Source organism: Podarcis liolepis (genome assembly GCF_965112155.1).
Source record: "Podarcis liolepis genome assembly, chromosome: 8".
NCBI lineage: Eukaryota > Metazoa > Chordata > Lepidosauria > Squamata > Lacertidae > Podarcis > Podarcis liolepis.
Window position 1 is genome coordinate 39,287,314 of NC_139560.1, and position 136,070 is coordinate 39,423,383.

Here is a 136,070-nt window from a genome sequence, read left to right on the forward strand (position 1 = left end):
ATTCAAATCCTCATTTAAGAAAACTGAAACTTTGTGCTTCCTTCATTCACTAACGTGAGGAAATTGAAAAAAATGTCTTTTTGACAGAATTGGATGAAATTTGCAGGCATGGAACACTTTCCAACTTTAGCAACTATACTGCTCTTCTTGAGAATCCTATTCACAAGAGAGCAATAACCTGCGGAGTTGGACACTCTAAAATCAGTTAAAGGGTATGAAAATGCAGGTGAGGAAGGATAGATGCTGGATTTGCCCTCAGAAGACACTATAGTGCTAGAAATGTCTGTGCAAGAAGAATCCCAGCAGCCAGTCTGGCCTGGGGAAATCACTTTGTCCTCTCCTTTGGACTCCAGTGACTCTGTTTCTCAGTCCTCAGCAGATCTGAAGACTTTGCATTCCTACAGGAGCCAGCATTGGGAAATAGCCTAACAAGGTTAAACCCCAGCTGTTTCTTCAGAGTGAGGTGGAACTGGGAACACCAAAGCTGAAAGCAGAGCTGTTTAAAGTGACTGTGCTGGAACAATAGCCCAGATAACTACAACAGTCATTTTCCCTGTATAGATTCAATGTAAGAATGTGTTTCTTAGTAACTGGATCTCTTCCTATATTCTATGACTACTTGTAGACTTGAGTATGCAAGGACACAGGAAATGCAGTAAACTTAGTGCACTTCCACATGGGAAAGTTCTGGGTTATGTCACAGATACTCTTCATTTAAATTTAGTTACATTGCATACATAAAGAATGTGATTTATTAGCATTTTCCAGTATTCAATAGCCTCCCAGATTAATATTTCATTTTCCAGGGTTGCCTGGAAGGTCTTGCAGTTTTTGTATAGAGCTAGAAAACAGTGGTTCTGTGTATATGAGCATTTGGTAAAGCGGCAATCAATTTTTAATTTATGTTTTAGCAGCTGTGACCTAAAACAGAATTATTAACTTGTGCTTTATAAACATATTTTTTATAAAGAATTTAATATGGTGAATATAAACTAACATTTGTACCAACATAGTGAGGGTGATGACATATTGGATTTTTAATTTTTTAATGACTGAAGTGTATTGTTCTTCTGAACACTTAAAAGCCATTTAAATAGAGTTTTTGTGTTTAACAGCATTGTTTTCAAATAAGGCATAAGTTGTTGTTTTGCCTTCACTGTCTGACTAGTATTTCTTTCCCATTATTTAAAATATTGAAACTAATACATACAGTACACATTAATAATATTGCTAAATGCTTAACACTATGAACTGTTAAAAAGTTATACAATCCTATACCTTCCTAACGTGGAAAAAAATACAATATTTTGTCCCCTGTGTCACTCTTCAGCAATCTGTCCACAGTATCCCAAGTTCCACAACCACTGACAAACAACACAGGAAGTCACCTTATACTGAGTCAGACCATTTGTCAGAAACCAGCAAAGGAGTACAGCTCTTATGAGGAATGGTGGGAAACTGCCCCCCCCCCCTGCTCCTGACCAGGATCCTGAAGCTGCCCAGGAGCAGTGGAGCAGTATAGATTTGGAACAGTGGTTTGCAGAGGGGCATAGTTCTGAAGACAAAAGTTAGGAAGAACTGGGGAGAGAACAGCAACGTGAAGAAGAATTGGAAGAGAGAGAGCTAACAGACTCTCTCTCTTGCTTGAAAGTGTTGAGCCTGTCAGTCCAAGAAGAAGAAGAAGAAGAGGAAGAGGAGGAGGAGGAGGAGGAGGAGTTTAGATTTTATATCCCGCTTTATCACTCCCCTAAGGAATCTCAAAGCAGCTCACAATCTCCTTTCCCTTCCTCCCCCACAACAAACACACTGTGAGGTGAGTGAGGCTGAGAGACTTCAAAGAAGTGTGACTAGCCCAAGGTCACCCAGCAGCTGCATGTGGAGGAGCAGGGAATCAAACCCGGTTCACCAGATTATGAGTCCACCGCTCTTAACCACTACACCACACTGGCTCATGTAGAGCAGATAATGTGGTGATACAAAAAGCATGGTGGTTGTGAGAGCAGGTTACAAGCAGCGGAAGTGAGTAGGGGGGAAGTGGGTGGAAGCCATAATTGGGAGCACCTTTCTTCTGAGATGGACTCTTTGTTCTTGAGCTGTGATCATTAAAATCTCTTTATATGGTAAGAGACTATTTTTGCTTTGTTCTATTTATCCACTGCCAAAGGGAGGGAGGAAGTCACTCTCCTGAAGCATGACACCATTGGACCATCTAGCTCAGTATTGTCTACACTGACTGGCAGTGGCTCTCTAGGATTTCAGGCAGGGGTCTCTCCCAACCCTACCTGGTGATCCATCTGAGCTATGGCCCGTCTCTATGTTGTTATAAGATTTTTCATAGTTGTCAACTATTCTGATCTTGGGCATCAATTATCTTCAATGCAGAGGGCAAGAGTTTGAAATCTAAATTAAAGCTATAAAATGAGGCACTTGTTTTACTTAATGCCTGTGATACGAAATGCTATACATCTGTAATTTAGCTTGATGTATCAACCAATTCACTATGTAGATATTTCAGCCCTCAGCTATGATTGGCTGCTTAGTCATAAGCAAAATAAAAGGGAACTATGAGCTAGATTAACTTGTAGAGCATATTCATATGATGTTTGGATAGAAATATAAAAGTTATATTTCAGCTAACTGTTGCATACCCAAATAAAAGCAGACCACAAAAGGACATTGCGATGAATTATAGTGTGACTGTATGATAAAGTAGTTCTGTGCGATAAAAAAAATACCCTGATGTATCTGGGACACTAGTATTTGAAAGATATAAACATTAAGCCTGAAGGTTGAAATTACTTAGAAGATAGCCCAGAATATACCTTCCAATATTATCAGACCTGACACTACTGCCAAATAGGACAAGTACAGACAAATTGCCAAAGCCATACCTTACAAACACCATTAGCACATTTAATGGATGCAGCTTCTTTGTTGTGCTGTAGGCTGAAACACAGCTGAACTTTCCAACTAATCATTTCAGATAACCAAGCCTGCAGCAGAAAGCAACTAGAGAAAAGAAAGGGATTTACTTGTAAATGCCGTTCTGGGGAAAGAGACAATGTCCTTCTATTCAAATAGACCATAGGGATTCCCAAATGGCTGAAGCCAGCTTTAATTGCTAGTATGACAATTACATTTGCCTTTCAAAGTTTTACATAGCCCCAATTGTATAGATAGTAGATAGGTAGCCGTGTTGGTCTGCCATAGTCAAAATAAAAAAAATTCCTTCCAGTAGCACCTTAAAGACCAACTAAGTTAGTCATACCAAGAACTAACTTAGTTGGTCTTTAAGGTGCTACTGGAACCAATTGTATAGAGAATTCAAAACAGCTCATCCTAGGAGGAGAGGTTAGAAAGGGTTGTGTTGGTAGTGTGGAAAAGCTATCAATAGGGGAGGGCTGTGTCATTCACTAGATATGGTGAATGGAGGACCTATATTTTGGGGGTCCTGAAACTTGAACTGTTATGGGGGACCCTTTGCAACTAACAAACTGTAATGGGTGACCATTGTGATCTTATTCAATGGGGTTGTTCCATGACAGAGCCTCAAACCTTTACAACATCTGTGGCATTGTTGAAATATAGACAACAACAAAATCAATTTGAGTCATGCAACTCAAATTGTGTCAACTACACCCAAAGTTTTTAAGCAATGTGAACCAAAATTTTTTTTGGGCCCCTCCAGGATTAGGGCTTCTGAAGCTGAAGTTTCATTAGTTTCATAGTAGATCCGTCCCGGCATATGGTACTGGATTGTGACCTGGATAGTATTATGTAAAATTCCAACTTAATGGTTTTACACTTGTAAGTAGCCCATGGAAATTGACAACCATGTTATCCTCAAGGCTTATCTGTTAAATGGAGATACTGATTTACTTCAGACAGTTGTTGAACTGTCTGAAGAAAGAGTTAATGATTCTGGAGCATCTAACACATTCCAAGAACTATGCAAATTGGGATCTAGCCAACAAAGTTAAATGCTTTATTAAGTCTCATAGGCATTAACTGTAGTGAGTTAAAACACATTCCTAATTATCCCACTGAACTCAATGGGCCTTCAAGGTGCTTAGCTTGGGCTGCATTGCATGCATATTAATACTTCTAAAGTTGCTTAGTTTCTTTTGGTTTGCACCTATGAATAAAGCCAGCTTTAAAACTAGATGGCAGCCTCATAAGTCATACATCTTACAATGCAACATGATGTAGTCAACATTAGAGATTTTAAATTATATGTTTATGCAATTATGAAATATGAAAATTATATATACACCGTACTTTTCTGTGTATAAGACTAAGTTTTTCCCCTAAAAAAATGCAGTGGTACCTTGGGTTACAGACGCTTCAGGTTATGAGATTTCGGGTTGCACACCGCGCCAAACCTAGAAGTACCGGAACGGGTTACCTCTGGGTTTCGGCACTCGTGCATGTGCAGAAACACTAAATCGTGCGTTGCACATGCGCAGGAGTGCTGAACCGCAACCTGCACATGCACAGACGCGGTGCGGCGGGTTGCAAACGTGCCTCCCACACGGATCACATTCGCAACCCAAGGTTCCACTGTAATGTCAAAAATTATGGGATGTCTTATACTCTGGGCCATTTCCCCTCCTTTTCTTAAAACTGAGTCTCCCAGAATAGGTGGTGTCTTATACATGGGGGCATCTTATAGATGGAAAAATACGGTATATTTTCAGTAACCCAAGACTTATGAGGCCTTTAATGAAACTCATATCTTAAATCAGTATATTTCACAGTAGTGGCTGGTGCCTGATGGGACTGGTAGGGTGGAAGATAGGGTGACCAACAATAGGTGGAGCCTGAGTCAATAAAAGAATGAACCACTCCTCATTGGTTGTAAGTAAGAAGATAGGCATGCAGGGGCTGGCTGAGGGCTGACTTAGATTGGCCCTAACAGACCGGTCTCCACTGCTAAAAAGGAATTAATTTTGACTGAATACTTTTTATTATTGGGGAAATGTAGCACTTTTCTCATTCTTTGACTCAAACCTTTAACTTTTTTCTTGCTATTTGTGTTAGTAAAGAGTCAAAATGAGCTATTCAAGAGTCTCACTGGGGGAGAGTTGGGAAGGTAATGGACCTTTTCATACTCCTGATGATGCACCACTTTACACTGGCCTTTGACACCTGAAATATATATTTTAGGTGCTAAAACACAGCTATTTTCCAAGTTCATGGGAAATAGTTTGTATTTTTCCCAAGACCATTCTGAGCCTGGCTGGAGGAATTCTCCCCATCATTAACCTTAACGTTCTTATTTCACAGACGGGGAACTGAAGTGGGAGAGGTGATTTGCCCAAGGCAGCCTAATAGGTTTAGGACTTCTGCTAGGATCTGAGTGCATGTCTTGCAGGTCTAAGACTATTAATTCTTGTGCTAGACCTGACTAGCTCTCCATCAAGACTGTCACATTTGGGGGGCACAGTGGTGCTGAATTCTGCTTTCAGCAATCTACTTCTTCAGAGCCATTAGCTAGCTGAAGAACATAAATCATCTGTCATTAAGCATTAGGAACTTCTAGAGGAAGTATAATGTCTCTTACCATTCTCAAAACCATGTAATTTACACACTAGTTGAATTTATAATGTGAAAACTTGAATATTTGAAATGGTTTTGCAGCCATAGCACAAAGTGCAAGCTATATGAATATTTGAATTCGTCCAACGACACATCAATCACAGATTGATTCAAAATGGAATGAGTCATTGACATCAGTTGCAGGGCCAGTGGAACTTCAAATCCTCCTCCGTCTATATCACTTAGGAGAAGACATGGAAAGGCAGGGATTAATATGCTCACCATGCTGCTGTTTTTTAAAAACATAGTATAACTCTCCCTTCCTATAAATCTCTCTGAGTCTTTCTCCTCCAGGTGTTGGGTTCATCCCTCAGCTAAGGTCCAGGTTTATTTTATTTTCTTTGGGGTAATGTGTTTCACCAGGCTCTTGCTTTGGGGACACATTGTCAAGATTTCTTAGGCCACCCCAACTTTCTGCAGGAATCCGCTCTCTGCCTCTCAGAATGTTCCCCGCTCCATCCTTTCTCTCCTTCTTGCCATAACCAGTCTTTCTTCTCCTCTTAGTCTTATAATTATAGACATTTCCTTTCTTTAAAAGAATAAAATTGCATCACCACCTCAAAGTATCTGTCTACAAACAGTCAGGCTTAATCAACACTGTGCCTACAAATTTTATCCACTTTTGTGAAAAGGAAAAAATATATATACAGTTGTACCTTGGATGTCAAACAGAATCCATTCCGGAAGTCTCTTCGACTTCCAAAATGTTCAAAAACCAAAGTGAGTTTTCTGATTAGCTACAGGAAGCTCCTGCAGCCAATCAGAAGCCGCAGAAGCCCTGTCGGATGTTTGGCTTCAAAAAATAGTTTGTGAACTGGAACAGTCACTTCCGAGTTTGTGACATTCGGGAGCCAAAATGTTTGAGAACTAAGCTGTTCGAAAACCAAGGTACAACTGCAAACCCATTTTAGGTTCCTTGTTATACTGAATGGAGCACAGAGTGACTTCAGAATAAATCAGACTGCTTCCCAAAGGTACAGATACAAGCTGAATTTTCTGTCCTGTACACACGCCTGGGAAATTCCCCCTTTAACACAAATTTTAAAGGCACAGAGTCTAGACTGAGAGTGCATGTGTGACAGAGTATGTCTGACAGTAAAAGCTACAGTCTGGGGAGGGAGGAGTGCTCCTGAAATCACTACCCTGTTTAGAATAGAATAGAATAGAATAGAATAGAATAGAATAGAATAGAATAGAATAGAATAGAAATTTTAAGTCATATAGTGATAGGGCTCATGACCTGCTTATGGGCTTCCCATGGGCATCTGATTAGCTGTGAGAACAAGATGCTAGATTAGATGGGTTTATGATTAGGTAGAGGAATTGCATGGTGGAATTAGTTAGGTAAACTGTTGAGAACAAAGAATATGTTCATTTAACTATATATCAGTTCATTCATGTTGTTGTTTAGTCGTTTAGTCGTGTCCGACTCTTCATGACCCCATGGACCAGAGCACGCCAGGCACTCCTGTCTTCCACTGCCTCCCGCAGTTTGGTCAAACTCATGCTGGTAGCTTCGAGAACACTGTCCAACCATCTCGTCCTCTGTCATCCCCTTCTCCTTGTGCCCTATATCTTTCCCAACATCAGGTTCTTTTTCCAGGGAGTCTTCTCTTCTCATGAGGTGGCCAAAGTATTGGAGTCTCAGCTTCAGGATCTGTCCTTCCAGTGAGCACTCAGGGCTGATTTCCTTAAGAATGGAGAGGTTTGATCTTCTTGCAGTCCATGGGACTCTCAAGAGTCTCCTCCAGCACCAAAATTCAAAAGCGTCAATTCTTTGGCGATCAGCCTTCTTTATGGTCCAGCTCTCACATCCATACATCACTACTGGGAAAACCATAGCTTTAACTATACGGACCTTTGTTGGCAAGGTTATGTCTCTGCTTTTTAAGATGCTGTCTAGGTTTGTCATTGCTTTTCTCCCAAGAAGCAGGTGTCTTTTAATTTCGTGGCTGCTGTCACCATCTGCAGTGATTATGGAGCCCAAGATCATGGGTTCCAGTTCATTCATGCCCAGATATAAAGCAATGCATAGGAGCCGATTACTAGGGTCCATGGGGGCTTAGTAACCCACAATAAAATATTTGAGGGGACCAGGCCCCCACAAAGTTGATGTGCATTCCTATTCAAATGGTGTGTATGCACAGTATCATGTGATAATGTGGGGTGGGGCTTACCTGGCCCCCTACAATATTTTATTCAAGTTGGCACCCCTGAAGCAATGCATGTAGAATTATGTTTGAGTTCTGGCATGCATCTGCATATAAAAGTATAAAATGAATGAGCCTAATATTTTAGGAATGAACCAAAATGAGTAATTTCACAGTCTTGCGATGTGATTTAACTGATCTATAGTAATAAAATGATCTACAGTATCATCTATTCACATGTTCACAGTAGGGCAGATCATCCTTTAAGTCCAATTTCTGTTTGTTTGTTTTAAATTATCCTCATAAAAGAAACAATATCTGATTAGATCCAAGAGCTCCTTTATTTATTATCCACATATTTCATCCACTTTTAGCTGACAATCTGTCAAGTTGATGCAATCAATGATTGACAGTCTGGTAAAAGTTGGAGTTCAAACTTTAAAAATAATGAGAAACCAAGAGTATAGAAATAGTAGTGAAGTTATTAGTCTTTCCAGCCACCGAGTAACATTATTTATTTTTTTCATTTACGAGCTTGAAGGGTACCAATTTAAAGTAAATAAATTTTCATGGACAACGCTCAGCTCTATCCATTTAACTTTGCAAAGACGCACTACAGTGAAATTAACTTTGGGATATCAAGTGGGCCAGGGAATATTTTAAGAAAAATTAAATATTTGCAAATAATAAGGAAGATGAGTGCATATCTCTACAATAGGAACTGCAGGCACATTTCATGTGCCTGGCATTTCTGCAATAAAAGTGGGAGCTGCAATTTTTGCTTATATTCATTCAATGTGGCATTTTTAGAACACATTTGGCTGATTTAATTTTACTGCCTCCAACTTACTAATTTATCAACTTCAGCTCTTTCATAGTTGTATAAACACTTGTAATTATAACCCTCTCAAATCAATTCTGCATCATTTCATCAATATCCTTGAGCACCACCTCTAAATGTTTATATGTGAGTGTGTTTGGGTGGGTGGTGTTCTATCTATGGTCTAGAACTCCAAATGCAGCTTGCAACTGGGATTTGATCTGATTATGATTTTCTAGCATGTTAAGTAACTGATGCCCACCACTCCATAAGAGTAGTTGAATCATAGAATTGTAGAATTGGAAGGGACCCAGGGGGTCATCTAGTCAAACTTTCCGCAATGCAGGACTCTCATCTAGATCATGCATGACAGGTGGCCATCCAACCTTTGCTTGAAAACCTCAAAGCAAGGAGAGTCCACTACCTCTTGCGGGAGTCTGTTCCATTGTTGAGCAGTTTTTACTCTCAGAAAGTTCTTCCTGATGCTTAGCAATTCCTGAACACAATATTTTGAGACTTTAGGCACATTTTGAATGGATTACTGCATGAAGTTATTAAATTGACTTGTTACAATACCCAAATGAAACAAGAGACTTGGATCATTTTATGTTTGGGATTCTTTGTTTCACAGAAAAATTCATAGCATGTTGTTACCGGAAAAATCCGAGGGCTCCCTTGGACAAAAAGTAAAGACACCAACCAGAGTAAATTGGAGCAAATCAGCAGCCTGTAGGCTTGGCCTTTATTGAACTGTTGCAATAGGGTGCTCCCCTCACTTGCAGGAAAGAGGAAAGACACAGAAAAATGGTGTGCAAGGCCTTATAAAAACTTTTGAAATTCCCATCCTGTAGGTCAAGCCCACCCCCAGAAACATCATGCATACATCACAGAAAGGAGGGGTTGAGGGAGGGGTGGTGGTGGTAACCTGAGTGTCCTGTCACCTGGCTGGTTCCCTTCTCCCCCTCCCCATGAGTCATTTTCAGAAGACAAAAGGTAGTCGCAGTTTCCTGCCCCCTGAGGGGGAATCCAATCACTGTTCTTTTGTTATAGTCCGTGTTGAATCCACTCGTGTATGCAGTCCGTTGTGTTGTTGATGGGCTTCTGTCTGAGACCATCAGGGTTGGCATAGCAACTGGTCAGGGCTCCTGTGGATGTGCTGGTATGCTCAAGGGATTATGGTGACCTGTATCAAACCTTCCCCATTTTGTAGTCCTTCCTTCATGGAGTAAAATAAAAGTGGAACAGTGCAAATCCGATGTATGGTTGATTTTCTATGAATTTATAACAGAAGAGTAGTGTATGTAGTGTGTGAGTGTGTGTGAAGTTTGTAGAAACTGAATGATTGGGGGGGGGTGTTCCTGCTACAATGTTAAATCTGGCATATTTCTGTCTATCTATATCTACCTACCTACCTATCATCTACCTACCTACCTACCTACCTATCATTTATCTATCTATATCTATCATCACCATCTATCTATCGTGTGTGTCTGTCTTTCTCAGTCTCTCTGTGTTGCAGGGGTGTTTGCACATTTCATTCAACAAGTGAACAATCTGTGTTCCCATGTGCACAACAGTTGAGCAGTATACTCATTTCATTCACATGTAATATTAAATAAGAATAGAATCTATGTACCTTTATAAACAAAGAGTTGAACTGCACAAATCAACAAGTGTACACTCTTTCACACAAACACTTGTACATGTGTAGAGACAGCTTGTACTTGTGTACAGTGTGTGTCAATCTGATGTTTCTAAAACAAACTCTAATTGTGTTGGTTTTCTATTAATGTTATATGCTTCACTTTCCATGTACAAAATGCTGCATTCTTACTGCATTAAAAGGAGAAACTTATCAGACCCCAGTTGTTTCCCTGCAACATGCATAGCTGCTCCCACGTGGCAGTAAATGGCTTATTTCAAGAAAAGACAAGGCAATCTTTATCCTGACATGTTCCAGAAATGTTATTTATTCATTTATTATTACTACAACTGCTGCTCCTGTTTAAGCCGTCTGCCTCTGTAAGGACTGAAAATGCACTTAGTACAGAAGCCTTGAGACCACTCAGTTCCTTTTTGCATAAACAAAAGGCCTTTGCATGAACAAAATATATCTCAAAATCACTTGTTTTGTTTATAAAGTTTGTATTCCACCTTCCTATATTAAAATGTGCTGAAGGCAGCACATGGCCTTTCAGAATGTCCTGCATTCCTTCCACTGCTCTCACACTCTCAAGTCAGCAAAATAAAATGAAATGAAAAGTAGTAGTAATAATAATAATTTATCCTATTGTGCAAGAAAAGTTGTTCTGTTCTCTCAGTTACTCTGAATATCACAAGAAGAAACACTTTAGGGGGGGAATAGAAAGGAAGGCTGTACGCTGACTGTGGAATCAGTCATCTGCATGCATGGCCTCCAGGCCTCATGAATATGTGAGAGGCATGCTTGTCTGCCTATAAGCAATGCTACTAATGTCTTTACTAAAAGACCCTCTGGGGCAGGCAAACTGTTCAGCAAATCTTCACTAATGTTGAGTTCAGAAACCAGTTTAACATTACAGAGAGAAGATATCAAACTATCACTTTGATCATACATCACTGCAAAAGCAATTTGATCGCTGTACTTACTTGATCCTGTTACAAAAGTAGGGTGCCTCCACCTCTCTCTGCTGAGCAGTAGCAAGATTACAGGGGGTCCCAGCCACTCACTCAGGGTCTGTGTTCCTTTGGAAAATTGAGACATGGCGGAGAATGTCGTAGCTTTAAGAAAAATGGTTTATTCACTTATTTACACCTTCAGTCTGCATGAAGAGAATCCAATCTTACAGCACAGTCTTTTCAAGAGTGGCTTATTCCCCCACAGTAGGGCAGCCCTGGAGTCCAAGGCATTTCTACCAGCCATCCTTCAGCCATCCTGCCCAAGATGGATCCCAATTCTTTTTCTCCCCTCTTATTCTTCTCAGAATACCTTGCTAAAAAACCCCCACAACCCTCCATTTGCCTGTCACTTCAAGCACACACCCCACCACCTTGGCAGCATCTGTCTCCCCAGGCCAAAGGATTCCTCTCAGGTGGCCCATCAACACCTTTTGCCACGTTAACAGATTTGCTCTTCACTAGGCCAGCCAGCTTGGTTTGCAGGGCTAGCACAGTTCTGCAGCTCATACGTTCATCCATATCCCAATTAATCAAAATTCTACCATTTATTAATTTCCAGGCTTTAGTGGGTTCCCCATCAAATCTATAACAATACGTTGCATTTTTGAACGATGAACAACTTATGGGAAGCCAACCTTTATTCATGCACTTGTCTGATCTGCAGCATTCTTTGTCACAGCTAATCACTGCTCTTCCACTGGATAGACCAGGCATAGGCAAACTCCCGCCCTCCAGATGTTTGGGACTACAATTCCCAAACATCCCTAGCCAACAGGACCAGTGGTCAGGGATGATGGGAATTATAGTCCCAAACATCTGGAGGGCCGGAGTTTGCCCATGCCTGGGATAGACCTTTGTTCTTCACCAGCCACACAAACACACTTGAAAGGCACACAAGAAAGTCCATGTCAGCATCATCTAGAGATGGGTGAATCTGTTAATTTTGGTTTCTCCCAGTTTTCAGCTCTTAAGTTCAGTTCCTACATTTTCACATTAGTTTGTGAATTTTAAAATAACAAGTCCTCAGGAACATTCAGCAGCATTTTAGGGCAATTTTTTCCTAATATTTTCCATGGATGGAAGGAGACAGTTTTTTGCAATTTCCACCTTTCGCTTGCAGCCCTCAATGCCACCTCCCCTGCTCCCACCAATGATGTCCCAAAGGTTCCCCCAACCCTTGGATCAGATTTGGGGATGGGGGTAAGGGCTGCGGAAGGAAGGGGGAATAATAGAAAATTGCGTCCCAGTGCCCCTTCATGGAAGACTCCACTGGATCAAAGAGCTTCTATGAATGGTTACAACTGGGAGGGAAACCAATGGCTAAAATGTTTTGATTTCAAAGACACTTAAATTGACCCTTTAATCTACTCCTTGGCTATACCTGATGGGTGCTTATTTTTATATGTTTTATTACAAATATTACATATTTTAAATTCTATTCTTGCTCTCTGATTATTTGGGGGGGCATAATTGGGTTGTTCTTATTTTTATTTGGATTATGTATTTTGTGTTTTTATATTGTGATTTTATCCTGTGAACTGACCTGTGAATGTAGGGCAGTATATAAATTTTAATCATCATCATCTTTATGTGCAATTTTGCCTAACATACACCTTTTTGCAAGGCAATTTCCCCTTATATAATGCATTTTTGCATGCTATTTTCACTAATGCATGCATTTTTATACACACTTTAGGATGCACATTTTCTCACACATTGTATGGCAGCATTGCAAAATTTGGAGATTTATGAATTGCAAAGGATGGCTAGGTTTCAGTCGGCATATTATTTCAGAAATTCAGTAGGCTCACCTATAAATGTGAACTGAATTGCATTCTCCCCATCCCTGGTACAATCCTACCTTGATTTACTATGTCTTTGACAGGGATTCTGTTTACTCTAGGAAAAGTTCAGGTTGGTAAGCTTTGAGAAGCAGTTTTGAGTAATACTCCTTTCATCCATCCCAGCACCCACTCTGTCCCTCAAACTGACACAAAGAACATAAAAAGAGCCATGCTGAATTAGCAAATTTAACTAATAGAATAAGAGATCAGGAAGATGGAGTATTTAAGGAAGAGTGGGAAATCTGAAGAATCATGTTAATCAGGTTAAACGTCAGTGTAAAGTATTAAAGGGGAAGGGATAAATATGAATATATGGGAAAATTAGAATATGCAGCCTTAATGGATAAATAAATAGAAACATGGAAGGGGGGAAGGGAAGTCAAAGATTGGATTTATGGCTATATTCAATGAAATGTGAAACACTGTGGTGAAAAATGATAAATAAAAATTATACATAAAAAGAGTCTGCTGGATCAGGGTCATCTAGTCCTGTCTCAGCCCTAGGCTCCATCAGTATAACTCCATCACCCCAGCTCAGCTGGGGTGTATTCTGTCATCGATGCTTTGGTTGAGATTCCTGAATTGCAGGGCATTGGACTAGATGACCCTTGGTGTCCCTTCCAACTCTATAATTCTATGATTCAATGACTCCTTCAATCCAGTGAGGTGGGGCTATGCTAGTTCAGCCAGGGGAATAGCAGATGACAATGTATGCTGACATAAATCAATAAAGAGGAGTGTTCCAGGGGTGGGGCAAAAACTTGTTCCAAACTGCTTTTCACTCAGTCATGTGACCTGGCAACAGGTCCAGCCCCATGATGAGGCAGAGTGAGGCAGCTCTTACTTAGCAGGATCCACTATGTAGGTCTGTTCTGCTGACTAATACTCTGAGGTCCTGAACCCACCAGGGATGCTGAGTCCCTCTATGCTATGGCAGATACCATTGAAGTAGCAGTTCCATCTTCACCCCGTAATAGGTTCTTGAGAGACAAAAAACATATCCGCTCCACTTTTAGCAAGGAGAATGTTTAGTGAGGCCAACCATTAGTTGCATAATTTTGTTGAAATATGTTGTAGTTTGCAGATAATTTCTATAATTAAATCAACTGTGGCGTAGCAAAATGGAGCCATCTGCCAAAAACCTTATTATCAGACAAACAATATGTTTCATCTGATAGGAGCACTTTGGGGGAAAAAGAAGACGAGACGCAAAAAAGGCCAGCACATTTATTAAATAAAATGCAAATTATTGTGATCAAAGTAATGAGAAATAAACATTATCATAAGGAGCAAGCCCCAGTCTCTACATGAACTAGCAACATAGCATCTAAATCAAAGTTTCGAGTTTACACATTTAGTTGAGTGCATATTAGAATATCTTACAAGTGTCTGACCAGAAGAGCTCTTCAGCATACTCACAGTGTGGTCCTATGAATGTGTGTAGTCTAAAACAGGGTTTCCCAAACTTGGGTCTCCAGCTGCTTTTGGACTACAACTCCCATCATCCCTAGCTAGCACGACCAGTGGTCAGAGATGATGGGAACTGTAGTCCAAAAGCAGCTGGAGACCCAAATCTGGGAAACTCTGGTCTCAAGTAAATCTCATTGAAATGTATCCAATGATAGTTCAACTCAAGAGTACACACCTTAAAATAAATGGACATGACTAACTTAGGTTCATTAATTTCAATAGGTCTAGTCCAAGTAGAACTTTTTGGATACAACCCATTGAGCTCACTGGGACTTACTGCCAGGGAATCGTGTGTAGGCTTGCAGCACCTGCTACCATAGTTCTCCACATTTGGCTCAAGAAAGCCAGAGTCTAGGGGATGGTTGGAAAATATCAGATGCACTGGAATGAATGCATACGTCATATCTACACCACACATGGCTCCCCACCCCCCAAAATCCATGTAACTGTAGTTTTTTCAGGGTGTGGGAATTGTAGTCATATGAGGGGTAATACAGTTCCCAGAATTTATGAGGGGAAACCATGTGTTTATAATGTGCTTTAAATGTATGGTGTGACTGTGACCCTGTTCAGTTATTTGAATGGAAACACAGAAAGCTGCCTTAAACTGAGTCAGATCATTGGTCCATCTAGTTCTGTACTGTCTCCACTGAGCTATGGAGCTTCCCGAGATTCCTAGAAGCACCATATAAGTTTAACCTATTACTAGATTACTTTTTTAAAAAAAGTAGTCTTACTTTCACATGTTCCCATATGGTCTCTTGGATTATCCTTAATTGCACATTTGCGCAGACATAGATCCACCTTGTATGAACACAGGCATTTTGCTAAGATTGGACATAAAGATGGAAGCTACAAAGTACAGTCATACCTCGGGTTGAAGTAGCTTCGGGATAAGTATTTTTGGGTTGCGTGCTGCAGCGACCCGGAAGTAACGGAGCGCGTTACTTCCGGGTTTCGCTGCTCGCGCATGCACAGACGGTTAAAATGACATCACACGCATGCGTAGAAGTGGCAAATTGTGACCTGCGCATGTGCAGGCGCTGGTTGCATTTGCTTCTGGATGTGAAAGGGGGTTCCAGAACGGATCCCGTTCGCATCCAGAGGTACCACTGTAACCAGAAGAAGCAAAATGATTGTTTGCTATCAAAAGCCCCAATATATTTTGAGACTGCCAAGAGCGTGCATGGAACTACAGGATAAAAGGAATTTTTTTGGACACAATCACCAAATCTGTTTTATGGGATTTCAGCTGGTAACCTCTATTCATAAAAGTGCAAGGAGGGTCACATCAAATGCCAGTGAAGGTCAAATCAAGTTATATAAGCAGGCAGAGCACTCAAGATCAATCACCTCCCAGTTTCAGGTATAAGGAAGCTAGTTTTAAGCTCTCAGCAAGCACTGCTGTAATCGGGATTTAAAGTTCTCTTATTGATTTTCTCAGCAGTTGAGGAACTGATTTTTGTAGGCTTTTAAAAGATTTTTTGTAATTACAGAGATGTTGTTTGGGAGGGAGGCAGTCAACGTACTTATGCACCCAAACAAGGCTTTCATGCTCTCTTGCTTAGACACACTTAGACAAGGAGTCTGCTTACAGAAGTCATTCTAATGTCTTCACGTTCTCTTAGAGCCAGTGTGCCTAGCCATCTTGCAGCCTAGTTACTGTTGCTTCTTATTACAGTTAGTAGTTCATACTTTGGGGTTTGCTACTGTCCATAGCTATCAATAGTAGCTATCAATCCTGATGCAGCCTTTTAACCATGACACAAATTCAGAAGAGTGTGCTGCTAAGAAACCACAACCACCTCTGTATCAGCCAGCCCCATTAAGTGCTAGCATTGCTATAGGACAGAGGGGGTTGTGAAGGAAGGAGAGTCCTGCAGGAGTGTTGAAGGACCAGTGTTGAACAAAGAACTAGAGACAGGCTCTCTATGGCTGGCTCTGTTTTACTTTATTTATTCATTTATTTCATTTATAACCCTAATTTCCTTCAGGAAATTTAGGATGGCGTACATGGGTCTGCCCCATCTCATTTAATCCCCCATAACAACCCTGCACAATGACAAACCTAGACAGCATCATAAAAAGCAGAGACATCACCTTGCCGACAAAGGTCCGTATAGTTAAAGCTATAGTTTTGCCAGTAGTGATGTAAGGAAGTGAGAGCTGGACCATAAAGAAGGCTGATTGCCGAAGAATTTATGCTTTTGAAATATGGTGCTGGAGGAGACTCTTGAGAGTCCCATGGACTGCAAGAAGATCAAACCTATCCATTCTTAAGGAAATGAGCCCTGAGTGCTCACTGGAAGGACAGATCGTGAAGCTGAGGCTCCAATACTTTGGCCACCTCATGAGAAGAGAAGACTCCCTGGAAAAAGCTCCTGACGTTGGGAAAGATTGAGGGCACAAGGAGAAGATGGTTGGATAGTGTTCTTGAAGCTACCAGCATGAGTCTGACCAAACTGCGGGAGGCAGTGGAAGACAGGAGTGCCTGGCGTGCTCTGGTCCATGGGGTCACGAAGAGTCGGACACGACTAAACGACCAAACAACAACAACAACTCTGTGAGGTTGGTTAGGCTGAGAGGCAGTGACTGGTCCAAGGTCACCCAGTGTGTGTCATGGCCAAGTGGGAATTTGAACCCTGGTCTCTCCCAGGTGCAAGTCTGATGCTTTAACTACGGCACCACATTGGCTCTCATAGCTTCAATGTGCCAAGCAATTCTGATGCACTATGAAAGAATGTGAGTGGTACCTCCAACATGAATCACTCTGCAAAACAGTGTTGAAAATGGAGAAAGTACCACCCCCACATAGCAATGGGGTAAGATATAAACTTGTAAACTATGTGGAGGAATCCATACTGTGTGTGGTACGGGCAGTGCATATCCCTTCGGGTAAGAATCTGAGCAAGTTCACTTAGATGACCTCTAAAATTGGTTGGAAAGCTCATTACAAAGCAAGAATGCAGCTTAAGAAATAATACTTTGAGCACCCAAGCTAGGTTATGCTGGAGGGTGGGGATCAAGTTGCTTTCTTCTAGCCTGCCCCAAGTCTCACTCAGCTGGGTGTTCTCAGCCAACATATCTCCCTTTCAGGGCCGGATTTAGATGAAGAGAGGCCCTAGGCTACTCCACTTGTGAGGCCCCTCCCGACCCCCACCCTCACAACTAGAAGAAAATGAAAGAGTGTTATAAACAAAATTGAGTGAAGCCAAGGATGATGACAGGTATTTAGAATTCTACAATTCACAATTTCTCCTCTAAAGGACATAAGATACTATTGTTAAATAGCATGGTGATTTTTTTAAAAAAATGCATAAAATTAGCTCTGAAAAACTTTTGCAATAACTGAACTTTGTAAACCTTTTGTGGCTGGGGCAGGCCTGGAAGTAGTTCCCATGTCTTGTTCCTCTCTAAGGAATCAAGTTCAGCCTTCATGGCATTTAGCCATGGCTCAGCTTCCTCTGAGGTTAAACTTTGAACCTCTTGGAAGCTTGAAGGTTCCCCAACCTTCTCTGAGTTACTAAAAACAGCTGTATCTGCTACGACTGTTTTAGCAAACTCTTCAGCATACCTTTTGGGTGGTTTACCCTTTGTGGCCCTTTCAGATCTGCGTACTATACACAAGTTTTCCATGCTAGACTTCTCCTCTTTAGGAGAATGGTGGGCAGGCCAGGTCGTCCTCTTATATACCTGCTGGGATTGACAAGGCACCTGATCCTCACCTGAATCTCATAGCTCTCTTGTAGCTGCCTCTGATTAGTTATCATTTAACTCTTGGGGGAAAAAATTAGCATCACACATCATGTGCATGGAAGTTGCCGAACCAATTAACCAACTAGAAGGATTACTGTTAATAGCACCAGTTTTCCTGTAACTTGATATTGCTGGATAGTTTTGATGAACTGCAAAAGCACTTTTAGTTTGCTTTCTGTTGCCACCCTGGAACTTTTCTTTATTAGTGCCACTTTGTTTTGTACGATTTCTTGCAAATGAAGGAAAACAACTTTTCTGCTTGTATATGTTGATAATATAACTTTGGTTACTGAGGACAAATAAGATTGTATAAAAACAAGATTGGGTGCAGGCCTGGCCAGGACATAGGCATCCTGACTATGACAAAGGTGACCTGTGTGCTTGCTTGCTTGATTAACAGTTGGGGACTTCAAGGTCCCTGCTCTTCCTTCTTATGGACTGGACCTGGAGACTCCAATAGAGAGCATTCCATGTCAAGAAGGAGGGCAAGTGGGCACTCTATAAAATGACAGGGGCGCAGTTACACGGAGCAGGACCTTTTCACTGGTGGTGCCCATTGTATGCCTTGCTCTTCCCAGACCTGTTTTCTTTTGGCCTGTATTTTGGAGCTTTATAGTTCATGTTCTTCTAGGTTGCATCAACAGAAGTATAGTGCTCAAGTCAAGCGAAGTCATATTCCTGCTGTATTCTGCCTTGGCCAGACCACTGGAGTACTATGTCCAGTTGTGGGCACCATATTTTAAGAAGGATATTGACAAGTTGTAATGTGTGCAGATGAGAGTGAACAAGATGATAAAGGAAAAGTTTTCTGTTAGTAACAGCTGTTCCATCTCAAGGTGATGGACTCTCCTTCCTTGGAGGTTTTTAAGCAGAGGTTGGATGGCCATCTGGCGTGGATGCTTTAGTTGAGATTCCTGCATTGGAGGGGGTTGGACTAGATTCTCATCTAACCATAGCTAGTAGTTGAAGCACCCATTGCTATTTGGAGCTCCTTCCTAGCCCAGACAAGCAAACACTGTGTATCATCAAGTTTAGCACTGCAGCACAGATGCCACCAGCAAGTCCTGGTAGAAGGTAGCAGATCCAAAGAGCCAACAATGGCTTCTGTGATTATTGTATTCAAAATACAGTGAATTATCTGTGTACAACTACTCCCTGAAGTACCGGTAGTTCCAGTCACTACTGTGGAAAACACCAGCTGTGTTTTTCATTGTATTTTTTTCGTTTGTGTTTTATTTCATGGATGTAAATCATTCTGGGAGCATAACTGAAGGACTATATACAAATGCATTAAATCAGTCAATCAATGTGCAGCCAAGTTAGCGAAATGTACAGGCAACCTTGCATGCAACAGTACTTCACTTTTCAGTAAATGTATATATTTGATTGACTTATAAATCTTTTTTTTTCCATCCAGCGATTTTAGCACAAGTTAATGAATAGAAGCCTATTAGCAGCATCTACTGCATTTGGACTTAAAGTTAGATTTGTTAATAATGACTCATTCACCCCTAATACTTGGTCAAATAAAGTTGTTGTGCTGTGGAATGGATTTCTGGCCTTGACATCAAATAGGCACCAGAGTGACATGGAATTGGCTCCGCCACCCACTATTGCACAGAAGGCCATATTGATTTGTTTGCTCTGCAGAGTATAATCACCAGCACCTAGAAAACTACTCAGGAGATAAATTGGAGACTACAGTTGGCAAGAAACATTGGGGAGGTTTGTTACTCAGTACATTTAGAATTAAAAGTAATAAAAGCACCATGGGGAAAAATTTTCACTTTGGATCCTGGGTCAGTTCCAGATTTATGATGTAAATTCCTCATTGACAAGAGTAGGTTGCCAGATTTTTTTTTTGTGTGTGTGTGTGTGTGTGTGTGTGTGTGTGAGAGAGAGAGAGAGAGAGAGAGAGAGAGAGAGAGATTTCACAGTTCGCATAAAATGAGTTCACATAAAATGAGGGGTTCTGTTTAGAGCAGGATAACAGCTATGCAGGCCACAAGGCATTTGTCATTTCCACAGCTGCTCTTCTCATCCACAGAAATAAATCAAGAACAGCTCAGGATGAACTCAGTTTGTGTGCAAATGAGGGACTCATCAAGCTGCACCTGCCCCCCAAAATAAGTGCTATCCAGGCAGGCCCTAAAGCAGTCTGTGTGGCATTGGTGGTCCATGAACTCCATTCGGGGGTCTGCAGACAGGTTGGTTAGAATTGTGGCAATGGAATCCCTGCTCTGGACCTTGTGTAGATATGAATTCTCTCCATCACAAGAGATGAGTTTCAAAGCTTTACTGGAAACATTCTTGGAATACATGGAGGATAATGTTTGGCCAATACGATTCTCTCCCTGCTGCCCCTACTGTTGGTTCTAGTAACTGTATTTAGTAAAAGAGTGATTCCTAAAACTTTCAAATATATTAAGCTGTCATATATATTGACAGCCCACTACTGTCTGTTCTTTCTGGCAGTGGTTCTCTGCTGCCCCCAGCTCTGCTACTTGGAGATGCAGTAGATTAAACTTGCTCTTCATGCAAGCATGTGTTCCACTTCTGAGTGATGGCCCTTTTTAGCCCATAGGCGATTGCAGAAAGTATCTGAAAACTACCTGAATAAAAATCCAACAAATACCAGGTTTCCGTAAATGAGTCCTCTCAGGAAGTATTAAAATGATCCTTATTTTTCCAACTCAGCAAAAAATATCACCAGAAACAGGGCATTTTGAATTAAAATGGATGTTCAGAATTTATCTTGATGCTACTCATAGGTGAAGAACCATCAAAGTGTACCAACAAAATAACATGCCTACAAATGACTACAACCTATAGTACAGATTTACAGTGCAATCATTTTTACATGCCCCATTTAGTTCAATGGGGCTTGCCTTCACCAAAAGAAATTGGTAGAGGCTTGCACCCAAACAAATTGGTAGAGGCTTGCAATCCAAGCCCAAGATGCACCTGGATGAGCAGAGCTTGGAATAGGCAGATCTTCGGCTGAAGTCCCTCATCCCAGCTCAGTCAGAGATATGCCCATGTTAGTCCTCCATTCTGACTCAGGCCAAAGCTGGCTGAACTGAGACCAGGTAATTCCCCCAATGGGGTGTTCCAGGGAAGTGGAGGGGGTGTGGTGAGGGTGGAAGGGGGGAAGAGGGAGATTACCCCTATTCCATTCCATTCCATTCCCCCTATTCCAATCTCCATTCAACTTCCCAGGAGAAGTTACACTGGCAAAAAGGATGGTGCAGGCCAAAATATTTTAAAGGCTTGTTTTCCCTTTGCCAGGCTCAGGCTGGCTAAACTGCATGAAGTTTGGAATGGGGTAAATTGCACCAGCATAATTTCCCCAGGAGTACATTATGCTGGCTTCCTATAGTTTGCATTCCCTTCCTCTGTTGTAGCAACTCTCATATCTAAGAGTGAAATAAAGCAAAAGGAAGAGTATTGCTACGGTTGAATTTTTTTGTGCAATCTTCCAAATAATTGTCCTTAAAACCAAATTTTAATTATTGCAAATAGGTTATGAATTTAAACTTTTAAGCGTGGTTTTTCCATGAGCAGCAAATCACAAAAATGCAGCAGTTTGTCACAAATAATGGCAAACAAAGACTTTTGGATGAGTGCCCCCCTTCCCACTCTCTCTCACATTGTCTCACAGGAGTTCTCATTTAAACAGTGGCTCTCAGTCAGTGTAAAACTAGGAACAGACTGGAGATTTCAGGGCTGCTTAGCACACGACAATTTGCTATGCAGAGACAATCACTGGGTATTTAAAAACCTGGTTACCAGAATATTTTCTGTTGGGCACAAGAGAGCTGTTTTGCCACTGTATACTGAGTGAGCAGCTGGTGCATGCAAGAGTGACCTGACCCACATCCTTACAGTGGGGAAGTACTCGTTCATTTTGCAAAAGAATTATATACCACCACTGTAAAGAAAAAAATATCATGGTGGCAAATAGCATAAAAACAGCAATTGCATTCAGAAAACAAGTACAAAATACTGACAAAAGATGGTATAGTGGTCAGCATCTTGGAATTTGACTGGGGAGACCATGCACCCATCAGATTTAGGGGAGCACAGCCAGTTTGGCTGCACTGGGCATGGAGCCTCGGGGCTAGCGTAGAGGGTACCACAGCTATGATGTAGAATGGAAGGTGAGAGGTGGGTGGCTGAAGGTGGCATACATACCATAGTTCTTTACCTTTCCATTTTATTCTTAAAACAACCTTGTGAGGTAGGTTAGACTAAGAGACAATGACTGACCCAAGGTCACGCAGTGAGCTTCATGAACAAGAGCAGATTTGAACCATAGTCTCCCAGGTCTTAATACAACACTCTAACCATAACACCAGCACCTTCCAATGCTCTTATATTAAGGTACCATGGAAAACATTATGCATGCCACTTAACATTATATGCTAGCATCTTTAGCCAGTACTGTAAAGGCCAACAGATATTTCTTTGACAAGACTATAGCACTTTCCATAAAGGAAGGAAGACATCTGAAAGGCCTTTGTGTCGTTTCCATGTGTACCTTCTTGAGAGTGCTGGAAATTAAAGCTAATTTATTCTCCTCACTCAGAGGTTCGTGCTGGGTTTTTTGATAAGTTGTTTACATGCTTTCCTCCTCCAGAAGGAGACCTGCTTCTTTATCCTAATACTTGTATAAAAAAGAGATAAATACTTCAATTTATTTTATTGCACCCAGGCTGGCATTATCTTATCAGAAAAATACCAGCAATTCTAGTGTTCAGAAACCCAATGAACATGTGTAGCAAAAATAGTGTTACAAAATGTGAAAGGAAGTAGATGCTCTAGAAACGTTTGATGAAATCAGATTTTCTATTAGACACAAAGGGGTAAACCAGGTAAATACATTTTAGAAATAATAACTTCTAACTCAGGTGCTTTTGAACTGTGGTCTCTGGACTGGTTTCACCCACAAGGCAGATTTTAGAAGTATGTCATTCAAAAACATTGTCTTTTTTTACTTCAGAAAATATTTTGAAAAAAAGTAAACTTTAAAGGTGAATAGTACAGAAACCTCTTGATCTTCCTGTCTGAAATTTGGCAAGGTCAATTCACTCTTGAAGGAATACCATCTCACACAGTTCCATGCACCTAAGAGCAAAAATGAAAATGTTATGATTATTTAAAATTTTAATCAGGGTGTGGGGATTTAGCTAGCAGAAAAAACACTGGGCCTTCCTGTCTGATATGTGGCAGGGATAATCCCCTCCTGCGGGGCTATAATTTCTCCAAATGTTATGCATGTAGATTATAGCCATTCTTGTTTTCAAGTCAAGTCAATGTCAGATCTGAATATTCTTATTTCTGAATATTCCTCATAGTCAAGGTGTGAGGTGAGATGGGGCCCAACTCAAAGCTATGCAATCAAACACCAGATGGGGGTATACACCTGTAGCACAAACTCAGGCTTTCAGAGAGTCTGATCAAGCTTGGGAAAGCTGGCCACAACTGAGCACCAGAAACTTCTTTCAGTGCCATTACTCCCATACAAATAGCCTCTGATCAGTGGCAGAGCACCTTCACCAAAAGGTAACTACTGTACATATCCTCCACATATTGATTATTTTTTAAATATTTCTAACATGATGCCATCACAAATCATGGATTTATGTTAATGGGGTTGAGTTGTCTCAACATTAGCCTCCCTCACTATGGATCAGTATGCTTGTCTAGCCTGGTATCTATACAATGCACTCACACTCTGTGGAAAGCAGAAAAACAGTCTATTTTAAGGCTGCTCAATTGACAAGAGAAATGCCTCATGGAAAGATGCAATACTTAACTAACAGCTTTGGAAGGATAAAATGTACTGACTCCATCTGTCATGTACCTGGCCAATGTGTTCTGCACCAGTTTGCTTATGTAACATGCTGGATCAACTTCCCTATCAAAGCATGCATAAACTCAGTTCTAGTTAATAGTACTTATTTGTACAGCTTCAGAACATCTAGAGCTTACCCAATCCTTTCAAAGCACCTCATATACTGCAATTGAATCACAGGATATGTCATTCATAGAATCATAGAATAGTACAGTTGTACAAACAAACAAACAAACAAACAAACATTGAGTCTATCCCAGTGGACACCTACTCAAGGAGAACACCTTATCAAGACCGTTGAAACTAGGGATGGACAAGTTATCAATGACAGTACTCATATACATTTACTAAAAAGTGAAGACCAGTTGCATGCAGGGTTCCCTGTACATTTTGATAACTTGGCTGCACGTTGATTGACTGATTTAATGAATTTGTATATAGTCCTTCAGTTATGCTCTCGGAATGATTTACATCCATGAATAAAACACAAATGTAAAAATACAATGAAAAACACAGCTGGTGTTTTTCACAGTGGTGACTGGAACTGGGGGCAACTTCTGCTTCATGGATATCTTGCCTCAGATATTGAACAAAAAACAGTCCTGTAGCAGTGATTTTTCTAGTCCAGGGATGGAGAACCTATTGCCCTTCAGATGGTACTGGACTATGTTGGGAATCTGAGGTGTGATACCTACGTAGCAGAAGTTATCCCCAGTTCCAGTCACCACACAGAGACAGCTTAAGGTCCAAACTAGTTTACTGCTGTAGAAGATTAGGCTTCAATAATGCAGTTCTGGATGTTGAGATATACATACAGCTTGTAGGCTTTGCAGATACAGATTAATGGTTGTGAGATTCCAGCAACATCTGGAGGGTCACATATTCACCATCCCTATACTTGTTCAAAGGAAGGATTGGTTATACTTCAAGAAGTAGTTGTACACAGTTAATTCACTGTATTTTGAATACAATCACCACAGAAGCCATTGTTGGTTCTTTGGATCTACTACCTTCTGCCAGGACTTGCTCATGGCATCTGTGCTGCAGTGCTAAACTTGATGGTACACAATGTTTGCTTGTCTGGGCTAGGAAGGAGTTCCAAATAGCAATGGGTGCTTCAACTACTAGATATGGTTAGACTAGATATCTTACAAGGCCCCCTCCAATTCTCTTATTCTCCTTGATTCTGTGGCTCTATCCTGACTTGCTAAGAAGCATAAGATGCAACTATTATTTGTGCCACCAAAACTGATTCAGCTTTATTGTAACTAGATTTTAACATATTGAACAACATTTTGATGGCATTAACATATGTATGCATACAAGTGGCTAAAAGAAATGAACACTATGTACTCAAGTCACAATAACAGAGCCTCTGACAAAATGCATTTCTTACATTTTCTGTTTAAAAACTGGGAGCCCCCTGATCAGTCTGATAAATTAATAAAATACATTTTAGTCCAGTGAAGTTGAAGGTATCTCACAGTATTAACTAAGCTGCCCCTTTCTCAAACCCCTAAGGCATAATTTCTCACCAGCCTCCTCTGCTTTTTGACAAACCATGCTTGGATCAGATCCATACAATGATTGCAGGCAACAGCACGTTTACCACTATCCAGGCTGCGCAATTTGCTCTGACTGCTGGAAAAAGTAAGAACCAGGCATCAGTAAATCCCCTAGTGAGCGGACTGAGTGGGATGTGCTTTTGTTCCATTGTATTTGTAGCACCGATGTATTATTTATGTGGTGTGTCAGTGTGCCTTGTGTTCTGGAGGGAAGGTGTTATTATTTTGTAGTTCCTTTTGTGTGTGTGCTTGCTTGATGAAATATGACAAGACAATGTGTACTTCTGTGTGTATTTTGCATTTCTATGTGTATTGAATTGTGGTGGTCTATGGCTTGGAGCAGTAAAGATTTATATAGAGATACAGATAGAAAGGATACATCTTTGTGCTCCCTTATTTTTCAGATCAATCTCATGACATTCACAGACAATGGTAGTAGAAGGCATTTTGATCATTGTATATGACTTGCAGAACGGAGGTTTAAAAAAAATATCCCAGGAGAGCTGGTGCCTTGGTTGTTCTCTTTCAGATGTCGCTAGGATCCTGGAGCTTGTTTGGATTACATAAATACTACCTTACTATGTCTCTAACAATGACCCTGGTGTGTGCATGACAGAAAACAACAGCACATTTTTATGCCCAAGCCTAACAATTCAACAAACCTTGATATGCCTCCCTTGGGAGCATTGCACAGTTCCCCTATGTCTACTTCAGATGATGGATAAAGGGGCAGTAAGGAGAATGACTGCTTAATATCTTTTTTCAACAGCGAAATCAAATTAACATTATGAGTGAAAAATTAAAATGCATGAGGAAGCCCTGTCCCTCACTGATGCATAGTGTAGGAAACAACAGGAATAAGCAGAGGTGGATTGCAAACAGCAACTGAAAAGGGAATGGTATGAAGGTTTTAAAAATATAGAAATATTTTGCAAGCATCATAACTTTCTCACAATTAATCATGGAGGGGGAAAATGATTCAGTTTGCATTTAAAGGTGAACCAACCTATTTTTCACTTTTAAAAATAAGCCAATTGAAACACAGCCATCCTTTGAAATTTGCACCTCTCTTGGTTTTGCAATGCAATTCTCCAGTTTAGTAAGCCAACTAATGTCTGCAAAAATGCATATACAAGGCTACAATATGCATATGAAAACATATATTAGGCAATATAACATACAAAAATTCATTATATTACAAGAAATTGCTTTGCAAAAATGTGTATATGAGGCAAAATTGCATTCAAAAATGTGTATACTGGAAGATATTTGCACTAAAATGCTGATGTGCTTTTAAGAGGGCTTTTAACAAGAAAAATCACCTACTGATGTGGCAATGTGGAGAACTGCACTTAAGACGGGAAAACTGAAAGGAACTGAAATTGACAGAACCCTACTCACAATACAGGGTTGGTTAGTTGTTTGCTTCCTACTTGCTTGCTAAATTTGCATGCCACCTTTCCACCATATGGTATTCAGATCAAATATTTAAATACTCTGAAAATCTGAATCATCCACATCTCTACTCGATCCTATTTTCCTTTTCTTGCTTATTATACAAATATTAGGTAGCAAGACTAAATAATCAGTGCTGCACTACAGACCCCCCCCCCCAATCCACTGTGCTGGGGGTTGAGGGTTTCATAGGACTCTGCCCAACATGGGCAGGTGCCGTTGGTGAAATTCCTACCAGTGACAGCCTTTGGAAAGCCCCAGACAGTTGTTGTAGTAGTGGTGGTAGTAGTAGTAGTAGTAGTAGTAGTAATTTATTATTTCTCCCCGCCCATCTGGCTGGGTGTTATATGGTCTCGGTGGCCACTCCCAGTCACCAGTCTAGCTGCCGCATTCTGGATTAGTTGCAGTTTCCAGGTTAGTTGCAGTTTCCGGGGGTGTATCTTGAGTCAGCCTCACTACCATCCAGGCTGATGAAGAACAAGCCCAGCTGGCATGAGCAGTGGGGCTTTGGAAGTGATGGTGGCTTTGCTGCCCCATCATCACACCCCAGTGCTGCCTGACTTGGGTGATGAATGCTCTGTAGAGCTATTATCCTATACCTGCTTACTTGAGAGAAAGCTCAGATGAACTCAGGAGACATCAATAGGGTTACACTCTTGCGTAATCCCCTACCCCAGGGCTGACCAAGTGTGGTGTCTCCTCCAAGTGTCAGTGGACTACAACTCCCATCATCCCTGACAACTGGCCATGCTACCTGGGGTGATGGTAGTAGGGGAGTCTATTATATGGAGAGCACCACATTGGCTATCCCGGCCCATAAACAGGAAGTAAGTCCTATTGAACTCTGAGAAGGTATGCATAAGGTTGAACTGCAAGACAGATCAACAGCAAAAAGAAATAGTAAAATCTAAAGCACAGTAAATGAAAGGGCAAGAAAAAAAGAATTCCTTAGTTGCTTGGCTACAGGTTCCTTCAATCATTTTGTCAAGAAAAATCTCAGCACTTTATATATGAAACACTTTTGAAGAGGGCTTATCAAGAGGCATTTAGATTCTCTTCCATCTCTACAAAATGTCATTTCTGGTTAATCTTTTTTTTAACTGGCAAAGAACACTGTCTTCTTCAAAGCAGCTAACCTCGTGGCTTCAATAAACCATCACTCAGACCTTTAAATCCTGGCTGTAATCATTAATGTAGGCTCAGGTGGTGAAATGTGTTTTCTGGTGAAAGATTTATGTCTTATCTGAAATAGAAGATCTGAAAATGAAAAACCCGATTTGGCAGGGCCGACCAGGGACAGTTTGCCACAGAGGCAAAATGCTCCTCTTCCTTCTCCCTGCCACCTCCTCTTTTGCTGTGGGCATGTCCACGGTGGCGGTGTGGGGGTGGCGAGGTGCCCCTGCTGCAGTGTGTAACAGTGGCATGGTATACTCACAGAGGAGGAGATGGTGGGGCGCACACAGAAGCAGCAGAGGGGTGCCCACAACTGCAGTGGAGGCGTGGCCAAGCAGCACACTCCTCAGGCCCAGATCAGCCGCCTGAGGTCACCACCTCACATCCCTTCATGGGCGGGTCAGCCTTGTGATTTAGGTCCTAAGATAAGCTGATGCAGGAACCAGTCCTCTACCTCAAGTGGTCCACTGTTTCCTGAGATTCTTGTATGCCCAAACTTTTCCTGAATAGTTAAAAGAATGTCGAACTGTCAAATTTGCTGCCACCAACAAATTCACGCATGCAGCTATTAATAGGTAGTCATCATAGCTATATGCTCCCTCCAGGATCAGACGAAGCATGCCTCTGAATACCATTTGCTTGAGATCAACAGTTGGAGAGGGTAATGGTGCTCTTGTGCCACTTACAGGGCTTACCATGGATCTGGTTGGTCACCTTAGAAAACCAGCTGCTGGTCTAAGGTGAGCCTTTGGTTTGATCCAGCAGGGGACTTCATAAAGCACATTGAGATTCCATGTGATATATTCCTATTTTATATGTTCATTAATATTCCACATGATATATTCGCCAGTATGAGTCAGTACAATACAAACTTTTTGTTCAAAAGTTTTCAAAGAAAACAGGTTTTGGAGGACATGAAATTTGCCCTTTTGTTCCTTTCCTTTCTTCAGTCCTTCTTACGCAAGAACCTCTGCTTGAATGCTGACGATATCTCTACTTTCCACTGCCAGCCAAGGAAGACCAAACAAGGAAGAAGATACAAACATCTCCATTTACTAGATGATGGTGTCATGTGTTCTGCCTGGTGGCTCCTTCTTTCCCCACTTCCTTCCCTCTGAAGTCTCACAGTCTTGAGAGAAAGAGGAGAGTTGAAAGTGTGAGTTAGGTAGGTCCACCTGTCAGGGAAGGCCCACCTTTTTAATACACATTGTGTTGAATTTCTCCTTTATCTCTAATAGACATCCAAATCAGCTGCCTTAGGTGTCCACCTTACTTTACGTAATGGTAAGGCCTATCCTGACAGTGAGACTGTATAAATATGCATTGGGCTACACTGTTAAAGTGTGTTTTTCAAAACTGTATGCTTTCAAGCTTTTCTGACATGCATTTTTCTAAGGCCATTATTGATTTTTGAAATGTATTTCCTATGCACATAAGCAACATTTTATCTCATTAACTGCATAGCAATAAACTATTGCCAGTGTCTGAGAGTTGCATGTCACTCAGGGAAGATGCTTGTCTATTCTATTTTAGAAAACATGTCCCCATTAAGGAATGATATTACAAAATAAATAGAAGGTAGCTATGGTTGTTTACTGTTGACTTGCTGAGTAGTGAGGCTATTTACGGATAATGATTTTAGGTTGCTGCTTATTGAATTGATTGATATAAAATGCTTAGGCAGCTTTATAAGATAATGAAAATAAATTCATCTAGCTGAAGAAGGTAAATGCTAAATTTTATTTGTGGGGGGAGGGGGCTTGTAACCCAGATTTCTCCCAAACCTTAATGAAATACAAATTCCTGGAGTAGGCAAAGAAGAAGTAACATGAGACATGGATTATTAGGAAGTAACATGAGACATGTTACTTACATTATTAGAAGTAACATGAGACATGGATTATTAAGAAAGCTAGGAATGAATCCCTGTGACAGGGTGAGCTACTGTTGTTTGGTCCCAGCTCCTGCCAACCTAGCAGTTCGAAAGCACACAGTGCAAATAGATAAATAGATACCTTCTCCAGAGGGAAGGTAAATGGCGTTTCCGTGCACTGCTCTGGTTCACCAGAAGCGGCTTAGTCATGCTGGCCACATGACCCAGAAAAACTGTCTGTGGAAGCAGACAAATGCTGGCTCCCTCGGCCTTTAAAGTGAGATGAGCACTGCAACCCCAGAGTCATTCACGACTGGACTTAATTGTCAGGGATCCCTTTACCTTTTTACCAGGCAAAAAGAGTCATCTGAAGGCAAATTGTATAGTACACCTCATGGTGAGAGAGGATTTAAAATCAAAATGTAAAGTCCATCTTCAAGTGCTGAAAAACCATCTTCCTCTGGTTGTAGATTAACAACCAGATTTCATTTTCTTTAAGGCAGATAAAAAAGCAAAGAAAACTCTCTTCCTTTTGTATGCTCTTTCCTATAGCTTTGCCCCCCTCTTCTTCTTTGGAGCTGACTGAGTTTCTCCTTCTCCATTCCAAGGCAGGCACAGAGGAGAGGACGAGGTCCAACAAGTTACCACATATACAACCACAGTTCCAAAATCCACAGTTGAACAATACCATTTGGGGGAAGAACCCAAATGTCACAATGGTCTGGAGAAGTCCTCATCAGGCAACATATTACACAAAGCAGGAGGAAAGACACACACGACTCACATTATAATCATGAGGTCAGCTTGCAGACTCAGTTCCAAGATGGAGACTGCAACTGTTTCACTTTATCAGAGATGGGGAGAAACCATTGCTTCTTTATCCCAGGTGGAGAACTTCAGGTTAGGGGCCAAATGTAGCCCTCAGTGTTTCTTTACCTGTTCCTTGGGAGTCTCCCTAGTCCCCACTAAGTATCAGCCCTGCCTCATAGTCTTCTTGACTGCTTTTCCCTGCCTGGAATGTCTGCTTGAATTGTGATCATGCCTCTTGTTTTCCTGGATGTAGAGATGTGTGCATAGAAACCTTTGCCTTTTGCTTGGCTTGACACCCCATGATCTCAACAATCTGCACTCTCAAATTAAAACCAAAGTTTACTTAGGAATGCTGCCTCTTGAATTTCATTTTGCCTTCATTTTCTGGATTATTTGATGGACCCTCTTGGGTGGGGAGACAGGTCATGGGTCTGTTTCCTCAAGATCTGTTTTCCTGAATTATGCCTATTTCACTCATGGTCATTTCCCAATGTGACAATGAAGAAAAAACAGAATGAGGAGGAGGAGGAGGAGGAGACTTTAAGGGCACACCAGCTGGTATTTTTGACTCTCACTCCTGATATACACTCTTCAGATTAAAATATGAAGTCATATTAAGGTGACAAATTCATTACATAAATAATAAGAAGCAGGATACAGTTAATTAATCTTGTCTTTGAGTCATTGGGCCTCATGGATTAGGGGAATTAAAATTGAAGCAAGTCAATAATTGACGAAGAAACATCTTTTGGGTACATGCTCTTTTGAAGTTTTAAAAGAGTTAATATATCAACACTTGTACTTCATTTTAGAATAGATGATATTTAGAAATGCACTGGTCTGTGAAATACTTAATGCTCCTATGCCAAATGCAATTGCCAGTGGAGTCTGTCAGTCTTTAGATTTACTTTTGCTTACTCCTTCCTCTTCCAAGTACATTTAAATGCAGCTGGCATCCTAAGCAACAGATTTGCTGTTTTGCTTGCACTGCTGATATGAAACAAATGATCTCAAGAGGAGCTTGTGCAGCACAAAATATTGTTCACCAAAAATCAACCATTATCTTAACATACAGTATTTGTCTGTTCTCAAGTGTCACAAAAATAAACCAAGATATCTTATTAATGTTTGTGTGAGCTTGGTCATGCTGATGCCATTTTTTTAAAAAATGCAGCCGTTGTTTGGGAAGAAAAAAAATTGTTTGTCAAAACCAGCATGAATTGGCAGACAGCCTCACTTGTTTTCCTGTGAATACCTTGAAAGCATCTCTTTGTAGACAAGATCTCCATTCCTTTGTTTACTACTTGGTGGGAGGTAGATACACATTTTCAGAAAGAAGCACTTACCTTTTCAGATTTCTTCCCCCCAATTAGGAAATTGACAGATATGCCAATTGTCTAATGAGAGCTTTTGCCTTCACCTGCATCAATCTGGAAATTCGTTCTATGGTCTTGATCCTGAAAAAGAAAAAAGCTTTCACTTTGTTCACTACTAACTTTCCTTGTTCATTTCCAAGGGGACTTAGCACAACTAACTTTCTCCAGATAAGGCCTCATAAGTTTAAGAGCTTAAGAGTGGTGTAGTGGTTAGAGTGTCAGACTAGGACCTCGGAGCCCAGGGTTCAAATCCCTACTCAGCCAGATAGATAAGTTGCAAATAATGGCAATAAAGAAAAATGATTGGTGAACAGCAGATTCAGGTTTTCCTATTAAAACCATCAGGCTCCCTCCATCAGATAGAAATTCCATAGAAATGTAGGTGCAGACCAGAGAGAACAACAATGTTTCAAGGATGAGTCAGGCAGCCTCATGCCACAGCAATTGTTCTCTGACAGGTAATACATTCAGGACGCCACCTAAAGATAAGCCTTTGATGGTGCTCCTTTCCTGCAGGCAAGACAGCATGACTCACCATGAAGCCACTTGACATAGTCATTGTCCTTGATAGATAAAGCCATTGAGGAGGTAAACCTTCTGGATGAGTCGTCCTTGTTTGTTTATATGCCCCAATCCACCTATTTCCAGAACCTCACCCTTCAGGTGATTGACAGGTGGATAGGTAAAAGTTGTCCCACAGGGTGCGGGTGGGGGGAAAGCGCCATGCCTCTATATTGGAAATAGCTGCTATGTACAAACATTCCAAAAAAGAGCAAAATACTTTAGGCTATTATTATGTTGGTCCATCTGATGCTCTGAAAAAGCACCAGGTGTTGCAAAGCACCTCCAGGTGGCTCTCCTCTAGTTGGGTCAGTTCTAGCTGACACAACCTCCTTTCCACCTGCTTTCCATGGGTATAAGACTTCATGTGAACCCCCCTACACCTAGACTTGATTTCTGGCTGGGTGAACAGTAAAACATTGGTCCAAAAGCTTTGTTGAAAAGGTATCTATTTCCACCCCTTGCTCTCCCTTTGCTCGACGAAGTCTTTGTTTTGGGAAAGGCTCTGTAAATTCTTGTGTTGCTATTGTGGCATCACATTAAATGGACATGATCACTGAACTCAAAGTGCATTCCAGCTTGCGGTGGCGTGAACAGAAATCCTGTAAGTAAATTATCAGCTGGTGCTTTAGTTTCAGACCTGCCACCTTGACTTTGAAGAGGTCTGCTCACAATTCTGGTGAATAATTCAGTGCTCTGCTGTAATTTAATTGTGAGAAGAAGCCAAGATCATCATTACTGTTGGCTTTATGACACCCTGTGAAATCCCACAGCTACACAATTTTTTTTGAAAACCCTGAATTTTCAGCTCTTTTCTGCATGAAAAGAATGGCTTTTCAATTGGCTGGGATGGGGAGAGGAGAGAGAGAGTGATCAAACATTTACCACACAGGAAGAAGCTGACAAGAAACAGAACGTGAAACTGAAGGCAGCGTGTTAGGATTTTAGGTGCACAACTAAGACAAACAAACCTGAAAAGAGTGTGTGGGAGGTGCAGAAGATATAGCATGTAATGAAAGTTGTGTTGAAATTGCCTTTTCAGTGTTTGGAAGCTCAGCAGTTCAGCTGTCGGGGCCTATTTTTCTTCAGACAAGGTAAATAAACAGCAACTCAAATGTACTGCTGTTTATTTTTGAGATAAACAAATATAAACTGGATTATCTCATTTGTCACTGCGGGTGCTTTCAGACTGTTGTTATATTTGGGTGGCCTTGAATCACCTACCAGCACATTCAGGTTTACACGATTAAAGGTGATTTGGAGCTCTTGTGCAACACACCCATTTCCCCAAAAGACCAGACTTCTTTGTAAAAAAAGAAGTAGTGGTGATGGGAAAATGCAGTGAAAAGTGCAGAAACACCTTTGCTTTGATGAAAGGTCTATCCATATAGACTGAATATTGATGTGGGTTTTAATCTGTTTTTAGTTCATTGCTGATTTTGATTCTTTTGATTTTTACTGATTCTTTTTTTTTTTGTAAACCACTTTGAGGTTGGGTGTTTTGTTTTGCTTTTAACAATCAAGTGATGTATAAATTTTAAGAAATAAATAAATGTCATTTAGACTCCCCACTAACAAATCAGCATGATTGCTCATTAAGTAGCCAGCTGTTGCAAACAAATCAGGATGAACGCTCAGTAATGCTCATTTTCAGAGTTGGGACATTACTGTTATAGGCAATATGGGGTTGAGGGGAAAGAGAAGTGGGAGGGGGGAGGAAAGGGGGAGACAGTAACATTTCACTCTTTTACGTAATATATGAGCAAAGCTTTTGTGTCAGCATCACGTAAACAGGTACTTTATTTGCTGGCAGTGTGAGAGTCCTGAGGGTCCAAGGCGTGGTTGGTTGCAGACTGTTGGTTGCTGTGTGTTTTGTTTGTGTGTGTTGCTGGGACCTGCCTGACTTTGACTTCTCTTGCATTCCAATCCTGTTTCCTTCCTTTGAGTGGATACTGTCTTTGCCTGTCCATCCCCTGCTCTTGTTCCAGACTGCTACCTGACCTGTTTTCTCCAGAGTCCTCTGGGCTCATATGTGCCATGTTTGGACAGATGGGGGAATGGGGTATCTGCTCAGCCAACCCCAGGAGTACAGATGGCTGCATTCCTAAGGCACTGCAGAGAAAGAAATGAAGCCGGTAGTGCTGTGGACTTCAAAGGGAAGGATGATCAAAATTAAAATAATGGAGAAGTTTTGCCAAGAAAAATCAATTCACAAAAGCACTTCCATAAAATAAAGGCATATTATTAAGACAGCTCATTATATCAAAGAATGTTTTTTCAATAATACAATGGGGGGGGGAGGGAACTATTAATGATTAAGAAAAAATAAATAGTGAAAGTAGAAATAAGTGTGTAACTGCTTTGCCAGTGTAACTGTTATTTTTAAAATAATATATCATATACATATGCTACCAAAAAAGAAACTTTTAAATACTGTACTTTAAAATATTCTTCCTGTAAGCAATGAATTGAAGATAATATCAATATTCCAAACAGACTGTTGTATTTAATTTGCAGTTAAAAACAAAAAAGGTATTTCCAATATAATAAAAAAGGTAGGAGCAAAATGTGCTAACCTTGACCCTTGAACATATGTATTGTTTGTAAATAACTATTACTAATGTATATATTGTCTCTTTTTTTGTCTTCTGTTAGCTGTTTTCAAGGCTACAAATCATTACTTTTCCAGCTCAATATATAGTAGCATTTTGCTGAGACAAACATAAAACAATCAGATACAGTGTTTAATTCTCCTGGTCCCGCATTGCCTGTCCTACAAAAAAGGGCAGCACGAGACTCGGAAAATATTAGCATAGATAAATGAGCCATAAGAAGACATGTAACTATATATAATAGTTAGCAAAACAAATTATTTGTGGTCTTAAGGATTTACTGGCCTCTCCCATAACATGTAAGTTGTGTACTGAGTTGACTCATAATTTGGTATACCTCAGCGGTGTTAAATATAAACCATGGCTGAAACTCTTTACATGCTTATATGGGTATAGGTCCCACTAAATCACTGGATTTATTTCTGAGTATACATGCACAGGATTGTGCTTAGTTGCATTTTTACACTAGTTCATGTTACATCCAGATGTGGTGGGTCATTCTTAGGCGGCTTCAAATATTGCAATAATTGCTTTTTTGAAAGGGTGCATGAGTGAATCTGCATTTCTGATCTTTCCACTATATATGTAGCATGCAGCAGGTGATACCTTTAAAGGAAAGGACTTCTCTTTCCCAATGACCAGTAGGCAGATGTGCTTCCAGTATAGTGACAGTGGCAGCATCATTTTTCAGTAATGGAGATTGAACTACAACCTTGTTTACAGGCCTTTCATTGGCTGGAAATCAGGGATGGGGAACCCATGGCTCTTTGGGTGATATTGGACTCCGACTCCCATCAGCCCCAGTTAGTATAGCCAATGGTAAAAAATGAAGGAAGTGGTAGTCTAGCAATATCTAGAGGGCTACATGTTTCCAGTCCCTGTTGCAAAGAATACTTTTGATGGCTCATACATAGAATCATACAGTGCTAGAGGTAGAAGGAAACCAAAGAGCCATCTTGTCTAACCTCCTGCAATGAAGGAATCACAGCTAAAAAAACATCCCTGACAGATGTCCATCCAACCTCTGTTTAAACCCCTGTTAAACCTTTCAGAGAGGTTATTTGTACCATCCCCTCTGCCACCTTCTTGCCATCAGGACTGTGCCATTGGCTCTGAATGAAAAATGCATTGCTCCTAGTTTTGAGGAACAGTGGTCTTCAGAAAACACACACATAATGAGAATCAGAAACCCATATGGATAGAAGATTTAGAAAATTGTGGGGAAATCTGTGAAATTGAAGATCTCCTTGACAACAAAAGGATCTTGAGACAGGGTATGGTGAGCTGTAATACTGACATGACAAAGTCAGCTCAACATGGCAACTTGGCATGTGAAATAATGTCACACAAATATCACAATACGATACTGCATGATGACACAAAGCCCTATTTTCTTATGATTCATAAAAAGATTACCCTTCAGTTTAGTTCTCTGTAAGGCACCAAAACTTGTATTTAAAGGTTTAGTCAGCAAATTTGAGGAGTTAGATGCACCATATCACAACTCCCTTGAGCAAGCAATGGCAGCAATGTCAGCCTGACATAGATTGCCCTTTCAAATAATTCCTTCCCCAAGCTCCCACATGGCATCATCTTTAAATTAAAGTTCTGCTAGGTTCTCTCTAACCTCTTGCTCTTTTAACAGGATATAAAATCACCTTGCTAGGTTTAAAACCTCTTAAATAGGGCACTGAAGTGAATGGAACTAAAGCTGCAATTAAATGGCTACTTACCTGGGAGTAATTCCCAAACAACCCAGTGGAACTTTTTTCTGAGTGAACATGCTGAGGATTGTGCTGTTTGCCTGCTAAACTGTTTCCTGAAGTCTCAGTGGAGCAAAGCAGCTGTCATACTAGTATTTTTTAAAATTCAGCTTTTAATGATAAGAAAAATTATAACAAAGAATATAATAAACAAAAAATGTAGCACAACAGTCATTGTCAGATCTAATCATTACACTTCTTTTCACAGGGATTCAAAAATGGAGCAGAGAGTTCCAGAGACAACACTTCATTGACCTCAAATATCCAGTCATGTATTACGCATTCCACAAGCTTGCCTATCTTGCTGTGGTGTCTGAGGCTGCTACCTCTTCACTGAACCACTTTGAAGGTTTTGGATTTTATTTTTCTTATAGTTAAGCGGTATATACATTTTAGGAAACAAATAATAATTTTATATATTTAATAAAGTTGAATCAGACTGGATAAATGTGTATTTTTGACAACCCTTTATGAAAATAGATTTTCCGAGTTACCTTTCTCCACATGGACAGAAAGCATACTTTGCTATACCACTGTTCCAATGTGGCTTTCTCCATGTATCTCCCAAACGGTGCAGTGGTTAGTCTAGCCGTCAGCAACAGAGAACATATTTATTCTTTATTCTTACGGTCTATCTTTTGCTCATCCCAGACATTTAAAATTGCCAGGGAGGAAACTGCAAGCACGTATTGATTCGTACTGTTTTGTTTACTCCAATATACAGCACCAGAAAACTGCCACTTTCAGACATGTGCACCAGAGGCAGAAATATGTGCCCTTCACATCTCCACAACTCTAGCTTTTCTGAGATAATGTGTGTGCAATCTATGACAATATAACTGGATGAAACTGAGAGGGGGAAAGTGGCCATTTTAAGCAAGTAGGTTTCAGCAGAGGTGACATGTGTGAAAGTGTGTGACAGTTTGAGCAGGGCGAGAAGGGAGTTGGGAAAGTCTCTGTTGCGTCAGCTATTTGGTGTTTGCTTCTGTGTGGTACATTTTTCCTTGTAAAAACTGGCTTAGAAAGCAATCCTCAGTATCTCTCCATCCCTGCTTTACTCAGACTTTTGCTCTTGTTTCAGCCTAGCAAGAAGGGAGGAGCATGGGCTGTTTTAAACTTGCCCCTCTCTTATTCCTCAGCACATCATGTGAGAGAGATAAAGGATGTGGAGCCCTCAAAACATTTCACAGTACCTCCCCACAATGTATTTTATTCCTGGTACTATATGTTATCTTCAACATAGTAGTAGTCATGTGGTAATTTATAAGATGTATTTTATAAACAAGCAAACACCTACAGAGGTGCAACGTCTATCAAGAGAACTGAACCTTTTCTAACTGAACATGTAAACTGACAGGCTTGCTCTTAAGATTCTATTCACCTTGAAGATACATATCGGCATGGGGTGTGTACAAAGGGGGTGTAGAACAGAAGGGAGAAGTGTTAAAATGGGGGTGGTCTCTGTGGAAAGGAAAGGTGAATGAAGATGATAATGATGTGTGCGTCCTGAGTTGGGCTGCACAGTCAGAAAGCCTAAGGCACAGATATGGGTTGATCTGTGTGCAAGGGAGAGCTGAGGAAAGTGAGGAGGGTGGAGGGAAAGGGGAGTAAAGGTGAAAATGGGGGTGCAGGGAGGAGTAGGAAGCATGAGAATGGGGTGAAGTTGAAAGCAGGAGCATGAAAGGATCTGAGGAATAGGAGGGGATGGTGGCTTCATAATTGGGTGGGTGGTGAAAAAGGTGCTTAGTAATCTGTGGGAGGAGGAAGACGGAGGTTGCCGTGGGGGGTAGTTTCGTGCTGGGGCTGGTATTCAGAAGCATTACTGCCTCCAGTTATGGAATCAGATCATTATCTTCCTTGAATTTGTCTGATCCTCTTCAAAAGCCATCCAAGTTGGTATTTTGCATCTTTCTACTTGAAAACATCCTTTTGAGCCTTGGCTTTGCATGGGGTGATGGCAACTGCCTGTCTCAGAAGAGCCATTCCCACCCTGTGTGTTCACATACCTTGTGATTTACATAGCCAACAACAAGGCTTTAATGATGTTCTCATTAAAAGACATCAAGCAAACGAGGCTACTCCTGCCACTGTATAAATGGGTGTGAGTGTTTGTGTATGTGTATCAGGCTGCATCTATGCTTGTATCTGTGATGGGGAGCAAGGGAATGAGACAGAATTTACCATTCCCATTTACCTGGAAAAAAGGAGAGAGCTTGCAAACTCTCCCTACTTTGTGCGAAGGTACATGCTCCCAAAAAAGGCCAGCTTTGGTTTGACCCTGTTTGGTGCAAGAGTGGTCACTGCTCACACCATACCTGATTCAGTTAGGCGCGGATGTGTCTGGTTGCTCAGCTTGCATGGCTCAGTTTGCCTCAGGAAGGTTTCCAGCAAAGGAGCAGAGCGGTAAAGTAATTACAGATTCATTTGCTTTTATTGATAACTTTACTTAATTAATACTGTGAGGATGTCCAGGGACAGCCCTTTTCAAATGACAGCCACAGCAGCTCTTAAGGTAGACATAGATGATCCCTCACCTGCAAATTTAATTGGAAGTTATTAATCCCAGATTAATAATCCCAGATTTGACCAAACTGCGGGAGGCAGTGGAAGACAGAAGTGCCTGGCGTGCTCTGGTCCATGGGGTCACGAAGAGTCGAACACGACTAAACAACAACAATCCCAGATTCCTCCCACTAACATGCTCTTATAACTCAGCCTCTCTGGTGTTGTTCATTGGGTGGCATTATGCCCTACACTCCTACTAGCATAATGGAATACAATGAACTCCTTGGTCAGAGGGTTTTTAAAAAGAGTAAGTTGCCCTCCACTCGGAAGATGCATTAGAGTACTTCTTTAAGCATCCCAGGATGCTGAAAGACGAGCAGGCACTGGCTGAGGAAGGAGAGGAGTTAATGAATCATGCATGTATTTGGCGAGTTGGGGCCATGTGTGTCAGCCACATTCCCAGCACAAGAGGATTTGCTCAAACTTTGATTGGCTCCTTTCCCTCCCTTCTCATTACCACACCATTAATGACTCATAACTCTGTAATGGACGCTATTTCACTTGGGAACCTAAGCCTTCTTGTTGTTGTTTCTTTACAGGCAGTGATTCTGAAAGGATCAGGTGATTACTGTTAGGACTGTCTTATTTCTGAGCAATCAAAACAAAACAAAAAATCAAAACAAAAGGGAGGATGGCTGGAGGAAAACTTGGACAAATCAGACCAAGCACAGGCCAAATATTCTGTGGCCAAAAAATATAAAAAGAGCCCTGCCAGAACAGACCAAAGGCCCATCTTAATCCAGAATTCTGTTCTCCCAGTGGCCATCCAGAGGCCTTTGACAAAACTACACGCAGGAGCTGAGGGCAACAACATTCTCCCCACTGGTATTGAGAAGCATCCTGCCTCCAACACTGGAATATTTTCCATGGATTTGCCTAACCTCCTTTTAAAACAATCCAAGTTGGTGGCAAATTCCACAGCAGAGATGACACAGAAGGGAACTTAATTTTGTCACCATTGTGTTTCCTTGTTACTGTCCGGCAGACCTTTTTTTTTTTTTTTTTTTTTGCTGCTGCAGTGGCATAGTGCTGGCTTTCCTCTGGGATAAAACCCAGTTAATCTGCCGAGGCTCAATTGCTCTGCATTTTGCAGATAAAAGCACTGGCATGTTCTCTGGCTTAGATGCCACACTGGGTACAACTCAGCCTTATAGTTACTGCTAGAGATGAGTTCAGGTTTTGCAGCCTGGGGATGTAGACGTGTTTATAATACTATAATAATAATTTATTATTTATATCCTGCCTATCTGGCTGAGTTTCCCCAGCCACTCTGGGCGGCTCCCAATCAAGTGTTAAAAACAATACAGCATTAAATATAAAAAACTTCCCTAAACAGGGCTGCCTTCAGAGGTCTTTTAAAAATAGGATAGCTGCTTATTTCCTTGACATCTGATGGGAGGGTGTTCCACAGGGCGGGTGCCACTACTGAGAAGGCCCTCTGCAGCCTGCCCTCTGTTGTGTCTGGGCACCAGTGAGTAATCTGCAGCCCAAAGAATGAATGCACGTGGCCCTTGACCTTCTTTCAGGTGGTTGGCAAGGAAGTGGAGGCAGGGTAGAGGTGGCAGAAAGAGAGGAGTCTCACATACTTTGGGCTCTATCCCTGCCCACCATTGCCAGCCCCACACACCCCAGCTCCAGACCTGCCTACTGCCAGTATGCACCTTCCAAACTATTTCCCTTCAGGAAATGTGTCCCTTTATAGAAAAATGGTTCCCCAACCCCCAGCATTGATAACTAGTTCAGCCTGATTAGGTAGGAGAGGCAATGTCAGCATAGAACAATAACACTGGATAAATCAAATATTCTTCATGTTTTGCTTTATAATGGAGTGCATTAGGTTGTGGTTTGAAGGGTGTGGGGTTTCTTTTTGCCTCTGGCTAACCAGCATTAGTGTGCTCAGTAAAGGCCAGATGTTGACTCCCCGATACAAATCAAGCTTTCTGGCATGACATTGCGGCCTGAAGCTGTTTCTGGGTCCATATCTGTATTTGATAGCAAAATAAACATGGTACAAAGAAAGCAGAGCAAGTTGGCACGTCATAGATCATTAGATTCTGACCTGAGACAGCAAACAAAAGAGCACAGACTGAAGTTTGGCCCTGGGTATCATGTTTTATTTTCATATTTTCTGGAGATTTTGGCCAGTCATATATGCACTTAGGTGGGAATAAAGCCCATTAAGCCCAGTTGGGCTTACTTCTGGGTAGACATGTATAGGATTGCATTGTGCATATATACCTTTAGCACACATTTAAATGCTCCTTTCCTTCTTTTCCTCAATTACAAAACAGTAACAGCGCTACTTCATCACAGGGATGTTGAAAACACACACAAATCGTTTCACTACTTTGGAAGGCTTTAAAATTTACGCTCTGCGGGATTTTAATTTGCCTGGTGACATTCAATATTTTGAACTTGCTTGATACCAGCTTTATTGTTTTATAATGATACTTTATGCAATTCTTTGTTGCTTTTATATTGGACTTCGATTCTTTTTTAAAAAATGAAATCAACACGGAAATTATTAAAATAAACACCCAGGAAGGAATATGGAAAAGCAGAGCGAAACTCAATATCTTAATGCCCAGGCTGCTGCATATCTCAGATACTTCTCAGATAAAGGTAGGTAGCCGTGTTGGTCTGCCGTAGTTGAAACAAAATTTTAAAAAATCCTTCCAGTAGCACCTTAGAGACCAACTAAGTTTGTTATTGGTATGAGCTTTTGTGTGCATGCACACTTCTTCAGATACCACGTGTGCATGCACACGAAAGCTTATACCAATAACAAACTTAGTTGGTCTCTAAGGTGCTACTGGAAGGATTTTTTTTTATTTTGTTTATACTTATCAGAGCTACACTGCGTTCAAATCTATATTCCTATGGAATATGAATTCATAGAATCATAGAATTGTTTAGTTGGAAGGGAACATGAGGGCCATCTAGTCCAATTCCCTGCTATGCAGGAATCTTGTCGAACGTGGGGCTTGAACCCACACCCCTTTCATGCTCTACCAACCAAGCTAACATAATTCAAGTCACTTAGGAACAACAGCTTTGGAAAGGGGAAAACCATTGATTCTTGAGAGCATAGGCTTGTTAGCAATGCACATTGCATTCTTCAGGTGCAAAGTTCACCCCCGCCCCTGCAAATGTCCATTAAAATGCATGAAGTAGATGGAATCTTATTTTGAGAGTTTTGCAGAAAAGGTTTGGTAGAGCTCACTGGGAATTCAAAGAGTGTGTTATGTGGCCCTAAAAAGGTAGCGCATGCAGTGCAGCATTGCATCTGTTTTGCTAAAGTATTTGTTTATCACTAGACAAGAGGAAGAAAAATGGGAGACCTGTGTACAGACCTATGCGCTATTGGTCTTTAATATGGTACTTAAGATTTCCTGGCCCCGAACTGCTTTAGAGCTTTAAAATGGATAACTAGGACATCACATTTTGTGCCAAAATGAACCAGCTGCCGGTGAAGATGATACAAGTGTGGAACGACATGTTCCATCACTAAGTTTCAGTTAAAACTGCGCAATTTGTTGCTGCCACTTTTATTTCGAATAAGATGAACACACAATGATATGGAGAATACTTACACAGTGAAGGAAAATGCACCATTTGTTCTTCTTTCCTAAATTGGTATGTGATTTATCATTTGCAAGCATCATTGCGTTCAGCAGAACTCGCTCAAAGTGCCAAGTATACTGGGATGTATTATAACCTTCCATTCACACATGCAGTAATTTCTAGAAAATTTGATGCTTAAATTTTATCACCAGAAAAGTGTTACTACCCAGTCTCTTGTGTCCTTGCCAGAGATGGTAACAAGCTTGAAATACAAACAATGGTTTGATGCTCCCTCTAGTGGCGCTTTTGTAGCATTGCCACTTGCAGTTTGTAAGCTGACTAATAAGGTACGCTTTCATTGCTTGTGGCATGGCATCGTTTCCCAGAAAAGGAAAAGTCACCATTCGGAATGCTATATTTCATGGATACATCTAACTCACTTCTGGTGCTGAAAGGTAAGAGGCTTAAGCAAGCTATAGTCCACATTGCAAGGACTGATATAGAACCACCACCGTAAATGCATGTCATTGAACAGAGAGAAGAAAGCAAGGTTTTCACAGAGTGGCAAGTCAATCAAACACACTCCAGTGATGGTAGATGCTTTGCAATGACATATGATATATGACACAAGTCAAATATAGCAGGCAGTGTGTGATCATTCCAAGGCAAAGAAACAGATACTTCCATCTCCACCAGCACAGAGTTGGAATCAAAGGGTAGAATCCAACATTGTGCTAGTATTAGTGTTCTGTCTGTGCAAGCATTGCAGTTTGCCAGATGGAGTGACCCCCACAGTACACTGTTCTGAATGCCCAGCCAACCTCCGTGGGCACGTGGAGGCAGGAGGGGGGCGGGAATCCCATTGCATGGGTGGAAATCTTTGCACAGGGCTTCCACTGACAGGGCATATTAGGTGAATCCCACCCAAAGTAACACAATCACGTTGGATTGCTCATACTCACACTATTGGGGTGGTGGTGGAAGGAGGCTAAAGGTCATGAAATGCACAAGCCCTACCCACTGTCAGTTTTAGGCAAATCATAGGTCAGCTTTTAAAAGCAGTACCTAAGGGTGTGGTGGTGGGAGGCATCATAAATGGAACGTGCCAGGATTCTTCTCCTCTCCCTGTAATTTGAGCACTACGTTGTTCTTTCTCAGGTTCATGATTCCTGCTCTCAGCTGATCCCTCCAGATGTAAGACAGCCTCCAACGAAATCTGTGCTCTTCGGGAAACTGACTTGCAATGTACAAGTCTAGGGGCATTGTTAGGGGTTGGCCTGGGAGTACACAGCACATAGTTAAACTATGGAATTCACTCCCAAGGAGGCAGCGATGGCCACAAACCTGGATGGCTTTAAAATAGGATTGGACAAATTCATGGAGGAGAGGGTGACTGATGGCTACTAGCCATGATGGTTATGCTCTGCCTCCACAGCTGGAAGCAGTGCATGCTTCCAAATAGCAGTTGCTGGAAACCACGGGGGGGGGGGGGCAGTGCTCTTGTGCTCATGTTCTGCTTACTGGTGTCTCACAGAGCCAGTGTGGTGTAGCGGTTAAGAGCAGTGGACTCGTAATCTTGTGAACTGGGTTCAATTCCCCGCTCATCCACATGCAGCTGCTGCTTGGGCCAGTCACACTTCTCTGAAGTCTCTCAGCCTCACTCACCTCACAGGGTGTTCGTTGTGGGGAAGGAAGGGAAGGAGATTGTTAGCCACTTTGAGACTCCTTAGGGTAGTGATAAAGTGGGATATCAAATCCAAACTCCTCCTCCTCCTCCTCTTCTTCTTCACCACAGGCTTCTGGCTGGCCACTGAGAGAACAGGATGCTGGACTAGATGGGCCACTGGCTTGATCCAGTAGGCTATTCTTTTGTTTTGCAGACCGAACAATACCCCTAACTCCAATCTGTTTTCCGGTAAATGTAAAGTCCAAGAACAGGCTTCCTCAACCTCGGCCATCCAGATGTCTTTGGCCTACAACTCCCATGATCCCTAGCTAGCAGGACCAGTGGTCAGGGATTATGGGAATTGTAGTCTCAAAAACTACAAGGTTGAGGAAGCCTGCCCAAGAATATGTGACCTTTGACAGAAAAGAGTCCCCATCCCTCACCTACATCATGGTTCAAAGTAGGGCTTGTGAACCTTTCTGAGTTTATTGACACATCTACAAACAAGAGAAATTGCAGTGGTTACACAGAGTCTGCAACCATGCACATACAACAACCTTTTCTATTGGTCATGAAAGAATTCTTCTTTCAAGTCTAATTTCAATGTGGTGGAGGGAAATAAGACCCTGGAAAGGCCTCTGAGCACATGTGTGCCCATGGGCAACCTGCTAGGAATCCCCAGTGAAGCCAGCGTGGTGTAGTGGTTGGTGCTGGCCTACAACCCAAAACACCAAATTCCCATGCAGCCATGAAAGCTCACTGGGTGATCTGGGGCCAGTCATTGCCTCTCAGCCTAACCTCACAGGATTAAATGAAGAGGGGAAGAACCATGCACACCACCTTAATTTGACCTCCTTCGGGAAAAGGTGGGATATAATTGCAAGAAATAAATAAACAAACATTTGTGTCACTCTCAAAGGTGTATAGAGTATGGGCCAACAAGTGGCCTAAGTAAAGGGAGGCAAATAAACAGATCTTACCGTACCCAGAAAGGCTAAAGTTAGAATGCCAACAGTGTGTCCCAAGAACTTTAGTTAAAGAAGAGTGCTTCTGAAAATGAGTTATTTGCAAGCCAGCTACCATCAAGGAAGAGAGTGATTTTTCTTCCCTTAATATTTTCTGTTCACACAGAATGAAAAGAAAATGAATAGAGACAGACAGCACTGAGACACAATTGGCAAGCGACAGCTTAAAAATAAAAACATGAAAGGCCATGATTATCCCAGCCATGATTGCTTCTGTCTCAGGCCAACAGGCTTCATTTGGCAGCTGCAAAACAAATAAACAAGCACATCCAACCAAGAACTCCTTGGTATTCTTCTTGGGCCTTTGTTTGTTTATCGGCTGGAGGAGTATTTGACAACTGCTCAATAGCCATGCAGAAAACAAATGTTTATGGGAAGCTTGTGTAAAATGTATGTGCAGGTGACACTGAAGCTTTCATGATGACCTCTGTATCACTTGGACATATAGTCTAGAATAGACTACTGACATCCCTGCTTGCTTATATCGACAAGCTCTACTAGGTGCTCTTTAGTTACATGTATACTTTACTGCTTTTGCTTGTGTAATTAAAGTCTGCAAACATATTAGTTTCTCTTATTATAATTAAATATAGGATGGATCAATTTGAAGACAGGAACGTGGCAGAAGTTAAACAGCATTTTTTAAATTGTGCAGCAAATACAAAATAGAACCAATTATGAACAATTACATATAATTATATGCCTATAATGAACAACCACAGAACAATAACCAGTCTTCAGCAACCACGTTCCTTTCAGAGGTTTTAGACTACAACTCCCATCAGCCCCAGTCAAGCATGACTACATTGACTGGGGATGATGGGAATTGTAGTTCAAAACACCTGAAGGACACCAAGTTCCCAAATGGTTATCTCTAAATCAAGACATGGAACTTACAGCACACTCCAGTGCTTTAAAATTAATGATTTTTTTTTTTAGTAAGAAAAAGTGAAAAAGCTTGTCAAAGTGGGGCAATGGGATAGAAGGACTGTTTTTTAATCAGCTTTCCCCAATCAGATGCACTCATATACTTGCTTAAACCTATCTATTATTTGCTGTCTTGCCTTGCCCTCAAATCCCATGTTATTTAACTCAGTATTGCCAGTTTACAGAATGTGATCATAAACTACACCTTAAGCAACATTTTTAGCAGGCACAAGAGTAACACAAAGGCTGCCTTGCAAAAACACACCGAGACATGAGTGGGACAGAATAGATCCCACAAGGGTAGTTTTCTGCATATGCAGCGATATGACAGCTCTGTAGATGACAGTCTGTATAGGAAAATCACGCACACGGGGAACTGAAAGACAACTGTAACAGAGTTGGGAATCTGGATATGCACATGAACACACACACACACACACACACACACACACACAAACCATTTCTGGAAGTAACAAATGTGAGATGTGTGTAGTGGGGAAATAAGGCAAGACAAAGGAAGAACAAATATCTTCATTGGTCCCTTCCTGCACACAAACACTGACACACACCTGTGTTTTCATAAATACACAGCAGAATCGTCCCATTTTTAAACACGGCATAGCATGCCTCACAGTCACACACAACTTTCCTCCCTGATGTGGGCATACACTCCTCCCTTGCTTGGGCAGGATGACATATCCACTGAACGCAGTGGATATAGCCTACCTTGATTTCAGCAAGGCATTTGACAAGGTGCCCCATGATATTCTTGTAAAGAAGCTGGTAAAATGCAGTCTTGACTATGCTACCACTCAGTGGATTTGTAACTGGCTGACTGACCGAACCCAAAGGGTGCTCATCAATGGTTCCTCTTCATCATGGAGAAGAGTGACTAGTGGGGTGCCACAGGGTTCTGTCTTGGGCCCGGTCTTCTTCAACATTTTATCAACGACTTGGATGATGGGCTCAAGGGCATCCTGATCAAATTTGCAGATGACACCAAACTGGGAGGGGTGGCTAACACCCCAGAGGACAGGATCACACTTCAAAACGACCTTGACAGATTAGAGAACTGGGCAAAAACAAACAAGATGAATTTTAACAGGGAGAAATGTAAAGTATTGCACTTGGGCAAAAAAATGAGAGGCACAAATACAAGATGGGGGACACCTGGCTTGAGAGCAGTACATGTGAAAAGGATCTAGGAGTCTTGGTTGACCACAAACTTGACATGAGCCAACAGTGTGACGCGGCAGCTAAAAAAGCCAATGCAATTCTGGGCTGCATCAATAGGAGTATAGCATCTAGATCAAGGGAAGTAATAGTGCCACTGTATTCTGCTCTGGTCAGACCTCACCTGGAGTACTGTGTCCAGTTCTGGGCACCACAGTTCAAGAAGGACACTGACAAACTGGAACGTGTCCAGAGGAGGGCAACCAAAATGGTCAAAGGCCTGGAAACGATGCCTTATGAGGAACGGCTAAGGGAGCTGGGCATGTTTAGCCTGGAGAAGAGGAGGTTAAGGGGTGATATGATAGCCATGTTCAAATATATAAAAGGATGTCATATAGAGGAGGGAGAAAGGTTGTTTTCTGCTGCTCCAGAGAAGCGGACACGGAGCAATGGATCCAAACTACAAGAAAGAAGATTCCACCTAAACATTAGGAAGAACTTCCTGACAGTAAGAGCTGTTCGACAGTGAGTGGAATTTGCTGCTAAGGAGTGTGGTGGAGTCTCCTACTTTGGAGGTCTTTAAGCAGAGGCTTGACAACCATATGTCAGGAGTGCTCTGATGGTGTTTTCTGCTTGGCAAGGGGTTGGACTCGATGGCCCTTATGGTCTCTTCCAACTCTATGATTCTATGATTCTATATCACTCCCTCACTATCTGCCCTGAGCACACTCAGTCCAAGAGGACAACTGGCAGGCAGGTAGTTTAATTCTTTATTGATAAGCAGGAATTTACAGTAGCTCCTGAGGTGCACTCAACATGTACACCTGTGCTTCTGGTGGCTAGGTAGCTGGCACCTTTCCCTGGGCATGGTAAAGCCACAGGATCTTTGCAAGCCCTTCATGGTTCTCTAAAGTTCCAACTTCAGGACTTCAAAGTGCTAAATCCCGTGACGTCAGGTTTACTGACTGGTGGGTGGCCTGCACATCAAATGTGGCCTGCAAGGCTAAATCTGAGAAGGATTTGGTCTGTGAAGTCATAAAGGTTCCCACTTCTAGTCTAAAATGTTGTCTATGGAGCACTGAAGAGTTCTGAACTGTTAAAATGAAGGATTTTTTTAGAATAAAAAACTAAATTTAAGTTTTTTAAGAATCCTATATTGCTCTGCTTTAACAAAACCCAGAGCTCTTCAGAACTCTGCACATAGCATTCTAGACAGCCTCACATTGTAAGCCCTACTGAAGACCTATATAGCTTACTGGGGGACTCCAGTAATGACCAGAAATAAAGGCTAGTGTGATGCCTTCAAGTTATTTTTTTTTTAATGCAGAGGCAAGAATACACATCACTTGGCCACCTCTGAATTTCTTTAAAGTTAGAAAGACGGGAAAACCCACTCTTCATGTAAGGGATTATTATTTAGGAAAGTGAATCCTTTTTACTTTCCCACCACCCCTGGATCTATTTGTCTACTATTTGGGAGACTTAATCCACACTATAGGGATTCTTGTGCCAGCAAATTTCATCCAGTTTGGCCCAAAGGGAAGTTATTGCGTTCAGATTCTCTGTTATAGCGCATGAGGAATCAGAGTTTGTTTTATACAGAATAGCTCATTAGCTGAATTCAGATTGGAAAAAGAACATAGAGTGACTCAGAAACAGACCAGAATTGTGAATCTTGGGGCCCAAATGTTTTCATTTTTAACCAAGAGAGAGTGTATCCTTTTACATTCTCTTTAAATGAAAGCTGAGGGAAAATAAAATATAGATCAAATGTTACATAATAGCACCTTCAGCTCTACAAAGCAACACTCTCTATTCACAGTGGCCTAATTTCTAACTAGGTAACCTCATGCCTCAGCACAGCACTAATTTATTCAGCTAAATTGGTAGCTGTAGATTGTGGACCCTTTGGTCAGGGACCCCTGTTGCTTGAGGCTGCAAGGCTAACCATATATATTTAGAAGCAAGTACTGTACCATTGAATTCAATGGAGCTTACTCCCAGCTAAGTGGGTTTAGAATTGCAGTCCTGGAGTCTTACAGGAAGGTATTCACATGCTGAATGGTAGCAATGGGGAGTGTAAAAATATTTTTTCCTGTCCACAAAATTTCCCCCTCTTTCTTATACCCTTGGTTTCTACATTGGCGCTAACAGTCATGGGAAAAAGAAAGGGCATTGAATTCTCTGGTTTTGTGAAGACATAAAAACAATCTCCTGTTCTTTAGCAGGACTCAAAATTAGATAAATACAACCTCAGATGGACAACAACACATGACGTTTACGTCGAGTCACCGCCCAACTACGCTTCTGCTCCTGGTAAAGTCCCCATTTCCTTTCCTTCTTTTCTTTGGGGGTGGGGAGGTGAGGAGGGACAATTTCCCTCTTCAAAAACCGACCCTTCCAGCATTTGGAAGGGGAAACTATACGGACCTCCCCTTCTTAGCAGAGGAGGAAGTTTCCGTGCCACTCTATCCCCCGAGTCACCGCCTCTCTCTATGGTTCCTCCTCCTCCCCCCTCCAGGTCCTCCGGCTTGTGCCTTACCCAGCGTGCACCGCGGCGGAAGAGAGTGACGACAATAACAAACAGCGGCGGCGAGGGCTGCGCGTAAAGCGAGCGGGGGCCCTGCGAAGGAGCGCCCGGAATCCCCGGCTGTGTGGCTTCCCTTCCCCTCGCGCCACCTCCGCGTCTCTCTCCCTCCCTGTTCCTGTCAGGGAGCCCCGCCGGCGCCTCCCCTCCCGCTCTTGTCCTCCGGGCGGCGGCGCCTGAGGTTGCCCTGTGGAGCCGCAGCGAAGGGGAGGAGGAGGAGGAGCTTCCGCGGCCGCCGGTCACCGGCGCGGGATGGTGCGCGGGGCCGCCCAGCTGTTGCTGCCGCTGGCGCCGCCGCCGCTGCTGCTTGGCTCTCCTTCGGGTACGTCGGGAAAAGGGCGCGGTGGGGGAGCGAGGCGGCCGCGGCAGTTGCTGCTGTCGCCGGGGCGACCAAGGCCCGCCTTCCTCCTCCTCCCTTCGGCAGGGAGGGGCGAGGACCCTCTTTTCGTGACGGGGGGTGGGCGCACCCTCTTGCGAGGGCGGAGCCACCGCCACCCCCTCAGTTGGGTTGGGGTGGGGAGTTATCTCCGTCCATGGGCTAAAGAACCTCGCGGTTTGGGGGCTGAGAGCTGGGGTTCTCCTCGTCTCCCTCCCCGCCTCTGGCCCGCGCGGCTCGGAAGGGGGACCGGCTCGTCCTGAAGTTAACTCTGAGGGGGGATGACTCAGCCCATCTGCGCTTCTCGCAGCCCCGCCCACAGCACCTTGTTGCGAAAAGGGAGGCAGTGTGCTCCGAGGGGGTGGCTGGGGTGGTTTTGTTTTCTTCTTTCCTCACCCAGGACAGCAGGCTTATTGCCTAAAGCCTTCATTCGCACGGATGCTAGCGAAGGATTTCTATTTTTTTTAAAAAAAATTGCTCCATCTTCTCCACCCCCAACTTTCTCTCCTCCCCTTCCTTTTGCGCTGAAGGCTCTGTGTGAATGCCAAGTCACATTGGGTCGGAATGGTCTTCTAAGTTAGGTGGGCTTGGCCCAAATTGACTGTTTGTGTGGGTGGGTGTCACTGACTGGGTGATATTCACACAAACCAGGTAATTGCCTCTTTGTAGGCTTCGCTTATGTTGTAGGTTTGAGCTTGTTGACAAAATACACATAAGCATGCTGTTACAAGATGAAATTGTTTGGGACAATTAAATGGCTGTTTGGTAGATAAGCATAATAGAACATTGTATTTCATTGACACCATCATGTATTTCATTGACACTGGGTCATGTGAAGGTAGATTGGTTTAAGTGATATGTAGGTTATGCTGAACATGTTATGAAAAGTTGGTGTGTAGTAAATCACTGTACTTTTTTACCATGAATACTACAAAAGTATTTAATTTTTCTACTGTGAAGTTAAAGCTATTGGAACATCTATCAGTGTGAGTAGCATTGCAACTGCTTTTATTTTTAACTTCGGACACTGGCTTCTAACTTCAGACACTGGCTTTGCAAAATTTGCTGCTATTTCTTTGTGTCCTTAAGTTTTGAAGCTTTGAGGTGCATTGTAGGTCTTTGCCAAAGTAGAATGTGAAGAATAATAGCCTTCCCAATCAGCGTTAACAGCAAGCGCAGCAATCCAACACCCCCTCCTCTTTATGCTGGGTGGGGGTTGCATTAGGTGGAGGTGTTCCTCTGCCCACCTCTTAGACCTTCTGCTGAGCGGGTGGCAAGCTGTTGCTCAGTGGTGTCAGGCCCAGTTGTTGTGTCCCCACTTTCCACTGTGTCCACTGAGAGTGGCAGGGCTTCCATTGTGGCAGTGGCTCCACTGCTCTGCAAAACCCCAGTGGCAGGAGATGGGAGTTTGGATTGCACTCTTTAAATTTAGTTTTATGAACCTGTGAAGCATAGTGTTGTGTTCACATGAGTTCCAATGATTGGTGATCTGGGTTTGAGCCACCATGATACATCCACCAGCTAAACATAGCAATATATTGATATATCATGATGTCTGAAATAAAGATGGAACTATGTAAAGGCAAATAGTCCTACAATGTATTTGGGAAATCAAGAATTTAATGTGAACTGTCATAAGAAAAGTTCCTTGTCACAGTATTGTCTTAATGTAACATAGAACAGTACATGGCAGTTACATAACCAACTACTGCTGTAGTACTAGCAGTTAGTGAATCTTAGGTGTATTAATAGGGCAAGGGCTGCATTCAAGTATTTCTTGGATTTTTTTATTTTTTAGGGGAAGGAACTTGCTTGTACCTGTGTGCTTATAGTTTGTTGATCAGACATTTTAGTCTAGCGCTGAGGTAGAAAGTATTTAATATGTTGGTATTAAAGTATTCCCATGATACAGGAACACACCAGACAATGATATAGCCTGCATGAAATTATTTCACAGTTGTGCCATGCTATAGACTCCATTGGCCTCATAGTTTACATTAACTGTACTGATAGAGGGGTATAGGTATCATAGTGGTGAAGTATTTCACCTTAATTTGTGATGTACTTGTTTTTGAACAGCTCCAGTATATCCTTATGAGAAGCTAATGCTCCATGTAAGGTGTTTTGTCCTATGTATTCTCTACTGGTTTTATTCTCATTAGGAATCTTCATGGACACCCTATGTGGGTCTCCTTTATGGGGGTCTTATTGAGCAACCCTATAGATACTTTCCTGAGAGTAAATCCCAGCACAACACTGACTTCTAAGTAGATGTATAGGATTGCTCTACTGGTTTAATTTCAGTATCGATGAAGAGATGTTTTCATCCAACGTGTATCTGTCTTGATCCATAACTGCTTTGGTGATTTTTTAAAATAATGGTTATTATCAATGAAATTTCATGATGCTTACATTTTAAAGTTAAAATAATTTTACTGGTTGCAGTAGGAGAGTTTGGGATTACATGTAAATGAACTGTTAAAGAATTTAAACTCTGTTGGCATGGGGGATTGAAGAAATTGTATCTATAAATCTTAAGAATCCATGCAAATGTGAATTGTTACTTGACAGAATACCTTATTTGTATAGTGTGGGTTTGCCAACTTTTTTTGACCACCAGGTGCGTTTGAATTTTAAGAGTTCTGGGGACACTAGTCACCAAATAGCTGCTAGTAATGCAAAATGGCTGCATGGCATAACACTAAATTAGAGAAACAGTGACCCCCAACAACCTTATGTTTACCATGGGAAGTCAGCTATGTCCTGCTGGTCCTGATTGTTGAGATTGTACAATATCAATTTTACACACACACTGATAGTGTTGTTTCCTAATAGAAATGGGAGCAGTCCTCAGTACCAGGAAAAATATACAAGGTGGCCACACCATACTGGACATTTTGCCTTATAACTTTCTTTCTATGAGGGCTAGATACCTCCTTTACTTACTTTCTATAGTGAATTAGCATTCCAAACTCTCCTCACAACAGTTTTGCATATAGGCTGTTGTGTGCAAAATGCAGGCAAAGATCACAGATGATAATGTTGTGACTTGCTTGAGGTCAGTGAATAAATTCATAGCCTAGTCACAATTTCAAATTTAGTTTCCCAGCTCCAGTCGTATGCATTCACCCACGTCCACCCTGTCTAACAACACTATTTTTTTGGAATCTGTGCAGTTTTTTGTGTTCCACACAGCAAAGCAATATTCATAGCATATTTCATATTTTACGGTTGGGGGTAATGAAATTCCTGGGCTCCAGCTCTTAAAAATACTTTGGCGCCTAGGATTTTTCCAGTTTTCTTTGAGTTTTTCTTGCTTCTGTTTAGACACGCCCTTGGTAAGAATGGTACAAACACTGTCCTGGACCACACAACATAATAAGCGAAATGATAGCTTACTTACTGAAACTGCCCAAATGTGGGCTCCGAGAGAGGAGTATGCAGCTGCTTTTCTTCTCCTTTTTCCTGCTGTCCTGTGTTGAGCTAAGCCATGGTTTGTCATCAAACCAGGATTTGTGAGTTACACTCTCCTTGCTAACCACAAGCTGTAACCAATATTTTGTTTTTTGTTTTTATTTCACTTACGAATCACTCCCATAAGGAATCCTTGGAGGACCTTACCGCTTATTTTCCTTCCTTGTAAAAAAATGTCTCTTCCAGCCATTTTGTCCTTTTACCTGTTTTCAACCTGTAAGAGTACCCCTTGATCTTGTTTCTTGGCTGCTCAGTTTGCTCAGAAGCACTTGAATAGTGTATAAAAAGCTCTGTGGATGTTCCAGGTACATAAAATTTAGCTGATTACCCCAATCTATATACTTGTGACACTCTGAAATAGAAGTGGCAAGTTAGAAGCTTTTTGAAGGAGCCATGCTGACTTGTCTTCAACAAGGCTTATGCTTTTAGGTGTTTTAATGTCCTAGCTTTAATCATGCTTTCTTCTAATTACTTAGAACGTCACATAGGCCTACTGGTCTGTAATTTGCTAGATTCCCTTTAAATACTGGCATTAATTACACTGATAGCCTTCTAACCCTCTGATTCTGGTTTTAATAAGTTGCATTCTTTGTGAAAATTTGGCACTTTTCACATTTGAGTTTGTAAAGAAGCCTTGGCTCTGGCATAGACAAACTCGGCCCTCCAGATGTTTTGGGTCTACAACTCCCATCATCCCTGACCTCTGGTCCTGTTAGCTAGGGATGATGGGAGTTGTAGTTTGCCTATGCCTGTCTTGGATGAATGCTATCTTGCTCCAGTGATCTGTTAAACTTCTAATGTGACATTTAGCTTTATAATGAGATTGCTTAGCAGCTTTATTTGGCATGGCTCTTTCTTCCCCGAAAGGAGTGGTTTGATTGTGGAACTCTCATCAGCATTTTTTACAATGAAAACTAGTGGAAACAACACATTTTGTTTTGCTGCAGTCTCCAATCTTCTTACAGTTGTTCTTTCACCCATTTGCTATCCAAGGTTCTTACTGCCTCTTTACTGGTTTCCTGCACTTAATATCTTAACTTAAGTGCTTGTGGGGTTTTTTTTAATACCCTTGTTCATCTTTTTTGCTTGCTTCAACTTGTATTTGCCACAGTAAGCAGTCTGGTTAATTTACCTCTTTTGAACAGTGCTTCCATTTTTCTAAAAAAGACTCGTTGCAGTTTACGGTGTTCTTGACATTTAACCACATAGTCTCTTGGATTTGTTCCTTTCCTATCCTTTCTATTTTATGTACTTATTTTATTGGATTTTTATTAAAGTGGTTTGAATAACCTCGAAGCTTTCTGGGACAATCTGGGCCTTCGTTATATCTCCAAACTGAGTTACTTTAAACAAATCATCTCCCATTTGGAGGGCTGCCTCTTCTGAAATGAAGTATAACTGTGCTGGACTTGCTAGGAAGTTTTCTGCTCATGTGCATGTTGAATATGATAGAGTTGTAATTGCTCTTCAGAAGAAGTTTGGCAACACATCCTTGATCTGATTCAGGGCACTGCTCAGGATTCAGGCCTCATCTAACTATACATTTAAAACATACTACTTTAAACAGTCCCAAAGAATCCTGGGAAGAGTAGTTTGTTAAGGGTGCTAAGAGTTGCTAGGAGACCCCATTCACTTCCAAAGCTACACTTTCAGTAGTTTAACGCTGGGTGCTTCTTCCCAGGGAACTCTGGGAACCGATGGAAATGAGTTGGGTGGAATGTGGTTGAAGGAGAGAGAAACTTGTTTGATTGGATGAAACAATGTTCATAATAAACCTGTGATCTGATTATGTTTGGATGTGCCCTGATTTTTTTGTTCATCTCAGTATCATCATCAGAACTTTGATCTGGACCAGGTTAGGGCAAGAATATATAGTATTTGTACTGCATTTCAAACGAAGCCTCTCAAAGTATATTGCACTTGTTTTTCTTCCCACAGTGGTTCTGGATAGGATGAGAACTAAGGACTATGCTTTGTTCAGTTGTAAATAACAAAGCCTGGTCACTGGTGGTAATTTAGTCTCTCCTCTGGGCAGCTAGACAGGGAAGCGTTTGTAAATTACAGAACAGCTGCTTTTCCTCCTTCTCCTTCTTAGAATCATAGAACTGTAGAGTTGGACCCCAAGGGTCATCTAGCCCAACCCCTGCAATGCAGAAATCTTTTGTCCAATGTGGAGCTCAAACCCACGGAGCTGAGATTAAGAGTTGCATGCTCTACTGACTGAGCTATCCCACTATACACCAAATTACTATCATAGATATGTGTGAGCTGGTGGTATTCATGAGTCTGAGTTTTCTGTTTCAGCTTAGATGAAATTGTTGTGTTCATGCTGTACAGAAATAATTTAAATGAGGTTTTTCAGTATTAATCAGTCTCACATTTCTTTTCTCTACAATACCTAGTTTTCCCCACCTAATGTTTATTGTAAACCTTCTATGGCAATTTTGTTTTTTGTTCTGTTTAGTACAAAGTATACAATTGGCATGAAAAAAGTGCTTTAATAGTAGTTTTTGAAGTGCAGCATTGTCATGAACATTTGAATAGTCATTGTTAACTTGCTTCCTGTTGCACAAATATTCACCCTTCATTCTCTCTCACCCCCCCCATTACTTTTTAGGTCTTTGATGCTCTGTGTTTAATAGAAACTTCATTCTCTTGCCAAAGTCAAATGAGGAAAATAGGTGGTTTTGCAATCCAGCTGTTAAAGACGGTGGAACCTCCATGCAGTGCCTGAAGGTAACTGTTTCATCCCGGAGAGCAAATATTTCAAGTTTAAACTCATAACAAATTATTTGCTACAGTTGTTTTTTTTGAGAATTTGTTGCTAAGTGATTGGTGTCATCGTAAACAAATTAAAGTCGCCGGGTTTTGCTCTTTTAATTAATATATTATAATGATTCCTCCTGAACATCCAGGCACTGAAGTAATTCTAGCAGTTATGTAAACAATTCCTCTAAAGTCTTAAAAATATAGCCTATCTGGGTTGCCAGTGATGGTTGGGGCTAGAGGCAAAAGTGAGTGAAGCAATAAATGTACAGATTACCATTATACAGTAGGCTAGTAAAGCAGCCTGTTTCCTAGTTCCTTTGCAAAACTTCATGAAAAAGTATGTGTGAAAAATTTGGAATTCTCGGGATGTTACGAAGTGTCAGTCTCCTAGGGTACCACACACATGGGGTTGTATCCAGTGTTAGTCCTCCTCTAGAGAAGACTCATTGAAATGCGTGGATGAGACCAGCTTGGGAATGTTAATTTCAGTGGGTCTACTCTGAAATAATGTCACCTGCATGTCCCAGGAGGACGTACAATTATTGGGATCTGAGTTAGTTCTTGTGTTTAGGATCTTTGGGGGGGGGGGGCACGCAGGCAAGAGATGGTTGAAAGAGGCAGAATAGACTAGTAATACAGTGATACCCTGTATCATGTTACCATACCTTGGTTACTAATAGCCATGGGGTGGTCACTGACACAGTTGCTTCTGACCTCCCCCAAATCAACAAATCACAGCAAATCAACCCCTGCTAAAGGCTACCACACATACATATGCTGTCATGGAATGATTCTCTTATGTCCTTGAACTGCTGCAGCATCAGTTCATAGCTATATGTTAGGATTTCCTACTATGAATGTGCCTCAAGTGTTGACACTGAAAACCTTCAATTTGAAAATAATTTTTATGTGTTATTATTAAGCTGATACTTGGGTTTCTTTTCAGCTTTTAAATAATAATAACAGAGTTGAAGCTATAAACTTCCGGATCCTAAAGAAGTCACCATGAAGTTATATGTATTTCTGGTCAACACTGGAACCACCCTTACCTTTGACACAGAACTTGCCGTACAGAAGTAAGTAAATCCTTCTGGTCTTCTGTGAGGAGTCTGTTGCTGGACTGTTCGTAGCAAAGTCATTTCTTGATTCACAGTATGTGTTTTGCTTGGGAGTGAGAGTTAAAGCAAAACTTCTATTAGAATGAACCTTTAGTGTTCCAGCTTTTCTGAGACATTTAGAGAATTTAATATATACTCTCTTATTAATGTGGTTTTTGTGCCTTTACATGAACCTTGCTGGACCTCACCCCCTTCGTCCTTGTTTGAGATCCTTCCTCCTTTGCCAGTCACTCTAAATTAAGAGAGCTTGTGCTGGATATATGGCATGGTCACTGCAGCAGGGCTAACTTAAGTTGCCTGTTCTGTCCTTAAACAGTTGGGATGGTTTCTCATATAAAATGCCATTAGTGATGGATTGACAAAAGGCAGTTGCTCCTAGCCTCTATCATTGTCCTAGTGTAGGAAGTAACAGTTTAATAATGGAACTTTGGCATTATCTATATTAAGTCTTTAACATTTAGAGTACTTTGTAAATGTATAATTCTTAAGGATCTGTGGAAGATACTGAAACTTTTTTTGTCATTTTAATCAGTGTGGCAGACCTTAAGCAAGCTATCCAAACTAAATACAAGATCGCTATTCAACATCAAGTATTGGTTGTCAATGGAGGAGAGTGTATGGCTGCTGACAGGAAAGTCTGTAGTTATAGTGCTGGAACGGTAAATATTCACTTCTCTTTCCATTATTTAATTTTTAAAAAAAAGTCTGGAAGGAGAAGAAAGTAATACTTCTTCTCTTAACACAGGATACAAACCCAATTTTTCTCTTCAACAAAGAAATGATCTTGTGTGAACGTCCTCCAGCTATTCCAAAAACAACATTTTCAGCAGAAAATGAGATGGAATTAAAAGTGGAAGAATCTCTTATGATGCCTGCAGTTTTTCACACGGTAGCTTCACGGACACAGCTTGCTGTGGTAAGCAATTTCAGACCCTTTAACAATTGGGCTGTGTTAAAGCATTGAGCACTCAGTAAACTCTCTCAAATTGAAGCAAGCTGGACATGTTGCTGCTTTCATGGTACAAAGTTTTACTTTTGGTACTCTTCTGTTTCATTTTGTGGGGATGGAATAGTATCTTTTGGATTTTGACATACTGGATTAATCCAGGAGTCTGTAAACAAGTTTTGAAATGTCCTCCGTTTGTAGGAGGTTAGAAGTAATGATAAAGAGGGCTGGTATGGTATGGCAGGGTGAACTGGTGTGGAATAAGGAAGGGATTGTGGCATGAAACAGAAATGTGTGATCCCATAGACTGTTTTAAAACTTTTTAGAATCTTGGTAAATGCCCAGAAAACATTGCATTTGCACCTACCTTTAGTAGTACCATTTTCTCTTGAGTATTTTTCAAAATTACATTTTCTTTGAACGGAAGACCACCAACATGTTTGCAATATAAGTGGTATTTCTGATGCAAATGCACTTTATGCTATTTATGGACGTGCAAATAGATATGTGTGTTGCATGTAAACTATACATGGGTTTTCATAACTTTCTGTAAAATGCTTTGAGGCTTTTTAAAAAGTTGGCATATAAATCTTATGGAATAAATATGATTACAATTAGGTATTTTAGATGGTTTGTTAAGAACAGATTTCATTTTGCCTTGATTGGGTGGATAAATCCTTTGATACTGTGGGATCCAGTACATTCCAAAAGTGCATCAAAAAGTGGTCAGCCAGATGTTTCAAAGAAGCTTAACAAGTAGCATGTGATGGACAAGGGTGATTTGATAGCTCAGTTTCTGCAGAAGATTCCAGGTTTAATGTGTGGCATCTTCAGTTAAAAGATCACCTAGCAGGAGGTTGGGAAAACACTTTCTGAAATCCTGGGTAGCCTCTCCAAGTCAAAGTAACTACTGGGTTAGATGGACAAATAGTCTGGTGGAGTTTCCTATGCTCCTTCATAGCCATATCATGTTTCTCCCTAACAGCTAGTAATCAAAGTTATGCTACCTCTGAACAAAGCAATTTGTCCTGCCAACATTTATTTAACCCTAGCATTCATGATATTCTGTGACAATGAATTTCATAAACTTCATTTACTATAGGAAAATGTACTTCTTCTTGCTAGTTAGTCCTGAGCCTGCTGCTGGTCACCTTCATTCAGTGACCCTGAGCTCTTTGAAAAGAGGATAATTTATCATATTTAATGAAGTTAGTTGGTTTTATTTCCAAAAATTTTTTGCCACCAACATTAGGAAATAAATTTAGCAATCAACAACATGAAGTGAATGAAATTTCATTCGGAAAACAAATACAAAATAAATTACAGGTCAGTATATCTGACTAATACATCAACTGATGAATACATCAACATCGGTGGATCACCCCTCGGACAGAAGTGAATAGATTTTGACAGGTGCCTAAATACCAATGTAATAGGTGCTTATCTGATGCTCGCTGGAAGTCCATTCCAAGGGACAGGTGCTTACCCAGAACTAACATCATAGCAGGAGTCAAACTTAGTTTATTGACCCTCACCCAGCTCACTTCAGCAGCACCACACCTGATTCACATGCTATGGAAAAGTAGTGCTGGGTGTTATTGATGTACTGATGAGGGCCAATTAGAGAGGATCTTGGCGTTTTACACAGTCTGGAAGTAGGTAGGAAGTGCTTATTGGCACCTAGCCAGGACTTGGGAATATCTAAAAAAGCTGGAGCATAAGCTGGAGGAGATTTTTCTCTTCCTCTTGCTAGATGCTTTCTTGCATGTTAACAAAACATGCAGTGCCTATGTGTTGGCTGGCTTTGGAAACTGCACAACATATCACCTTGTTAGTTAAAAAAGGCAGACGAGTGATCTGCAGGGGGTGAGGCATTTGAGCCTGTGTTGTTCTGAGCCTTCCAGGACAACTACCCTCACTCAGATTCCTTTTGCAGGGCCTTCTACTGCACATCTTGTCTTTGCACCAGTGAATCATTTCCCTCCTAAGGAATATCTAATAAATGCTTTTAGTGTTTCATATATCTTAACTTGAAAATGTCAGAGTTTTTTGCACCATGTTTTGCAACAAGTTGATATGTATGTTTGGAGCACTAACACGTTAACGTTTATGTTGTTTTTTGTACAGGAAATGTATGAGATTGCCAAGAAACTTTGTTCCTTCTGTGAAGGCCTAGTCCATGACGAACATCTTCAGCACCAAGGCTGGGCTGCCATAATGGCAAATTTGGAAGATTGCACATATTCTTACCAAAAGCTGCTTTTCAAGTTTGAAAATGCATATTCAAGTTACCTGCAGTCCATAGATGATATTAAGCTGAAACTTACACAGTAGGTTTGCCATTAGACTCCTCAGTAAGAAGCTACCTCTGCATAGTCGCTTTACTGAAAACTAAGGTTTTATGGAGTTTTTTTTACATTTACAGTAAATTAAATTTAATCCAGTTCCAGTGTCTTTGCACTAATTGAAATAATAAATACTGCTAATGGTATTATTTATAGAGGTTTAATTTTGGAGTTAAGGCTATAAACCCAAACTTAAATCTCACTGAATTCTTACTTTTGAGTAGATATGTACTGGGATTGCACTGTAAAAAAAATGTAAGTTTTCCTAACCTTTTTTCCTTCAACACTCCAATGCAAGACCATGACTGGCTCAAGGACACCCAGGGAGCTTCACAGTAAAGGAGTAGTCCAACACTCGAACCATCACACTACACTGGCTCATCTGAAACCGTTTGCTAAATAGTGTTGCACATGCATACGTAAAAGTTTTAGCTCTAGTAAAAAATAATCCTATTCAAGAATTTAGGAATTGAATCCATGGAGTACCCACAGGGTTGTATGTGCCAGCCCTGCCCCTTCCCTGCTGCCCTCTCTGAAAGGGGCTTGTAATCACATTCAGCAAACCCCAGTTACAGAGGGTTCTCAGTCACTTGGGAGACTGTACCCACATTCAGCTGGAGGCAGTTACAGTTCCCCGTCAGACTTTCCTTCATAATGTTGGATGGTTGAGTGGAGAGAGCAGGGTCACTGCAACCCCTCCATGGATACAATTAATGAACATCTGAATAAGGCTCAAGTCATAGTCCAATTCAGAATAGGTTTGAATATTTAATTTTATAAGGAAGCATTTCTTAATTGGAAAAAGTTGAAGACTTGAGTATTAAATTGTATTGAAGACACCTTTGAGAGCATATTTTTAAATTATGTTTGCCACTGTACCTCAGTTTCTTTGTACTTAATAGATTTGTGTGTGTGTTCTTTTCTCAAGCTTAGGGGCTGCTGTTTCGATAATGGCCAAGATCCCACTCTTGGAAAGCTTAACCAGACACAGTTACCGGGAATGTTTAGAACGACTAGATTCTTCTGCTGAACGTGGTGGGACAGAAAGTGAAGACACTGAGAATGAGAAGTCAGCTGAAGTGGCACTTTCTCCTGACATGCTTAAAATGAACAAACAATCGCTGTTAGCATCATTTTGCAAATCGGTAGAGCATGCAATCCCAGATGGCACACCCTCCGAAAAAGTGGATGAAAACATCCAAGCCAGTCAAAATCCTTCTGTTCAGGACAGTGATGCTTCAGTGGAACTTAAGGAGACTGATCTGCCTTCTTTCAATGTCTCACTTTTAGACTGGATAAATGTTCAAGATAGACCTAATGATGTAGAATCCTTGGTCAGAAAATGTTTTGATTCCATGAGCAGAGTAAGTTAATGCCTCAAATAATGCCATTGGGTTCTCTTCTAATATTTTTGCGTTCTGGCTTTCCAGCTTGCTTACAAGTTTAAGCATTCTTCATAGGAATACAGTGAGATGTTCTTACCAGGAGTTATGAATCAGATTTTAATAATAGTTGCACAATCCTCTTTCTTACTCCTACATTGCTTGATGATCTTGCTGTGGTTTGTGGTTGTGGTTTGAGCGAGGTTCCCACTGTTCATGAATGATATTGTTTTCACTCTAACATGGTCACTCCCTATGGGAATTGTAATGAACAAATATCCTTTCCCTTGTATCAGCAGCCAGTCATCTTCTAAGAGGCTAGGGGTGGCCACTTGCTGCTATTGTCATTGTTAGAAAATGGAAATGAGCCTTGGGTCCACTTCAGAATTGACTAAGTTATCACAATATGCCCATGATGTTAACTCTGAAATATATTTTAAGACTCTTTTATGGGAAAAGAGGCTCTCCCATTGTTAGCATTTCTTTTTTTAAAAAAGTAGCACGGGGTCAGAATAGAAACTTGTGGGATACCTTAGGCATTAAGCAAGTGTCCCCAGGACTACCTTCTGAAATCTTCCATCTAGGAAGGACTGGAGCCACTGCAAAATGGTCCCACTCCATCTAGCAGTCCATAAGCACTTTGTAAGTGATGGTATCTGAAGCTTCTAAGAGGTCTGCAAGAACCAACAGGGATGGTACTCTCTCTATTTAGTTCCCAGCAAAGATCGTCCACCAAGGTGACCAGAGTAGTCTTCTTCCTGAAACCAGATTGAAATGGAATTGTTTCAGAGGGAGCCCACTTTACCTTGGACAAGTCCCAGATCTCTCATAATCTGCCCAATTCAGTTCAGATTCGTCTGAACAATGCACATACCTGATGGATACATGGTACATGGGCTTGAAAGCTTTAGAGGCCTGATTTAAGAAAAAAGACCAAAAGAAGCATATTTTGGAGACTTTTTTTGTTCAAATGAAACAAGCTGCAATCCTGTGCACACTTTCTTGGGAGTAAGCTCCACTGAGCATAGTGAGACTTGCTTCCAAGTAAACATGCATTTGGATTGTGTTGTTAATCAGAAGGTTTAAAGAACTAATATTAGAGGTGACATTTTCATCTGCAGTTTAAAATCTTTCAAGCTTTTGGTTTCTAAAGTTACATATGTGAAATTATCTTTCCGTGATCCATTGATAGTATTTTTTGCACAAAAAGTGGTTATTCATGTCAACTGCCTTTTTGTTTTTCAGCTTGATCCAAGGATTATTCAGCCCTTTTTGGCAGACTGTCGACAAACAATTGCCAAATTAGATAATCAGAACATGAAAGCCATTAAGGGACTTGAGGACAGGCTTTATGCATTGGACCAGATGATAGCTAGCTGTAGCAGACTGGTAAATGAACAAAAAGAACTTGCTCAGGTAATGACTCAGTTTTTATGTGAGTGGCAGGTGGATGATATTGTTTCCCAAGGCTACTGTATCCCCCCCCCAATAATGTCACTATTTTTAAAGTATCACAATTTTATAATTTAGTATTAAGCCCTAGATTAGTGCAACCGAGGCTAGGAAATGTGCTGTATTTTATCAGAACATGCATTTGGAAGCTAGCCTTCTGATGGAAGACACAGCTGTCTTTTGAAAGGTGATGAAGAGGGGAGCAGAGCTGGCTGTGCCTTTAGGCAAACTGAGGTGGCTGCCTCAGGTGACAGAAGCCCCCAAGGCAGAGCCCCATAGCTGCCCTGCCACATCTGTGCTGATGCAGTGGTACCTCTGGATACACACATCTCAGGTTGCATTTCCTTCAGGATGTGAATGTGGCAAACCCAGAAGTATTTTTCTGGGTTTCGCTGCACGTGCATGCGCAGAAGTGGTCCCTCCAGTTGTGGAAACCTTGGGATCCGACCAGAGCTCTAGAACGGATCCTGTCCGCAACTGGAGGTACCATTGTATTGGCTAAAATAACATGAGATCTTGTGAGTGTGCAAGATCTCACGTGATTCAGTGAGATCTCCCCCCAAATATGTGTCAGGGTCAGGGCTGGCAGAGAAGCGGCAGTGAGAGAAACTAGGCAGGTAAAGGTACTTCTTGTTTCACCTTAAGCAGCAAAATGGGTCTCAACATCTCGGGTGGAGGCAGAGTAACTCCAGGCACTCATGAATGAGACAGATTTTGTAGGACAGTTCCGGGTTTTATTCAGGCCTGCTTGGGGACCAAACCAGCTCTAGTCACATGAGAGAGAAACCGGGGTGGGGATGGGTTACACTCTTGATTTTGTTAGATCTCTTGATGGCCTTTGATACCACCAGATCACCACTGTGGGTTTAGGAGTAGGGAGTGCTTCTTTGCAGAAGGTAGCATTGGGTGATGCCTTTCAGTCCCCTGGGAGTTCCATGGTATAAGGGGCCAGTGGGATCAAATGTCATTAGGAAGTATTGAAGCACAGCTCTATTTCTCGGTAACATCTGAATCAAGAGGTGCTGTGGAAGTCCTGAAACAGTTCATGGATTGAGGAACAGCAAACTGAAATGAAACACCAGCAAAGATAGAGGCCCTGTGTGTGAGTGGATACTGGATAGGAAAACTGGTCCGTTGCCTCTTCTGGATGGGGTTGCACTCCCTCTGAATGAACAGGTGTATAACGTGGGGGGTTGATCCTTGATCCAGCATTGCCAGTGGAAGCACAAGCATCTAGAAATGCCTTTACCAGTTTCAGCTGATAACACCAGCTGCAGCCATTTCTGGACAAGGGTAGTTTGGTGACAGTAGTACACACAATGGTACTATTAGATCAATAGTCCACTTTAAATGGGGCTGTCCTTCAACTTCATCTAGAGTTGCTGCTAGTATAAAAAGGCTGTTGCATGGTAGCTTTTCGAGGCAACGTATAAAGCTTCTGTTGAAAGTATTGCTCTGGCTGCCAATTTGCTGCTGAGCTACATTCAAGTTCTTATTACTGGTGTAAAAAGCCTTTACAGTTCTGGACAAGGGTATATGAGAAGTCACCTCTTCCTCCTGTATCCTAGTCACTGAGATTTGTGGATAAAGATCTGTTGATGGTGCCATGTGCCCCTGCTGTAAAGCATGCTGTGGCGCCAGTTCTCTGCATTTCTCTTTCTTGGAAGTGAAGCAGGCTCCAGCACTGTTGCCATTATTTATTTTGTTTATTTCGTGTCCTTCACCCTAAGTTCCCAGGGCAGGTTACAATATTATAGCACAATTGGGATTCGAGTTTCTCACTCCCATAACCCCCACCTCTGTTGCTCCTGCAGCAACAGTAATTAATTGCTTGCTTTAAGCTACCTGATTTTACTCTTCGATAAACATTTCTCTGTCACAGTGACCCTGAGCCACATAGGTTTATTGTGAGAGGAGGGTGTGTTGAAGCTGCTGCCTCAAAGCAGGGAGAACGATTGGCTGTGAACTGGATTGGATCCTGTTTGTGGAACTGGGATCCATTAATAAATGCTGGCAATATTATTTTAATTTTCCACATAGCTGTGTGTGTTGTGCATGACATAGAGTGAAAATAAAAATAAGTTCTTGATTTTATAAATAAATTCATCCATTAGATTTTCATCAATATGGTCAGTAGGTGGCAATGCATAATAAGGCTACTTCCGCTCAACTCCTAAATCAAATGTAAAGCTGAAGAGATGTTTGTGCTACTTACTTTCATTTTGTTACTTTCATTTGGTTGTGTTTATTTCAATAATGCATATATCACATCTTTTATCTGAAAATGCCTTTCAGGTGGCATACATAAAAATTAAATGCAATATTGAAATAAACTTAAAAGTCGTGAAACAAAAATATAGGAAAATTGAGAGGAATAAACTACAGTGGTGCCTCGCAAGACGAAATTAATTCGTTCTGCGAGTTTTTTCTTCTTGCGAATTTTCGTCTTGCGAAGCACGGTTTCCCTGGGTATTAACGGTTTTAAGAAAAAGGAAACAAACTTGCAAGACGTTTTCGCCTTGCGAAGCAACTCAAAAAACGAAAAACTCTTTCGTCTTGCAAGGCATTCGTCTTGCGAGGTACCACTGTATTCAGCCAGTTAAAAGTACAGCAATTTAAAATCCCATGACAAATAAAAAGGTTGAAGCCTGTCGCTAGAAAGAATACAGTGTTGATTGTTTGCTTTTCTTTGAAATCTTTGTATTATGAATATAAAGAGCTATATTTTATTCAAAATCCAGCCATTTTTATATGTAGAATACAATGCCTTTCCCCATATTTATGTAGAGACATCTGAAGTTCTGAAGGAGTCAAACGATCAGCTGGTTATGTACTAGCAATCCTGCCATTGACAGCTGTGTCCACAGCTGACACACTCTGTGTGTAGCTTTCAACAGCCACTATTTGTGTTAATTGAAATCACTATGTGGGACATAATTCTTGAAGACAAATATTCAGCTTCACCTCATAAATATAAAATGATTTCATATGTAGTTCCATATGTTTACTAGCTGTCCAATGTATTTTTTCAGTGGCGACTCCCAATTGATGGTGCAATGTTTTCCTTAAACATTTCATTACTGCCCACTTCACTACCTTTTGGCACTAAAAGAAGACAATCATATTTTCCTTAGTTTTTAATGGACAGTCTTATTCTTGTTGCTTTTATTGTTTTGTGGTTTAAAATTGTTATTGTTGGCTACCTTCGAAGCTAACCATGGATCATTATTATTTTTTAAAAAGCTACTTCATGTACATAAGATGCAGAATTTTTGTAGTTTGCAATTTCATTATATAGCTGTGTCTGCAATCTTGTACATGCTTACCTGGGACTACCATTGAACTCAATGGGGCTTATTTCTGAGTAGGCATAAGATTGCCCTGTAGCAGAAGTAAAAACATAATTGAAACTCTTTTAGTAATAATTCACTAAAATGGAGCAAGGTCCTTGAAACAGTAGGAAAAATATGTTTTAAAATTAGCAGTTTGCGTGACAGAACAGTATGGTTTGTTAGTCTTGTTTACAGATGTTCTATTTTAATGTCATGCAGTTATATAAGTAGGTTTTAACAAATGAGGTTTTTTACTCTAGGCCAATAATTAAGTTATGGTTTGCAGAAGATGTGCCCATTTTGCATGGAGTACTAAATGATCTGAATAGTGTTCTTGTCCTTGGTTTGTGTATATGAAGCTGGTGCAGAACATTTGACAAGATAAATAAATAAATATGTATTAATTTCCATTTTTATACCACCCATCATGGGTTACAAATGAAAAATCAAGCTCATAGAAATAGACAGTTGTAGAGTTGGAAGGGATCCCAAGGGTCATCTAGTTCAACCCCTGCAATGCAGGAATCTCAACAAAAGCAACCATGACTGATGGCCATCCAACCTCTGCTGAAAAACCTCCAAGGAAAGAGAGTCCACCACTTTCCGAGGGGATCTGTTCCACTGTCAAACAGCTTTTACCAGCAGAAAGTTTAGTTGGAATCTCCTTTCTTGTAACTTGAAGCCGTTGGTTCAAGTCCTACTTTGTCTGTTGAATTGTGTTTCTTTATAAAATGCACAATATCCTGTTTTAAATGTGACAGCTCAAATAACTAACACTGTTTAGCTTGGTTTTGGTATATGCATGGATCTGGGCTATCAGGGAGCATTCAGATGTATTATAATTAAGTGATGTGCTGTGAAGACCACGCATAATAATAATAATAATAATAATAATAATAATATATTTATATCCTACCCATCTGGCTGGGTTTCCCCAGCCACTCTGGGCAGCTTCCAACAAAATATTAAAATACAATAGTCTATTAAACATTAAAAGCTTCCCTAAACAGGGCTGCCTTCAGATGTCTTATAAAAGGCAGTGTTTTTGTCCTGCTTTTGTTTTCATATCTTGCCATAACAATGAATTTTAAATCTGTTTTCTTATAGGGATTTTTGGCTAATCAGAAGAGAGCAGAGAACTTGAAAGATCCTTCTGTATTACCAGATTTGTGCTTGAGTCATGCAAATCAATTGATGATTATGTTAACTAACCACCGGAAACTTTTAGATATTAAACAGAAATGTACTACTGCCAAACAAGAACTTGCAAATAATCTACAAGTCCGGCTGAAGTAAGTGATGCTGCTGCAGTGCTATATGCTCCTCAACCATGTTTTGTTTTGTTTTGTTTTTTTGTCACCAGCCTGTCATGCATGCAACGCTTCTAAAATTATGTTTTTATGCAGGGATGGGAAGCCTCCACTGCGTAATGGTCAGTAACTAAATGGCCTGCTATGTCAAGCATAAAGATCTGTTATCACCAATCTAAGTACTAGGTGCTAAGATTGGAGATATCTGTAAAGTTCGCTCATCTCTTTTTGGGTGGGGGCTTGCTTTTAGTCTTGTGCAAGAAAGATATTTAGTTCATATCTGACAGTCAAATCTGAATTTATATTTAATTTTGTTAATGTGACTCATTGGGACAGTTCTGGAATCTTGAACTTGGTACGCGATGCCTAAATCAACTGTATGAGAATCTCGTGTTTTGTTTTTGTATTTTTACCATGCCATTGAAGCTTGACCAATATGCCTTATAAGCAAATATAGGTAGATTTGTAGAGATGGTTTTTGGCATTCTGTATTATATTCTGGTTTTTGGCAGAAAATGAACAGAGAACTTCTCTTTTGTTTACAAATGAGCAAACTGATACAATTCTGGAAACAGAGGTTCTGGTAGAAGCATCTGGTGGAGAAATTTTATTGCTCTTAACAATTCAGTATGCTACAGTGAAACTTTGTATTCCATAGGTGGTGCTGCTTTGTAATGCTTCATGCTGACCAGGATGGAGAGAAGCTTCAAGCGTTGCTTCGTCTCGTAACAGAGCTGCTAGAAAGAGTGAAGATTGTAGAAAAGCTTAGTAATGTCCCTCAGATGTACTGCTTGGCTGTTGTTGAAGTTGTAAGGAGAAAGATGTTTGTAAAACACTACAGGGAGGTAAGCAACTTGAGTACAGGACCTAGATCTCAGATTGAAGACTAGAGGAGGGAACATGACTGTGTATGTATGTTTAATATAAATATATATTTTTTCTTATAGTGGGCTGCTGCTTTAATAAAAGATGGGAAACATCTTTATGATGCAGAAAAGGCCAAAAGGGAATCTTTTGGAAAGTTATTTAGTAAGTATTTTCTCTCTCTCTCACTCTCATTCTTAAACCTGTAACATTGATACACACACCGCTTTTATCTCTGAATAATAATTAGGTCATACATTGTGGCTACCATGTAAAGACTATTTTAAATTGCAGCATTTTGTGACTGTTTCCTTATGTTGAACTAGTTGTGTGCAGATAAAAACTAGATCATTGGGGGGGGGGTGCTTTTGAAAACTACCACCATCCCTTCTCTTTCCTTTCTTCCCTTTGCTTTATTGCCCTAGGCCAGGTGTGAGGAACCTGTGGGCCTCCATCTGTGGCTGAACTACAGCTTGCATCACTTTTGGTCATGCTTGCTGGGGCAGATGGAAATTGTAGTTCAGCAACACCTGGAGGGCCAAAGCTTCTTCACAGCTGCCCTTGGACCTTCTCTCCCACCCCTCACCTGAATTATGCAATGAAATAACCTTTCATGTAAAAGTTGAAAAAAGGAGATCTATAGGTATACATGGAAAAAATAAAAGGAAATTGTCCCTGTTAAATTTGCACAAACAACTTGCAATGTAGTTCTATATTGTTCCTCTTAATAGTGTCCTGAGAAAGAACTGTTAGGAAATGCATTGGGCTCATTACCCCCCACAAAACCCCTCCCCCATTGTTGTTTGTTTTGTTGTGTGTACACACACACATAGAGACATACACATACATATACACATATGTGAATAAATGAAATAATATTTATTTCTCTGAACAGGGAAATCTTTTCTAAGAAATCGTTTGTTCAGGGGACTTGATGCCTGGCCCCCATCCTTTTGTGTGAGTATACCATACTTTTTATTTTTAATGAAGACTTTTGGCTTTTCCCAAACACTTTGAGGAATTAGTATAATTTGAATTTAGAAGGAAGTGTGTAGCTACTTTTTGTATTAACTGGCTTGTGAAGAAGGGGGTATTTAGATTCTTGGTGGCATAGAATGATTACTCTGCCTCTTGATTTAATATTATACTTTCCCTAGAATAATTGCTCTGGTAGCATAGATTAGTTATCTTTCATCCAGTGTAACCATTTCTGTGTATATTTTCATTTAAAAGTGTAGACAAATATTTCAGGCTTATAAATAGTCTCTACCCTGTCTGAGGCACAGAAGAAGCAACCAGGTTGGGAAGCTTCTCAAATCTTGAATACTATTTTCTTAGAAATATCTGGTCATTTGTTTAACAAATTTATTTGTGGGCAAGCTACTTTTGTAGATTTGTTTACAAGCCTCAGATGTTCCTACTTTCAGCTGCTGCTGTTTTAGTGATTAGGAGACGTTCAAGCTCCCTGCACAGTCTTTCAACTGATAAATGGAAATTAAAATATATCTCAATGGTCTTTATTTACGGGCTTAAAAAATATCTCAGTTGTCCAATCTATTTTGCTATTTATCGTGTTCTCATTGATTTGTTTTACATACAGACCCGAAAACCTCGCAGGTTTGATGGTGAACTTCCTGATATCTCATTATCCGATCTGCAATTTTTGCAGTCCTTTTGTCCTTCAGAAGTCCAACCATTACTCAGGTAAAATGAGTTCCTAAGCATGTGGGCAAGCAGAAAATAGATTGGGATCTACTGCTAGATCTCTGGGCAATTTGTAGTAGATTGGCAGTGGTTCCCATAACAATAAACTAGTAAAATTGTAGTAAGGTGGCTCAGAGAAAAAAATAATATCTGCCATAGCTAGCCTTGCTTTATAGTATTCATTTATTTCCTTTGGCCAGGTATTTGTATGGTTTGGTGACCTAGTTTTAGAGGCTATGTATTAGAATCCCTGATCTTTAGCAGTTAGGGTTCAAACTGAACACTTTTGTGGCAGCAGGACTTTTCATGATAGCACAGGATTGCCCTCCTTTGAATAACTGGTAAGACAGAGACAGTTGTGAACTTTTAAACATCTTTAAAATGTCTTCCCAGGCTTTTGGGACTCTTGGCTCTTGATTTTTATGTATATTTTTGTTTCGTGCATGGTTTGGTTTTATCTGTGATAATACAGTTGTGTTTTGTCATTTTTAACTTAGAGTTTGGAAATTTTGTTGAACATTGTGTTGTTTTATGTAAATCATAGAATCATAGAACTGTAGAATTGGAAGGGATCACGAGGGTCATCTAGTCCAAAGCCCTTGCAATGTTTGCCCAACGTGGGACTCACCCAACCCCACGACCGCTAAACTACTTAAAGATTTTGAATATGCTAAGTGGTATATTTTTATATATAAATATTCTTAAATGCAGTTAACACTTGTAATCTGTTAATATCTGTTTAATGTAATCTGTGTTAATTACTCTGTATTTTTAAGGGTTCCTATACTTTGTGATTTTGAACCTCTCCACCAGCATGTACTTGCTCTACATAATCTGGTCAAAGCAGCACAAAGTTTGGATGAAATGTCACAGACCATTACAGATCTGCTGAATGAACAAAAGGTACCATTGTATTATATGTGTGACTTTTATATATGGGTAAATTGTTGAATGCCAATCCTAAACACAATTACTTAGAAATTAACTAAATTGTGAAGTGAATCGGTGAGGAATATTTCTGAGAAATGTATTTTGTGAACAAGAACAAAAAAAGTTGCTTCTCAGTTCCCCGGCCTTTCCTGAGAGTACCCAACTTTCAGTAGATTTTTCTTGTGGAGGGTCTCTTCTCTCTACAAGAAGGCAAACTGCCTGCAGTTGGCAGCTTATTGCCCATACTTTATATAATATCGCAGTCAACTGCCCTAAATTTTTTGATTGAGAAACTAGGAGGGTTTGATCCTTTAAATCTTGGCATTTTGCCAAACAACAGACCTTTTTAAATGCTTTCCTATTTTTTGTAAAGTTAACACAACTTATTGGACATACTGGAACAGTCAGCTAAAAGTTGCTTTCCCTAACCTCCAAAGATATTTTGTGGTGCTTAAATGTTGGGTTTCTGAAGTACCTAGGACCTCTTATTCACAACATTTATTTGAAGTAACATACTTTATCACAAAACGTTTCAGGTTTAAACATAGTTAAGTGTCAGTTATGTATTTCTGAAAGCATCTGTTGCAAATCCGTGAGCTTGTCACCTCATCAGGGGTCCGTCCTTTGATTGTTTATTACACCACCCTTCTTAGAAAGGTAACATATGGAGAGACTTAAATCAAGGAGAAAAATTGTAAAATATTTATCTTGGTGTTCTTTTTCAGTGCATTGTTATAGGGGCTGCTTCTGTTGATATTTCTGATTCTCAGGAGATTTTTTCTTGGGAATTTACTATTGATATTAATTGGGAAGCATTTTGCTACAAGCCTAAATTAGGCTTGCATGGCTAATATTGGAAATATTTTTCTTTAAAATACTAATTGAATGGAAAGAAAATGTGATAATGAAGCAGAATCCACTTCTTAGTTATAGTGTGCTTTTTCTGAACTCAGTCTTTGCACCTTGTTTTGTCAATACAGCATAAAGCCTGAATAAACAATTAATTTAAGGAGATACAGCTTGAAAGAAACTAAGGTAGAAATTAGAGCGTGATCATGGCTAGATTCCATTCATATCTTTGTGTTATGTGATTCACTTATTAAATAAAATTGTACTTCTATAAATGCATGTAAACGGGCAAATCCCGGTAATTCAGAGTAATGTAATTTACCATCTGACAAGTATTTCAGGACCTGTATCATACACTAATTATGACCAGTTTACTACATAATGTTCTAGCACAGGAGTGGGCAACGTTTTTTAATGTTGTGGGTTGCATGTTGGTAGTCGATGGAGCCAGAGACAAAAATGTTCTCAATTAACTGATTCAGAATAAAGGCTGCCCTGCCACAAATAGCATTATGGCTACCTCAGATTAGAATTCCTAGTCTTCTACAAGTCTACTCAGAAGTAAACCCCACTGGTTTTGATGTTAGTTCTCAATACATATAAAAACATTTATTTTTAGTACAACAAGCATATAGTTTCCAGGCCCTTTTTAGAAAGGAAGTAAAAATAGTTCCCATTTTACTTCGGCATACTATGCACACACATCCACGCAGAAATAGAGCATAAGCATACCAATTTATTTTTGGACAGCTTGGAAGGGGGGTTATTTTCTCCAAAGTATGCAAGCAGGAAAAAATTGTTTAGAAATTCCTTTATGTTTTATCAGATAAAATACTGTCCGTTTCAAATATTCTGAAACGATATAAAAGGGGGGGGGAGAGAGAAATTAAGCTAGGAACAAATGAATGAAACAGAATGAAAGGAACTCTGATGGGATGCAAGAATGAGGCAGCTTCAGAAGAGGCATCAAATGAGATTTGCTGGTGTGCCCTGGATTAACCATGGTTTTACTTTCTGCTACCTATAGCTGCCAGTAAGATGTCATAAGGTTTTATGAATTCCTGCTTCTCTAATGTGAAATCCTGCCACATGTATGGAGCCCGCTCAAGGCCTATCTTAGGAATTGTTTATGTTTATGGAACGATAGTATTTTAACTCTGGCCTGTGTTTTATACTTTTAGGCTTCCAACAGTCAAGCCTCACCACAGTCTGTCACTACACCAAGGATGGAAAGTACAACAATTGCTACCTCTCCTAGAACTCCTCCACCACTCAGTCTTCATGGTCCTTTGTGCCCTCCTGTGTGCCCCCCAGGTCCTTTAGAAGAATTGTCTCCAGACAGTATTGATGCTCATACATTTGATTTTGAAACGATTGCCCATCCAAGCATTGAACAAGCCCTTAAGCAAGGGTCATTAGACTTGGACTCACTGGCAGAAAGTCCAGAATCTGATTTTATGTCAGCGGTTAATGAATTCATAATAGAAGAAAACCTAACGTCACCGAATGTGATAAGTGATCCTCAAAGTCCAGAAATGATGGTGGAGTCTCTCTATTCCTCAGTCATCAATGCGATTGACAGCAGGCGGATGCAAGATACAAATATATGTGCAAAAGCGGAAGCTTTAGAAAATTCTGCTATAAATGTTTATATGGAAAAATGTAGAGATGTTGCCGAGGAATCTCGGTTAAATTTAATAAACATAAAAGAAGACCTTTGTCATTTTAGAACATTTGTAGAAAAAGAACAATGTGACCTTTCCAGTTCTTTAAAATGTACTTCAATAGAAATAAAGAATATTATAGAAAAAGTAAAATTTTCTCTTGAAAAAACGCTAAAAGATAAACACCAGAAAGAGCTGCAATTGGTAAAAACTGAATATGAAAGCAAAATGAATACTTTAGTTGAAGATGGTGAAGAGAACAAAAAAAAGATCACAAAATTAAAAGGTGACTTAAAAGGTCTTGAAGATGTTTTGCATGATAAAGATAATGAATTTGCAATAGTAAAGAATGAAAAGGAAGCAGTTGTGTTTTTACAAAATGAAAAGGAGCAAAAATTGCTTGAATTGGAAAGTCAAATGAAGAATCAGAGTTGTGAAATTAAAGAACTAAGAGAGTCACGTGAAAGGGTGATGGAAAGTTTGAAAAAACTTCATACTGAAAACGATGAAAAAATGCAGCTTCTAAGAGCAGAACTTCAGACTTTGGAGCAAGATCACTTAAAGGAACTGGAATCCAATCTACAGGAAAGACATACACAAGAATTTGATGAACTAATGGCTAAACACAATGATTGCTTAGAGGAGTTGAAAAAGGAGAATAAACTCCGACTTGAACAAATGCAAGAAACTCATGCTGCAAATGTCCATGAGAAAGAACAACAGATTGAGGAATTAAAGGTCAAGGTTTCTGAACTGTCTGACTTAAGATGCAAATTAGAGGTTGAACTTGCACTGAAAGAGGCAGAAACAGATGAAATGAAAATACTTTTAGAAGAAAACAAAACTCAACAGCAAGATAATCTAAAAAGTCTTATTGACAAGGAAACTGAAATGTTAAGAAAACAGATTGATAATTTGAACCATGTAATACAAATTAATAATGATGAATATCAGGTGGGTCTAGCAGAGCTAAGAACTTTAATGACAATTGAGAAAGATCAGTGCATTTCAGAATTAATTGATAGGCACGAAGAAGAAACAAATTTGCTTAGAACTGAATTAAGTAAAGTAACTTCTTTGCACCAACAAGCTCTTGAAGCAGAAAAAAGATTGGAAGAACAAATAACAGAGTTGCAAGGTAAGCTAGAATTGGAAGTCAGTGCCCTAGAAAAGCAAAAAGAAGAAAATTTGGTATTGTGTGAACAGCAAAAGAAATATGAAGCCACTATCAGTAAGTTTGCAGAAGAAAAAGAGCTACTATTAACTAACCATGAACAGGACAGGAAACTGCTTGTTCAAAAGCTCAACTGTGAAAAAGAAGATGCAGTCCGAAATGCCCTTAAAGAATTTGAATTGCAAAGGGAAGCTGTTGAAAAAGAACTTTTGGGGAAAATCCAGCAACTAGAGATGCAAGTTAATCAGAGGTACTGTATGAATTAAGTTGCCCTCTAATGTTTGAAATAAAATAAACCAACAGTGCTTAATATAATTTGTAGTCAGTTGAGTAAGTGCAATCTCAAACTATAGAAGGTTTTCTCTATTCTTGGATTAATGGTTCCTGCTCTTGCTCAGACGCATCTTGTCTCCTTAGATATGTTTATCCTTTCCCCTTGCTCAAACCAATCCCTAATTCCATCATTATATGACTTATGCTCAGGAGCACGTAGTTCTTTTTCTATTGAACTTCTGTATTCAAGCTAGTAAGTATACATTGTGATTGCAAAAATGCTGAGCTTTTCTGCTTCTTTTTAGATAGTTCAAGCTCCTGAGTTGAGGACTTCATTCAAACCTCCTTAATACGGCTTTTCACATCTTCCTGTTGGGTGTAGATTTTTTCTTTTTTATCTTCCAATGGCTAGGTGGACCTAAATCAATCAATCACCCCATGAAATTGGAGTCCCTATGTTAAACACAAGCTGTGTGTAAGAAAGAATTTAAAAAATACCTTTCCCCTAGGGTGAAAAGTTGTTGGATAAGAGAAGCACCTTCACACAATCTTGCAGCATTAGTTAAGCACAATGTGCATTATTTTAAAACTGTCGCATCTAAATTCAAAATTCTTTTTGATTGATAGGGCAGAATCCCTCATTTTTCTAGTAAAGGAATTCTCCACATAGTGAAAGGGAACCTTTGGATCCAGCTCATAATGTTTATTGATCATGAAGGGGAGTTTGCACTGAATGCCAGATGGAAGTGATACATCTGTCCAAGCTGAGCAGACTGAATTCCTTAAGTGAATGATGGAAGAATATTTCTCTTTTTAAACATCAGTCATTGACAGCATAAAGTGATATTCATAACAATGTTTCTGGCTGCGCACAAATAGCTTTAAGAGTCACTGAGTTTTATCAATTGAGATTCTGGCTTTTTAAAATTTGATTTTAATGGGAAAGCAGCATGGGGGAGCTTTTAAAAATCAGTCTGGCAGTTTACCAGGGACAAAATACTACACAAAAGTGCTCTTAAAATATAACTATAGGGCTGCTTAAAAACCGTGGCACTTGTTTTTGTTCCTATTCACAGGACTCATTTATTCCCCAGATATCTTTTAGGAATTAGGTATTTTAAAAAAGATTTTGAAGCTGCCCTATCCAAGAGTGAAATTGAACTTTTGATTGATGGATGGAATTTGAACACTCCACATAGGCCTGGTTCTCCCTCTCCACCCCTCTTGTTACCCACAAAAGGAGATCAAAAACTTCTGGTTTAAATTTAAACAGTATCTTCGGAACTCTTAAGAACTGTAATTTGTTTTAAACTTTGGCTAATGAAAATAAGCGAAGGTTAAACTGTGGCTTCACAAGCTGTCATTTAAGCAAACTACCTTTATTTGAGTTTGGATGTCACAGGGAACCACTGTTATTTTAAAATGGAAAATTGTAGGGAGAGGAGAGTGTAGAAGCCCAAGCCTCAATACAGTCCATTTTTCAGCAACAAGCTGTGGTTTCTCGTTACTTCTAACAGAGCCATACAGTGAACTGTTCCTGAAGGGTTGCCATGTTAGTCAGATGGCAGACTCTGGTTCATGAAAACGAATACAACAGCAATATTAATAGTCTTTAAAGTGGCACAAAAATACATTTGTTTACCTAAGCACAGTTCTAAGTACTGACCAGTGTTAAAATTGGAACATAAGATTCTAAGAACGTTCGTAGTGTGCATAATTTGCATTCAAGGAACGCAGTAACAGACTTTTTCCAGAAAATACTTCAGGCTTCATTTCCTACCTTTTGAAGCATATAGTTGCAAAATAATAGTGGTAACTGTTTCAGCTTTTCTATAAGTAAAGTGATTAGTGGAGCAGCTGATATTTTATTTCTGGGAGGCCTGAAGTGACTTTACGAAGATCACTGGAGACTACAATGTCACAACCAAAATAAAACCCAGATATCTGAAAAACTTAAGATGCTGAAAATCTGGCAAATGTATTCACTTCTACAGTTCAGAAGTAGCCTGAACTAAAATTATGTTCTAAACAGGTTCTTTGTACATATGACCTATGTTCTTTTCCTCAAATGAAATATCATGGGCCATCTTCAAATGTGATGTGATATAGAGCTAAGTATTTATGCTTGTTATAATTATTAATTTTCAGTAGCGAAGATAAGTTGTTAAAAATCATGCAGTCTAATGATGTCCTATATTTATTTTATGGCTGTTACACCATTTATGATAGTCAATTTATATAAATTAGACATTTATGCTCATGCATTGAATACATGCAGTGCTCATGCCTGAAGGGGCATTCCTCAGGAAATAAGAAAGCGCTATGTACAATTGCTTACCTGCAATTGAAAGAGCTCTTCTGTTGTTCGCTTCATTAGATAGCATATAGAAGAGCAATTACATATATGTATGTAAGTAGTAATCAGGCTTGTTAATGTTGATCACCTAGGGCAGTGTTTCCCAACCGGTGTTCCGCGGCACACTAGTGTGCCGTGAGACGTTGCCTAGTGTGCCGTGGGAGGGAGGCTCCCCAGGCTTAAGGAAGCTATCCCCCCAGCCGCGCAAGCTCCGCGCAAGGTCCCAGAGCGATGCCAAAGCTGCGCGCACCTTTGCAATCGCTCTCCAACCCGTTCGGGGGGCTGGGGTCGGGGGAAGCTCCAGCTTCCCCCGCCCGCAGCCTCCCAAGCCCCGAGAGCGATGGCGAACGTGCGCACACCATCGCCATCGCTCTCTGACCTGTTCGGGGGGCTGGGGAGGGGGGAAGCTCCGGCTTCCCCCGCCCCCAGCCCGCGCAAGGTCCCAGAGCGATGCCGAAGGTGCGCACACCTTCGCCATCGCTCTCCGACCTGCTCTGCGGGCTGGGGACGGGAGAAGCTCCGGCTTCCCCCGCCCCCAGCCCGCGCAAGGTCCCAGAGCGATGCCGAAGGTGCGCACACCTTCGCCATCGCTCTCTGACCTGCTCTGGCGGCTGGGGGCGGGGGAAGCTCGGGCTTCCACCACCCCCAGCTCCTGCAAGCTCCGGGAGCAATGGCAAAGGTGCGCTCACCTTCGCCATCGCTCTCGGACCCTTTCTGGGGGCTGGGGGTGGGGGAAGCTCTGGCTTCCCCCACCTCCAGCCCCGCAAGCTCTGGGAGTGATGGCGAAGGTGCGCTCACCTTTGCCATCGCTCTCGGACCCTTTCTGGGGGCTGGGGGCGGGGGAAGCTTGGGCTTCCCCCACCCCCAGTCCCGCAAGCTCCGGGAGCCACTCTGGCTCCCATTCTGGGGGCTGGGGTCGGGGGAAGCTCGGGCTTCTCCCGCCCCAGCCCCGCGTCTGGGGGGGGGGGAATAATTTTTTTCCCTTTATTTCCCCCCCAAAATCTAGGTACGTCCTATGGGCCGGTGCGTCCTATAGGGCGAAAAATAGGGTAGTCAATATAGGCACAGAGTTAATTTTTTAAACATTTTCTAATGGTGGTGTGCCTTGAGATTTTTTTCATGAAACAAGTGTGCCTTTGCCCAAAAAAGGTTGGGAAACACTGACCTAGGGAGTGGGGATGTTGAGGGTCTAAATCCAGGCATGCTGATCTTCCAACAAGTGATCACTAGTAGCATGGTGATTATGTGGGGTGGCAGCAGTGGAAGAAGGAGAAGAAGAAACAGAAGTGTATGCATAGCTGTGTGTTTTTTCCAACCAAGTTTCTCTGGACAGAAAAATTTGCTTGCAATGAATAAAAACATGAGCTACAAATCCAAGAAGCTGTTTTGGCTCATACAAGGGGCTTCTACTGGCTTAGTGGAAAACTCAACTGTTTTTTTCTTTAAACAGATGACCCATACAACCAAATGCAATACCACTGACTGCTTTTCAATGTTTTATTAGTGGGAGAATAGAGGGAAGGGCTTTGGAGGAAAATATTAATGAGTGAACATGTTCACATGCGATCAGGCTATTCCTCAGACTGCAAGCTGTGTGTGGCTTTATAGGTTAAGTCAGCATTGTTGTTTTTTTAGTGGAGCTAGGGAAACTAGTTTAAACCAAAGAAATCTATTCTGCTCAATGGTCTTGGTGATCTATTTTGGAATAGTCAAGGTCCTCCAAGTAGTCTTCAGTTGCAGCCACATGTACACCATCTTGTAGTTTACACACTGGATGATATTAGAGCTTGAATTACCCAGTCTTTGTCCACCAAGGAGTCCCACCACTCACAACAGTAGTGATGTGGGGTGGTTATTTTTCCATGGCAAAAAATGCCTGTTTTGTAAGTTGTTTATTAACAATGAATTGATGCCAATTGAAAATAAATATTAGACAAGCTTGGCAGTTTCATTTTTTAGCTTTGTTTATGAAATACCAAAAAACAACAACCCACATCCACCAATGCAAAATTAGATCATATATCTTTGTTTTTTAAAATGCAGATTGCCCTAATTTTCATAGAAAAATCTTACAATTCAGTGGTATCTGGACAACCCACAAAACTGTGCAGCAGCCTCAGGTACTTTGTACCACAGGTGTCACAGGCTGTTAAGTAAGTGGCACTCCAAAGCTACAAAATGTGCCATAAGGAAAAGTGTAACCCAGTCCAGCACAGGTGGACAATGTATTCTACTCCAAAGAAAATCTCACAGGCTTCCACCCACCCCACCCAACTCGTATGGACCCTGCACTCACAACCTTGACATTATTAGCCCAACAACTCTGACCTACTCAGCTAGCTAGACTTTGACTTCCTCCATCTCCACTCAAAGTATTTTCTTCCATGAGTCAATAGTTTGTTCAACATGAATAATGAAAAGTAAGTCTAAGATAGCTTTATTAATGATCAACTACTTAGTTGTTTTCAAGGTTCTTTAGCTAATACTTTATATCTACTTTATGTTGGTTTTAGTATGGATTTAAGTTTTTTCTGTTGACAATGTAAGTCTTTTTGACCGTGTAAATTAAAGTATTATGGGTTCATGAAGTAAAGGTTTTTTAAAACCACAGCAGCAGCAACAACAACAAACTAGCAATCCAAGACATTATCTACTCAAAACTGTTACATGCAGGTCAAGTCAGACATAATGATTTTCTTTAGGCAGCCTGCATTTTTCTCTTTGTGTGGAACTTTTCACATAGTGCAGTCTGGGCCATGGACTGCCACAGGAACTTTCTTCAATGATCTTGTTAGTAGCTGAGCCAGCTTTCTCCGTCTAGGGTGAAATCTCATGCAGTCATCCTCTGTATAGACACAAAGTGGCGGTTGGGGGGGGGATATGAAAATGTCTTATTCTCCCTGTACATGGGCAACCCCATGCCTTTTAATCAGCAAAGAGTGAGTTCAGAGTCCAGGGAGATAGGATAGATGCAAGGGAGATTTTATTTTATATAAATCTGTATATATCTGTTTATACTCTCTCTTTTTTACTCGGGGGGGGGGGGGAGAGAACTCTCTGTTCTTTTGCTCCATTCCAAGAGTACACAACTTTAGACCACTTGATGCAGGAGTAATCTGGGGTGCTTGCTAGGGATAAAGGCAGTCCAAAGCTTTGGCGGCATGGTTGAGTGGAGCCAGTGCCCCCATGGCAAAGATCCTTGAGTATCTGTCTGCTCACCACTCCTCTTGGCCAGAGGAAAAGATTATTTGTCCCTATCTACAAGGATGTGCGCCAACAAAATCAGGGACTAACATCACCAGGAAACCCTTGGAATACTTTGCTTAGAAGGTTAAAGCACTGTGCTCTGTAGAGATAGTCCAAGGCTATTGTTGGGGACAAATAGAGCAACAAGAGAAGAAGCCAGGCTCAGGCAACTGTTCAGGTAAAGACTAACCTATCTGGGCATATGTATATATAGTTGGGTGCAGGAATGCCTTGGGGGGGGGGCAGGTGGGAATGTGGTGGGACAATACAGCTTCCAGTTTCTCTCATGTCTGCAACTGGGTGTGCTAAGCACTAGAAGCAAACAGTGGTGAACCATTGTTTGGTTAGAGGGTCAGATTAGGACTGAAAGGAGGCCGGTTCCAAGATCCCTGGCAGATCTTGAGTCCGTCTGACATACCTTACAGAGTTGTTATGAGGACGGAAAGGAACTATGCATGCTGGAGGAAGGGCAGGGTTTATTTTTAACCAGGATTCCTCGTTTGAACATAATGCTAGGCTGAGATTCTTTGAAAGTAACCTTGGCAGAAGTCCTGGAATTAGGAGAAAGGGGAGGCACATGGATTTTGTTTCTTATCTGGAAATAAACACAGAGCTGCAGCCTTATTTTGTAGATTAGAACTTTTTTAAAAAAAATCGAGCTTTAATATATTCTCAGGGGATTGTGGAAGGCATTCATTGGTATCAAAGTTTTAAAAGCAAAAATAATACATTTTCAGTTGTTGGGGATGAAGCCAGTTTGTGAGGCATGGCCACATCAAGACATAATGTGCTTAGTGCCAAGTTGTTTCATCATATTTAAAATTCTAAATGTAATTTCCATGAGTTGAGTTTGTTGAATTGCGTGGGAATTGTGTAATACTGGACTGAAGTGTTTCCGTACTATCATCTCAGTAAGCTGAGAGTTTTTACTATGTAATTGAAATGACTTACTTAATACGTTACTTTACAAATAGAAGAATTTAGCTGTCTTAACATATGAGAAATGAATCTTGGAGAATATTCAAGAAAGACAGTATTGAAAGCAGATCCATTTCTTAGAGTTTTTCCCATCTCCTTGTTAAAACAAGAATATACATTGTGCTCCCTATGTGGCATGTCAAGACCACTGTGTGATGTGTCTGTAGCTGGATTATTTTGCATTTTAATAATGCTGGTGGTGTACCTGATTCACAAAGGCTCCCGAATGCCTGCTATTGTAGTAGGGTATATTTAGACAGCTATTAACTCTTGAATTTCTCTGACTTTAGAGTAGCAAATTGCTTGATAGTGAATTCCATCTTTGCAATCCCATTATAATGTATAGGGATTATATAATTAATATAGAGATTAATGCAAGTTTAGATCGAAACTAAATTTATTGTTCCTCCTATAACCAAGATTTAGTTTCATTTTTAGGTGTGGTGTTTTTTTTTACTCTCCTATCTTTCCATGAACACACCAATTATTTGCACAACATCTGAACTTTCTCCTGCAAAGTCAAGCAAAAGAAGGCGAACACACTGTGCGCTAAGAATCTTGCTGCTGTGTTTGTTTAAAAAAATAAGAAAAGCTTTTTCATACATTTATCAGGAATGTTTCCCCTTGACTAGTCAGAATTTTGAATTTCTTAACTAGGGAAACACCAGATAAAGTGATATTGAGGTTTAAGGTTTCCCTTTGTAGATTGTTCGTACCATCCTGGGCTGGTCATTTAAATTTTCAATGTTTTCCTTTTCCTAGTTCGGTTGAATCATCTGCATCAAGCTTAGTTGCAGAACTTCAAGAAAAACTTCAGGAAGAAAAGGTGAAGTTTTTGGAGCAGCTTGAAGAACATGAGAAAAGAAAAAATGAGGAAATGCAAAACATTCGAACATCACTCACTGCAGAACAGCAGGTAGACGAGGCTGTTTCAAGATTTCAGATTAGATACACTTGTGAGGATGCTTTAAAGTAACTGGGAGCTCCATTGTTTTTCACAGCCTTCTTAGAAATTCTCATTCCTCAGAATTCCAGGACCTTTTGATGGTTTCCTTATGTCTTTAGCTTGCAAAGGGATTATTGCCTAGCATTTCAGGCTAGTACTGGTTTTCTGACATGTCACATACAGCCACTGCTTGTTCTTATACAATCCCTGTTCAATTGAGTGGAGTTTTCACTGGGGACCCAAAAAACTTCCATTGCATGTTTGGCAATTGTGCCACTACATCTGAAAGATGCTGGCGCAAGGAGACAAATGAGCAGCTTGGAGAACATCAAAATTGGATGCATTCTGGGCTTATGCTTCTAAAAAGTAAAATCAATCAATCACTATTAATTGTTATTTCCAAAAAACATTTTTACCCTGCTTAGTCAAAGAAGGCTCAAAAAGCAGCTTACAAATTTTGATGATGATAAGACAGTTCCTGCAGCTCACAGTTTCAATGAGGTATAGCACAAAAAAGAAAAGGAACGGGGAAGGAGGTGGGGAAAGCAAGCTGGAACTAAAAAATATGAAGAAGCAGAGCCAAAAGTTCCCAGTCTTTCAGTCTTACCTCTCTCCCTCTCCTGTACCTGATGGAATGGCTTCTGATAGATGGCTGCTGAGGGAGGAGGCCAAAGCTGGTATGTTGTAGCCTCTTCAGAGATTGAAAAGTACCTATTTATTTTTTTCATGTCATATATATGTACATTGTATTGCTTAAAATAATGCTGATTCTGTATTTTCAGACGACGTTTAACACTGTTCTAACAAGAGAAAAAATGAAAAAGGAAAACATAATAAATGATCTTAGTGACAAATTAAAAGCAATAATACAGCAGCAAGAAAGGGATAAGGGTAAGCAAATGTTTTGTACATGTAGTTTGAATCCAATTAATTGCTCTGCAGAATATCAGAATGTTGAATATTACTTATTGGCTGCCTTTTGCTCAGATCTGATTGAAAGTCTTTCTGAAGACCGAGCCTGTTTACTCGAAGAGAAGAAGAAACTTGAAGAAGAGGTTAATAAGCTGAGAAGCAGCAATTTTGTTCCACCAGCCTGTTTACCTCCTCCTTCAGAACCTCCCGGAGCTTGTGCAGCTGATTTTACAGCAGAAACTGAGCGATTAACGTCAGATACCACAGAAGAAGGAAAAATGGATTCCACGCTGGAAACAAGCATGATGGCTGTAAAGTTAGTACACAAATCTTGAAATAGATATGTATCTGAATGTCAGTAGGCATTGTTTTGAATTTTGTATTCTTATTTGAAATGTTTGAAAATACCCCCCCACACACACACACACTCCACTGTCATGTGAAGCAACTCAAATCTGAGGTGAATAGGCTGTGGGTGCAAGGCTTTCGGACAACCTGGAATTCTTGAGGGAATTTGTATTTATATTTTGATCTGATTTGATACATTTTTACATCTCCAAGCTCTTCAGGAATGGGAAAACACTAGGCAGAGAGACAGACAGAGAGAGGAGTATATAGTTTTGTGAATGACATCTTTATTTCTTTGGTTATCGGCATTCTCCTTTTCCTTCCAGTTACAGTGCTTATTTTGCTGTCAGGGATAAAACACATCCATCTACACCTTGTTCGGCTTTGGCAGCATGTGACTTTGGTGCAAATTTGAACAGAGAACAATATTCTTTTTTAAATGCCTCAAATAATTTTCTTTATTCATAACTCTAACCCGTCCACCATCCTTTTATAATTTTTGCAGGCACCATATACTGGCACCTTTTCCTCTTTTTTTCGTCATGTTCATGGAAATTGTTTGCAAAAGTACATAGGAAATCATTGGACCTCTTTTTAGAAAACAAAAACACCTCAGACTTTAAAGGGTCCAAAATCTGAGAGCTTCATTCCCTCAGAAGTGACTACTGTGCCTACAAATATACAATTCTGTGTAAAAAAATGAAAATTTAGACTATACTGTAGATGTCATAGGAGTTGTTGGTTTTTACCCTATGTCTTGGATCCAGAGTGAAACATCAAGTCAGTACAAGCCACTGACCCAAAGCAACCCCCTCTTCAAACCAACCAGGAAGGTCCAGAATATTTCTTCTGGACATCCCTACTATATTAGCACATGGAAGTGTTTTCACTGAACTGTGTTATCATGTGAAAACTAAAAAGAGAACTCACCTGGTATAAAGACTCTCTCACCTCAAAAATGGTTGCTGAACTGCCTTTGAAAATCCAAAAGAGCACAATAGAAATACCATGCATGTTTTCCAAGGCATTGTGATTAATTAATTTGCTTGGATTCCTCGTTCTTTTTGTCACCTGCTATTTAGGAGCGGGGAATATACAGCATGTCAGATACACTGGAGACACAATGTAGCATGTCAAGATGAATATAATATGGCTTATCTTCATTTTCTTGTGACATATTAATCTACTAAAACCCTCTATTTGACATATTTTCTCATTAATGAAGCTGCACATCTTGTTAACCGTTTCTTATTTTATTTTTAGTGAAAATGTGCAGATTTTGTCAGAGGAAAAACAGAGGATAATGATGTTAGAAAAAGTGAGTAGTTTTTTGCTCTGGTTACCTATTTACTGCCTTCAAGAGAGATTAGGAACCTCTGTGTTCAGCTTCATGTATTAATGTATTGTCATATATTTGCTGAAATAAGGTGGGCTGGAACCACGTGGGAGCTAACAAAAGCAAAAGTCCCAACTTTTTGTCCACTGTGATTGCCTTTTTTTCTTGTGCATACCGCTACTGGTTATTTAGGGAACGTTTGCCTATGATTTCAGGTTGTTGTAAGAATGTTTGTAAGGGCTATCTATAATGTAGTGCTAAGCGACTTGTTCCCTTAGTGCAAGTGTTTACTCTAGCACAATGGAACTCTACTCCCCTCCACCCTAAATCTGTTCTGGGAGTTTATCCCAGATTTGGGAAGGGTGTGGGTTGTGCTCAGGCAGAGGAGAGAGTTCCATTGTGTAAGCTTATATCCTTGTGTTAATGGAGTGAGTGCATTGGATGCCACCCTTGAACCCTCTGATTTTAAGATACTTGAAGATGCTTATTTGGAAGAAAGACAAATTCATCCATTGGTCCTATCCAGAGTCATACACAGCAGCTTTAATGACGCTGAATTCTATTTTGGATGCATGATGAGCCTGAGTTGCTATTTGACATAGCACAAACAGTTCCCAAAGCACTGACAAAAACTGTGTGTGCAGTTCGAAGTGCAAGATACAGAGATCCAGCCCAGGAACTGCACGTGCAGCACTTGTTTGCACATGTGGATCCTGGTCAGCCAGAGATCTGCTCACAGCAGCATGACCTTTGCTCACAGGAGCATGTTGTGTTTTTGTTTTTTGCATAAGCCTACCTTGCTACCATGTTTGCTGTTTATTGAGCAAACCTGTTACTGCGTTATATGTAATCTGTAAAATCTAAGTTAATTGTCCTATTAATTCTTAACTAGTGTAAATTCATTGTCCCATTCTTAAATCAAGTGAGTTCCATAGTTTTACTTTGACAAACATCTTTTTAACTATTAGGTATAGGTATAGGGACCCCTGACCATTAGGTCCAGTCATGGCCGACTCTGGGGTTGCAGCACTCATCTCGCTTTATTGGCCGAGGGAGCCGGCGTACAGCTTCCGGGTCATGTGGCCAGCATGACTAAGCCGCTTCTGGCGAACCAGAGCAGCGCACGGAAACGCCGTTTACCTTCCCGCCTGAGCGGTACCTATTTATCTACTTGCACTTTGACATGCTTTCGAACTGCTAGGTTGGCAGGAGCAGGGACCGAGCAACGGGAACTCACCCCGTCATGGGGATTCGAACCGCCGACCTTCTGATCGGCAAGTCCTAGGCTCTGTGGTTTAACCCACAGCGCCACCCGCGTCCCGTTTTTTAAGTATTACTGAGTAGTAACACAACTATTAATGCTGCTATTCTGCAACTGGATGACTGAAAGCATTTCCTCATTTTAGCTGCTTAGAACTATTGGATCAGAGTCAATACTACCCTTTTATATTAGGACATTTAAACTGATTCCCGTTAAAACTAGAAGCATAGGAATTATTGTGGTTACTTTGGCTTTCCAATTAATACACATTTCATAGGTTACTGAGAAAACTCAGGGATGTAACACACGCTTTGTATCCAGAAAGCACCAGGTTTAATCCCTAACACCTGTAGTTAAAAAGATGTCAAACAATGACTGGTTATAGATGTGTTGACTGGTTTTTAAACTTGTAATACAGATCTCGCCTACCCAGCCATATGCCAGTAAAAAAGGGAAGATGAGTACTTGGATCTCACCCACCTCCAGTCAAAGCTGGTGTGGTGCTGGTGGGAGAGCTCATCTGTAGAGATGACTGTTTTCAAATTCCTCCCCTGCCCTCAAACTGCAGGTCATAAATTGCAGTTGGGACGTGTCTTGGAAGCTCGGACACCATGGGCCAAATTAATTTAACAGCAGCAAAGATTTGAGAATTTCTTCTATCATGCAACTTCTTTGCTAGCCAATGAGAGAAAATTTTAACTTTCACGAAATCAAAGCTGAATTTCCAAGTTACAGTGGTGCCCCTCAAGACGAATGCCTCGCAAGACGGAAAACTCGCTAGACGAAAGAGTTTTCCGTTTTGGAGGTGCTTCGCAAAACGAATTTCCTATGGGTTTGCTTCGCAAGACAATGTCTTGCGAGTTCCTGCTGGTTTTTTCCCTCCCCCCCTTTTTCTAAGCCGCTAAGCCGCTTATCAGCTGATCCGATCAGCAGATAAGCCACTAAAAGCCGCTAATAGCGCTAATCCGCTAATCCGTCAATGAGCTTGCTTCGCAAGACGAAAAAACCGCTAGACGAAGAGAATCACAGAACGGATTCTTTTCGTCTTGCGAGGCACCACTGTATGTAACTACTTGGAAGAAAAATGATTCGGCTATGAACACCATTATTTGAGTTCATACTTAATAGATGGCACAGCTGGTATGAATTTCTGTTCCAGTAGGCCAAATCTGATCTGAAACATATTCAAACCCACTAATGTGGCACAATAAATAAGTGTGGGTTATACACTTAGCTATGCACACACACATACTTACATCTATAGTGTTTTTTTAAAAAAATTGAGCCTCTAGCAACACAATCCTAAACCTGTTTACTCAGACTTTAAGTCGCACTGAGATAAATGAGCCATCCTCTCCCACATAAGTATAGAATTGCAGTCTTAAAATATTGAAAACATGCATATGAAGTTATAAAACTAATAAATGTAAAACTATATTTAAACAAAATGTTGAAAGGTTTGTGTTATGCTGTTTTATAGACGTTGCAGTTGAAAGAGGAGGAAAATAAGAGGCTTAATCAAAGATTGGTAAGCATATAACAAAATTATGTGTTTAGAAAACAAATGTGGTTAAACAGGTAGGTTTTTGCCACTCTTGGCTTGTGGCAATGAGACTTAGCTCAAGAGGGTATGCCTTTATAATACAGCGTTAAGCCAGGCTACATTTGGATGTGATGATCCTTGTAATTGAGAGGCCCAAGAAAACTGTTGAGGAGTAAAAAATAATAATTAAACCAATACTTTCAAAGTGGTGGGGAGAGCAAATATTCCTCCTTTTTGTTTATTTGATTTCTCTCTTTTTAATAAAATCTAAGATATTTTAGAAATTGAGGATGGGAGTAGTTTTTCAAAGAAACAGGGGAAATTATTCATATGTATGTTCGTGTGTGTGTGTATTGCTTGAAAATAAAGCTAGCAATATATAGTGAGTAACAACCTTGCCAGAAGCAGTTCCATGGGAGTTGCTAGGAGCTGATCTAGTCCAAGATGTATGATCTAGAATTGTGATGCATTAGTCTAGAAGCATGATGTCATAACAGGAGAGATGTGGCTACATGGGGATCTGGAACACATAGCACTCATGAAAGCTGCTGGTATTGCAGCATTACAAGTGTTTATTAGATTTATTTATGTTTCTGTTTGTGATTTGTGTAAAGGACTTTGACTAGGTATGCAGTGGTGTTCATTTAGGGATGGTTGGCAGTAGACTTGATTGATCAATTGATTAAATCATTCTTGATTAAAGATTATTTCAAGAAGGCTTGTCCCTCATTGCTGAACCTTCCCCACAGTGTACAGCCATCAAGGAGTGCTGGGAGCATAGAGAACATGCCTTAGAATGGGTAACCTGCATAGCACCCTCCAGATGTAGTCGGTCAGGGATGATGAGTGTTGTAGTCAGTCAGCCATGTTGCCTGGGATTGATGGAAATGATAGCCCAGCAAAATCATGAGGAAATCACTTTGGCTACTCCTGCTATTGATGCATCCACAAAGGCTCTGCAAAACAGAGAATATTCAGCAGGCAAGCTGGAGTCTTGCCTGCTTTCTTTAATGAGATTTTGTAACCACTTCATAGGAATAGAAGTATTATAGAAGGTTTCTAATTACTTTGTAACTAAGAATCAGTGATACAGTAATAGTTTTGCATAATAATGATGTTGAAGTGCAGTAAAAAAGTAGTTTTCACTGGAGATACTTTTCACTGGCATTCTAAAATACTATTGGTTGGATCCAACATAGTATTGCAGTAAACATTCCAACAGCAGAACAGAATGTTCTCTCTTTCTCTTCCCCTTGTATACCCCCTAAATCTGATCTGAGGCTCTCATAACCCTCATAGTCCCATTGTGTTAATGGTAATCCTTGTGTGAGTGCAGTTATTGAGTTGACTACCATCCTACGTAATCCTATCCATTTTTACTTGAAAAGTACGTCTCACTGATATAAATAACTTGCTTCTAAATGTTTGTAGCCAAACTTTCATTTAATGGCAAACTTTCCTTTTTCCCTCATGTGAAGTCTAATAAATCTTATATTGAATTGTGTTCAGCTGAACATAACAAAGCTACAAGAGAGCATTTGGCAGTTGGATGTATGATTTAAAGACCGTTTTTTGTCAGTAACAGAAGTTTCACAAGGGGAAAACAGTAACTTAATTATTTCACAAGTAAGCACGAATAATCTAAAGCTAGTTTTTGCCAGTCCATGGGTAATTATAGCTGCTACTTGGTTTTGAAGCAACTAATGTAGCAGCCAAGAGCATGACTGCATTTTTTCTTGATACTCCCAAGATTTTATCAGCAAATGCTTCCTTTCATTTACGTCATTATAAAGAAGAGATGTGAAGTACATTCTCTCAGCTCGGATGTACTCTGAGAGCAAGGATTTAAGTTCAGTTTTCCATTGATTGAGTGTTATTTTAGGACCCTCTTAGTATCTACGAGGTGCAGTAAGGAAACAGACCTCTTTCATCTAGAGTCACTGGAACATGTTATTTTTGTGACTGAGACTATGAAAAACCCTGAGTTTAAATGTCACAAAATAAAGGAAAGATTCTAAAAGGTGTGGGGTTACCGGACAAAAGCGTATATATTCAGCTTTTATTTTCCATATGGACAAAAAGTTACACTGTCAACATAGCAGAACACAAATTGATTGCCTCTTATTAGCCCTGTCGAGCATGTAGATCTTTGGATTCAGGCCAATATGTTGGAGAGAAAGCCTAACAGAGAAAACAGATGATAAAAGTAATTATTTTATATATTGAGACTTAAGACCAGATCTGGTGATGAGGCACACAGTTTTTAACAGCCTTGTTTAAAATTAGGATGAAATAAGAAAGCATGTTAATAAACTTATTGATGGTGTTTGGACCTGAAAATGCCATGAAAGATTTTTACAATACTGTATAAAAAAAAGTGATTCCCCCCCCCCTTACTTTCTGTTCGTTTCTTTGAAATGGTTGTGCACAGAATGGTCCTTGGAAAAAACTATACTTTTAAGAGAAGTTTTATATTGTGTGGAAATGATTTTGATGCATCATTTAATATGGGTTTCAGTGTTTGATGTAAGTGTCCGTGCTCTTTTGGTAGCAATGTGAATGCTGAGCATAATTTGGTCAGCTTCTGAACGTTTTCTTTCCATTTGGGTGTGTGGGGAATAGTCCTGCTTGCAGTCTTTTCATAGGCATCTGGTGAGAACAGCATACTGAGCTAGTTGGACCTTTGGTTTGATACAGCAGGACTCTTGTTATATTCTTGCCCATTTGACTCTGAGTGAAGTACTCACTCCAAGCCCAAACAATAGGGGTGAGCAACCTTTTTGACCCCAAGGGGCTGTAGGCAGGATTGGCAGTAAGTTGAGGACTGTGTGTTTACATGCATGTGTGTGTGCGTGCACATACATGCCCTACTGCCACACACATCCTCACACAGAAACCTTGTCACAACCTTCCCATCACACACTTTCTCATACAAATAATAGTAAAAAGAAACTTGCCACTGCTGCTTCTGCCACCTCCATCCCAGTGCATTCACACATTTTTGTTTCATTACTGAGCCTCTGTCCTCATTGCCTTCCTTTTTAAAATTGAGTTTCACAGTGGCAGGTCAGTACAGTACCAGCTATTCAGTTAATGCCATTCAAAGTTAAATTCAGTACAGGTGAATGATCATCACCATATGCAGACTCCCAGTTGGAACTCCTGAGTGTAGCTGATCCCTGCAAAAAATATAGCACCAATGCAAGATGTGCTTTTGGTAGGAATCTTTGTGGCCCCACTCATCTGTCAAAAATAGCCTGTGGAGAGTGAACCAGTTTTGCATCCAGGCTATTGGTTAAAGAGCTCTCCAGCTATGGCCCAGATAAAGAGCATTTCTTTAAAGCTTTCATTCATACTGAAAGGATATCTTCCACTGGTGTCTGGTGGTGTCCCTAGGCAGTCTAATAAGTGGTAATAGAAATATGTTACAAAAGTGACCCTATGGCCAGAATATGTCACACAAACCCTTCAGAAAAGGATAATAATGCTGTCTCATTTTTGCAGATGTCTCAAAGCATGTCTTCGGTGTCTCTAAGACATTCTGAGAAAATTGCAATCAGAGAGTAAGTATGGGTGTTAATAATGGTCAAGGATTTTTTTTTTCTGTTTTATTGAATTCTTTTTTAAAAAAATCCTCTTCTGGTAAATGCTTTTTAAAGTTCTAATTGAGTGCAGACTGAAAACAGTATATCTGAAAAGCTACTGAGTGAGTCAATTCCCTGCCTTGGTTTATTTAATTGTTCCTATTGTTTTAGGTAAGCATCTAATTGCCCCACCGCAGGTGTCTTTAAAAAAAATAATGCATTGTTTGTGTTGGGATAGATAATATCCTAGAATTAAACTTGCCTTAGACCGTTTCTTTGAAAACAGCTTGCTTATGAGACATAATAGGTGGGTGTGTAGAGAGGGGACATTTGCTGCCAAATACAAAAAACCTGGTTGATGTAATTCAAGTGATACTGGTCTGCATCCTTAAGGGAGTACTCTCCAGTAGAGGTTCCCCCCACACAACTGTGCAACTGAAAGTGAGGATTTGAACCTGTCTTCCCACTTCTAGTCCGATGCTACCTACTGCACAGCACTGGCTGTATTTTTTAGAACAACAACCCACTACATATGTACTTTTGTTTTACAAAGTCATATGGAAACGCATAATAGGATGCACTTTGTTTTATAAAGTTGTCCTGATCCACTGGCCCAAAGGAGGGCTTGTGGGACTGGTCAGATGCAGGGATACCAAAGAAGGATGTCAAAAACGCCAGAGTGACCAGTTCTGGTGCTTTATTTAAAAAAAGGTGGGGACTTGCAGCCAACCAGCCTGCCAGGTCTCCCAGCCTTTACAAAAGTGGGATGGACATTGCAGTAAGGAGGTGGCTTGTCCGCACCCAAGGAGACATGTATACATCCTTTATGCACAAAGCAACATATGTGAGTTTACCCAGAACCTCCCATCACACCTGGCCAGTGAGGCCATAGGTGGCAACTGTCCAAAGTTTCTCCCTTCTCTGGGCCTAGAGCCCAGCACCCCAAAGCCCACAGATAAGCACAGCATCAAAGCAAGCCAATTAGCATATATCAAAGCAAGTGAATATAAACATCTATGAGCTCATTCGTGCAACAACTGCCAATTAGTTTGGGGTTATCTTGACTACCAAGACAGTGTCTGCAGGCCTTCCAGAACATTTCACCTTTGGTTCAACACAAAAGTCCTCGATTCTGGCAACATGTCCATACCTAGCTGGTGAAAGCAAAAACTACATAATGCCTCAAAAGCATATCACGGCACCAAAGTGTGTAAAGTGTGTAATGACGCAGGCTGCAATCTTGTGGTCCCTTTCCTAGGAGGAAGCCCACTGAACTTAGTAGGGCTTTCCTCTGAGTAAACAAAAATACAATTGTGCTGCTTTTCTTCTGAGCCTTGTATTTTTTATCCAGTTTTCAGGTTGGCGATTTGGTTCTCATTATTTTGGATGAACGTCACGACAACTATGTATTATTTACTGTTAGCCCAACTTTGTATTTCTTACACTCAGAATCTCTTGCTGCACTGGATCTCAAACCAGGTGAGTGTGGTAAGTGTCATAACTCTGGAGAGAATGTTCTTCTGGTGCATTTAAATATTCAGTCTTGCAATAATCTGCTTAAAATTTATGTTTGAACATGTGAATGCATGTATTACATATACGTGTTGGGGCCAGTATATATATAAACGCTGGCTAGTGCATGATTCCCACGTATTATGAAAAATGTAAACATGAAGAGGGAATTGTGCACATTTTCCAGTCAATATACTTTCTAGCAGGACTTCTTGAATGTTTACAAGTTGATAGTATTTTGCACGCATATTTTCCATGTATTATCTCCAAAGGTATTTGAGTGGGGCATTGTATACAACCTAACTGCATTTTTTACATTTTCTGGGCAATGTGCACATTTGCCAGCTATTATGCATATGTACCAAGAAACATACCCTTTGTTTCTATCTGTAGTACAGAGGTGGTCAATCCCTTGCCACATACTACGTGCAGCCCACTGTTTTAATTTTATGCAGCTTGTGGTGTCCTCTCCTGCCGATGAACTGAGCAGTGAGAGAATGAGGGTGTAGCCACAGTCTTTTTTCTCCTGCTACTTAAGTGTTCTGTGCAGATTAGTTGAGCAGCATTGAGGATGGAGGTTTAATGCTTTGCTTCTCTAATGAGTAGCAGGGAAGCAATATCTGTGGGTGGGTGGATTTGAGGAAGGTGCATAGCTGTCAACTTTTCCCTTTTCTTGTGAGGAATCCTATTCGGAATAAGGGAATTTCCCTTAAAAAAAGGGAAAAGTTGACAGCTGTGGGAAGGTGGAATGAAAAAGATGAAGAATCAAAGTATGCCCCACTAATTAATGTCCATGTAGCTTTAAAGTTGCCTAAGGAAGTTTTCTTTGGTGCTGGGTTGGGCAACTGAAGTGTAGCAGAGATGAAGGTGAGTTGCCTGCCTGCTTTTATCTTCTATTGCTCCTTGGTGAGAGTAGATCTCTCTTACGCACCATACAATAAACCAATTTCTTTTGTCAGTACAGTCATACCTTGGGTTAAATATGCTTCAGGTTGAGCGCTTTCGGGTTGCACTCCGTGGCGACCCGGAAGTAACGGAACGCGTTACTTCTGGGTTTCACCGCTTAAGCATGCGCAGACGGTCAATGACGTCATGCGCGGAAACGGTGAATCGCGACCTGCAGACATGGGTTGCGTTCACTTCAGGATGCGAACGGGGATCCGGAACGGATCCCGTTCGTATCCAGAGGTACCACTGTATGTCGCAAAAAGATGACAATATGCCACTATAAACATTTTTGCCATTTAGGCTTTTTCAAATTCATTTACGCTTTTCCAAATTTAAATGCAAGATTGTGAGTTTAGAATATTGTACCAATTTGAGGTAACATTTTGTATATGGAAGTTTTTTATTCTGTCACATAGTTGAAATTAAGATTATAATGTGCCTGCTAGATAAATGGCCATGGACGTTTTTGTGCCTAAAGTAGTTTGGATATTATCATGCCACAAGTAATAAATATTCTCCTTCCAGCTTCAGGAGCATCTCGAAGACCCTGGGTGTTGGGAAAAGTGATGGAAAAGGAATATTGTCAGGCAAAAAAGGTAAGGATACATATTCAGTTTCAGCATGGCTCATTGAAAATAGTTGCAAGAGTTCCTTTTAGTTAAGAGGGAACTTTACCCTCATTCTTGCTCATAACTCTGTTTTAAACTCAGTTGTAGGAGTAATATTTAAAGTACCATATTTTTCAGTCTGTAAGATGCCCCCTATTTTGGGGGACTCAGATTTAAGAAAAAAAGGGGGGGAGATGTATCTCTGTATAAGACGCCCCCTAATTTTTGACTTTTTTTTTTAGGGGGAAAACCTAGTCTTATACACAGAAAAATAAAGTAATTGTTAACTTTTTAATTCATCCCTCACATATCATAGCCATCAACACTATTTTTTATGAAAGTGCTCTGGATCAACTTCTTAAGTCTAAAAGCTTGGCTAACCATGAAATACTTTTAATTATCTTCGGGCAAATACTTTAGTAATTTGCTGAGCTGCTGCCAATAGCTAATCAAGAAGCAAGTGCTTTGAGGTGTCACAAAATTACATTTTTTTTACCCATAGCCCACTAGATGGTGAAATAGTAATTTACCTCAAAAGGAGATTCGGTTTCACTTAAATATCTTATTCTGTTAAATTGGGTAGATTTAGTTGCATTGCCCATTCACAGCGGAAATGCCATGCAGCTGCCAGCTCAACCACGTCGGCCAATAAATGAGATGAAAAAGTATTGTCTTCTGACTAGCTCTGGTATATTTCAAATAATTCTTTGCATATGTGTGTTTTTGTTTTTGCTTAGGCACAAAACAGATTTAAAGTTCCTTTGGGTACAAAATTCTACAGAGTAAAAGCAGTGCCATGGAACAAGAAAGTATAACACATGATGGAAACTCCTCATCACCATTTTTTTCTGGCCTGGCCTTCAGTGCTCATTCACCACTCCCAAGTAGCTGGCCATCATCTTTTTATACTGAGGTCCCATGACAATGCTCCACAATGTAATACTGTCCCCCCTCCCTTCTTCCTTTTTAATGTGTTACATTTTAGAAACAAGGATTTCATCACAACGTCTGGCCTAACTGTTCCAATTTTTTTACCTGGATAACTTTAGAAGTGTGGACCAAATGAGTTCATTTTCTGAAAGGGCAAATCTTACATATCATGGCTTATTTACTAGCCATGCTAATAGCCTGTTAAATATACATTAGTTCCTATTAGGTGTTAAATGTTAGCTACCATTATTACCAGCATATGACCTTTTGTGAAATCATTATCAAAATACTTGCACTCTTTAACAGATTCTTTATAATATGTATAAATTCATCAGTTATTTAAAGAGGAGTGTTCATTGCATGCAGATAATCATAAGTTTCTTCAACATGAGTTTGCCTCAGTAGATGAAAAGGTAACTACTGCAACTGGTGTTACAAAGCCCTTTAATAGGAGAAAGAGAGAGAAGAAAAATGTTGGACTGATACGAAACAGCAATAGGTAAAGCTTTTTTCAAAGGATTGATCACAGAGTTTTGAAGGGAAGCAGATGTGCTCTTGTATTTAAAAGATGCACCTGAACCTTCCCAATCCACAGAGAAGTCTTGTATTAATCTATTTAGAAAAATCATATTGATAAAATTATATTTCATGGCTGAGGTTCAGGAAAAAAAGAATCCATTGTACATTAACTATGAAAAGGTCATTGAAGTAACAAATTATTGTATTGTAAAAGACACGTAGAATTTTCAAACAATAAAGATTTGAACCTGTAAATGTCTAAATGGTCTGCATGCTTTTTAAATGCCCGTGTGGTACGACAGTTCTATCCAAGACTGTTCTTGTAAATTTTAAATTTAAATGTATAAGATAATTTGTATGAATATAAAATGCCTGTATTATTTCAAAAGAAACAGCATTCTGAAACTTTCAGTGTATGGCAAAGCTCATAATTCTAATGAGAGTTCATGTTTGCACAGCAAAACATCTAAGTAAAATGGTTCAAATAAATTGCTTGGGACAAGGCAAAATAGTGTTTGTTCTAACCATTTTTCTTCATTCACAGTATCTTCCTAACTCTTCTTTGTAATTCCATAGAAGAATAATTGTAGAATTCAATCTACATTTAATGTCCAAGAGTTTCAAAACTTCTGGAAATCTTGTGAACTGTATGTAACCCTGAGCTCTTTGCTCTGGATATAGGGGCACTATAAATAGACACCCGATGACAAAGATACACATTACTGCACTTTTTCTTTTCACCACACAGAAGTAAAATAAGCAAAAATAGTAGTGGCCCATTTCAAATGTTATCATTCCAGTCTGATGAACTGTGGGTCCGTGGGCAGGAACAAGCTGTTTCCTTGCACCCCTGGTTTCAGTGAAGATTTTTGTTGTTTCTTAAGCCCCCAGTTTCCGATGACACCCAAACTGAGTGACTGTGACTTGAGAGCTCTTGCCGAGCTATGATATAAAGCCAGGGTCAGAGCCTATCTTCATACCTTGGTTTGTGGAGATATTTCCTTTTGCATATTCTGTGTAAGGCAGGCATGTCCAAAGTCTGTTTTGGGGGCCTAATCTGGCCCCCGTGGCAGTATATGTCCTGGTGTAAAATTCTAAAAAAAAAAAAAGCTGAACAATTTTGGGGTAAACATTTTTTTAAAAGCGCAACAACTGTGGTCGGCCCTCACACATGTTCACTTTGGTCCTCTTTGGAAAAAAGTTTGATCCTCTTTGAAAAAGTTTGGGCACCCCTGGACTGTAAGGTCTCAAAGTGGCGGGTGGGGTGGTATTTTGTGTGGAGAGGGAAACTATAACTAAAGTTGGACTTCCTCCTTGAAAAAAACCCTGTTAATTCAGGACACTGAAAACGAGAAGGCAGAAGCGGGTGCCACTTTGTGCATCCACCTATCAGCACTTCTCATAACATTTGAAGCCACTCCTCTTCTAAATTACTCAGAACGGAACGTACATTCCTGTAAATGCTCATCCTGGAAAGAAGTTGTTCCTTGCTTACACCAGGCTCTCAGAAGAGCTATAAGAATATTAAGTCATAGATTTAGAATATAAACACCCAGTGATGGCCTTGGCTTTTCAGGAATATTTGTCATCTGTTTCATTTTATAATCTTTATGTGTGTCTAAAATGGAAATTCTGTCAAACAAAACCCTAACATATTCAGTAATGATTCTGAACAGTCAGCTGAAAAATATGCAGTTTACATACTTGTTGGATATCGCAGCCTGACTAGCTTATGGAAGTATGAGTGCTATGCACTGCCACCTTGCTTCATCTAACTCCACAACAACAAACGTCATCTATATCTTCGTAATTTGAATAAACAGCACACGCACAGTGAGGAAGTGGTACTAAATTACTCAGTGGTTCCTTTCCATTTCTCATGTGCCATTTATATACGTTTTTCATTTCCGTTAGCTTCTTGTATCAGTCCTTGATGAGAAAGTACTAGTATGCATTCTCTTGATCATAGAAAAAAAGCTAATCGACTGTCCTTCATTAATGCTTTTCATTGCAGAACAGCAGTAGCAGAAAATGATTTTGTATACTCGGGGTCTTGGCTAAGTGGTAGAACAAAAGGTCTCTGGTTCTGGCTCTGGCATTTCCAGGAAGAGCTAGGAATATCCCGTCTAAATTTCTGGAGAACTACTGACTGTCATTGTGCACAATACTGAGCTAGTCTGTACAGTGGTACCTCGGGTTACAGACGCTTCAGGTTACACACTCTGCTAACCCAGAAATAGTACCTCGGGTTAAGAACTTTGCTTCAGGATGAGAACAGAAATTGTGCTATGGCGGCAGCAGGAGGCCCCATTAGCTAAAGTGGTACCTCAGGTTAGGAACAGTTTCAGGTTAAGAACGGACCTCCAGAACAAATTAAGTTCTTAACCCGAGGTACCGCTGTATAAGACATCTTTAGGGTGCAACATGTGAAAGCAAGCTGTAGTGAGAAACCTTGTTGTTCCTTCCCAGTCTATATAGTACATTTTGGCAGTTTCATGAGCAAGCCTAGTAGCTAAGTCAGGAGTCATATCATTATAGTGTCAAGGTAAAGAAAAGGAGCCGATGAAGTCGAATGAGGAGCCAAAATGACTGAAGTTAAGATTGCTGCGCACATCACAGCTGCAAGACAAAGGCTGCTTCACATCACGTAGCATTTGTCTCTGTGGTAAACTGTTGGCATGTAACAGCTCACCACAGAAAATCAAGGCCATTTTGAAAAGGAGACAATCTGTTCTATGTTGTGTCTCAAGCTCCAGGAGAAAGTACACTAGCAGCACCCATGAAGAAAATCCAGCCCATGTATTGCATAAAAGCAAATGAAAATCATTAACTTATGTTATTGAACCAGTAGAATTTTCTCACCAACAGAATGCAAATAGCACTGTTAAGTGTCACAAGGAATACATTCCCTTGCATACACTACCTTTAAAGCCTCGGCTCTGAAATAAAAATTCATACCCATGAGGGTACAGTAGCTATTCTCATGTCACACTAATAGCCTCGCAGTAAACTACAAACTATTTTAAATGCTTGGGGTAGTAGAAGTGCTGGCCTGCATGTGTGCCATTTCTATAGTGACATATGAAGGGCTATAACTTGCCAGTCATACCATTCCAGAGTTGGAAGGGATCCCAACGGCCATCTAGTCTAACCCCCAGCAATGCAAGAATCTCAACCAGATCATACATGATAGATAGCCATCCAGTCTCTGCTTATAAACCTCCAAGGAAAGAGTCTGCTGCCTCATACCGAGAGTACGTGAACTGGAGCAATGAGGCAGGGGAGGAGAGAATTTGATTGTACTGTTATTCAATGCACGGTCTAAACCACAGAGCCTAGGGCTTGCCTATCAGAAGGTTGGCGGTTCGAATCCCCGTGACAGGGTGAGCTCGCGTTGCTCGGTCCATGCTCCTGCCACCTAGCAGTTTGAAAGCATGTCAAAGTGCAAGTAGATAAGTAGGTACCACTCTGGCGGGAAAATAAATGGCATTTCCGTGCACTGCTGGCCACATGACCCGGAAGCTGTACACATGACCCAGAAGCTGTATGCGGACAAATGCCAGCTCCCTCGGCCAGTAAAGCGAGATGAGCAGTGCAACCCCAGTGTCATCCGCAACTGGACCTAACGGTCAGGGGTCCCTTTACCTTTAATCAATGCACAACGAAATCAGCTCTAAATTCATCCAGGAGACAGCAGCTTCCTGCAAAGGGTGGGAACTTAAGAGAGATGCTCTGATTGAAGTTGCCATTAGCTTAACCTCATTATTCCACACTCAAATGTAGGAACAACCAGTTTGTGCTTACTGATGGCTATTAAATTTGTTACAAGCAGACGAGTTTTAACAAGTGAGTTAGCATTCCCTTTATTGTCACAGACAGAAGTCTGTCTTCAATGCCATCCTTTTGGGGAAGTGGTTGATGGCGTAGGACTTGGTGCAGACTGGGTAGCGGTTTTGGTGGATCTCGTAGAAAAGGTGGGCTGACTAGTGGAGGCCTTCCTTTGCAAACAAATAGGCTTGCAATTTCTAAGTGCACGGGCACGCACTTTTTTGGCACAGTGCTTCTTCGAACTGAAACACTGACTTAAAAACCCCACAAGAAGTTTGTAACATACAAGACATATTTACAAGGCTATATATAAAAGAAACTTATAGCTTGACATGGCAGGGTATGTCCAGATTCAGGCAGCCCTATCAGGACCATGGATAGCTCCCAGTGAGTTCTGCTGCCTATAGCCCTTCCTCCCACTCTTCATTGTGGGTAATAACAGGATGTTGCCATAGCAGAGATGCTGCTTGGAGCCTTTTGAAAGCTGGAAAGACCTCCCCTTCTGTGGGAGCTGCCTGGACAAGGGGCAGGATCCCTTGTTCTGTAATCACAACCTTTTACAAGATAGGAATGTTGGAGATGCTGCTCGTCTTCAGATACTGATGGCAACAGGGGCGTCTCCTCTGGCCAAGAGGGCATAGGAGGAACTGCTGAAGATTCTGTCCTGTATCCAAATTGCTGTTGTAATTTGCAAAGCCACAAATGGTTGAGATGTATTAAAAGGCTTACTTGAGATAATGTGAGCCAGGGTTTGTTAATATGGAACTGTGGTGTAAAATTAATATTTAATTAAAAATAATTAGTAGCAGCAACCGCTTTATTATTACACTTACAGTACTCTATCAACTTTTCATGTTCATTGTTATAACACTACTAGTCTTTGCAGATTGGAGAATGGAGGACGTGGTATGATTTGCCTTGGCAAAGCTGGGTCTTATCTGGCTTTAGATTTCATCTCTTTATTTTTGTACCCATTGATTTTCAAACATGAGTAATGTTTTGTGTGCATCATGCTCTATGACTCACATGAGTAGGTAATCACAAGGCAAATTACTCAGCTGTCATTTCTGGATGGTCACCTCACCATTTCAAAGAGGATCTTGTTTCTTTTGTATTGAACCTAGTCCAGGATGTCACTTACGTCCACATGGAATTCTCATTTATTTCATTCCATGAGTACAATCTGTCTTGGGGCACTAAGTAAGAGGCATAAGCATGAGAGCTCTCTAAAACTCCTCCAGACATTTTGTAAAACGAAGGTTCAAGTAATCCAAATATCGGTTGCTACTCTCCCCCTTGTAATACCCAAGCATCTACAATTCATTCCCTGAAGGCAATCCTTCTTGTAAATTACATTAGGTTTAGTCATAAGAGCTCTTCAGAATTCATCCTCATATCTTCTATTAGGCGTTGCGATTCTTCTCCCATGTTATATTTTTGTATACAGAACTTAACTTCAGCTGAACAGTAGTCACCTTTACATTCTGTAGCAGGAAAGTATAGCATGACCTGTCTTCCTTACTAAAACGAGGCACTCAGAACCTATAAGAGACATGCATAAAACTCTAGCACACCACTGCAAATAATGTTAGTGAAACATCTGGTGTGCTCATGATCTCAATCCATTGTGGGACACTTTTGACACTCACTCCAACCACCTTAACATTTAATTCACCCTGCCAAAAATAGTCACCAAAGATAGAAATTAAGCCAAGAACATGTGAGAACTCAAAGATAACCAAGCTAGTGAGCTCTTGTCCCAGAGTAGCTTGGTCATTGCAATCCTACAAAATCCCCCAAAAAGTTGTGAGGGGGAAAATGTTGCAGGAGCTCACACCTACTGTATTATGTGTGACAAACATTCCACTGGTTTCACAAACATGACATCAATTCCGATTTATTTATTCGCTATATTATTGTTGATTTCATTCTTCTTGCTGGTGCTTTGCTCTATGCTGCTACTTTCCCCCTTTCAAGCAGGAACATCCCTATTTATGTACCAATCCTCAGCATCTTTGGGTTAAATAACATAGGACAAGAACTCTCAGCAGTCCCAGATTACTCTGAGTCAGATCAGATCCATCCAGAGTGATCTAGGTCTGTCAAAAGGGGGGAGATGGTCTGGCAGCAAGAAACAGTGTGGGGCAGAAGGATGCTCCCAGACAGCCTATAAATGTCTCCTTCTCCATCCTACCCCTGACCACAAAGTCCTAAAACCTGATTAAATACATGGTCCAGAGAGGAGGGAGGGGAGGCATATCTTTCCCATGTCCCCTGATTGCATGGCTATGAAAGGCCCACAAACCAGTTTGGAGCCTAGATCATCCCAGGCCACTCCAAAAATGCCAAACTGGACCCTGAATCATATTGGGGAACATATGGAAGAGAAGGCTTATGAGTCTGCTTCTGGAACTAGTATGGGAGCAAATGATTGGATTTCGTTCCTGCACCATGGTCCTAACCTAAACCTGCTTGGCAACAGCTGTTTTTGTAAATGAAGCTCCCTTTTCATTTGATGCTCTGAAAAGTTGTTTCTAATGGTACTTGGAATTCACCAGGGAACCTATAGGTCAACACTAAGAAAGCAGTCAAGTTAAATCAATGTTGTGCATCAAGAGCCTGTGCTGCCCAATCAAGATTTTGTGCAAGAATAATTTCAGACACTGACCAGTGGCAAGAAATGTGTTTGCCAACACGGAATGGTACTTCCAAGGTGGACATGTAAAAAGGCTAAAATATATTGGCTACAAATGCATACATTGATACAGCAGATTTTAAAGGTTAATATTCAATTGAAGCTGGAACTCTTTCTTTTAGGGTTAACGGATACAGAACGAGAAAAGAATTATAGAACATTACTCCAACTTGTGATTACAGTGGCAAGATTATTATATGCACAAAGATGAATAAATACATCCCTGGCTGATAAAGTTATTAAACTTGGCTGAGATGGCAAATAATTGTTGACATTTATTCAGGACTGGAAACTTCTTACTGACTTTTTGCGTGAAAGAGAAAATGAACTTGTAGCACAGTGATTTGAAGATTGAAAAAATACTGGTTTACAGAGGATAGAATGGATGGCTCTTAATGAGTGGATACTATATTTAGCTGCAGGACAAAGAATCGAAAGTCTTTATCTTTATCATTCTTTAATTTTTCTTCTTTCGCATTGTCTTCTTTTTCTTTTCTTATTTATGCCTTTGTTCTTTTTTAGATTAAGTAGCTGATTTATTTCAGGGTATTATATAAAGATACTTGTAATGGGTATGAACTTTTGTATATCTCTGAATGAGTAGCAGTAATAGTGATTTATTTACAGAGTTCCCTACCAATAGCACCAAAACAAGACTGTAAAATGCAATAAACCATGGACATAATTCAGCTAAAGCAAAGTGCTTCAAAATCAGGTTCATTTATGCACGAGAGGGTTAACTTTCCCTTTGAAATCAGGACTTCCGAGGGCTTCACTGTGGCTTGGCTGTGCCCAGTGTAAAAAGAAAGAAAGACTTAAAACATTTATATATTTCCTACAAGGGGATTATATAGTAATAGAAGGGAACATAATACTGTACAGAAGTGGTTTCCACATTTTCGGTCTACAGAAAACCACTTTTCCAGATTTTTTGATCTGCTGACAAATTCTTACACATCTGCTGCATAACCGCAGAAAAGTCTCGAGGATGTTTTAGGATGTGTTATTGATTCACTGGCTTGGCCTATTGGCTTGTGGAAACTGAATGTTCCAGAACATATCCAACAATCCTCTGCAGCTGTGCACTGCAAGGAGAGATGAGTGACGGAAGGAAAGTTGTCCTTCAAGAAAACACAGCTCATTCCACTATCAGTTGTGGTGGATAAGCTTCTCTGAAGCACAGAACCTAAAAAGAGCCCTGCTGGAGCCATTCAAAAGGCCCATTTAGTCCAGCATCCTGTTCACAGTGGCTAACCAGATGCCTGCGGAAAGCCCTTAAGGCAGATTGTCTTCCACTATTGAGCTTTTAACTGAGGTATCCCAGAGTTCCTCAGAATACTGTACTACTGGGGGGGGGGGATAGGTTGCAATCCTGTGTGCACTTGTTTTCCTGGGGTTAAGCCACATTGTGCACAATGAAGCTTCTATGTGTAGGAGAGCAGTCTCCAAGTGACCCTTGGTTTCTGAGATGGGCCATTGCCAACATCTGTTAATACTGCAGTAGCAGCCAGTGTGATGGGGCAGACCCCCATCCCAAGACTGGTGCTGCTTCACTTACCTGGATGAGACTGGAGTGGGCAGAGCTGCTACATCCATTGCTGTAGCAATGCTGGAGTCAGGAGGGAGCTCTGGGTATCTCTGACCCACCATGCCAGCTGCTGTTGGATATTTGTATAGCTTCTGTTAGTTAGCTGTACACACTGTTTTTGCAAAACGGCTTCTAGGAATTACTTCTTATTTTTACCAGCGCATAGCTAAAAGGAATGTCCCAACTAGATTGTACCAAGGTTCCACTTACATGTCAGGAAAATGCATTTGGTTTGTAACAGCTGTCTGAGCGTTATAATAAAAGAAGCTTTTTTTCCACTCCATGCCTGGTTTATTGAGTATTTAATTTTTCATCATCAGCGGCACCTTGTATGCATTCCATGAACACATGCCTGGCACTTAATACAGCCAGAGTTCTGCTCTTTCAATTATTTGTCTTGAGTCCTCATGGATAGGGTCAAAGGAAACAGTCCTTCTCTAATTATGTTGAAATACCAGTTATTTCCTTGAGCTGCTGCTATGTTATTTTCTTTAACCAATCAAAAGTTACCCTCTGACATGTCATTAAAAAACAGCTAAGGACCAATGAGTTTGAATGCAATGCCCACTAAAAGATATCTGCCCTTTTTTGATCCTACTGTACCTTACAAGGGAAAAAAAGGTCTCTAATGACAACTGACATAACAGAAAATGCATTAAAAGCATATAGACACTTCTAGCAACTGTGCTAGCCTAGCTCTTTCTTGGCAAATGAAAACCACATGTACATTGTATCTCTCAGAGGACTCTGCTAAAAGCACACAGCCAACCCTTTAACCCTCATTCATTTTATTATCTACCAGTTTGTGTAAGGGAGCTGTCTTACATAACTTTATACTGCACCTATGTTCCTTTAATGTCACAATGCTACTTTCCCCTCTGACACACTCTTATACACCCAGTCTTTCATAAAGCTAGAAGAACTTGAATATTTGGTATTTAGTCTGGCCTTAACACATCAACTAAACATCTATCCATCTACACTTTCCTGTAAATCAAGCTTCACTTTTATTAACCTGAGCACAACTTTAGTAGAAAAATATATAAATGCAGACAGCAGTAGAAAGAAGGGAAATGGAAGACTGAATCTGACTGAAATAAAAGATGGCACTGATGAGGTTTAAAGAGACCAAGTCAGCTGCAATTCACTCTGGCAGAAAACAAGCCTTGAGGAAAGCTTTTCTTTTGAAAACTGGTCTAAACGAGAGATGTTATATTTGTTGCCACAGAAAAAAGGATGTGATTTGCTCAGGGAAGAAGGGGAGGCTGTCCTTCCCCAAGCAGCTCCTCTGGTTTGCTTCTGTGCAGTTTGGTGACCAGGAACTATATAAATGCTCTCCTTCCCTAGCTTTATTATTTTCCTCCTCGCAGACTCTAGCTTCAGGTCATGGACCGGTTGGATGCATGATGGGTGGAACCAGCTAGGGAACCAGCTGGTGGGTGGAACCAGCTAGGGAACTAGCGAGGGAAGAAGGCTTAGGGCCGGGGATTGATTGTAGGCTGATGATGAGCTGTCAGAGGGAGAAGAGGGGGACTGTCAGGAGCGTCCTCTCGTGTAGGACCCTGGCAGAGACACATGCCCGACTGGCATGTTCTCTCCCTCCTGGTCGATCGTTCGGGAGCTTCAAAAGCTTTTTTCTCCCTAAACATCACAGCTACTGATGACAACAGACATTGGCACACTTAGGGATACGTAGAGTCTTCACAGTTTGTGTAACAGAACCAATAGCACAGCATTTTGGCTAATCTACGTTTATTTACATATAATACACTTGGCGCTTTCTGATTTAGCTCCTGCCTCTTCCTCATCAGACAGCAAAGAGAGAAAAGAACAAAGGACAATAGTCCCACTTCATGGAACACAATAACACAAACATCCTGTCTCCGTCACTTCCCACACCCTAGAATGAAAACATACACCGTCATGTGATAGACAACAATCCCATGACTGCAGACACGGGGAATGAATCTCCAACAAGGGGACTAGGAGAAGGAGGTGCTGGAAGCTGAAGAGGTAGCAGGGTTTAGTAAGCAGGCAGAGGCTGTGGCAGAGAGTACAGCGGTACCTCGGGTTACAGACACTTCAGGCTACAGACTCCGCTAACCCAGAAATAGTACCTCAGGTTAAGAACTTTGCTTCAGGATGAGAACAGAAATTGTGTGGCGGTGGCGCAGTGGCAGCGGTAGGCCCCATTAGCTAAAGTGGTGCTTCAGGTTAAGAGCAGTTTCAAGTTAAGAACGGACCTCCAGAACGAATTAAGTTCTTAACCCAAGGCACCACTGTAGTCTAGAATCAGAGGCAGAAGCTGAAGCAGGAGAGTGAGATGAGGAAGGCCAAGAGGCAGAGATGAGCCAGGCTGGGTATTTCTCCCTCCTACTGTGACAGGCTCCCCTCCCCTTGTCTCCCAGAACCAGAAGAGGCAGGAAAATATTGGCTTTGTGCAGGCGCATTCTCCTATTGCTTGATGGTGTTCTTGCTAATAAAGAGTTAATTCCAACTTGAACAGTGTGGTTTACTGCCAACTCACTGTCACTTCTCCTCTTGTGTGTTTGTGTGTGTGCACACGCGTGCATGAGTGTGTGCTAGTACTAGGGAGGATAGAAAAACTGTGTGTCAGGAGAGAAAGACACACACAGAGAGACAGGCAGATTGTGTGATGGGGCCTGCCTCCAACTCACCAGATTAAATGGCCACCCACTGCCAATGGATGCAACCATTATGTATATCGGTTTTCAGTAACTCTTGAAATTGATACCTTTTAGTTTGGTCTCATGCTATAGACATGTTTTTGCATATGGCAATATTGTACCATATCTAGAGGGCACTCTTGCATGCAGAAAGTATTTGCGATGAATTGCAAGCTTTCACGGCCAACAATGCTTTCCTGTGGGATGTGTTTAATAATACTAAACATAATGTAAAATATGCCAAAATTCCATTCCAAGGGGAAAAAATTATTAAATTTCCAAAGGAATGACATAAATCAAATGCTTGTTTATGAGCTTCTATTTCAGTAGCGCAGTATCTACAAACATTGTGCAAATCCCACAGGGAATATTTTATGACATCACAAAGGAATCCCTTTGTTTGTTTAAAGGAAAGGATGAAATGGGTGTATTAGCATATTCTTTCTGGCATCCAACGGAGTCCTAATGCATTCTTTTAAATTCATTATCTCACTTTCCTCTTATTGTGAAAGTCCAGACTTGAGCACGCAAGTCTGTCCTTAATATAAAAACCATGAACAAATTATGTTTTATAGTTATAGTCAAAGCTGATGACAACTTGTCCTTTTAGCATATTGCATTAAAGAGGAAGTATAAATGTTTATTCAAATGTTATTAAATTTAAACATTGCCAACAGAGAGGCAATACTAAATAAAACTGTGCTCTGAAGCTCTTCTCCCCTCTATGTAGTCTCACGGATTGCTTCTGAAATGACAAGTAAATAAGGTAATGCTGTGAATAAGCTTTTTTCTACACTGGGCAGCATAGGCAGCAAGTCTGTCACCATTGCATTGGCTGTTTGCACATCCTGCTTCAAGTGCTAGGTCACAGTAGCGGGTTGTGTGAACTTTTGCCCTTTTCAATGGGTTACTTTAAGCAAGGAGGAATTGGATTGTGAAACTTCCTTGTGACTGACTCAACCTCTCAAGAATAAATGTGCTGGAAAGCCTTTGTGTGAGGTCCACTGAAAGAGCCTTCAAGGAGGCCTTAAATAAATTGCTTCACAGTTGGGGGGGGGTGAGTTTGGCTGCACTTGATCATGGTCTTGGTAAATTGAAATGTGCTGACGTATTACTGAGGAACAATGATTTCCAACCAAAGAATATTCCTTTCCCCCCAAAAAAAGATATTTATTAAAGTTTTTAAAGTATAACAGTGAAAATGAAAAATAAAAAGAAACAAAATACAAAATACAACATAAAAACAGTTAAAAAACAAATAATTTCCCATAACATATCTTCCTTACGCTTATTTCCCCAGACCTCCTCATACCTCCCTTCTTTGTATTCCACTTCAATTTGTTAGTTCAGCAAATCCTTACCATTAAGCTTTAACCCATTTGCAAACCTTTTTTTCGTATCTCCTAAAGCATTACAGCTGGAAACCACTTAGTTTCTATCCAACATCCTTCTAACATTATTAATTTTACAATATTTCTGTAAATAGTCTTTAAATTTCTTCCAGTCTTCTTTCACCAACTCTTCTCCCTGGTCTCGGATTCTGCCAGTCATTTCTGCCAATTCCATGTAGTCAATCACCTTCATCTGCCATTCTTCCAGAGTGGGTAAATCTTGTGTCTTCCAATACTTTGCAATGAGTATTCTTGCTGCTGTTGTAGCATATATAAAAAAAGTTCTGTCCTTCTTTGGCACCAATTGGCCGACAATGCCCAGGAGAAAGGCCTCTGGTTTCTTCAGGAAGGTATATTTAAATACCTTTTTCAGTTCATTATATATCATTTCCCAGAAAGCCTTAATCTTTGGGCACGTCCACCAAAGGTGAAAGAATGTACCTTCCGTTTCTTTACATTTCCAACATTTGTTATCGGGCAAATGATAGATTTTTGCAAGCTTGACTGGGGTCATGTACCACCTGTATATCATTTTCATAATATTCTCTCTTAAGGCATTACATGCCGTAAACTTCATACCTGTGGTCCATAACTGTTCCCAGTCAGCAAACATAATATTATGTCCAACATCTTGTGACCATTTAATCATAGCAGATTTCACCGTTTCATCCTGAGTATTCCATTTCAACAGCAAGTTATACATTCTTGACAGATTCTTAGTTTTGGGTTCTAACAGTTCTGTTTCTAATTTTGACTTTTCCACCTGGAAGCCGATTTTCTTGTCCAAATTATATACCTCCATTATCTGATAATATCCAACCAAAGAATATTCCAGGGTGGTATGCATTTACAACTGGAGCAAAATACAACCAGAGAATGAAAACTAGCATTGCTTCTCTTTGGTTAATGTAAATCAAACCTGGACAGTTACTTTCACAATATAGTTGTTACAGATAGCCTCACTGAAGATGGGTGCTGGGTGACACTGCTGATAGGTGCAATAACAGATTAACCCCCCCCCCATCATATTCACACAGCAGAGGTCAATAATTAATTGTTTGTACTACCTTTTATGTTTAACAGTCACAAAGGTATATTTCTGTGAAGACTATCCAGTGATCACCCACTCCCTACCCAGAGGTTCAAAGTATGAGGAGGCACTACAGGGGGCAACCATTTTGCATGCATCCAATTGGCGCATGACCGCTGATGCAGATCCTTTTGGACCAGGAAAAGGGCAAACCAGGGACAGGCGTAATGAGGCGGGCTTATGCACACTCCACCAATGTGTGCAGGAGCCCAGAATGGAAGCCTGTGCAAAATGATCACCCGCCTGTACTGTACATTTATTTAATTGCACTCTTTGAGGTTTTAACAAAACTTAAGTTAAAACACACACTCTTTTCAGAGCAGCTTTTAAGCAGCACTCGTTTGAAACCAAGTGTCCTGAAACCCTGCCTACCTTGCAGCAAGTCAGTATGCCAAGTCTAAAATCCGAAGTCCAAGGGTCCAGAAACACAGTCCAGGGTCAATCCATGTAGAGTTGTAGACCAAGTCTGAAGCAGTTAGGATACAGTTCAGAGTCACACCCAAAGCACAGTACTCTAAGGGCCAGGAACATGGATCGTTGAGCAGACACAGACCCTCAGCTCTGCTTTAACTTTTATACCTTCCATGCTGATTGCAGCATCTGGGCTTGATAGGCATGTGACCCTCACCTCTTCAAGCCTATTCCAGCTGAAGAAGAACACACGTTCTCTCAGAGGTAGACTTTTCCCACCTAGAATGGCTGTCAGTGTTCTAACCAAGAACAACCACTCAGCTCTTTCTAGGACTTAACATATCCACTGGGAATCCAAACCAGGTTTCCCTGCCTAGTACTAAAGACTTGGTTCCTCACAAAGGCCAACAAAAAATTAGGAGTGTGTTGAACTACCCTAATTCCCCATCAGAGGATCTCAATGATCATGATGGAGCATGGGATCAGATCGTCCTTAAGGTACTTTGGGTCCAAGTTGTTTGATCCAGCAGCTTCTGGAAGGATCCAGATTGGGGAAGGCTGGTATAGTGGATTCATTTTGTTGTATGAAGACTACGCAACGTGAACAAGCTTTGTCGTAAGTAGCCACTTCCTGGTATGGCATTTGCATATATCTGCTCACATGCCAGCCCAGCATAAGCCCCACTTAAGTGTCCCATTCTTCCTAGCTGCCAGTCTATGGCTGCCCATTTCTCTTTCTCCTTCCTTTAGCTGTGGTTTCCTTAACAATGAGTGGCTTCTTTTCACTCTAACTCTATTCAGCAGCATCTCAAAAATGAATTAAGAAGACTAACTTGCTATTTGCTTCCCAGAGGTATTGAGCAATGAAAAGACTTGAACATAAACAGGACAATAGAGAGAATGCAGAGATGCTGTGTCACTGAGCTCTTTCTGAATAGAAGACATATTCCTATTTCATTTTGCAAGGCACTTCTTTGGGAGAGATTTATTTGTAGTGACATTAACCAAATGTAAAAAGCTAGATGTAAGTAGCAGAACTGGTAGTGCTATAATCAGATATGGTTAGACCTGTGTTCATATAGTAGCATATATTTCTAAGTAGCAAGGGTTTTCCTCTTGCAATTATTCAATGGCATCAAAATTAGTCTTTGGGGAAACATTGTTTCAAGGTTCTGACCTTTTCAGTCGGTACTCAAGTGTATGTTTTCCATCTAAATCTTGTACGGCTGAGCCACTGACATTTCCAGTTTCTGCAGACCTAGATCTGGAAACAACAGCCAGCAAAATCACAGAAGATATTGTGTGCCTTAGTTTACATTAATTTGACAGCCTAAATAGGATTGTCGCTTAATATGCCTGTCAAGTGTAGCTAAATAGCCCTGACACTTAAATTACAGAGCTACGTATCTTCTGCACAATGAACCAGGGAGGATTCAAAGATAGAGCATTCATAACATCCCAGGTTCAATCCCAGGTAAAAAGCATCAAGTAGAAAATGATGTAAAATACCTTTGCCCATGTCCCTGAAGAGCTGTTTCTAGTCACAGAAGATAATGCTGATCTGGATTGACAAATAGTTTGATATGGCAAGATGCAGCTCCCGTATGTTCTTAACATGCAATGCAATTCCTGAGAATCGGTTCCTATTTTGCAAAATATTTCTACTCTATATGAATGCTGAGGAAAAAATATGTTCACTGTTCAGTTGCAGAGGTGGAGTAGACTAGTTTTCAGTGATGAGATGTGGAGTCTACTCAATGTCTCTGTGCCTCCATTGCTTGGTTGCTAGGCCAAGACCTTGAAGGGACTTCTATAATGTCTATAAAGAGACTGTGACCATGTATAATTTTCTTTACAAAGTGCTGAAATTACCAGGGAAGTCACACATGAGAATTCAGTCTGACTTTCATTTTACAGGAGCCTTTTCAGGGCCTGGACCTGGCAATATTACTCCCCAGTTTCTGGTATCCATGTTTTCATCTTCCGCCTTCTTGCTCTGTCACTGCCTTAGATATCCAATTTAACTGTGCACTCTGCAGATGAGCGCCTCCTGCAGAGAGCATTTTATCTGGAGGTCCATTTCACACAATGTAGGAATCAGCCCTTAAGTGTTGTGGCATTAATGTGTGGCATGCACTGGGGAGAAAGGAATCTCTTGTATTTCATTTTTCTATTGATAGTTTATGTCAAGGATGTCTTCCTGAATAAACATTCATGTATGAATGACAAATGCTCCCTCCTGCCCCTTAATTATGGCTGAATCTTAAAAACAACAACTCAGATCTAAACAGAAATATACCACTGCCTCTATTCAAAATTGTGTAACTGTATTTATAAACAGAGCTGTAAAAAATCCACAGCATAATTGAATAATGACTACGCATAAGTGAGTCCCATTGACTTCATTGTGGTTTGCTGCAGGACTATTGAACCCAGTGGATTTACTTTTGAATTTGCATAGAATTTGTCTAGCCTTTGCAAAATTAGAGAACAGGACAGGTTCTGTCACCATTGCATGGGATGCTGATGACAGAAGAGTTTGTTTTTGTGAACACGTATCATTCCAAGTTTTGTTTAAGACAGCCAAAGATAATCTTGAGACAGCTGGAAGAAAGACTTTGATTTGTTGCAGGTGGCTAGTGTGAGCTCTGTTTTATTACTAGCTCTTTGATTTGTATGACTTCACCAGGATCTGTTTTATCAGCGAACATAGGAGGTTGCTTAACTGAAGCAGGCAGTAGGCCCACCTTACCCAGTAAGTTTTCTCTGACAAATAGCAGCTCTACAAGGTCTTAGGGCAGGGGTTTCTTCTGACCCCTGTAATCTGTGATCTGCTAATGGATAATTTATTTTATTTATTTTATTTATTTTATTTTATTTTAAAGCACATTTATGCCACTCAATATTTCAAAAGTATCAAAGTGGTGTACAGTTTAAAACACATTATATCATGGAAGCATTTTTTTAAAAAAAACCAAAACCTCAACTTAAAACCAGTAAAACAGCAATATAGAAACCTCTGAATATTTGCTGCACTGTCAGCTGGTGTAAACCAAGCCGCTGCTTAATTTTGCCACAAGGGTGGTGTTAATTCACAGAGCAAGTGGGACTGTAACAATGGAAGCCCCCTCCTGTCAAAGTGCCCCCGCTGTAACCTTCCAATGTGGACAGTGCGTTCTTTTCACGCTTCTTGCAGATCAAAACATAGAAGCTGTTTCCCCTTCCCGTTGCCTCTTTCCTTTCCAGTACCGTACAAACAACAAAAGTGAGAAATGAGGGAAACAAGCCTTTTAACCAAGGAATCCCCTGGGGTTGAAGCAAGAAGGTAAACTGCTGTAAAAGATCCACATGCATGTTATAACCTAAATTAGATTATTTCCTTGGAAACAACTCTTCTGCTACCCCATAGATTCCTCTGCAAGAACCCAATTGTCCTTCAAAGGTGGAAATGTCATAATTCCGACACGCTTCTGTAAGCTTTCTGGTGTTTTATTCTGAGTGCCAAATTCGAAATTGCAAGTGTTAGATAACTCAGCAAGCCATCTGTATGATGCAAACCATTTTACACACAGTATTTGTTTGCCTTGAATGCATGGAATGAAAGCACTGATCACATCACTGCAACTCATAAAATAAATAGATCAAGATGCCACATATTTGACCCTAAATATCATGGTCCAGTGAGCCTTTCTATACAAAATATGCTCAGCTGCAGCGTTGTCTATCAGGTGGTTATAAAAAAACCCCAAAACTCAAAATCTGAGGTTAAGGTTGCATTCCTATGTACACTTACTGGGGTGCAAGGCCTAATGAACAGTGTCAGCTTGACTAATATTACTGTACGCTGTAAAAGCTAAAGGTGCTTTGTATACAATAACTTCTAGCCCTTACCGGTAATTCCTTTTTCATTTAATTTATGAATTCTCTTTTACAAGGTCATTTACAAACATACAATAAGAACAGCTAAAACCAGTAAAAAAATAACAACTTAAGATAGGGTTTAAAGCTATGCAAGAGGAACGCCTAAGAAAGAGATCTAGGTAGAAGGAAGATCCAAGAGAGGAATCTGTGTTTAATGGTTTAGACCCAAGAGTTCTCCTCCCATACCATCTTGTCCGCTTCCTAAGATCAGAAGCAGAAGTCCTCCTCTAGGGTTGACACCTTTGGTTCGGCAAGATAAAGGACAGGTTGGGGAGGATTGGGGGAGGGGCACTCTCAGGACACCAAGTCCCCCCTTTCTATTTTATGCATTTTTATTGTGGTATTTCTTGTATTTTCGGCTATGATTTTATGGGAAGTTGGCATGTTCTCCCATCACTAGATGTAGATCAGGTCAGTTTGCAATTGTCATTTCTCTAATTTCCACATCCTGCTGTTTCCTAGAATTCCCTACCACCCCATTGCTGCCTCATTACTACTTTTGCATAGTTCTCAGATGGACCTCTGGCTTTTATTAAGCCCTGTGCTAAGTGATAATAAACCATCAAGCAGATGTGAAACTCCATCCAGTAGTTCAAGGTTCCCCAACAGCTACTTCAGCTTGCAGTGAATGAGTGTGCAATGCAATTTCATGGCAAATCAGACTTAGCCCATATGTATTCATTTACTTATATGAACATTCAGAGGCATAGCATGGGAGGGGGGCTGGAGGGACAATTGCCCTGGGTGCAGTTTAAGGGGAGGGTGTGGGGCGTCGTGAGCTATTGCGCCCTTCTTAGCTGCCTTCCAGCTGGAGGGTGCCTGGGAAGAACGCAACAGCTCGTGGTGCCCTGTGAGTCCAGCGCTGTTTTTGCAAGTCTTGAAAAGTGATACTGGGCTTGCAGGACACTGTGAGTGCACCCCTCAAAGCTGGCTGGACAGTGTGCAGGTTGCTCTGGCAGTGCACCCCAGCCCCATGGTGGGCTGAGTGCGCATACCCCAGTCAATGCCACTGTGAGTATCTTCAATCCTAGTGTCCATGGCACTCAGTGCAGCTCTTGCCAGAAGGGTTTAAATGAGGACAGGGCAGCACTCTTGCACCCTTCTGCCCTTTTCCCATTAAAAAACAAAACAAAAACACTTTCCTCTCCCTTTGGAAACAACAGGAGATCCCGGACTGGTAAAAATTCCTCCTCAGGATTGCACAGGCATTGGCTCCTTCAGATCCAAGCCTTCTTGTGCTCCTTCTCTGAGCCCTGCCCCTTTTCATCCTGCCAGTGCCAGAGCTCTGTTTTCTGTAGGGTCAGGGCTGCAGAAATTGCCTCAAGGAGCTAAAACCTGACATGAGCTTCCTCTCTCCATGGTCAGAGCTTCCTTTCCTATCAATATATGTACATTTTTAATACAATTTTGCCTATTCTCCACATTTTTTCAAAGCATTTCCCTCTCATATTATGTACTTCTGTATGATGATTTCACTAATACATGCATTTTTATGCACATTTTACCCCAAATTAATACTGTATGTTTTATGAGGGAGGGAATCAATTGTGTGGCACCCCCCACCCCAACTCAGGGCAAACTTGTTCCTTTTTTTCTTATAGTAGACCAGTATGAAGTAAGCAGCACATAAGCAGCACACAAAACCCTACCAAACCATTCTACATTCTAAATCTTAAATTAATAATCCAAAAATTGAGAGAGCAATGGACAAGATCTGCTACAGAAGTCACAAACAGAAAACTCATTCAAATTGTGTCCAAAAGGAAGATTCAGTCTTTAAAGTTCCTTTAGCCAGGCTCCTGTAGATATCAACAAAGGTAAGTTAGATCAAACGAAGTGTCGGCGATGTTACACTCAAGGGTTTTCTGTTTGTGGCTTCTGTAGTAGATCTTGTACCTTGCTCTCTCAATTTGTGGATTATTAATATAAGATTTAGAATGTGCTGCTTACTTCATACTGGTCTACTATGAGAATTGGCAACATAGGTTCGTTTCTTCAGTACTGGTACTCGCCTTTTATTCTTATGGCTTAATACTGCAAGATCCCCCACTTTCCAGCTCTGTTATGTTACAGAGCGTATCAACAAACACACAGGTTTAAGAACCTGAACTGAACCATCTCACGGGCTGAAGCAATGCATATGCTAAGCATTAAAAGGAGCTAGAGCTTCTTTTGGCAGAGTGGGGTTTTGTTGGATTAGGCTGCCCATGGTGTGAGAGGGGGTGGTAGAACGCAAAGCCATACAAACAACTTTTTGCCACTGTGTGCAAATGGAATCCAGCGCTAAAGGGGAACTTTGGCTTGAAACAGGATGAAAGACTAAACCACTGGGGAGATGCAATTGAGTGGCCTCTACTGTGTGGGTCTCTCCATTTGTGCACCCAGTCTCAGTTCAGCTAGCAAATGCCAGATGTGGAACAGCTTCCATTGCGCTGATATCTTCTTTGCTGAGGGCCCTGTCACATTAGCCTGTCTGAACAGTCTGCGGCTGGTGTTAATTCCATTGGACTTCCCAGAATGCATAAAAGCTAATAAACACACCCACGCTATGTCAAAAGTAAAAGCAACATTAATCTAGCAAATAGAGGCTATATTTAGCCAAGTGTAATGTTCCTATATTCCCTCCTCCCTTCACACACATACTGGTCAGGCTTTACAGAATATGTAGCTGAAGGGTTGTATTCAGCAGTGGCATTGTGTTTGTGCGGCACAACCTGCCCTCCCTCTCCTCATGCCCCCTCCCCAAATATGTTCTAAGTTAGGAGAATACTCAGAATGGATTAGGGAAAGATTGGGCAAATCAGAGGGAAGGGAAGTTCCATATTGTGCGTGCTGAAGTCCTTGCACAAATGGTATGACTACATTGGAATCGGGATTAGTTTTTCTACTTGTCTAGATTCCAAATTATGGTTTGGACTGGACAACCTTCAAACAGCAGGTATGTTCAAATAGTGTGGAAGCTGCTTCTTCTGCTCTTCCTGCTTCAGTTCTCTCCTGGGTTTGGGAGACAGTGGTGCAGGAGAGCGGGGTGGGGTGGGGTGGGGGAAGCACCTGTCCCTTCACTTGCCTGCCTGCCTCTTCCTCCTCTTCCTCCAGCTCTGAAGCTTTTCTGCCTCTGATTCTTGCCTCCTGGCTGGTACAAGTCCCCACAAACCATTTCCCCCTCTCTTGAGTCAGACTTCAGCCCCCTTTCTTGGTGCACATTCATCAGTTTCCTTCCAGTCCCTGACAATAATACTACAACATTGCTACATGAGGAGCAGTTGACTGCTGAACAGAAAGTACAAATCTGAGCATGAAAGTAATATAACTTGATTAAAGAGAGTTGGCATTGTGATATTAGGCTAAAATCAAGAGTAACATTCTGGTATTTTATGGAAAACACGACCTAGTGGTTTCTGGTCATGCATGTAGAATCTCAGAACCTATGTTTCTATGTTTGCTGCTAGCTATAAATAATGATCACAAGTTACAAGGGTGTGTCTAGTAGGTCACAAAGGCAAACTCTGTACAAATTGCATAACAACTTCTTCTTCTTCTTCTTCTTCTTCTTCTTCTTCTTCTTCTTCTTCTTCTTCTTCTTCTTCTTCTTCTTCTTCTTCAATTTTTCACTTACATAAACGACTGAATAAGGAACCCAGAACTTTGTCTCATTGGTTGCATATTACACACTCAAACTTGCTCCGTGTAGATTATGGTGCAAGAATCAGTCCTAACATTTCTTTGCATAGCAATACTAGTAGTCAGATCTCCTTATAGAAATGTAGGTCTCGCTGATTTTATTTGCACATAAATAGGGACCAAATGCATGGGCATTTACATGACTTTACTTAAAAATAATAGCTACATCTGTTTTAATGCTGTGATTTAGCTTACATTACAGCATCCAGAAAGCTACAACATAAAAAAAAAAGCACGCATCCACAAATGTCTTATGGGTATATTATTTTAATTTGCAATGAAATAAGAAGAAAAAGAAACTTCTAATTACAAGATACACACTGTTAGGACACCTTAGGGGTTAACTGTTGATTTGTAATTAGCTCCAATTAAACACACATATCCTAAGCTATTTATTATAGTTACATCCTGCTGTCTTGAGGTGCCCTCACAGATCTAGCCACCAAGGGATGTAATATAGATTGACAATTACTATACGCAGTGCTTTAGAAAAAAAAATGTGCCAGTACTTACAAACTACAGTTCCCAAGGTTCTTTGGGGAAAATGATTTAAATGTATAATGTGTCCACACCTGTACCTAAAAATTAAAATAACAATTTTTTTCTCTGGTGATGCGCAAATGGGCAACCTCATCACAGCAGTCCTAGAAATCAAATCAGGGATGTCTGTGTGAAGGACTATTTCATATAAAACATGCCTCCACAAATCACTGTACTTGGGACCTTTGGTAGGGATAGTGTGGAAATTGCTTGCCTATGTGAATTTGCCTCCAGAGTCATATAAACTTGTGTTCAATTAGCTTTCTGCAAAATCCCCAAACAGCACCACACTGCACACAACTTATTAGAGGTACCTGTTCTTGAGCAAAGGGGATTACTTTAAGGTAAGTTGGTGTAAGATTGTAGAATTTTGTGTAATGTAAATGAGCTTGTTTGGTTTAGTTGCCTCTGAATCTGCTCCAAATGGTCTGAATTTTGAAGAAAGGGATAGATTACACATACACACTAAATGAGAGGGGGTTAATGAATTTTGTAGCAAAGTAAAACAAGCATTCATTGCATACTGGCCCCCTACACAAGGGAGAAGGTTTGTGTTTCTGCCCCTCCCTCCCTGGGGCCATAGGAGTGCCATGGGGGCTTTGGGCCCCATAATAAAATATTTGTGGTGGCCAAGCCCTCACAAAGTTGATGGGCATTCCCATTCAAATGGTATGTGTGCATTGTGTCATGTGATCGATTATGTGGGGAGAGGCTTACCTGGGCCCCCACAATATTTTATTCAAGTTGGCACTCCTGCCTGGGACTGTGCAGGGTTGATTGATGTTGTGGCTTTAGATGTAAAAACACAAGGGCCAGTAGGTGGCACTAGAGAAGTTAGAGGTTGCAACAATGAAAATAAAGTTAGCTATGTTTTACCTCTCCCAACATGACTCTCTCTTAATCCTGCAGATACCACCTTAATTGTCTTGCGAACAACAGATTTGGGTCATCCCAGTGACATCATTGTGTCCTAACATATGTTTGCTCCTGGCAAGAGATAAACATTAACTGATCTCAGTTCTCCGGAATTTTTTATGGATTTGCTTCCTAAATTCATGTAATTGAGAAGGAATATATTTCTGCTGATTGGAAATGCACGTGACCCGTCTTCATGTTATCTAGAAACAATGGCATCCATTTATCAAGAATAAGGCAGCAATCCTATACACAGTTACCTGGGAGTAACCTCAGTTGAACTAAAAGAGACTAGCTTTTGAGAAGACGCATATAGCAGGATTGCACTATAAAATCCTCCAATCTAATAGAGAGAAAGATTTTTTAAACTGTGAAATATTCATACTTCGAAGCACACCAGTTATTTTAAAATGAAATCGAGACTAACAAGTAGCATGCAGCTCAGATTCTTGAAGAATGGGCATAGTTTATACTTCTGATGAAAAGGGAATGTTTCGTCTCGGAGATGGTTTATCTGATTCTATCTGGGAGCAAACTGCACATTGTCCAGAAAAGAATGTGGTCCTCATGGCAGTTTTTTCTGATGAAAAGCATATTTGTGAGGGGCTGTTCTGGGCACCCCTCAGCCAAGGAAGGCATACATCTGATATCTAATTATTTATTGACAAAAGAACATGTAGTGGCTTCCATGGTGATGTGGATACACACACACACACACACACACACACACACACACACACACACACTTCTAGCCTCTAGGCAGCTGTCCGTAGGTCTGTGCTTTGCAGAGCTGTTGTAGCAACAGGGGAATCATGGCCCCCACCGGGGGCTTATGTGCCCTCATCTTATGGGCACATGCACACAACCTGAGGCTCCACTGAAATGGACACTGTTGCTACTCTTCCCTCTTTAAGCTCCTTGCAAGTAAAGCATTTTAAAGAAGAAGAAGAAGAAGTTGCCTCCCATTGGAAATCCAAATCAACTCCTTCCTGAGAGAAATGGCTAGCAAAAGTATGGGATACTGCCAGTGCTATTTTTCTAGAAAAAGGGATGCAGGAACTCACCATGAACACCTCCTTTGTTCTCTTATAATGGTAATGGGGTCCATTTGAGAGGTGCCAGAACCAAGTTCCAGTGAGTTCCAGGTGAAAACAAGCTGTGGACACTGCGCTGTCAGAACATCAGACATATAAACAGAGAGTTCTTAATGCTTCATTAAAAACAGATCCTCATGGTATAAGTTTTCCTCTTATGCTAGCTCAGTCAAACAGCCCACTAATCCCCTGTTCCATAGATAAACATGTGGAAAGGCTTTACTGAGAACTGAATTGACTCACCCTTTTTTTAAATAATAATAATAATAATGTGATAATTGAATGCTGTACTGTATTGTATTCTCAATTGCGTTCAAGTTTTCCTCCTCATTGTATTTCTGCATGTATTTGTATTGGTTACACTTACCACTTTTATTGTGTTTTGAATTTATTCATATCAATATATATATATAAGTCCCTCATGCTTTTAGGATGGGGTATGGTGGGGAGTTGTCCGGATGCCTGAATATCTTCCAAAGCAACTACTCTATTCCCATCTTAAGAATGGAAAGTGAAATACTGATGAGCAACAAAATCTTTTTAAAAATGTAGTACAGTCGTACCTCAGAAGTCAAATGCCTTGCGTTTTGAATGTTTTGGCTCCTGAACGCCGCAAACCCAGAAGTGAGTGTTCTGGTTTGCGAACGTTCTTTGGAACTCGAACGTCTGACGTGGGTTCTGCAGGTTCTGATTGGCTGCAGGACCTTCCTGCAGCCAACTGGAAGCTGCACCTTGGTTTCCAAATTTTTGGAAGTTGAATGGACTTCAGGGAAAGATTCCATTCAACTTCCGAGGTATGACTGTATAAGCACTGATAACTGGGAAACACTGGCCAGCAAGCACTCCAACTAGACAACAGCCTTTACCAAAGATGTAATGGACTTTGAAAAAGCATAAACTCAGGGCAAAAAGGAGAAATGAGCTAAGAGGAAGGCATGTTTGGCAAACCCTCATCATGATCAAATCCTGCCTGGAAACCTATGTCCCCACTGTGGAAGGATGTGGATCCAGAATCTCTGCAATCATTTACGGGCTCACTGTTAACACTGTGTTCATGGAAGACAATCTTACTCGATTGCCGAAGAACAGAAGGTGGGGAGTGTACTGGTCTGTCCCTCACCTGCACAGTCCCTTCTTCCTCTGCCACATCCATGTGTCTCCCTCCATCTTACACTGCCCAGACTCTTCCTCCTCCCCCTGCTTTGGCTCCTGCCTTGCGGGTAGTGCCAAACCCCATAAATCCCTGGCCCCTTCTCCTGGGTTGGTTCCCTGACCCCTTACTTCCACCACACACTCTTTAGAGCCCTGCCATTCGCCCATTTTGAAAATAGATCTTGTTTGGGGGAGAGGGGGGTTAACCTTTTCCCCACTAGCCCTTTCCCCACTCCAAGTGGCCTCTGCTTTTCTCCCTATATTGTTTCTAGCGTGTGGCTATCTACCTTTGGAAGACTGCCTAGGATGGAGGAGATAGAAGCAGGAAAACTGGCAGTAGAGAAAGGTTAGACACTGACCTTCTGCTACCAGGCTTCTGTACTCAGAATGGGCCCTTCCTGAGTTGCTGTTTTATTTAGAAGAAAACTGCCATCTCTATGCTGTCTGTGTAGTCCCATCATGCCACTGTTGCTGCAACCTGTAGTCCTTCACATATTGCAGCTGGAAGTTCTGTACCAGGGAGCCTTTACTACTGATGTAGACTACTTCCTAAGTGATGAAATTATGAGGGGGGGGATTTGGGGGGTGTTCATAATCTGCCAACAATTTAGCAACCAGCTAATAATTTATGTAATCTGTTGTGGGGTTTTAGGATAGAGTCATCATGGTCAGATATGGAAGAACAATCCAGGTAATTTCAAAACCTTGTCTTAGCTGATAATTTATGTCTGACCCAAAAAAGCTTGCAGAGACCTGATTTCATAATGGCAATGATCTATATACACACACTTATCTCACATCACACACACACACACACACTGTGATTCACTTGCTTTCTGGAAGACTTCGAGTAATTGTTAAAGTATGTGACTTCCTGCTTTTATCAGTCTTCACATCTAGTCCTCCTTATATGCTTATGGCACTTCACTAATAGTTGCATGGTGATTTTCAAGCCTCTTTTATGGTGTACTTGTCAAAATGGTATGAAGAGAAGAATTATTGCAACTCTGTCTTTTGCGACTGTTACGTTAACCCAAGTGGAAAAGTCAGGTGCTACCATTTTGAATTACCATGGTTCACAATTATTTCCATGGCCTATAGAACATGGCAGAACGGAATGGTTTCCAAAAACCCATTAGCTAATGTCTACGTTTGCGACATATTTGGCTGGTGGCATCTGTTTGGTGTCAGACCAAGTGAGACAAACGTAGAGCTTTCATAAGTTTCATTAGAGCTTTTCATAAGATTCAATGAATCTTTTTCACATTGCTTTGTCTGCTAGCACTTGTGCATCTACCACCAAACCCTTGCCCACCATTGCCTGGTACCACTAGCCAAGCGTGTTGTGCCTCACTGTGTCACAACACATCAACAAAGAGGTCACCCTTGACCAGTACACCTAACTCGCCTGTGAATTGTGCATTGTAGAGGAAGATTGGTAGCGATGGGGAAACTATTGTTAAGTGGAGCTTCTCTTCAATGGCTGATCTTCTCATTGAGGAATGCCTAAGAGATTTTTTAAGAAACCTCAGTGTTCCCTGGAACATAGTTTGAAAACCACTGTCTTAAAGCATTTAACCACTGTGGACAAGTGATGCTAATAGGAGTATCTGAATTTCCCACAGTTTTAAACACATAAAAGGGCTACATCGATCAGAACAATGTACATTTGATTTAAAAGTGGCTTTCTGTATTGCATTAACAACATAAAGAAATGATCTGTTGTATATAAAAATACTTCTTAGAAGAATATAGCTTGCAAAAATGCCCTTTCACTTAATTATATTCAGGAGCATCGGAAAGCAAAGCTGGAACAGTGCCACTAGTGTCCATGATACTAACAGAGGGCACTTAGAAGTCTGCACAAAAGCAGTCTACGTGGTTTCCATCCACCCATTTTATCCTCACAACAACCTTGTGAGGTGGGTTAGCCAGGATGAATAGTGAATGACTCACATTCACCCAGTGAGATTCCTGATTGAATGGGGATCTGAGCCTCGGTCTCCCCAGTGTTAGAATAAATTATAAATGTAAGGGTATATCAGAAAGACCGTAGAGGTTCAAGTGCTCAGCAGGTTTTTCAAATGTTACCCATTACTAAGGACAATTTTCTCTGTGTGTTCTGATAGCCACTTCATTCAGAGTTTTTTCTTCCAAATGAAAGTTTTACATTAAATTTAATCAAGCTCTTATAGCAATTTACAGCTTAGAACAAGACTGACTGCATATTAATATTCTTTTCTTTAGAAGGGTAGTTAAATGGCAGCCTTCTTTCTTTGATTATTTCACACCCATTTTAAACACCTTTGTGTCTGTGAAAGCTATAAATGATTGTGTTGTATCAAGTCATAGTGTGCAAACTGCTAGAACTCAGCTTCCATTCCCTATTTGCAGAATTACGGTAACTTTACTATGATAAAGTTCAATGATAGACATTCCGGATGTTATTTGAATGTGCCAGACACTGTAGAACATATTCTTTTTCTACTGCCCACTGTACAACCAGCTACTCAAACACGTGTTATCCCCTTTTTTGGGTAGTTTAACATCATGGTACAATGAAAATTTCAGATTCTACCTGTCTGATATTAACCTGGAGATAACTGCAATGGTAGCTGAGTTTCTTTTTTTTTTATAAAATTTTTATTGGTTTTACAAAATTTTTAAAGAACAAACAAACAAACACTTAAAAAGACAAACATACACATATAATTTCATAACATATTTTCATAAACCTCTTTTCTTGGACTTCCCCATACCCCCCCTTTCTGCATCCCAATGTCCATAATTTTATAGCAACTCCCAATTGTTACTTTCCAACCTCTGTCATCTTAGTCCTCTTTATATTCTGACCTTATATCACTGTATCCCTTTGTTTCTGAAAACCAACACTTTAACATTCATTAAGTTTATAATAGTCCTTAAGATAACTTTTGAATTTTCTCCATTCTTCTTCCACCGTCTCTTTTCGTTGGTCACGGATTCTGCCTGTCATCTCGGCCAATGTCATATAGTCCATCACTTTCATCTGCCATTCTTCCAGAGTGGGTAGATCTTGTGTCTTCCAATACTTTGCGATAAGTATTCTTGCTGCTGTTGTGGCATACATAAAAAAAGTTCTGTCCTTCTTTGACACCAATTGGCCGACGATACCCAAGAGAAAGGCCTCTGGTTTTTTGGGGAAAGTACTTTTAAGTACCTTTTTCATTTCATTATAGATCATTTCCCAGAAAGCCTTAATCTTCGGGCACGTCCACCAAAGGTGGTAGAAGGTACCTTCAGTCTCTCTACATTTCCAACATTTGTTATCGGGCAAATGATAAATTTTTGCCAGCTTGACTGGGGTCATGTACCATCTGTAAACCATTTTCATAATATTTTCCTTTAAGGCATTACATGCCGTAAATTTAATACCAGTGTTCCATAACCATTCCCAGTCAGCTGACATGATGTTATGCCCAACATCCTGTGCCCACTTAATCATAGCCGATTTGACTGTTTCATCCTGTGTACTCCATTTCAGCAACAAGTTATACATTCTGGATAAATTCTTAGTATTGGGTTCTAACAATTCTGTTTCTAGTTTTGATTTTTCCACCTGGAAGCCAATTTTCCTGTCCTGTTTGAAAAACTCCATTATTTGACGATACTGAAACCAATTTTGTACTTTATGTTTCAATTTCTCATGACTTTGTAATTTGAACTTATCTCCATCCTGTTCCAAAATTTCCCAATACTTCGGCCATCCGACCTCCATATTGAGTTTCTTCACTGCTTTAGCCTCCACTGGTGACACCCATCTAGGGGTTTTATTTTCCAACAGATCTTTATATCTTATCCAAACATTAAATAGTGCTTTTCTAACAATGTGATTTTTGAAGGCACTATTAGCTTTGTCATACCATAGATATGCATGCCAACCGAAAGCATTGTTAAAACCTTCCAGATCCAAAATGTCTGTATTCTCGAGGAGCATCCATTCTTTCAGCCAGCAAAAAGCTGCTGCCTCATAGTACAATTTTAAGTCCGGCAGGGCAAAACCCCCTCTTTCTTTAGCGTCTGTCAATATTTTAAATTTAATTCTGGGCTTTTTGCCCTGCCAGACAAATTTCGAAATGTCTTTCTGCCACCTCTACAATGGTAGCTGAGTTTCTGTCAATAGTCTCTCTTAGAGTGGTGAATGGCATGGTTTAGCAGGAAGACACTCTAATGTAAATTTCTGTTACTATAGATCTTATATGGCTGTTTCTTTGTATATATTTTAATTTTTTGTATATGGATGTTTTAAGATGGTCTATATCTGTAATGCCCAAGAAAGGTTTGGAGAAAGAAAGAAAGAAAGGAAGGAAGGAAGGAAGGAAGGAAGGAAGGAGATACGGGCTTGCTACTTTTTCCTAGCTGCCCAAGCAAATGATATAGCACCCCTGCTGGTGCAGAGAGTGTCTGGGTCTGGTCACCTGGATGAGAAACCTCCTGGAAATAATAATGAAAGAAAGCTGGGATATAAATGTCATGAATAAAATGAAGCCATGCTGAAGTTTCTTTGCTTCTGGCTGATGCTTTCTTTTTTCCTGACAATTTGTAATTGGGCTTTGGAGGCAAGACTCGCCCACTAAGAATGGAGCTGGATTAAAGAAATGAGATTAGGAAAGAGAAGAGTGTAATCAGGGTAATTGGCAATGCTTTCTCTAAATCTTAATACCAATCAAGCAGCATCAAGGCAGCATTGGGTTGAGGCCAAGTGCAGTATCATAACTCTGCAAAAGACCAGCCTGGGTAAGATTTTTCTTTTGTCTTTTCTGCCATGGCTAATATGACGGCAGCCAACCTTCACATCTGCTTACTGTACCTTGCCTGATTTCGATATCATCCATTGTTATAGGGTTGTATCCATGTAAGTCATCCTCAGAGTAGACCCACTGAAATCAATAAACCAATAGTCCATTGATTTCAATTGGTCTGTTTCTTCTTCTTCTGAATATGACTTGGATATCATCTACACCTTCTGCTGTTTATGCCTGTGAAAGCTGCTTATTTTTGTAAGGCCCCCAGAACTATTTGATGACGTTGCCCAAGTATTTCTGCTGAACCTGATGCCAACATTAGCTCAAGAGGGAAAGAACTGTGGTAACCCCTTCACTTGTTTTGGCTGAACTGTAGAAGGTTCTAGGAAAGCAATTGTAAATGTCAGACCAAAGCAATAATTTCATCAAGGCCCCATTTAAGATTTTCTTTCATGTTTGTTGTTGTTTCTTTGGAAAAAAATTAAGACACCAAGGCTATAATTCTATACTCATTTACCTTGGAGGAAGCTCTGTTGAACTCAATGAGACTTACTTTTGATTAAGATTGTGCCTTAAAACAATTTCAGATGTTTCAGACAAAGGCATTTAAGGCCACCTTGCATCCCTGTTGCCTTCCTGCCAATATTCTGATGCTCTATAGGAAGGCAAAAATAAAATGCTTGAAATCAGGCATCTTATAACTTGGGAATAGCCAGAGTCAGACATATTGCCTACCCAATGCGTTTAGCACACATTGCAGAAGCTGCTTCATGAAACAGGAAAATATGATCCCTATCCATTACTTGCAAGTTTTAATGATACAAGGTGTGTTTTTTTGCTTGAGTTAAATACAAATTTTGATGTTTTAATGGGATAATTTTCTTAGGTGTTTTAATTTGGATGTTTATAGTCTAATGTTTATGTAATTGGTTCTTATACTGGTAAACTGCTTAGAATCCTATTTTGGCATTAAGTGAGATATAAGCAAGTAAACAAGCAATCCTTTAATCACCAAGTTAAGTGCTATAAAATATTTTTTTAAGGACAATAATTTTCAAAGGCATTTAACCTATGAAAAGCACTGGTGGATACTGAGTAGGATAAAATGAAGATTTGAATACACACACAGAGAGATGCATGTATTAATTAATTAATTAAAATGAGAAGATGTGTTTGCAATATGGACATCAATTACAATTACTTTCTTGTTTTCTCTGTTAATAAGTTTGTTATTTGAATCTATATATAACTCTGACATGGAAGACATATGTTTCTGACAGCAGCAGATGATTTCTCGTGTGATGGAATAATTAAAATGAGTCACTTGCAGTGAAGTCCTGTCCTTAGGCAACACAAATGAATTGAAAATAACCAAGTTAACCCCTCCTGCCTGCCATTTTTGAGGATTTCATTACAGCTTGTGTTGTTGTATGCATGATCATTTCAAGCACTGTTGGTTGCATATTATTATGTACTTTATACATACTGAAGGAACATTCATCAGCAACGAAGACATCGAGTCGGTCAAAATTTGAAAAAAACCACGTTATATCTCAAATAACATCTCCAAGGAACCTAATCCTCAAAAGCTGGTGGTTCAGAGGTTCCTATGGGCCTGTTTGTTCTGTAGTTAAAAAGGGAGAAAGAATCTGTAAGAGTCTAGCAGTGAATCCCAGTTTACATGTCTACTCAAAAGAAGTAAGTCCCATTGGGTTCAACTCATCTGCAGTAGTTGAGAATACAGTCCTGTACATACTTACCTGGGAGTAAGCATGCACAGGAATGTATTCAACTACTGCAGATGAGTTACACCACAGGAAAACAGAATGATGGTTATTTTTTCATAGGGCTTTTCATCCATTCCCCTGCTTCGATCCTTCTTCCTTCCCCCTACATGGTAAAGATGCTGATCTGATACACAGGCCATGGTGTAAGTAGCTGTCAGGCTTCAGGCTTCAGGGACTTGGCTTTCTACCCCCCATCCCACCCCTTTAGCATTAGATACGCAGAACAAAGAGAAAGGAGTCTCTTACCAGTTAGAAATTTTAATGATCATAGTGAGAGAACAAAGAATACATTATTAGGAATGAAGGTGCTCCCAATTCAAGGTCCCACCCACTTCCTCCCTAGTCACCCACATCACTCTCGCATCTTGCAACCTGATCTCCCAGCCACTGTGCTTTCTGTGCTGCCACCTTATCTGCTCTTCTTGACCTTGGGCTGAGCAGATGCATGCTTTCCAGTGACAATTAGTTTGTTAACTCTCTCCCTCCCAGTTCTTCTCCTAGCTATTCCCCACCCAGTACTTCCCAGCTTCTGCCTTCTGAACTATGTCCCTCTGCAAACCACTGTTCCAAATCTATATTGTCCTCCTGCTCCTGGGAAGATTCCTTCTTAGTGCAGCCCTCCTCAGCATGGTTCCTGGCAATAGCCATGCAACTTAGAGGCGCCACACTTTCTTGTCCTCTCAACCCCACCCCAGCAACAGTTTCAAAATTGTGTGCAGTGAAAACCAGAGTATAGCTTTTGGAGAAGGAAAAAGTCACTCCGTCCTAGACCATGTCAAGGCATTCTTTGAATCCAAGATAATGGATTAGTGGCTCTCTTCTGGGAACATGACCAAAATTATTGAGGCCACTATCCGTGTTTTCCCATGCTAGTGCACCAAACAGAAAAATAGGCTTGCAAATTGCCCATTATTCTGTGGTTCTGTGGTTTGGCCATAGTTAAAGGCTGTTTCCCAATATTAATCCTATTTGCGGAACTTTTATATGAGACTGTTGGCTCTGAATCAGCTAGGAACTTGAATTGGTAGTCAAGAATGATTGCTGTGATTGTCCTAGACACTTTCCAGCTTCGACATATGCAGGGACGGCCCACCCATGAGGAGAGGTGAGGCAACCATCTCTGGTGGCAGAATTAAAGGGGGCAGCAGATCCATCCTCCAAGGAAGGCTTCATCTGCTGCTGCTGCATTACTGTAGTGACAGCAAGGGCTGCAGTGCTGTCCTTGGAGGCCAGATCTACTTCCTCCTCAGCAGCCCTCCTCCAAGCCATCTCTACTGTGGTATCTCGGTGAATAGGAGGCACAACTGGTCTCCTTCCACCCTAGGCAGGAAATGGGAGGGGCTGTCCTCTGGGGTCTTCATCTGATTGACATGATTCAGAGCAGGCCCCTTTTTCCCCGGGGCAGCCTTTGATTCCCGCTTCAGCTGTTGGGTAAGGTTGATTTGATTCCACTTTCCTTCTTCCCAGTGAAGATCCTTATTTCTTGCTTGTTCCTGATGTAGATATTCACTCATGCTTTCTTTCCTGGTGGAGTGGGGGTGGGGGCACCATTTTGTGGTTTGCCTCAGATGCCTCAGATGTATTGGGCACTCCTGCCCATGTGGAATGTGTTGTTTTGTAGTAAACGGGAGTGGGAGAGCACTGAGAAGAATTATTGTGATGCAAATCCTGTAACTTAAGATGATAACTCTGAAATAACCATAACATGTAAGAGCAATTGTGCTTGAGAGATCAGTCATGGGGATGGGGGAGAAATGCATTTCAGGTTGCATTTTTTATTATTATTATTATTATTATTATTATTATTATTATTATTATTAGCTTACAAATAACTTTTTAAAAGGCCATGTGCTACATCACTTATTGCAAAACCTTTGGCAGAGACACACAGAGACACAGAAAAACAAATAATGTGTACAGCAAACTAGAGAGTACAGAAAAACAGAGTGACATGAGACACTGTTGAGTCTCTGATTATACTTGTGAGGGGAATAATTGGCACTGTGGTTTGATTCAGAAGGAGGCAAAATTCACCCCAAATCATCCTGATTCACTTTGTTATTTGGCCCCAGAACAGACCAGTTTCACATCTCTAGTATGTAGCCTTGCAACCTTTTCTTCCAAGAATTTGTTTATATCAAAATAGCCAACAATGGTGCCCTCCAGATATTGTTGAACTACAACTCCTATCAGCCCCAGCAAACACAACCAATGCACAGGACTGACATGAGTTGCAGTTCAGCAACATCTGAAGAGAACTAGGTTGGCTACCACTGGTTTATAAGATAATGCAGGATGCTCCTATACAACCTGAATTATCTGTGGTCACTGAGCTCTTGCTGGCAGAGCAAGGGGAGCTAGTTGGTTGCCTCTAGATGTTGCTGAACTACAACTCCCATCAGTACAGCCAGCATGGCCAATGGCTAGAGAAGTTTTGAGTTACAGTCCAGCAACTTCTTGAAGGCACCATGCTGGCTATCCCTGAACTGGAGGGCACTAGGATGGAGAAGACTGACTTAGTAAAATGACAACATATAATAGTTTCAAATCAATCAAGAAGTCATATCAGACCCTATGAGGGGAATCACAGGTTTTTTACCTGAAGGGAACCTGTGGTGGCTAAAGCCATTAAATCTAATAACACCATTTCAATATATAAGCATTAAAACAACAGTTATCACTATTTATCATTTCATTATTGAGTTTCATAGAGCTGTATAGGGCTAGTTTAGATTATGCTTCCCCTCTGATCTGGTCTAGTGCAAGGAATTGGAGTGGGTCCATGTGCTCTGTCTGTACTATGAACAGGAATCCATTCAGTATGATGGATTCCGCACAATGGTCTATGATGGATGCCTGACAATGCTTTAGTCAGGCACAAAGCACATCAAGAAAAGGTTTTAGGGTGGCATGACCAATTCGGCCACACTGGGTGCTGGCACTACAGGTGGCACTGCAACAATGACAGAGAACAGAGAGTAAGAGGCAGGGGGCGCCAAATTTTAGTGCCACACAGGGTGCCACAGAAAGTTTAGAGCCCAAAATCTGCCAATGGTCAGCCTAGAGTTGCAGAATTCCAAGCAAGTAATTTGTGTGGGGATCAGGGGAGAAGTATTGCCTGATCTGGCCCATTGAAAATTCTACAAAAAATAATCAGCATCCCACCTGATACAAACCTATCCCACCCCTCGCTCCTGTTACATCTTTAGGTTTCAGCTTATGAAAGAAACAAAACTGCTTGGAAACTGTCCCATTCAATTTGCTTCTGTGTTTGAAGTGTTTCACTTCAAAATTTCTTTTAGCTGAAGCTGCTGCAAAGTAACCTCATAATTATCTCCATTTATCTTCCAGGGTTCTGGCAGATAAGGCAAATCCTTTCACTGACACATTGCACTAGCTTAGGAATTCCAGATAATTCGTAGCAACTGTAAATCACACTAAGATGAGAAGTGCGCTTCTTGTACACTTTTATGGGCCATGTCAAGGTCATGAATTTTCTGTAGTCTAGTCACCAGTCAGAGTTTAGAATCCTTTGGGCCAAACTGACATTTGCACAGACAGATACTTACTCCCGCATGTCTACAGGTTCCTGTTTTCATACCCGAAACGTGCTAAAATAACCTTTGGTTATCGGAAATTATATCCAGACACTGACTAATTTACAAGAATGTTTCTCCACTTTCCCTGTTCCTATCTAGGAATGTCTTGATATGCTACCAATGTTTTATGCAAATGCGTTGATTGTGAGTGAACAATTTCTGAAAAAAGTGGTGAGTAACAAGAATTCAGCTCATGAGATTCAGTCAAGGAAGGGAGTCATAGCATAGGTGTGTCATCTCTGTGTGCATGTACACAGTGATCCCTTCCCAAATTTAGCAGTAAGCTGCATTAATGAAAACCCCAAAATTTTACCTGTGTCCAGTTTCCCAAATTGTGCATCATTTTCTGAACTTTTTCTTGTACACAGTCCCCAAAGTTTCTTCTTGAATTGAGAGCAGAAATCTATGCTGCATTCTTTCACCAATGTTATGGGGGGAAATGTTTATTTAATCAGGGTGATGAGTTCATCAGTTCAGGTACAAAGTTGAGTCTTTTCTCAGCATCAGACAAATTGATGGATATTATTTAAATAGGATCTCTCTCTCTCTAAATTCCCTTTTTGACGTTGGCTCCATAGCAGAACTGGCATTTGTTTGCTTCTTTTCGACTGTTTAAGCATCTCCACAAAAAGGAAGCAGACAGAGTGAAACAAGTATTAAATCAGTCATGGCTCAGCAACATTTCACTGGAAAACTAAGAACATGCAGACATTCAACTGTGGGATCCCTCCCAACCAAATTGTCTGGTCATTAGTGGTCAATTGTTCTTTGCAGCCTTATTCCATAGAAAGATGAGGAAAACAAACATGAGGGGAAAATAGAGGTTTTCCTGACAGGTTCAGTTTACTGAGTACATTAAAGAAAAGTAATTCCAAAGACCAACTAAAACAATGGAAAAATGCATAGGAAGTTGGATATAAACCCCAGAGCAATGTGGTGCTTTCCAGATGATGAGGACTACAATTCCATTCAGTCTAGCATGACCAGTACTTATGGGTGAGGGGAGTTGTAGTCCCAAACATAAGCTAAATCATGCTTAGGGTACAGTCACTGGAACTATGGGGAATTAAGCTAGTCAAGACTAACTTAAATTAATATGACCAAGGCTGGATCTAGCCCAGGCTATATAAAGTTGAAGCAGGAAAGATCCTAAACTTGAAACTAGTGATGGCAACCTACTTAGGATATAGCATTAAGTTGGTCTCTCATATCTGAAAATGAGAAAGATATATCAATGTTTGCACAATTACACAAATACATTAAATCACAGGTAAGAAAACATTATTTGGGTAGAATGTTGACCCATATGCAGTGGACCACTTGAACACACCTGAGTTTTATTAAGCTTGCAGCAAACTAGGGGATCACTGCCATCTGTTGGTAGATAATAAATGGAATATTGCATTACCTTCTCATCAATGCAGAGTTGTAGAAACTGTGGCATTTATCTGAGAGGCATAATGTGTCTGCATAACAGGGTATTCCTACCACACTTGCATCATATTCCCAAGCCTTGTTACTTGGAAGTCCCACTGAAATGTTTCCAAATGAACCTGGCAGTGGCGTAGCGTGGGGGGTGCCAGGGGTGCCGACCGCACCGGGCGCAACATCTGGGGGGGGCGCGAGTCCAGAGGGAAGGGACAAGTTCCTTCCTCCGCCGGGCTTCCCGCCGCCACCGCCAGCCTTGCGCCCTAGCGCGCGCGTCCCCCGCCGTCGCTGTGGCTGCGCTCCGCTCACTGCTCGCAGGAGGAGCAGCCGCTGCAGCAGCGCCGCCGCCGCCACCGACGCCTGGCCGGGCACGGGCAGCCTCTGCACCCTGCCGCCGCCGCCATCCCCTCGGCCCAGCCACAGGCGGCGGCTGCTTCTGCCTCCATCCTCCTCCGGGCAAGCAGCGTTGTTTGCGCGGCAACTCGCAGGTTAGGGGTTGGGGGGGCGCAAATTACTTGCCTTGCCCCGGGTTAGGGGGCGCAAATTACTTGCGTTGCCCCGGGTGCTGACAACTCACGCTACGCCGCTGGAACCTGGTTCTGATCAGGTTGAAGGTGTCCTTGGCTATATAGATCCACTCTCTTCTGCTAAACTGTTAGAGGAAGCACCCACAAGCAATTAGTGGATCTGGGCTGTAGCACCTTACTTGTAAGAGGGCAAAGCATCATGGCATGTAACAAATGATGGCAATCGTATATCACACATACGTGATAGACAATGGGCTTGTTCACACATTGCAGGTAACTATAGTTAATGGTTCATTTTGAACATGCCAATATTGACCACTTGCCTGTTCCTCCTTTGCATTAGGAGGAAACAAACCACAGTCTCTGGATTAGCTCAGAGGCAGATTTAGGGCAGCACAACTGGCTTCCCCACACTGGGCACCAAACCGAGGCACTGCACAGCAGGGCATTGCAACTATGACATATTGAACTGAGCCGAATGGAAGGTGACAGATGGGCAGGGGGAATTTTGGCTTTACACACTGGAATTTGAAAAACCAAAGTCTGCTCTTGCTTAGCATCACATCTCAATCAGATATTATGTTTGTTTCACTCCCTAACAAGCCACAATCTTTTGCAATGGTTGTTCTTGGTTTACTGATCATGGTTCATCTCCGATTCAGATGGAATGCTAAGCAAGGAATCGTTGTTTGTTTCCTGCCTACACTAGCAGGAGGAGACAAACAGCCAGGAGGACACAACAAAACATGAGAGCCCTCCTAGAGCACACCAAAGACCCATCTAGTCCCTAGTGGCCAACTAGTTGCCTCTGGGAAGCCACAAGCAGGACCTGAGTGCAGCAGCAACTCTCCCCACTAACAACTCCCAGCATTCAGAAGCATACACTACCCCAGACAGTGAGGTAGAACATTAGAGAGCCACTCCGGTGTAGTAGTTAGAGTGTCAGACTAGGACCTGGGATTCCCTCGTTCAAATCCCCACTTGGCCATGAAGCTCACTGGGTGGTCTTGGACCAGTCACTTGCTCTGAGCCTGACCTGCCTCACAGGGTTCTTGCAGGGATGAAATGAGGAAGGGAAGAAACTTGTATTCCCACTTTCGGTGGGAAACAGTGAT

At 40.8% G+C, this 136,070-nt stretch overlaps 1 protein-coding gene and 1 long non-coding RNA gene across 4 annotated transcripts; one reads left to right on the forward strand and one right to left on the reverse strand.

Annotated features, from left to right (window-relative positions):
- Positions 1 to 46,785: 46,785 nt before the first annotated feature.
- Positions 46,786 to 50,642, reverse strand: LOC310713630. Its single transcript, XR_014529363.1, has 2 exons — positions 48,965 to 50,642; positions 46,786 to 47,790 (listed from the first exon to the last, which is right to left on the reverse strand). It is a non-coding gene; the product is annotated as an uncharacterized lncRNA (long non-coding RNA).
- A 113-nt stretch (positions 50,643 to 50,755) lies between these two features.
- Positions 50,756 to 98,346, forward strand: RB1CC1 (RB1 inducible coiled-coil 1). Of its 3 annotated transcripts, none has more exons than XM_083517871.1 (24): positions 50,756 to 51,170; positions 57,316 to 57,434; positions 58,414 to 58,543; positions 59,118 to 59,244; positions 59,331 to 59,501; positions 61,659 to 61,861; positions 62,805 to 63,240; positions 64,504 to 64,674; positions 69,150 to 69,334; positions 70,011 to 70,197; positions 70,300 to 70,381; positions 71,112 to 71,173; positions 71,817 to 71,920; positions 72,697 to 72,823; positions 74,881 to 76,787; positions 84,153 to 84,306; positions 85,119 to 85,227; positions 85,324 to 85,564; positions 86,860 to 86,914; positions 89,674 to 89,721; positions 93,241 to 93,299; positions 94,672 to 94,808; positions 96,306 to 96,376; positions 97,126 to 98,346. In XM_083517871.1, exons 3-24 carry the CDS (start codon positions 58,473 to 58,475, stop codon positions 97,201 to 97,203), a joined length of 4,785 nt encoding a protein of 1,594 aa, XP_083373997.1. In that variant the 5' UTR covers positions 50,756 to 51,170; positions 57,316 to 57,434; positions 58,414 to 58,472; the 3' UTR covers positions 97,204 to 98,346. The 3 variants fall into 3 exon arrangements, with proteins under 3 accessions (XP_083373997.1, XP_083373999.1, XP_083373998.1); XM_083517873.1 differs by having other exon boundaries at positions 94,672 to 94,799; XM_083517872.1 differs by lacking the exon at positions 50,756 to 51,170 and adding an exon at positions 51,391 to 52,210.
- The last annotated feature ends 37,724 nt before the right edge of the window (positions 98,347 to 136,070 follow it).

What these genes read in the sequence shown, in the direction of transcription:
- RB1CC1 (XM_083517871.1), top strand. Translation starts at nt 58,473, where the DNA reads ATGAAGTTATATGTATTTCTGGTCAACACTGGAACCACCCTTACCTTT. An exon ending in CACTCACTGCAGAACAGCAG is followed by an intron (nt 84,307 to 85,118) that starts GTAGACGAGGCT and finishes CTGTATTTTCAG; the next exon opens with ACGACGTTTAACACTGTTCT. An exon ending in AATATTGTCAGGCAAAAAAG is followed by an intron (nt 96,377 to 97,125) that starts GTAAGGATACAT and finishes GTTTTTGCTTAG; the next exon opens with GCACAAAACAGATTTAAAGT.